Raw genomic sequence first — 144179 nt, forward strand, 5'->3', positions numbered from 1 at the left:
TGGACCTCTGGCCTGTCTACCATAGAGAAGTTCAAAAGGTGAAAACCCCAAAGAGTCACTGGGAACTTCCCTCATGGCAAACAAAGCACAGGGTAGGTAACGATGCCACTCATTAGGTTTAAGGGAGCAAAGTTTCCGTAAAATGGACTTGAGAACCGAATGCTGGCGCTCAATCCTCCCATTACAGCTGGGATGATAGGGTGTTGTGAAGAGAGGCTTCACTCCCAGAAGTTGGTAGAGATGTTGCATTAAGTCAGATGTGAATTGTGTCCCACGGTCAGACAAAATTTCTTTAGGAATGCCCACTCTGGAGAAGATGGACAAAAGGGCTTCAGCCACCTCTGTAGTAGTTATGGTCTTTAAGGGTACGGCTTCAGAGAAACTCGAAGCATAATCAAATAATGTTAATATATATCTATGTGGTGATAAAGGTCACAGAGGTGCTTGTGCTAACCTTCCTATGGTGTAGAAATATACCTAGTTGGATGAATCTTATTGTGGCTAGCTGGTCTAGTGGCTAACGCGACGGGCTGGAGTTTTGAGACTCTATGACCGCGGGTTCAATCCCGGCCGGGGGTATGGTTTGTTTGCAATCGTGTCATTACGATTTCTTGAGTCATGTTGACGGCAGTGAAGGGACTTGAGCTAGAGTTCGTCACGGCCACGCTAGCTGGAGATTCGTCTGTACAAACTTGCATTTGTGGTCACAGAGGTGCCTGTGCTAACCTTCCTATGGTGTAGAAATATACCTAGTTGGATAAATCTTATTGTGGCTAGCTGGTCTAGTGGCTAACGCGACGAGCTGGAGTTTTGAGACTCTATGACCGCGGGTTCAATCCCGGCCGGGGGTATGGTTTGTTTGCAATCGTGTCATTACGATTTCTTGAGTCATAGGTTTCCCTAATTTTATTTAAGGTTTTACGATGCGAGAAGTGTCCGGCCACTGGCAGGTCATGAGCCATTTTAAAAACAGTCTCTCTGCATTGACTTGGAACAACTAAGATGGAATAGTTTATCTCATCTGAATTTAATTTGAATACTGATTTATACAAGATACCTTTTATATATTCAGATTTATATGAAAAGTTTTTCCTTTGGATGACTTGATTTTGTCTAGCGGCATTATGGCAATTCTGAAGAGAAGGGCAATTACGTTGTAAATTGACAAAGGAGTCCTTCGATATATCTAAAGGCCTAAAGTCAGGGGAAAATCAAAGGATGGACAGTAGGAGAAGCCTGGGCTTTGGTCTGAGCCCTAGTCAAGACATTTATAGTATCGGAGGTGATATCCTCACTTTCATCTAACAAGTGAACCGGTGATTCTACTATCTCGCTTTCGAGAGTATTATCACTGGTTTCTAACCCCACATGAATATCCCGAGACATTGCCTCATCTGAACTTTCGAGGGGCTTCTCTGACTCTACAGGAAGAGGAGCTGAAAAACTGATGTCCATCTTTGGTGATGAAAGGTCAACCTCAGAAGGAAGAATGGCACCTTTTACATTGTTAGGTAAGACACATATGCAACAGTTAGGTATCTTTATCGAAATAAACATACCTAACTGTTGCATATGTGTCTTACCTAACAACCTGTCGGTATTTTATACCATTTTAATGTTCAACCTTTTACATTACATATTAGTACGGAACAAGAAGTGATGGGAGCTAGTACGGCTTCAGACCAACCTGTGAACCATTTAGATCTAATGTAACAACGGATGGTAGGAAAAGTGTCCGTACGGCCCAAGTAGTCTGAAAGTATAGCAGAGGAATGAGTTTCTTTAAGGTTAGGGAACAGCTTATCAGAAATGACTATACATGTGCATCCAGTGTCTCGTAAAATGGTAGATACATTAAGTCCATTAACTGTTCCTGAACAGAAGGGTCCTTGGTCATTACAGTCTTTAAAACATCTTCCAACTTTTTGGACCTTCTTAGAAGGACAATCGGGACGTTTATGTCCCTTAACACCACACAAATGACAAACAGGAATAAAAGAAGTTAGTTTGCTTTCTATTAGAGGCTTTGTTTTCTTTTGATCTGGTAAACTCTTGCCCTTAGGGTTCGATCCCTTTTGGTCTTTATAGGAATTGTGAGCCTCAGCATACAAGTCAGCGGCCTCAGCAACTTCATCAGCATTAATCAGGTTACGTTCTCTAATGAATGTTCTTATCTGGTGAGGAAGAGCTGTCAGGAACTGGTCAGCAACCATGAAGTCTCTAAGAGATGCATAACTGTGATCAATTCCTGAACTCTCTATCCAAAAGTCGATCAAACGAGTGTTACCTGTAACTGCTGAAAGTTTTGGCCATGCTGTAAGGTGGCATACCTGAAATATTTCCTATAAGAATTTGTGTTTTTTTGATATGCTTTAAGGATTGCCTTCTTCAGTAGGTTATAAATACATATGATATCCTGCGACAAAGTTGCATAGATATTCAAAGCTGTACCAGAAAATAACATTCCTAACCTGGTAGCCCAGGTGTCAGCAGGCCATTCACAGAGGGTAGCTGTATTTTCAAACCCGATAATGTATGAAGCAATGTCTTCACCCTCTGTGAAGGGAGGTAAATTAGGTGTTGGAATATGTGCACTGACTGCACGTTGTTCCATTACTCCTTCCTCTAATTGTTGTTGTGTAAAAGTTAACTTTTTATTCTCTAATTCAAGGCGAGAGTTATCGAGCTCGCGATCTTTTTGTCTCTCTCGCAGTTCATTCTCTCTAGCTTTTTCCTCAACTTCTTTATCTTTTGCTCTGTCCTCAAGTTCTCTTAACCTAACTTGTTCCTCATGTATTTTAGCTCTCTCCTCACAATCAAGTCTATCACGCTCCTTTTTCTCTTCTCTTTCTCTTTCTTGATTTTCTCTTTCAATTCGATCTCTCTCCTTTTTCTCCTCTCTTTCGATTCTCTCTCTCTCCCTTTTCTCCTCTCTTTCAATTCTCTCTCTATCCTTTTTCTCCTCTCTTTCTCTTTCTAACTGTCTTTCTTCTCTCTCAATTCTTTCCATCTCCATTCTTTCCTGGATCTTAGCACTAATGAAAGCTTATAAATTTTTCCCCGTTATTCCCAGCTTACTCCCAGCGCTCATGCAAAACTGGTATTCCTCCATACTTGCAAGAATAACTTAAACTACCAGGGGAAAATGAAACAGATATATCAAAGACAACGGAGGGTTCAATTCCTGCTCCGCTCTAACTGTAAAAAATCTGAGGGTTCGATCCCTGCTTCGATTAAACAGTATGTGTGAATGAAAACGGAGGGTTCTATGCTGGCTCCGAGCAAACAGTAAGTAGAATGGGGTCCCTTGACCACCCAATCTTCTCACCAATAAATCAAGAGTCCTACGACAGTTCCCTTGATATAATAAATAGAGCTCATTGAAATAACGTGTCATTGGAAAATCTCGGGTCCCTAGAGTCTATTCCTCCAAATCGTTTCAAGATCAAAAATAAAGGTGACAGATTTAACTAGTATATCCTGCCTGACTTGACTTACAATAAATTGAGACTATAACAATCACCAAATCTTTTAAATGCCTCTACTGTAGTCCTACCATAGAGAATGATTACTCATGGCTGGTTGTAACCATCTGTGGTATGCGTCGTTGAAGTTTTAATGATAGATTCGAGATGGAGTTGAATCTTGATTTAGTCGAGTTGATCCTGGCAAGGTCGCCACTTGGGAAGGCTTACTCAGCCCTGTAACAACTTCAGACAGTATTACCAAGGCTGGCTCCTCCTCAGGAAAATTAATGAATCGAAAAAGAAATAATTCACAAAGATAAACACTTTATTATTTAGTAATGCAAACAGAAAACATGGAAACATGAAGTTGTATCCTACTATAAAGAAAAATGAAAAATGAAATGGAAAAATGACATTTGAATTCAATGCTAATATATACAGTTATACTGGGGTGTCAGGTTGAGGTTGACACCGTCTTGTAGAAATTGTAGCCATTGCTGATGATGTGGGGGAGGGGGTCACAGGTGTTTAGTGACAACCCAACGACTAGTTCATCACAGAGTCTAGAGCCTCGAATAGTCAGTCCAGATGACAGGAACGCAGATTCTTTACCACTGCAAAGATGAGGGGTAGTGTCCTGTACAATTAATCAGGTAGGTAGATCATAAAGTGACGTCCCAAGACCAGTTTCAGTCTGTCTCCTTCAACACTTCTCGTTGGTTGGCAGGTGAACCGAGATGTCATTCCAAGCTGGAAAGAGAGAGGTTACCCACTGCTTAAGAAATCACTCTCCATGATAAGTGTAAGATACTTAAAAAAGGTAGTGATTATCTAAACGTCTCATGTGGAGCTTAAAACTGAAAGGACTAAGTTTATCATTGATCAAAAGTGAAGCTTTCAAACAATATCCACTAGAATAGGAGCAGAGGCTTTTACAGTTGTGCTGGGAGCTGTAAGTCGAGTGATTACTGTTTGGCCCGAGCCCCACACGTCACCTTGTGGGGCTCGGGCCCCACAAGGGTCGTGAGAGCTAGACAAACCCTACCTTAACAAGCAGCCGGCAGTCAAACTATCGTTACCATATACTCGCTCGCTACTCCTATCTGTTGAACTTTTCCCTCACAGTCCTCCAGTTTTTGCACTAATCTATTGTGTGGAACTGTGTCAAACGCCTTCTTGTAGTCCAAGAAAATGTAATCCACATACCCCTCTTTCTCTTTTCTTACTGCTGTCACCATGTCATAGAACTCCAGTAGGTTTGTGACACAGGATTTCACATCCCTGAAACCATGACGGCTGCTGTTGGTGAGATCATTCCTTTCTAGGTGTTCCACCACTCTTCTCCTGATAAACTTCTCCATGACTTTGCATACTATACATGTCAGTGACACTGGTCTGTAGTTTAATGCTTCATGTCTGTCTCCTTTTTTAAAGATTGGGACTACATTGGCTGTCTTCCATGCCTCAGGCAATCTCCCTGTTTCGATAGATGTATTGAATATTGTTGTTAGGGGTACACATAGCACCTCTGCTCCCTCTCTCAATACCCATGGGGAGATGTTATCTGGCCCCATTGCCTTTGAGGTATCTAGCTCACTCAGAAGCCTCTTCACTTCCTCCTCGGTTGTGTGCACTGTGTCCAGCACATGGTGGTGTGCCCCACCTCTCCATCTTTCTGGAGCCCCTTCTGTCTCCTCTGTGAACACTTCTTTGAATCTCTTGTTGAGTTCCTCACATACTTCATGATCATTTCTTGTTGTCTCTCCTTCTTCCTTCCTTAGCCTGATTACCTGGTCCTTGACTGTTGTTTTCCTCCTGATGTGGCTGTACAACAGTTTCGGGTCAGATTTGGCTTTCGCTGCTATGTCATTTTCATATTGTCTTTGGGCCTCCCTTCTTATCTGTGCATATTCGTTTCTGGCTCTATGACTGCTCTCCTTATTCCCCTGGGTCCTTTGCCTTCTATATTTTTGCCATTCCCTAGCACACCTGGTTTTTGCCTCCCTGCACCTTTGGGTAAACCATGGGCTCATTCTGGCTTTTTCATTATTCCTGTTACCCTTGGGTACAAACCTCTCCTCAGCCTCCTTGCATTTTGTTGCTACATATTCCATCATCTCATTAACTGGCTTCCCTGCCAGTTCTCTGTCCCACTGAACCCCGTTCAGGAAGTTCCTCATTCCTGTGTAGTCCCCTTTCTTGTAGTTTGGATTCATTCGTCCTGGCCTTCCTGCTTCTCCCTCCACTTGTAGCTCTACTGTGTATTCAAAGCTTAAAACCACATGGTCACTGGCCCCAAGGGGTCTTTCATATGTGATGTCCTCAATATCTGCACTACTCAAGATGAATACTAAGTCCAGCCTTGCTGGTTCATCCTCTCCTCTCTCTCTCTCTTGTAGTGTCCCTTACGTGTTGGTACATGAAGTTTTCCAGTACCACCTCCATCATCTTAGCCCTCCATGTATCTTGGCCCCCATGCGGGTCCAAGTTCTCCCAATCGATCTCCTTGTGGTTAAAGTCACCCATGATCAGGAGCTTTGCCCTGCATGCATGAGCTCTTCTGGCCACTCTAGCCAGTGTTTCAACCATCGCTCTATTGCTCTCGTCGTACTCTTGCCTTGGCCTCCTGCTGTTCTGTGGTGGGTTATACATCACTGCTATTACCACCTTGGGACCTCCAGAGTGAAGCGTTCCCGCTATGTAATCACTTTCTTCTCCGCTGTCTCCTCTCTCCAGCTCATCAAAATTCCAGCGATTTTTGATCAGCAATGGCACTCCTCCACCCCCCTGTTACCTCTGTCTTTCCTCAGGATTTGGTATCCCGTTGGAAAGATGGCATCTGTTATCATACCTGTAAGCTTGGTTTCTGTGAGAGCTATGATGTCCGGTGATGCTTCTTTGACTCTTTCATGCCACTCCTCCCACTTATTTGTTATTCCATCAGCGTTTGTGTACCATACCTTCAGTTTCCTTTCCAACACTGTGGTTTGGGGGGCCTGTGAGGGTGGGAGACCTGGTAGCATACTGTGGGATTCTATAGCTCGGTGTTGGGTGGTGGCTGTGGGTATGGATTGTAGTGTGTGTGTTGGGATGGTGTGATAGGTTGTATGGTTCTGAGAATAGTTGTGTGTGTGCTAGCCCTTGCTGTTCTGTTCTGCTCTGACTGACCTCTGCTGGTTCCACCCTTGTCTCTTTTCCTAGCTCCTTTCGCTTTTTTGTCCTCTCCCTCAGCTGCTGTCGTTCTGTTTTGTTCTCTCTCTGTCTAGGAACACCCTCTTGTACTCTTCCGAGTATTTCAATAGTGGTTTCTCTTGGAGGATCCTGTTCTGCACTGTTTCCGTCCTGAGAATCAGCTTGATTGGTCGGTTTCTCCCCTTCGAGTACCCCCCTATTCTCTGAAAATTTGCAATCTCGTCCATCTCTTCACCTATTTCTGTGATGATTTTTTCAATCTCCTTTTTTTCTTCCTGCTGCCTTTCAGTGTGTGTCCTTTCCTCTCTCTCCTGAAGCCCATGGATAAACACTGATTTTGCCCTTACCTCCTCCCATTGCCTCACCCTCTGTGACTCTGGATCCTGCCTGTATGTGGTCAGTTTCTCCCTTGATTTTTTCCAGTGGCTCTTGATAGCATGGTTGTGCCTCAGCATTCGACCTATCAACCTCTCCATCTGCAACCAGCTGTTCTTCACTTTCACTCCTTGGTCCTCCTTGGCAGGCTTGATATGACCTTAGCATAATTCATAATTCCTTCCTTCCTGTTCGGCCTCGCAGCTTCATATGCTGTGTCTTCTCTGGTCACTGCCCCTGTAACTCGCTTCAGCCTATTTATCTCAACTTCTAGGACCCTTATCTTGGCTACTGCAGTTTCGACTTGTGCCTCCCAATTCTTTGTCTCCTTCTCCAACCTCTTTTCCAATTTCACAGAGAGCTCTTTCTCCATTTTTTCAGAAAGCTCTCCTAATTTTCTATCCCACTCTTGTTCCATCATTTTCCACTGCTCCTCCATCCACCTCCCTCCCTACCAGAACCATTCTCATCTGATCCTTGGTTCCTGTGAGTCCCCACCATGTGAGAGAAGAGAGAAGGGAAAGGCAGAAGGAATGAGAGAGGGGAAGAGAGAAGAAGAAGGGGAGGGGGAGAGAGTGAGAGGGGAAAAGGGGAAAAGAGAGGGGAAGGGAAGGAGAGGGGGAAAGTGAGAAGGGAAAATGGAGAAGAGATGGAGAGAGAGAGAGAGAGAGAGAGAGAGAGAAGGAAAGGTGGAGAGAGAGGGGGGATAGTGAGTAGGAAAAAGGGGAAGAGAGAGAGTGAGAGAGAGAGAGGGGAGAGGAAGGGAAGGGTATGAGAGGGGGAGAGTTAGAAGGAAAATAAGAGAGAGAGAGGAGCAAGGGAGAGAGGGAGAGGGAGAGGAGAGAGAGAGAGAGAGAGGGGGAGATATTGTGAAGGGAATGGGAGGGAGGGGAGGGGAAGAGTTAGAAGGGAAAATGGGGAAGAGAGAGAGAGAGAGAGTGAGAGAGAGAGAGAGGGAGAGAGGGATGGAGAGAGAGAGAGAGAGGAGAGGGAGAGAGAGGGAGAGAGAGGAGAGAGAGAGGGAGAGGGAGAGAGAGAGGGAGAGAGAGGGAGGAGAGAGGGAGGGAGGGAGAGGGAGAGAGGGAGGAGGGAGGGAGGGAGGGAGGAGGGAGGGAGGGAGGAGGGAGGGAGGGAGGGAGGAGGGAGGGAGGGAGGAGGGAGGGAGAGGGAGGAGAGGGAGAGAGAGGGAGAGGGGAGAGGGAGAGAGAGGGAGAGAGAGGGAGAGGAGAGGGAGAGGGAGAGGAGAGGAGAGGGAGAGGGAGGGGAGGGAGGGGAGGAGGGAGGAGGGGAGGGAGGGGAGGAGGGAGAGGAGGGAGAGGAGAGAGGGAGAGAGAGGAGAGAGAGGGAGAGAGAGAGAGAGAGAGGGAGAGAGAGGAGAGAGAGAGAGAGAGGGAGGGAGAGGGGAGGGAGAGAGAGGGAGGAAAGAGGGAGGAGGAGGAGGAGGGAGGAGGGAGGGAGGAGAGGGGAGGGAGGAGAGGGAGGGAGAGGAGGGAGGAGAGGGAGGGAGGAGGAGGAGGTGGGGAGAGGAGGGAGGGAGAGAGGAGGGAGGGGAGGGAGAGGGAGGGGAGAGAGGGAGAGAGGGAGGGAGAGAGGGAGGGAGAGAGAGAGAGAAGGCAAAGAGAGGGGGAGAGAGAGGGGGAGAGAGGGGGAGAAGGGGGAAAGAGGGGGGAGATGGAAGAGCGAGAGGGGAGAGAGAGGCTAGGGGAGAGGGAGGGGAGGAGGAGAGAGATGGGGAAAGGAGAGGGGAGAGAGGGAGGGAGAGAGAAGGAGAGAGAGAGGGGGAGGGGAGAAATGTTAGAGGTGAGAGATGGGAGAGGGAAGAGAGAGAGAAGAGAGAGAGAGATAGGTAGAGAGTGATAGGTAGAGAGAGATATAGGTAAAGAGTGAGATAGGTAGAGAGTGATAGGTAGAGAGAGATATAGGTAAAGAGTGAGATAGGTAGAGAGAGATAGGTCTCTACCTAGGATAGGAAGAAAGGGAGAGAGAGAGAAGGAGGGAGTTTCAGATTGTCAGTTCACAGGACGGTGTGAAATCCTGTGTATGTTTGTGTTTGCGCGTGTACTACAGCTTACAAGTACTTGTTCCTGAGTGTGTGTGTGTGTGTGTGTGTGTGTGTGTGTGTGTGTGTGTGTGTGTGTGTGTGTGTGCGTGCGTGCGCACGCCCCCACTTCTAAGTATTCATACTGCTAATAAATACCGGTAGATACCAGTAATTCTAAGCTTACCAATACTTGTAACACTTACCGATTCTACTTCTAAAATTCAGAAAGTAGCTAGGTTGTAAAATTTTGCTTGTCTCAGCTTAATAAGTGTCTGACATTATCCCTCACTACCGCTTTACTCCTTGCACTCTCGTCTATGCTCTTTCTACTCTAATTCTGGTAATGGCTTGCAGGAGTGAGTGACCAGTATCTAACAGTGATGCAGGACCAGACTCAACCTTGCAAAATGCAACCTCAACAGGTGAGCAATACTTGTGCTGGCAGCGGTGTGATGACAAGTTGCCAGAAGCTGATGACGTAGTCGTCGTACATAGGCCTTCTATCACTATTTTGTAACTCCTTCACCCGTGATGTTTATAACCATATATGCTCATGCATCCCGCATTCCTCAAGTGATTTCACTTTTCACTTATTACAGAATACACTTCACATTCTGTGTTACACTTTAGATGTATAATGGCATACAAACTGTTGTGACGTCACTGCTTCAGCAGGCCTACTGCCACCTTCCCTTGTTGTATATTTTACTTTTTCTTTCTCCTTTTGCTTATTAACTTTTTCACTCTCACATTACGGTGCCCCACATTTCACTTGTTAACCAAACGCTGGTAATTCTTGATCACCCGTTTCCACACTCACTTTGATCTTTTTATGTTTGTATCAGTGTGGCAACAGTGCCTAGTAGACCCACAACGGTTTGGCACTTTAAAAGAAAATACTGAATTTAGGTTTCCCCTCGAATTTTTTCAACTAATAACTATAGTTATCACTCGCAGGTTTGTTCACTGACTTTGTCACTACCACTGATTACTGCTAGCGGTTATTGCACACCTCAAAAACACGAAGGTTCTCGGAGCCTTGTGCACCCACGTCTGCGTGTGTGTGCGTGCGTATGTGTGTGTGTGTGTGTGTGTGTGTGTGTGTGTGTGTGTGTGTGTGTGTGTGTGTGTGTGTGTGTGCGTGTGCGCGCGTGTGCGTGCGTGCTTGATGAAGTGTAATGAACACTTGTCGATGATAACGGATTTCCCACATCTAGACCAGAGAACAGTACCTGCATATTTCGAGTCTCAGCTGGAGCCCTCATCAGCAGTATGGGAACTAGACAGGCTAGGTAAAAAGCTAATAACTTCACTTCAGCTTGGGCGAATGGTCACTTCAGTGGAAAGTCTCTGAAGCTGAAACGTGTAGGTAATAAAGAATTAGAACAGCAGATTACAGAAATAATTGGAGGTGGCAGCACACCAGACGCTGGGCGCAGAATGAGAATAAAGATGCATGTATTACTGAAGGAAAGAAACACAAAGGTAAATATAACACTAAAATTAATACATACTTGTAAAACGGTAGTGCTGTATGCAAGACTATCAAATGTTATAGCAGCGATTAGAAACATACCCAAAGAATTGTCCATCAGTTTATTAAGGTCTGTTATAACGGTCTGTCACTGAGTACACAACATCTACAGTTATCCTCAGCCTGACCAAGCACAAACAAAAACGTGAAAATGTCAAAGCTGCGAGGAATTCAGTATGAAATGGGATTAAGAAACTAACACTAGCGTCTCCGGCGGAAATGTTTAAGGGAGACAGTATTACAGTGTACAAAAACTTAACGTGAATTTATAGGGAAGATAGATTACATAGTAAATTAAGAGGACCGCTCAAGGAAATAAATAGAAAGCTTAAGAAACAGCTGGGCTATTGGAATGTTAAATAGTATTTATATAATCTCAGGACAATTAAAATGTGGAATGATTCAATGAGAAAATGGGAGAAGCAAATTCAGTACACAGCTTCAAACGCTGATAATTAAATGCCAAAGACAATGCCAAGAATGGACTCTCTCTACCCCACAAACACGTCGACGAGTACACCCCGGTGAGTATTCATATGTGAACATTTGCTCCCTTACGAACTTAGTAATATCGGAAAATGTGAGAAAAGCGAGAATTTTCTTAAAATGGAGCTAAGTTACACTGAGGGTAATATTAAAACGAAAACAACATTTCCCCTTGAACACTGGTGTGCTGCAACTTTACATGCGCATCACCAACTACTAAAAAACTGATACCGGTTCATTTACTGCAAAATATTATAAAAGAATTTGTGTTTGTGCAAAGTTTATTTTTTTTTCTTTTTAATTCTGCATCGGACATGAAAACTGTCCGAAAACTCCTCCATGAAGAAAAATTAAAATACGTATTTTGAATTCACGAGTAGCTGCATATCCCAAATTTCTGCATAAATTTGAATTCGATATTAAAAGAGTAATATTTACTGAAGCTTCACTCCACCCCCACACACAAGCACACTCACCTGTGAAATCCAAATGATTTGGCGATTAGGCGATTTGGTAGGGAGTCAAGAGTACTGCAGATTCGTCCACATCTAGGGATATAAACAGAGTGACGGAAACGGGTCTTTCAACTAGGTACATGTATTATAGTAATATCAAAATAAATAGAGGAAATAGTCATCATCATAAGGAATTTCAGGGATATCAGGTATTTCGAGGACCATATAGCAGGAATAATAAGATACAAAGGATCCTAGGTGATAATAATAGTCCTATACAGATTCTCACGAAGAGAAGTTGATGCTGAGGAACGAATATGAGAAATCTTAGAGATGTCAACACAGAAAGCAAACTGCACGAAAGCTAAACTTCATATTATAGAAAAGACGATTAAGTAACTGGTAAAACTAATTCTTTCAACGATGGATTGAAACGTGACGCTCAGAGCTGAAGGAAAGAACATTGAAAAAACCTTTGAAAGAAATGAGGGAAAATGCAAGAGTAAAATGTAAGGATAAGCTAAAAGTCTTGATATTCAGTGTACATAAATCAAACACTGATGAAATCACTGAGGAAAACCTCTAATTGTAATTACTATTCTCGGGTTACTTGTTAATAGCTGCGCTAGTTACACACACACACACACACACACACACACACACACACACACACACACACACACACACACACACACACACACACACACACACAAAATTATGAACGAATTATAGCAAACAAATCTAGAGAGAGACTATGAAAGTGTAATTATTATTATTATAATCAAAAAGAAGCGCTAACCCACAAGGGCTATACAGCTATGAAAGTGTAAGAAATTTCCGGAAATAACCAATGGCATATAGGATGAGAGGAGTAACTAGACAAAGTGCCACGAGGTCAAAGAAAGATTTATTCCAGATTAGGAGAGAATACAAAATTTATTTCAGGGAGACCAGGGACAAGAAAACCATTCTTTATTATTTACAGAAAGCTTAGTGCGGTTATTGTGTGTTTTAAAGAGTGTTATAAAATTAAATCTCTCATTGTTACCAGCTTACAGCTATTTTAAACATTTACTATTATCATTGTATATCTGATGCCTTTCTGATTACCTGTAATATTTGTTGTAATCAGAAGATGATGATGTAGCCTTGTGTTTATTAGTTGCACTATTCATTACAGTTCAGAGGGTATGTCACAGTAAATTTCGAAAAAAAAACAGTTCTGTCAGCCATTAGTGCGTCTCAATCCCCAACATCAGTGAATTAAAGAAAATACAAACGAATGGGGAAGCAATATAGAACAAAAGGGGGTAAAGAATATACTGTAAACAGGAAGAAGAAGAACAGGCAGAAATTTCAGATGCATAAAAAGAAGTCGAGAGGTGAGTATTATGTACCTGAAAAGGGTAAAGTAGAACCAACACTACTCACTAGTCACCAGAAAAGAGTCTTGATGACTGACCAGTTACATGTCTCCTCTTCAGTACTGTTACTCATCATGTTATTCTCAAAATATGGTGAAAAATAATATATTCAAATTAAGCGCTAAACCTGAAAGGAAATAGGGTGATAATTTTATGTGCGTGAGTAAAATTCCATGTGTCATGTAACTAAAGATCTGGTCACTACCATTTGTTAAAAGTTATTTCCAATAGAGACTTTGTGTGTGTGTGTGTACTCGCCTAATTGTACTCACCTAATTGTGGTTGCAGGGGTCGAGACTCATCACCTGGCACCGCCTCTTCACTGAACGCTACTAGGTCCTCTCTCTCCCTGCTTCATGAGCTTTATCATACCTCGTCTTAAAGCTATGTATGGTTCCTGCCTCCACTACATCGCTCACCAGGCTGTTCCACTTCCTGACCACTCTGTAACTGAATAATTGCTTCCTAACATCACTGTGACTCATCTGAGTCTTCAGCTTCCAAGAGTGACCCCTTGTTTCTGTGTCCCCTCTCTGGAACATCTTGTCTCTGTCCACCTTGTCTATTCCACGCAGTATTTTGTATGTCGTTATCATGTCTCCCATATCCCTCCTGTCCTCCAGTGTCGTCAGGCCGATTTCCCTCAACCTTTCTTCGTAGGACATTTCCCTTAGCTCTGGAACTAACCTTGTTGCAAACCTTTGCACTTTCTCTAATTTATTAACGTGTTTGACCCGGTACGGGTTCCAAACTGGTGCTGCATACTCCAGTATGGGCCTGACGTACACGGTGTACAGTGTCTTGAAAGATTCCTTACTTAGGTATCGGAATGCTTATCTCAGGTTTGCCAGGCTCCCTTATGCTGCAGCAGTTATCTGGTTGATGTGTGCTTCCAGAGACGTGTTCAGTGTTATAATCATGCCAAGATCTTTCTCCTTGAGCTAGGTTTGCAGTCGTTAGCCACCTAGCCTATACTCCGTCTGCGGTCTTCTTTGCCCTTCTCCAATCTTCATGACTTTGCATTTGGCAGGGTTGAATTCGAGAAGCCAGTTGCTGGACCACGTGTCCAGCCTGTCCAGGTCTCTTTGAAGGTCTGCCTGATCCTCATCTGATTTAATTCTCATTACTTCACATCATCTGCGAGCAGGGACACCTCTGAGTCTATCCTGTGTGTGTGTGTGTGTGTGTGTGTGTGTGTGTGTAAAGTTTTCTAGTTCCTTTAGTATAGAGACATGTTTCTTAGTATAGGAATATTGTCAGGGAAACTGTGTGGGGATGGTTGACCGCTTCCCCTGCTTAGGGAAATAAAAAATATATAAATGATACTGTAAGTCTGTGTAAGACGAACAGGAAATATACATCGAAAACATTCACAAATTCGAGAAGTAAAGTATGAATAATAGGCTCAAGTATAATTAAATACACATAATTTAGTCAGGCAACACGGGAATAACAGGAAACCCTGGATTGTCAGGTGTATTTCTAAAAGCAGATATGTAAATGGTTTTGAAAACCGACAAGTTGATGAATGAGACAATTGTGCAACATTTAGGTATCTTTAGCGTGAAAAGATTTCACTAGCCAGTGGCATCCACAGTCCAATACAGAGAAAGTTGTTGGAAGATGAGATGATAAGTAGTTTGAGGTAATCAGTCCCTCAGTCTGAAGTCAATGTGTTCAGTCCATCAATTTTAATAAAACTGCTTCTAACGTTTGTCCATTCTTAAATCTTAGATGTTGATGGGGTGGATGGGGAGATTGGACTGGAGGGGAAAGTGGAGTATGAGGGAATGGAGTAAGAGAGAATTATGAGGGAGGTTCTTGCACTGGAAGGTGAGGACTGTGGGTATAGAAATGGGATGAAATATAGCGTGTTTTGGGTTATTACGACTGAGTGGGAGTGAGGGCTTGGGCTTCATAGAGTGGGGACTTTGTGTGTGGGTTTGCATGGTGTTCCTCGGTGTTCCTCGGTAGGCTGAGCTTTCTCTTATGTCGTTACATGCCTTGAATCTCCTTCCTGCCTCTGGCATATTTGTGTTCTCAACTGTTCCTTCTTCTTTCTCATTCTGGCTCAGTGAAGGTAAACTTGTTGATAGTTTAATTTCACAATGATCCTGTCGTGGTATTTCTGTTATGAAGGTCAACTTTACTGGGCGTATTTTCCCCTTCGATTATTTTTCAAGTTTTCGAAAAATTGTCACTTCGGACTCCCCACCTGTAAGTTTGAATCTCATTTTGATTTACCATTCATAATTCACCATGAGTCTTCCTTCCTGAAAACAATGCATAATCCCACTTCTTTTCTTTCCAAACTTGTTTGTCTGTTTTGAGTATTTTCTTTGCTGTTCCTATTATCTCTTGCACTTTTCGAATCCCTGAGAATATTATGGATATGTCTTTTATGCTCCATTTTCTCTTCCTTTTGTTCCACTCACTGGAATTACTCTTACGGCTTACATTATCTGTTACACTAAACTTACTCTTGCAGTTTCCTCTCCAGCTTCCTCAGACAATTCTCTAGATTTTACACATTTGCCTCAAAAGCTGTAGCCCTTATCTCTCATTCGCAGATCTCTGCAGATTCATTTTGAACCTTTCCTCCATTTTTTTCCTCCATTTTTTTTTTTTGCAGAAGTCATCTTGCACTGTACCTAACTATACCTTGTTACCATCAGTGCCCTCTCAGACCACTCCTGCCCTGATTCTTCCTCCTTGGCTCAATTTCTTTTTCTGGATTGCTTTTGGGTTCCTATTTCTGCGTTCCTGAGGCTTTCTTAGATTGCGCCTTACTCTTGGTCACACCTCCGGTACTGGTCTTTCGCTGTCTGTAAACAGTTCTGTACATCTCAGATGAGGGATGTGTAAATTTGTATGTGTGTCTTGGTACGTATTTACCTATTTGTACTTAACTATTGTGGTTGCAGAGGTCGAGTCTCTGTTCCTGGCCCTGCCTCTCTGCCAGCCTCCGTCTCCTCTTTCCTGGTTACTTGAGCTCTCTCATACCCAGTCTTAAAGTCATGCATGGATACTGACTCAACCACTTTGCTGTGGAGGTTGTTACAGTTCATGAACACTCGAAAACTGAAGAAATGTTTCACGACATCTTGTAACCATTATGTGTTTTAGTTTTCAGCTGTGCCTAGGTGTACCTGAGACGCGCCTTTCGTACGGACTCACTTTGTACACCCTTTTACTTCCTCTCAGTGTTTTTAAAGATGAAATCATATCTCTCTTAGTCCGTCTACCCTCTAATCTAATTAGATATAGTTTTTCTGCTGTCGTATGAGCTCATTCTAATAAGCTCTTGGACTAGTCTTGCGGCAAACGTTTGCAGTTTTTCCAGCAACTGTACACGCTTTATTATATGCGGGTTCCATACTGGTGCTGTACACTGCAGGATAGGCCTGATATATGTCATGTATGGAGTGGTGAGTGCCTCTCCTTATTAAGGTTCCGCAATTAAGGCTACTCTTAAAATCACCAGTCTCTCTGTTGCGGAGGCCATTACTTTGTTGTGTGTGTCTCAGGTTAAAGGCTGGGAATTATGCTCAATCTGTGGTCCCTTCGCTTTCAAGGACATTTGCAACCTTTGTGTTTTGAGCATGTACTCTATTTCCGGTCAACTTTATCCTTCCCAATTTTCATAACTTTGCAAATGCTGCGGTCAGATTTCAATGGCTACCTGTCAGACCAATTCTGCAGCTTTTCCAGATATATTTGCTTTTTTCTGATCTTGTGTTTGTATGTTCTTCATTAGTGTTAAGCCACCTGCTAACAGGGACACCCATGACCCGATTCTTATATCATGTCGAATACTTAACAAACGCTAACCCTCTTGGAACCCTCTGTGTCACACTTCACTTCCTTGCACCTCCTCTCTGACCAGAACACGTTGTTTCAATCCAGATAAAAACTTCTTGGCCTAGTATAGTTCTTCCAAAGGTTATTCATGCGTGATCCTCTAGCTTTTATCCAAATCTCGCTTGAGGTACTCTGCCGAACGCCTTATTACAATCCAAAAATATACAGTCCCCCCCCCCCATTCCTCATATTCTTGCCTTAGTCTTTGTCATAGAAATCTAGATTTGTGAGACAGGGTTTGCTTTTCCTACAACGGTGCGGGCTGTTGCTCACCTCGTCTCCAGATGTCCTTCACCATAGCAATGAATACTCTGCGTGTGACATTGGCCTGTAGTTTAATACTAGCTGTGTCTCCCCACTGTTATATTCCGGGACTTCATTCGCTCTTTTCCGTGGGTGGTGGGTTACAGCAATAGCCGCGACCTCAATAGTTTCTTCACCTCACTTCACGTTGTGTGTATAATGTTCAGCAATCAATTGTGCACTCTGTCTTTTGCTCTTTGGCAACATTTCTCATTCCACGGAGAATAATTCCCTCAATCTTTTGTTCCGTGCCTCGCAGACGTCTTGTTATTTATTAGTGAGCTTTCCTCCTGCCTTCTTCAGCGTTATTATCTTGTCCTTCACCGTTATCTTTATTCTAGTGCGGCTATATGGCAACTTTGGCTGTGATTTAACATTCTATGCTGTGTGTACTTTAGCCACTTGAGACGCATTTTTGTGTGAGTGTGAACGGGTAGGCGAGACCGGGGCTAGTTGGCAACAGGGTAAGATGACACACATGTAATAATTCAAATATTTACCGCTAGACGGCGTTGTTATTTACATCACAGGATCACCATGTGCTTCCTCACTCACCAACAAGCTACCATACCAAGAGAATGCAGTACTTAATTGGAGTGGGGAAAATTTTGATTTTGATGCCGGTAAGTAAATTATCATTCGCTTATATTGTTTGCTGTAACATGTATGGGGTTATATATGAGAAATATCCAATTTAGCCATAATTTAACTTAGGGTTTAAGGATTGTTTACCAATGAAGCAGTTTATATTAGGTTTATTAATATATACTAAAACCATTTATTCATGAACATTGGTATGGTTGGGGCAAATTGGCTCAACAAAAATGGGACACATTGATAGTGTCAACTTGCCCCACATTACTATTTATTTACTTTACATTAGTGTCCACCGTTTTCCCACTTCCTGTGACTCCAGCTAATATTTTGGCTGGGTTTAGGGCTACTGGGATTTCACCCTTCAACAGAGACGTATTCCAGGGTTCTGATTTTTTGGTTGCTTACGTGACTGACAGACCACAGGAAGATAAACAAGAAACGCAAGTGTTTCAGCTTGCGACAAATTTAAGAGATAACTCAGAGGGCAATGACACGCCACAAAGTCTGATCGCAACAGTCCAGTCAAAATCTTGTTCAGTTCAGAATGTTTCTCACCTACAAGACTTCTGGACTCTGTGGGAAGAAAACCCCAACTCCCGAAGAACTGAGGCCATTGCATAAAGCTGGCCCCAGGAAGAGAAGTGGAATGAACAGGAGGAAACGCTCCTCTGCCATTTTGACTGACACACCAGTGAAAAAGACACTGGGAAAGATTTAAAAAAAACAAAGAAGAAACAATCAAAGAAATCAAAACGTGTTCATGGTGACGAGGAAAGTTCAGATGAAGAGGACAGTCTCTGTTTGGTATGTATGTGTCCTTTTTCCTAAAGTAAACCACGAGAAGTATAGATACAGTGTAGAATGTGCAAGTTGTGGGCCCACGAAGCCTGCACTGGTAAAGATTTGTTTTATACATGACCCAACTGTGACTCAGATGATGATTTAGGTTAAGTTCACCTCAGGTGTTAAGTATTCTGTGCAATTATTATCTGGAAGTGCAATTATTTTCAATTGAATGTATAACACCGAGTCAGTTTTTAATTTTATTTTTTTAATAAAGGTTTCTTTACTAAGAAAAGATTTTTAAGATTCTATGGAACTGATTATTCTTGAAATAAAACATTATGAATAATCAGTATCTAAATTTACTGTTACATATTCCTAATTTACTATTACTATTTAACAAAAAAAGGCACAATACCGTGACTGGAACGATACACAAAAAAACCGCACATAAAAGAGAGAAGCTTACGACGACGTTTCGGTCCGACTTGGACCATTGACAAAGTCACACTAACCAGAAGTGGAGCAGGACGGCTATATATAGGCAGGAAGAGGTGGTGGTAGTAGTAGTAGAAGTAGTGCAAGAATGGTATATAATACCGACAAGATGAAATTAAGACACATGCGCAACACCCGGGCATCCCTATCGTAGACGCTTCGCCATCCAGCCAGCCACTGGATGGCGAAATGTCCCCAACAAAGACAACCAGACGCCGCACATGTCTTAATTTCATCAGTAGCTGTAGTAGTAGTAGAAGAGGTAGTAGTAGTGGTAGAAGTGGGAAATAAGGAGGACGATCCAGTCAAACACAAAGGAAGGGGAGCACTGCAAGAGAGCTAGGTGCCCACTGAGGGAGAGCAAGCGCACAGAGGTGCGTGAAAGGGGAAGTGGGAAATAAATGAAGGAACAGAAACACGAGACAGAAGATAGAAATACAACCCAGAGGAGAAAAGGAAAGAGGAAGAGGGAGAAGAAGAAAAAGAAAAAGAAAAAAATGAGGAGTCAGGTTAAGTCACGGGTGTTCTGAAGTTTGGAGCATTTTACAATGTAGTGGGAGAGGAAGGCATCTACAGAGACGAAGCCAGGGCTAAGGTTCATACAAGGAAAGTTGTGTATTAGAGAGGATTCAACTAGACGGCGACTGTTCGAGTTGGAAGTAGGGAAGACAGTTTTAGCAGAAGACCAGTCAATAGGATGGCTATGATCTCTGACGTGACAGAAAAGAGCATTGTTAGTGTCGGCAAGCCTAACACTATTTTTGTGCTCCTTAAGTCTGTCAGAAAGAGACCGACCGAAGTATTGAAGAGGACAGGAGGAGCAAGAAATAGAGTAGACACCAGGAACATCTGTAGAGGGAGGAGAGGTATGAACGAGATTAGTGCGAAGAGTGTTAGTCTGGCGGAAGGTAAGCTTGATGTCTAAGGGACGGAGAGAATTGTTGAGATTAGAAAGACCGGAAATGTAGGGAAGGCAGAGGATAGAAGAGTTCCCAGGAGTAGAGAGTTTGGGAGAGAAGAAATTGCGTTTAGCACGTGAGAGGGCAGAGTCTATGAAATGGGAAGGGTAGCCAAGACGGGAAAACGAATTATGGAGAGTGGAAATTTCTGCTGGAAGGAACTGAGGATCACAGATGCGGAGGGCAAGGAGAAAGAGGGAGATAAGAACACTTTTCTTGTCAAAGGAAGCATGATAGGAAAAGTAGTGAATGTACATGCCACTGTGCATAGGTTTTCGGTAAACGGAAAAGGAAAAACCTGTAACTGAGCGGTGGACATGGACATCAAGGGTTTTTTGTGTACCATTACTATTTGCTGTGCTAACTTACCCCGTACATGGGGCATGTTCGCACACGTCAATTTTTTTTCTAAAGAATGCTGTGCTTTTGTTTCGAAGAAAATTATTTTTTTTATTTCATGAAAAGTAAGAGGAACATTTATATTTCTCGCTAGTCAGGTCCAACTCACACCCACCCACACCCACTCATGTATTTATCTAACCTATTTTTAAAACTACACAACGTTTCAGCCTGAATAACTGTACTCGTGAGTTTATTCCACTCATCCACAACTCTATTACCAAACCAGTACTTTCCTATATCCTTCCTGAAACTGAATTTTTCCAGCTTGAAACCATTGTTGCGAGTCCTGTCTTGGCTGGAAATTTTCAGCACGCTATTTACATCCCCTTTATTTATTCCTGTTTTCCATTTATACACCTCGATCATATCCTACGTAATTCTACGCCTTCGAGAGAGGGCATATTCAGGGCCCTCAGTCTATCCTCAAAGGGAAGATCATCTTTGTCATCCTCTGTACTTTTTCCAGAGCATTTATATCCATTCTGTAATACGGTGACCAGAACTGAGCAGCATAGTCTAAATGAGGCCTAACCAAGGATATATAGAGTTGAAGATATGAAGCCAAGAATTCTGTTAGCTTTATAGCGAACACTAATGCACTGTTGTCTTGGTTTTAAATTACTGCTAACCAGAACTCCTAAATCCTTTTTGCAAGCAGTAGTATTAAGATCTACATTATTTAGTTTATATGTGGCGTGGTTATTTACTTCTCCAACATTTAGAACTTTGCATTTGTCAATATTAAACTGTATCTGCCACTTCTCCGACCATTGCATCAGTCTATTCAAATCATCCTGGAGTGCTCTAGTGTCCTCATTAGAATGAATTGGACGGCCTATTTTGGTGTCATCAGCAAATTTGATTATGTCGCTATTTATTCCCTCATCTGACCCCTGAGGAACACCGCCTGTGACGTGCCCCCATTCTGATTTCTCCCCATTTATGCAAACTCTCTGCTGCCTATTTGTCAGCCATGCCTCTACCCAGGAAGAAATTTCACCTCCTATTCCGTGTGCCTTAAGTTTCCTCAATAGCCTCTGGTGTGGAACTCTATCGAAAGCCTTACTGAAGTCCATATACACAATATCATATTCATTACCATGATCTACCTCCTCAAACACCTTAGTGAAAAAAGTTAGTAAATTTGTAAGACAGGAACGCCCCTTTGTTAAACCGTGTTGAGATTCATTGATCAATCTGTACCTGTCAAGATGGCTACGAATTGCTTCGGCAATTATTGATTCCATAAATTTTCCCACTATGGTTAAGTTTCCTCAATAGCCTCTGGTGTGGAACTCTATCGAAAGCCTTACTGAAGTTCATATACACAATATCATATTCATTACCATGATCTACCTCCTCAAACACCTTAGTGAAAAAAGTTAGTAAATTTGTAAGACAGGAACGCCCCTTTGTTAAACCGTGTTGAGATTCATTGATCAATCTGTACCTGTCAAGATGGCTACGAATTGCTTCGGCAATTATTGATTCCATAAATTTTCCCACTATGGAGGTAAGGCTTATTGGTCTGTAGTTCGAAGCCAAGGACCTGTCACCTGCCTTGTAAATAGGTATTACATTTGCCATTTTCCACTTATCAGGCACTATGCCAGTTTGTAGTGATATGTTAAAAAGATGAGCCAAAGGTATGCTAAGTTCCTCTTTACATTCCTTTAACACCCTTGCAAACAGTTCATCAGGGCCTTGAGATTTGTTAAGTTTTAGTTTCTCTATTTGTCTGAGGACCATGTCACTAGTTACCGCAATCGTGCATAGTTTATTATCATCCTGTTCTACATAATCTATTATTTCAGGAAAATAGCTAGTTTTTCCTTGGTGAAAACTGAGAGGAAGTAGGTATTGAGAATTTCACACATATCCTTATCAGTGTCAGTGATCTGGCCAGAGTTACTCTGAAGTGGGCCAATCTTGTCCCTAATCTTACTTCTGTTTACCTGAAAGAACCCTTTTGGGTTAGTCTTTGAATCCCTTGCGACCTTATCCTCATAATCCCTTTTTGCTTTCCTTATCCCTTCCTTTATTTCTATCTTTAACTTAATATTTTGATTTCTTAACTGCCCATCCCCTCTTTTGATACGCCTATATAAGCCTCTCTTTTGACCAATGAGATGTTTTAATCTATTCATCCATTTGGGATCATTTTTGTTAGATCTAATTTCCCTACTCGGAACAAAGTTCTCTGGGCAGCTAGAACTATGTTCTGAAAAACGTTATATTGGCAACCAAGATCACCTACCTGACCTATAGTCAGGACATCCCAATTTAGCCCACCCAGGTAATTTTTCGGTCCCATGAAGTCGGCCAAGAGAAAATCTGGGACAGAGATTTGATTGCAATTATCTGGATAATTCCATGATTTATTGAAACTAAGTGATTTGTGATCACTTTCCCCAAGCTCATCATTAACCTCAAGATTATTAATTAGTGAATCTTTGTTGGCAAGAACCAAGTCAAGCAGATTGTTTCCTCTAGTTGGTTCTGTCACAACCTGTTCCAAAAAGCAATCCTGAACCGTATAAAGGAAGTCACTAGACTCAAGATTTCTTGTCATACTGTTCCAATCAATTTGTCTAAAGTTAAAATCTCCCATTATCACAACATTTTCATGTGTAGATGCCTTATGAATTTCGTCCCATAACAGCTTACTGCCCTCCCTATCAAGGTTTGGGAGCCTACAAATCACACCCAAAATTAATTTGTCACGTCCCTCGAGAAACTGTAGCCAAACTGATTCTGTGTTCGATGTTTCTAATCTTATATCATGTCTAAGACAATTTAAATTTTCTCTGACTTACATCGCCTCTCCACCACCCTGTTGACCCTATCAGTGTTTGAATAGTTTATAACCCTGTATGTTGCATTCAGAAGGCATTTCTCTATCTTTCAGGTTGAACCAGGTCTCTGTTATACCAATAATAACTATATTACCTACACTTGCAAGTAATCTTAGCTGATCTATCTTATTTCTTAGACTCCTACTATTTGTATAGTATACCTTAAGGGAGGTAGTCACTCGTTGCCCTCTACTATCTCTCTTTGTTGATCACTTAATTTGCCATTACTAGCAACTTTATTTTGAATATTGCCTTTTAAACATATCCCTGAGGTATCCCAGTAGTAACTGCTGTTTTTAACCCTAATTCTGCAGCCTGACTGTTTCCCACGAACACCCATACCTCTACAATCTATCAGTTTAAATTCCTAGACAAGTCATCAATTACCCTCTCAATCGAATTGACTAATGCAACCACTCCATCCCCAGAGAGATGAACCCCATCCCTTGCATACATATCACGTTTGCCAAAGAATAGGTCCCAGTTATCAATGAATGGGATTGCAAGTTCCTTGCAGTACCTGTCTAGCCAGCAATTTATACCAGTTGCCCTAGACATCCATTCATTGCCCACTCCCTTTCTAAGCAAGATGCTACATATGACCGGGATCCCTCCCTTAGACCTAACTACTTCTGTGGCTGACCTGTATTTATCCAGCAGCTCCTCTTTCCTGCCCTTCCCAATGTCATTACCCCCAGCACTAAGACAATGGGCTTGTTCGCATTACCTGCCATAACATTATCCAACCTGCTGACTATGCCACCAACACCAGCTCCAGGAAGACACACTCTCTGTCTGACTTTTTTGTCTGTTACAAAATGCACGGTCCATATATCTTACCTGAGAATCGCCATTCCACTTCATGACCACTCCGTTAATGAATAAATACTTTTTATCCCTGTGACTTTTCTGACTCTTCAACTTCCCCATGCGCCCTCGCGTACCTGTTCCTCGCCTCTCGAACAGTATATCCTTATCCACTCAGTGTGCTTCAGTTCGGTTATTTTATGTCTGTGTTTTTATTCTTTATCCTGTACTTAAAGTTAATGAATTTTTAGTTACAGCTTTAATTTTATTTACTTATTAAAATTTTTTATATATTATTGTTCTCATTTCATATAGGGATTATCTTAGATATTGCAATGAATTTTCCTCACATGATCTAATTTTGACATCTCTTCTATAATCACTCTTAGTTTCTTTCCAATAAAAGCATAAGAAGGAGCACTTTAGCAGGCCTACTGGCCTATGCAAAGCATGGCCAAGTCACACCCACCCACACCACACATGTATTTGTCTAACCTCTTTTTTAAACTACACAACGTTTTAGCTTCAATGACGTAGGTGCTCTACGATCTCTCCAGCTTATTCTTGACTGCTCCTCAAGTAAGGTACAGTCTCAATTACTCTCGTGCAATTCAAAAAATATAATCCACCATTCTCTCTATCTCCTGCCTTCTTTTCGTTGCTTTGTCATAGAACTCCAGCAGGTGTGTCTGCAAGAGATATGCCATCTCTTGGTGCTTCACCATTCACTGTCCACCGTGTACACTGTACACGGTGTACAGTGTCTTGAACGATTCCTTACTAAGGTGTCGAAACGCTATTCTTAGATTTACCAGACGCTCAAATGCTGCAGCAGTTATTTGGTTAATGTGAGCCTCAGGAAATGTGCTCGATATTTTACTCACCCCAAGTTCCTTTTCCTTGAGTGAGGTTTGCAGTCTTTGGCCCCCTTCCCTGTGCTCTGTCTGACTTCTTTGATCTTCCCTAATCTTCATAATTTTGCACTTGGTAGGGCAAAGCTCCAGAAGCCAGTTGGTGGACCAGAATTGCAGCCTGTTCAGATCCTTTTGTAGTTCTACCTGACTCTCATCCTTTTGAATTCTTTGCATTAACTTCATATCGTGTGCAAACAGGGACACCTTCGAATCTATCCCTTCCGTCATGTCATTCATATACCAGAAACAGCACCGGCCCTAGAACTGACCCATGTGGAACCCCACTCGTCACAGGCGCCCACTCTGACACCTCGTCACGTACCATCACTTGTTTCCTTTCTGTCACGTATTTTTTGATCCATTCGAGTGCCTTTCATGTTATTCCTGCCTGCTGCTCAAGCGTTTGCCCTAATTTCTTGTGTGGAATTGATGACCAAAGCCTTCTTACTGTCTAAGAAGATGTTGTCTACCCATTCTGCTCTCTCTCTCTCTCTCTCTCTCTCTCTCTCTCTCTCTCTCTCTCTCTCTCTCTCTCTCTCTCTCTCTCTCTCGCGTCTTACACAATTGTCACCTTGTCTTAAAGCTCCAGTAGGTTTGTGAGACAGGATTTCCCTTCTCTGAAACCGTGTTGGTCAGCATTTAAAATTTAATTCTTTTCTAGGCGCTCCACCCCTCTTCTGATAATCTTCCCCATGACTTTGCATACTATATATGTCAGTGATATTAGTCTGTGGTTTAATGCTGCCTGTCTGTCTCCTTTCTTAAAAATTGGGACATTTCGACAGATGTGCTAAAGATTGTGGCATACACAGCACCTCTGCTCCCTCTCTCTCAGGACCCATGGAGAGATGTCCTGTCCCACCGCCTTTGAGGTATCTAGTTCACTTAGCAGCCTCTTCACCTCCTCCTTGGTTGTGTGTGTTGTATCCAGGACTTGTTGGTAAATCCACCATTCCGTCTTTCTGAAGTCCTTTCTGTCTCCACTGAAAATACCTCCTTAAATATCGTGTTGAGCTCTTCACATACTTCTCGATCGTTTCTTGTGATCTCCCTTCGTTACTCAGCCTGGTCACCTGGACCTTCACTGTTGCTTTCCTCCTGATGTGGCTTTACAACAGCTTCAGGTCAGATCTGGCTTTTGATACAATGTAATTCCCGTATTGCCGCTTGGCCTCCCTCCCTCATTTGTGCATATTCGTTTCTGGCTCATTGACTAATTTCTTTATTTTCCTGGGTCTTTTGTTTTCTGTGCCTTTTCCTTTCTCTAGCGCACTTCCTATTGGCCTCTTTCCACCCCTGGGTGAACGAAGACCTTGTTTTTGTCTTCCCATTTTTCTGTTGCTCTTGGGTATGAATTTCTCTTTGCCACCTTGCATTTTGTCACGTATTCCAGCATTTCATTTACTGATTTTCCCACCAGTTCTCTTTCCCACTGAAGCTCATGCTGGAAATTTCTAGTGTCTCTGGAGTTCCTTCTTTTGTAGTTTTGGTTTCTCCCGTCTTTCTCGACCTGCTTCCCTCTCCACTTGTAACTATGTATCCGAACCTCAAGACCACGTGATCACTAGCTCTCAGGTGCTTTTCTTATGTGATGTCCTCAGTTTTTGAACTATTTAATGTGAATATGAGGTCCAGCCTTGTTGGTTCATCCTCTCTCTCTCTCTCTCTCTCTCTCTCTCTCTCTCTCTCTCTCTCTCTCTCTCTCTGGCAGTGTTCCTATCATCTTGATTCGTGAGGTTTTACAGTACCATGTCCCTCATCCTATCCCTCCATGTTTCTAGTCTCCCATGTGGCTCTAAGTTTTCCCAGTCACTCTCCTTGTGATTGAAATCACCCACAACTAGTAATTTTGCCCTGTCCATGTGGGCTCCACTGACCATCTCAGCTACTGTATCAACTGTTGCTTTGATGTTCTCATCGTATTCTTGTCTTAGCCTCTTGCCATTCTGTGGTGGGCTATACATTACTGCAGTCACCACCTTAGAACCCCAGCCTGAAGTATTCCTACTATGAAGTTCCTTCCTCCTCTGTTCCCTCCTTCCAACTCCTCAAAACTCCGCTGGTTTTTGATGAGCAGTGAAACTCCACCCCTTCTGTTCCCTCTATCTTTCTTCAGGATCTGATATCCAGTTGGAAAGATTGTGTTTATCATTATTCCCGTAAACTGCATTTCTGTGAGTACTATGATGACTGGGGAGGTCTCCATGATTCTTTTGTGTCACTACTCACATTTATTTGTTTATCTCTGCTGGTGTACTATACCTTCAACTTCTTTTCCAAAACTGCATTCTAGGGGGCTGGTTTGTATGGGCTAGGAAAGTGCGAGACCTGGCAAGACTCTCTGGAAGGCTGCTATGTAGGTGGGGTTTGTGCCGGGGGTGATGGGGGGCTGTCAGTGTGGTGTATGGTTTCTTTTGCTTTAATTTGTTTGGTTGTAGGGCTCTGTGAACGGTTCTGTGGGTGTTTGTGCTTGCTGGTTCTCCCGACGATGGATATGTGTGCCTGACTCCAGCCTTGTCTCTCTTTCTTGCCCCCTTACATCTATGTATTTTCTCCCCTGGCTTCTGTCGCTCTATTCTCATTCTCTCTAGGTACACCCACTTGTATTTTGTCTCCTTTAGCCATGGTTTCTGCTGAAGGACCTTGTTTTGGACTATTTCTGTCTTGAAAATAAATTTGATTGGCCGATTTCTTCCACTCTAGTATCCTCCTATTCTCTGAAAATTTATCAGCTCGGTTATGTCATCGTCTCCTGTTTGATGATACTTTCAATCTTTATTTTTTCTCCCTGTCGTCTTTCATTATGTATCCTCCCTTCTGTCCTCTGAAACCCATGATTAAAATCCGACCTCTCCTTCCCCTATTCCCATTGCTTTCCCTCAGCATCTCTAGGTGCCATTTAAACATAGCCATTGCTGCTTCCTTTATCATTTCTTGGATCTCCCAGTGGCCTATAACCTTCTCTACCTACAGCCCCACTCATTGCTGTCCCTGTGCCCAACAGCATGCCACTTTCATTTCTCGACATTTCCTGGTGGCTCATAGGGTCTCGATGTAAGACTTAACTTCTCCCATTCCTTTGGTTCCTTTGTTAGATATTGGTGTACCTGCTTCTGATGCAATGGCCTTCTGTTCTTTGGCTCTATATCCTGTTTCATCATTTCCAGTTTATCTTCTAGGCTCTGTATTCTGGCCGACTCAGCTTCAGCTCACAGTTCCCAGTTCTTGCTCTATGCCTCTCTGCTCTCCTGCATTTTAGTGCTAAGCTCACCTAGCTTCCTTTCCCACTTTGTTATATCCTTCTGAGCTCTTCCATCCATTTTTTCTTCCCAGAATGATCTTCCTCGGTTCCCCTCGCTCTTTACCCTTCCCTCTGTGGCCCTATTTTTTCATTTTAATGCTAGTTATGGCAAAATGTGCTTGTGTATTGTAAATGTGTGTGTGCGAGTGTGTGTGTGTACTCACTAGTTGTACTCACCTAGTTGAGGTTGCAGGGGTCGAGTCCAAGCTCCTGGCCCCCGCCTCTTCACTGGTCGCTACTAGGTCACTCTCCCTGAACCTTGAGCTTTATTATACCTCTGCTTAAAGCTATGCATGGATCCTGCCTCCACTACATCGCTTCCCAAACTATTCCACTTCCTGACTACTCTCTGTGGCTGAAGAAATACTTCCTAACATCCCTGTAATTCATCTGTGTCTTCAACTTCCAACTGTGTCCCGTCTCTGGAACATCCTGTCTTTGTCCACCTTGTCAATTCCTCTCAGTATTTTGTATTTCGTTATCATGTCCCCCCTATCTCTCCTGTCCTACAGTGTCTTCAGGTTGATTTCCCTTAACCTCTCCTCATAGGACATACCTCTTAGCTCTGGGACTAGTCTTGTTGCAAATCTTCGCACTTTCTCTAGTTTCTTTACGTGCATGGCTAGGTGTGGGTTCCAAACTGTTGCCACATACTCCAATATGGGCCTAACGTACACGGTGTACAGGGTCCTCAACGATTCCTTATTGAGATGTCGGAATGTTGTTCTGAGGTTTGCTAGGCGCCCACATGCTGCAGCAATTACTTGGTTGATGTGCGCTTCAGGAGATGTGCCTGGTGTTATATTCACCCCACGATCTCTTTTCTTGATTGAGGTTTGTAGTCTCTGGCTCCCTAGACTGTACTCCGTCTGCGGTCTTCTTTGCCCTTCCCCAATCTTTATGACTTTGTACTTGGTGGGGTTGAACTCCAGGAGCCAATTGCTGGACCAGGTCTGCAGCCTGTCCAGATCCCTTTGTAGATCTGCCTGGTCTTCGATCGAATGAATTCTCATCAACTTCACGTCATCTGCAAACAGGGACACTTCGGAGTCTATTCCTTCCGTCATGTAGTTCACAAATACCAGAAACAGCACTGGTCCTAAGACTGACCCCTGTGGGACCCTGATGGTCACAGGTGCCCACTTTGACACCTCGCCATGTACCATAACTCGCTGCTGTCTTCCTGACGAGTATTCCCTGATCCATTTTAGTGCCTTCCCTGTTATCCCTGCTTGGTCCTCCAGTTTTTGCACTAATCTCATGTGTGGAACTGTGTCAAACGCCTTCTTGCAGTTCAAGAAAATGCAGTCCACCCATTCCTCTCTTTTGTCTTACTGCTGTCACCATGTCATAGAACTCCAGTAGTTTGTGACACAGGATTTCCCATCCTTGACACCATGTTGGCTGCTGTTGATGAGATCATTCCTTTCTAGGTGTTCCACCACTCTTCTCCTGATAATCTTCTCCATGACTTTGCATACCATACATGTCAGTGACACTGGTCTGTAGTTTAGTGCTTCATGTCTGTCTCCTTTTTTAAAGATTGGGACTACATTTGCTGTCTTCCATGCCTCAGGCAATCTCCCTGTTTAGATGGATATATTGAATATTTTTGTTAGCGGTACACATAGTGCCTCTGCTCCCTCTCTCAGGACCTATGGAGAGATGTTATCCGGCCCCATTGCCTTTGAGGTATCTAGCTCACTCAGAAACCTCTTCACTTCTTCCTCGGCTGTGTGTACTGTGTCCAGCACTTTGTGGTGTGCCCCACCTCTCCGTCTTTCTGGAGCCACTTCAGTCTCCTCTGTGAACACTTCTTTGAATCTCTTGTTGAGTTCCTCACATACTTCACGGTCATTTCTTGTTGTCTCTCCTCCTTCCTTCTGTAGCCTGATTACATTGTCTTTGACTGTTGTTTTCCTCCTGATGTGGCTGTATAACAGTTTCGGGTCAGATTTGGCTTTCGCTTCTATGTCGTTTTCATATTGTCGTTGGGCCTTCCTTCTTATCTGTGCATATTTATTTTTGGCTCTACGACTGCTCTCCTTATTCTCCTGGGTCCTTTGCCTTCTATATTTCTTCCATTCCCTAGCACGCTTGGTTTTTGCCTCCCTGCACCTTTCGGTGAACCATGGGCTCGTCCTGGCTTTTTCATTATTCCTGTTACCCTTGGGTACAAACCTCTCCTCAGCCTCCTTGCACATTGTTGCTACATATTCCATCATCTCATTAACTGGCTTCCCTGCCAGTTCTCTGTCCCACTGAGCCCCATGCAGGAAGTTCCTCATTCCCATGTAGTCCCCTTTCTCGTAGTTTGGCTTCATTCGTCCTGGCCTTCCTGTTTCCTCCTCCACTTGTAGCTCTACTGTGTATTTGAAGCTTAAAACCATATGATTGCTGGCTTCAATGGGTCTTTCATATGTGATGTCCTCAATATCTGCACTACTCAAGGTGAATACTAAGTCCAGTCTTGCTGGTTCATCCTCTCCTCTCTCTCTTGTGGTGTCCCTTACGTGTTGGTACATGAAGTTTTCCAGTACCACCTCCATCTCAGCCCTCCATGTATCTTGGCCCCCATGTGGCTCCAAGTTCTCCCAATCGATCTCCTTGTGGTTAAAATCACCCATGATCAGGAGCTTTGCCCTGCATGCATGAGCTCTTCTGGCAACTGCAGTCAATGTGTCAACCATTGTTCTATTGCTCTCATCATACTAATGCCTTGGCCTCCTGCTGTTCTGTGGTGGGTTATACATCACTGCAATTACCACCTTGGGACCTCCAGAGTGAAGCATTCCCACTATGTAATCACTTGCTTCTCCACTGTCTCCTCTCTCCAGCTTATCAAAATTCCATCGGTTTTTGATCAGCAGTGCCACTCCTCCACCCCCCCCCTGTTCCCTCTGTCTTTCCTCAGGATCTGGTATCCCACTGGAAAGATGGCATCTGTTATCATACTTGTACGCTTGGTTTCTGCGAGAGCCATGATGGCCGGTGATGCCTCTTTTACTCTTCCGTGCCACTCCTTCCACTTATTTGTTATTCCATCAGCGTTTTTGTATCATGCCTTCAGTTTCCTTTCCAACACTTTGGTTTGGGGGGCCTGTGAGGGTGGGAGACTTGGTAGCATACTGTGGGATTCTATAGCTGGGTGTTGGGTGGAAGCTGTGGGTATGGATTGTAGTGCGTGTTGGGATTGTGTGATAGGTTGTGGGGTTCTGAGGATAGTTGTGTGTGTGTTTGCCCTTGCTCTGCTCTGCTCTGCTTTGATTGACCTCCGCTGGTTCCGTCCTTGTCTGGTTTCCTAGCTCCTTTCGCTTTTTTGTCCTCTCCCTCAGCTGCTGATGTTCTGTTTGTGTTCTGTTTCTGTCTAGGAACACCCTCTTGTACTCTTCCGAGTATTTCAACAGTGTTTTTCTTGGAGGATCCTGTTCTGCACTGTTTCTGTCCTGAGAATCAGCTTGATCGGACGTTTTCTCCCTTTCAAGTACCCCCCTTTTCTCTGAAAATTTTCAATCTCGTCCATGTCTTCTCCACCTGTTTCCGTGATGATTTTCTCAATCTCCTTTCTTTCTACCTGCCGTCTTTCAGTGTGTGTCCTTTCCTCTCTCTCCTGAAGCCCATGGATAAACACTGATTTTGCCCTTTTCTCCTCCCATTGCCTCTCCCTCTGTGACTCTGGTTCCTGTCTGTACATGGTCATTTTCTCCCTTGACTTTTTCCAGTGGCTCTTGGTAGCATGGTTGTGCCTCTGCATTCGACCTATCACCCTCTCCATTTGCACCCAGCTGCTCTTCCCTTTCACTCCTTGGCCCTTCTTGGCAGGCTGTTATGATCTTAGTATAATTCATATCTCCTTCCTTCCTGTTCGGCCTCTCAGCTTCATATGCTGTCTTCTGGTCACTGCCTCTGTAACTTGCCTCAGCCTGTTTACCTCATCTTCTAGAACCCTTATCCTGGCTACTGCAGTTTCAACATGTGCCTCCCAATTCTTCTTCTCCTTCTCCAACCTCTTTTCCAATTTCACAGAAAGCTTTTTCTGCATTTTTTTCAGAAAGCTTTCCTAATTTTCTCTCCCACTCTTGTTCCATCCTTTTCCACTGCTCCTCCATCCACTCCTCCCTGCCAAAACCATTCTCATCTGATCCTTGGTTCCTTCCACTCTCCACCATTGTTTTTTTCCTTCTTCTTTCCTTTTTCTTCCCTAGAGAGAAGGGAAAGGTAGAAGGCGAGAGAGGGAGAGTGAGAAGGGAAAAGGGGCGAGAGCGAGAGAGAGAGAGAGAGAGAGAGAGAGAGAGAGAGGGAGAGAGAGAGAGAGAGAGAGAGAGAGAGGGAGAGAGAGAGAGAGAGGAGGGGACGGAGAGATGGGGCAAAGAGAGGGGAGAGAGAGAAGGGGAGAGACAGGGGGAAGGGGGAGAGAGGGGGGAGATGGAAGAGAGAGAGGGGAGAGAGAGGATAGTTGGAGAGGGAGAGGAGGAGGAGGAGAGAGAGAGAGAGAGAAGAGAGAGGTGGGAAAAGGGAGAGGGGAGAGATGTTAGAGGGGGAGAGATGTTAGAGGCAGGAAGGTGTTAGAGGGAAGAGATGTTAGTGGAGAGATGGGAGAGGAGAGAGAGATAGGTAGAGAGAGAAATAGGTAATGAGAGAGAGAGATAGGTAGAAAGAGAGAGATAGGTAGAGAGAGGTAGAGAGAGATAGGTAGAGAGAGGTAGAGAGAGATAGGGGGATGTTGACAACCAAGTGAAAGCCTTCACTGGACACATCCTTAATCTGCAACAAGAACACATTCCTTACCGGCAATATGTGACAAAGCCTACAGATCAGCCTTGGTTTGGCTTTCGTTGTAGAGAGGCTGCTACTGCTAAGTACAAAGCATGGCGAAGGTATAAGAGACATCCTACCACCTATAACAGGAACTTGCACATGCAAGCCTGTAGGCATATGGGTGATGTTCAAAAGTGGGCCATTGCTAAATGGGAGGTGGACACTAAAAGAAAGTTAGCATCAGGTAGGGTAGGCTCCAAAACCTGGTGGTCCCTGGTCAAGGACAGACAAGGCTATCTGCCTGATGAACTTATTCCACCTCTAGATCGACAGGATGGGACCACCTCTACTAGTAGTCAAGAGAAGGCGGACCTCTTTGCTGAACACTTTGCTACCAAAATGCAAGTTCCTGATCCAGCAAGGGACCCTCCTTGGCTAGCTGCAAGAACTGTGTCAAAACTGTCAGTGGTGACAATAAGGCAGGAGGAGGTGCATTTCCTTCTTAAATCACTTGACCAAGAAAAGGCTGTGGACCCAGACAAGTTGAGCCCAAGATTGTTGAGAAGATGTGCAGACCAGCTAGCAGCACCTCTAACTCGCATCTTTCAGCACTGCCTAGTACAGTGTAAATGGCCCTCTCCATGGAAAGAGGCAAATGTAGTCCCTGTTCACAAAAAGAAGAGCAGAGCAGAAATCAGCAACTACAGACCAGTGTCACTCCTGTCAATCACTGGTAAGATCCTTGAGACAATAATCTCAAGACAAATGACAGAGTTTTTTGACTACCACTCACTACTTTGTGATAGTCAATATGGCTTCAGGAAAGGTTACTCTGCTGCTGATCTGTTGTTAAACCTCTCCACTAAGTGGCACCAGTCACTGGATGAATCCAAAGTCAGCTGTGTGGTAGCACTGGACATTGCTGGCGCTTTCGACCGGGTGTGGCACCAGGGCCTCTTAGCAAAACTTCAAGCACTGGGAATTGCAGGCTCTACGCTATGTCTCCTCAGTGATTACCTTCATGGTAGATCTCTAAGTGTAGTCCTCAATGGAACGGAATCAGCAAGGCATCCTATTGGGGCAAGCGTTCCACAAGGAAGCGTGCTGGGTCCACTGTTATGGAATGTCTACTTCAACGACCTTCTTCATCTCATCCCAGAATCACATGCATATGCAGACGACTGTACACTGACATTCACTTATCCAAGAGAAGAAATGCCAGCTGCTCTAAGCTACATCAATCACCAGCTGAGAGCTATATCAGCTTGGGGAAATAGATGGCAAGTAACATTTGCACCTGAGAAAACGCAAATGATGATCGTCTCTAGGCACCATGATGGTAATGCTGGTGCAGTAGTAAGGATGAATGGGACGATGTTGGCACCTGGAGAAGAAGTTGATATCCTTGGGGTGAAATTTGACTCCAAACTAACCATGAAGAACCATGTTGTAAATCTTGCAAACAAGGCAGCCAGGAAGCTTACAGCACTTCGCCGTATCTCGCATCTGCTTGACAGTAGGGGTTGCAAGATCCTGTACGAGGCACAAGTACGCTCACACCTTGAGTATGCTCCACTTTCTTGGTTTGCCTGCCCCCCCCCCTCTCATCTGCGACTGCTTGACAGAGTAGAGAACAGAGCAAGACGTCTCATCTCTCGCCTGGACCCATCCTGGATAGATCTGTCATTTCAGCAGAGCCTTCAACATAGGAGGGATGTGGGTGGCCTTACTGTTATGTACAAGGCCAATATTGTCAAAATACAGCACTTGGATCCACTTCGAGGACAGCGTGAAACAAGCTTTTATGCCACAAGACGGGCAGAAAGCAGCAACTTCACTCTGGCTGTACCCTTCTCCAGAACATCACTCCATCTGAGATCATACATACCCAGGATGACTCGAGTATGGAACACATTCGTACAGCATAATGATGTCAACGAGATAAAGTCAGTTGATCAAATGAAAATGCTGGCCCACAGATGGCTCCAACTTCATCCTGTTCCCTACTTGTATGTCTCATAACAATAAAAATGCTTTCAAATGAGCTGATGTAGGTAACAGCTCTTAGCTTGCCAATAAAGTTAGGAATCCTTAACCTGTAAATAGCTTGTCAATAAAGTTATGGATCCTTAACCCTGTCAAACCCTGTGTAAAAAAAAAAAAAAAAAAAAAAAAAAAAAGAGATAAAGACGGAGAGAGAGGAGGGAGGGTTAGAGGGTCGGTTCACAGGAAGGTGTGAAATCCTGTGTGTGTGTGTGTGTGTGTGTGTGTGTGTGTGTGTGTGCGTGCGTGCGTGCGTGCGTGTGTACTACAGCTTTTACAAGTGCTTGTTCCTGTGTGTGTGTGTGTGTGTGTGTGTGTGTGTGTGTGTGTGTGCGCGCGCGCGCCCCCACTTTTAAGTATTCATACTGCTAATAAATACCGGTACTAATACTAGTTATTCTAAAGCTTACCAATAGTACTTCTAACATTTATCAATTCTACTTATAAAATACAGAAAGTAGCTAGGTTGTAAAATTTAGCTTGTCTCAGTAATTCTAAAGCTTACCAATAGTACTTCTAACACTTATCAATTCTACTTCTATCTATCAATTCTACTGTGTGTGTGCCTATGTGGGAAACCGCGTGTCCACACTAGCTACCTCTCATTACTGCTTTACTCTCCTACACCTCAGAAAATTCTATTAAATGCTAGTATGTGCTGCTTATTCTAATTCTGGTAGCTCCAGGAGAGTGACCCCCAGTTTCCAGCTAGAGACTGGTACTGTTGACCCCGTGCAACTCAACTAGGTGAATATTACGTGCGGCTGGCAGTGGTGCTGAAGTATCATGTTGCCGGTCAGTCCAGTACCTGTGTGTGTGTGCGCGCGCGCGCATGTGTGCGTGCATGTACTCATCTATATGTCGTTGTCGTTGCAGGGGTCGCGTCACATCTTGCGGCACCTCTTCACCAGTCACTACTAGGTCCACTATCTGCCTACTCCAAGAGGCTTATTGTAGCTCTTCTTAAAGCTGTGTGGATCCTTCCTCCACTACGTCACTCTTCAGATTGTTCAACTTTCTGATAATTTTGTGACTAAACAAATACTTTCTAACATCATTGTAACTCAACTTCGAGTTGTAACCCCCTGTTACTGTGTTCCATAACTGAAACATTCTATCCCTATCCACCTTGTCAAATTCTCATTGTGTTTGTATGTCGTTATCATGTTCTCCCTGTCCTCCAGTGTTGTCAAGTTGAGTTCTCTTAACTTCATCTAACAGGACATACCCTTTAGTTCTGGAACTAATCTTGTTGCAGACTTTTGCACTTTTCTCTTAATTTCTTGACCAGGTGTAAGTTCCTTACTTGTGCTGCATACCCCAATATGGGCCTGACACATAAGGTGTACAGTGTCGTGAATAACTCCTTACTTAAATCTCGAAACGTTATTCCTAAGTTTGCCAGGTGTTCATATGCTGGAGCAGTTATTTGGGAGGATGTGCGCCTCAGTGGATGTGAATGGTATAATGCACATCCCAAGATCCATTTCCTAGACTGAGGTTTACAGCAACTGACCCCCGAGCCTACTCCGTCTGCAGTCTTCTTTGTCATTCCCCAAGCTTCATGACTTTCCTCATGGTGGGGCTAAACTCCAGGAGCCGTTTGTTGGGCCAGGTTTTCAGCCTTTACAGATCCCTCTGTAGTTTTATCTGATCCTCGTCCGCTTGAATTCTCCGCATTAGTTTCACGTCGTCTTCAGACAGGGACACACACAAATCTATTCCTTCTGTGAAGCTATTCCCATATTCAAGAAACAGCATTGGTCCTAGAACTGACCCTTGTGGAACCCGGCTGGACACGTGCACCCACTTTGACGTCTATTCACGTATCATACAGTCAGTTGTTCCCTGATCCATTGCAATGTTTTTCTTATCTGCTTATCTTACAGTCCAAGAAAATGCAGTTTACCCATCTCTCTTCTGTTACTTTGTCGTAGAACTCCAGTAGGTTTTGACACTGGATTTCCCTTCCCTGAAGCCATGCTGGTTGCCATGCATGAGTCGGTTCCTTTCTAGGTGCTCCACCACTCGTCTGATAATATTTTCCATAACTTTACCTAATGTACATGTCAGTAACACTGGTCTTTAGTTCAATTCGACCTGTCTATCTCCTTTCTTAAAAATTGGGACTACATTTGGTATCTTCCACACCTCAGGTTGTTGCCCTTTTTCGCTAGATTTATTGAAGACTGTTGTTGGCGGCACCTTCGGTACTTCTGCTCCCTCTCTCAGGATTCATAGTGTTTTGTTATCTGGGCCCACTGCCTTCGAGGTATCTAAATCACCTATCAGTTTCTTCGCCGCCTCCTGGATTGTGTGTAGTGTCCAGAGCTTGTTGGTGTATCTCATCGGCTCGGTTTGCTGAAATCTATTTTGACTCGTGTATGAATACTTCTCTAAATCTCATACTGAGCTCCTCGCATAATTCTTGGTCATTTCTTTCGAGCTTCCTTCCTCAGCCTGATTACCGAGTAGTTGACTCTTGTTTCCTCTTGATATGTCTCTATAACAAATGTGGGTCAGATTTGGCTTTTGATATTATGTCATTCGCAAATTTCCTGGGCCTCCTTTATTATCCATATATATTCATTTCCGGCTCTTTTGCTCAGGTCCTTATTAACCTGAGTCCTTTTCTTTCTATCCTGTTTCCATATCACTAGGCTTTGGCCCCTGTACACCATGGGGATAATCGTGGGCTCACGCTGGTCTTCCTATTGTTTCTGTTGCCTTTGGGTATGAATTTGTGTGTGTGTGTGTGTGTGTGTGTGTGTGTGTGTGTGTGTGTGTGTGTGTGTGTGTGTGTGTGTATGTATGTGTGTGTGTGTGTATGTGTGTGTTTTATTGCTCCTTGGTAATATAAAACAACATTCATGTATAATATGAATCCATATACATTCGTCCTGTGGCTTAGACGTTACAGCGTTAATATATTCCTTTGGAGGACTCCAGAGTTTGAGAGCAGGTATTGCTCGCTCTAGCGGGTCTTGTGGTACCAACAAGCTCGCTGAGTTAGCGTTTAACTTCCTGCTTCCCGGAAGCTGAAGCTCTCAGCCGTGACCACCGGGAATCACAGCGGGAAACTCCTGGCTCTCGGGAGAAAAATCTTGGTTGTAAACTCTGCAATCATTTTTAAACAGATAGCTCTTTTTCCTCTGGAGTCTCATGTTACGAGATCATCATTGTTTAAACTTTGGGTAAAATAATTATAATAATAATAATTTGATGTTAAGCTCTATATTATAATGTATATCATAGTAACATTATCAAAAGCTAGATGTGTTGCGCAACCCCAGGCCCATGTACTTTATTGTACACTGAATGATTAGTGCAGTCTAGCATTAGTTTATGATGCAGTTAAGTATTACCGTTGAAGACTTGAAACGAATTAGATTTAATGTTCATAAATCATCACATAAAAATTGCAAATTAGGTTATTTACAGAACTAAACGACTTCAAACCTTCTTAGAAACACCAACCTTGAAGCTAACCTAAGAGATATTTTCTTGTTATCTCAGAAGGACCAATAAGATAAAATACTTCAGTATATTAAGTCAGAAGCCAGTCGGAATTTGTATTGTCAAGCTGTCAGCGTTGATAGCTGAAGGCGGCTAGGTTAAGCATTCAGAATTTATCGCAAGAAAATCAGTATTTATATTTGGCAGTTTATTCAACGAAGGAATGGCAAATAGGGACCAACACTGGCCAAAATAATTCACACCTTTTATCTAAGATAGATTCACCATCATTTTAGGTTTAATAAATATGAATGTCAGTAACTGTTCAATTTATTAAATGAATATTATTTAAATTTAACCTAAGATATCCAGATAGAGTCAAATATTGATGTATTTCGAATCAGAAGAGACGCGCTCCAGTTTTTTCACCAAAAAATAATTTGATTAATAAAACTGGCTTACTAAACTTGCTTATATGCTTTATTTTAGTTAGGGGAAGCCCGAAACCAGTAGGGGTCATATAGAGCCTGTGGAATGTGATGCATTAGGAGTCGATTGAAGAAGAATAAGGGACAAATTATTGCAATAAGGTAAAATAATTATACACCATTTCAAAATTAAAAGTGACATAATGTAATTTGTACTGATAGTCCGCTACCAAATATCTGAACATTTTCACTTCTCCAGTACTTCCTCAAATTTATGAAAAAATGTTATTAAAGAATCTTTTAGATTTAACAAAGTAAAGAACATTACGTAAACGAAGCTTATTAAGTTTGTTGTGACCTTCATGCTATTTTGCCGATTTAGTGTAACAAACATTATGCACATGTTCTCCCACTTTGTTTCTAATTCAGAATATTACTAATTGAACAATGATTTAAACAATACTAAAGTTTGCAGTAAATTAACGAAATACAAAATTTCAAGGAATTATATTGGCAATGTGTTATTTTTTCTGATCAAATAATTGTAATTAAAAATTTTAATGGATAAGTAACTAAACTTGTAAATGACTTTAAAATCATTTAATTATTCCAAGGCCTAATCCGTCCAGCAACTATCATATTTTCTGTCTCATGAGAGCAAATGAATCTAAGTTATTTGTCATCTTAGAGAAAGTGGAGTTTTCAAAGAAGAGGAACCATATAGTGAGTGATAATGGAACCTATGGGACATTAAGAACTCCCCTGATCAGGTCGTTTGTCATTCTAACAAATGCCTAAAAACTTTTCTGTAAGGAAATGATTAATAAATGATACATTTGCCAGCAGGGTAGCAACTCTTCCATAGCTGTATGGATTGATGGAGACACAGAAACCAGGAAAGCTGGCTCGTCTAGTTATAACTTCACTGGGTTCTGCTGCATATAACCTCTCTAAATGGTTAGCTAAATTTCTAATTCTTTTGGTAGGAAGGCTTTCGGGTGCACATATTAAAAAGAACACGAATGTGATTATTGAACTAAATGTGTGGGTTAGGTACTGTAAGTTTGTATACAAAAGATAAATATGCCCAAAAACAAGGGATTTCCATTCGGAAATCATCTCTCCAATCTGCTAATCAATTTAAACATGAAACAAGACTTCATAAAGATATTCTTCCAAGTAAAGCCTAGCGGTTTAGAAATGCAGATGTTTTCTTTTCATGGCCGATAGATCAAAATGATGAGTTCTTACTCAGTGGCTTAACTCCCTCAATTAAGTTTAAAACCGAGCAGGAAATAGGTGCCGAACTTCCATTCTTGCATGTTCTAACCAATCGTGTTGACAGATTTAAATTTACAACAAAATTCAGATATTACAGGCATTTTATTGAGGTGTTATTGGCAGCTAGGAAGACTTTCAACAGGACCAAACCTAGGGATGTGTCTCCCTGGAAAAATGTGTTGATTTTGCCTGGCAACGAAAATCTATCCAGGCTGGGTGATACAATGAAATAGTTCACTATATATATATTGTATTAAATAATAATGAGTCAAAAACTAGTTGATCAAGAATGCCCCATGCAACAAAGTAGGAAGTACATACAAGGTCCCTTGCACCCTCTCTCCCCGCTCTTATATGTTGAGAAGATAAGCTCCTGAACATTAGATTACCCCGACATTAGTGCTCAAGTAATATGGCACAGTAGTCGAATGTAATCTTTAATCATGTTAGTACTTGCAATTTCCCTCCAAGCTGGGCAGAAGCTTAGGTCTTTGTTCCCAGCAATTCCGTCATTGAAACATAATTGAAACCTCTTTCTTAAAACATGATGGTCATGCAGTTCTCAGCTGTTATTTAGGACAGGCAATCATCGTGCGCAGCTATAAGCAACGGCGCAACACAAAATCGTCGAATAGCTCGTTAAGAACATAAGAACATAAGAACGAAGGAACACTGCAGAAGGCCTACTGGCCCATGCGAGGCAGGTCCAAGTCTCCTACCGGCTTAAGCCAATGCACCCAACCTAGTCAGGTCAGGTCACATTGACTTAAGGGAGGAACACGGCAACCGACCTGGTAGCACAAGCTATTAGGTCCAACTCTCACCCACCCACATCCACTCATGTATTTATCCAACCTATTTTTAAAGCTACACAACGTTCTGGCCTCTATAACTGTACTCGGGAGTTTGTTCCACTCATCCACAACTCTATTACAACTCGTTACGCAACATGGCTTCTTGAGTATTTAGTAGGTAGGACATGAGGGCATTTGACGAGTTTTTCGCAACCCGTCCTACATATTTTGCCCATTGGAGAGCACATATAGTCTTCTGTGTAACTGTTTACTGAGAATTCCTAACAGTGGAGTGCATATACTCTCCTTGGTATTTAGACTGTAATGTGAAGAGTATTCCCTCAAAGCTTCACATTTTCTTTTACGAGGGTAGATTAGGAGACTTTAAAACACATTAATATAACAGGAACTCAAGGAATAGAGAGGAGGAATCAGTGAATAATGTCAGTTTAGTAGGCAGGTTTCAGGTGAATGTTTAACTCATTCAGACAGTGTTGAGTAATGAGGACGTGTCGACAGATGGAAATTACTGAGGAATATTTCTAATATTCAGAAATTTTATTTATTTATTTATTTATTTATTTATTTGATCATGATACAGTGAAGTACAAAAGAATACAGTTAAATGCAGCATGCCAAAGCCACTTGAATGCATAGCATTACTGTCAGGCTTAATATTAACTTAAGATTAACTAAACAATGAAGTATTCAGTGGTAAAACATTATTGTAAACAGATAAGCACAAATGAGTATTACAAAAACAATAATGATACAATAATACAATAATGAGATATATATATGAGATACAATTTATGAGATACAATTATTCAGTATTTATTTAGTTGTGGGTAAGTGATTTTTGAGAAGAGACTTGAATTTATAAACAGACGGTGTTTCTTTTATATTCACAGGTAATGAATTCCAGATTTTAGGGCCTTTTATGTGCATTGAGTTTTTGCATAGCGTGCGATGGACACGAGGAACATCAAAGAGTGATCTGTCTCTTGTGTTATGGTCATGTGTTCTGTTGAGGTTGGTAAGGAGATGTTTGAGGGGAGGGTTTATGTCAGAGTTAAGTGTTCTATGTATGTAGTAGGTGCAGTAGTAAGTATGGATGTTTTGTACTGTGAGTAGGTTTAGAGTTTTGAATATTAGTGGAGTGTGCTGTCTGTAGTGGGAATTTATCATTCTGACTGCAGCCTTTTGTTGGGTGATTAGTGGTCTGAGATGGTTTATTGTTGTTTAGCCCCATGCACAAATTCCATAGATGAGATAGGGGTAAATAAGTGAGTGATATAGGGCCAGGAGGGCTGACTGTGGAACATAGTACCGTATCTTCGATAGTATGCCTACGGTCTTGGAAATTTTTTTGGAAATTTGTTGTATATGTGTTTGAAATTTGAGTCTATTATCAAGGTGGATTCCTAGGAATTTTCCCTCTGTGAGTTTTGTGATAGGTGATACATTTATCATTATTTTAAGAGACACATCTGCAGTTCTGTTACCAAACTTGAATGTAGTAGGTTTTGTCAATGTTTAGAGTAAGTTTGTTGGTCCTCATCCAGGTTGATATTTTCTGTAGTTCGGTATTTACAGTATTGGCTAGCATGACTGGGCTCGGGTGAGAGTAGACGTATGTAATGTCATCTGCAAATAGTGTGGGTTTGAGTAGTTGCGATGCATTTGGTAGGTCATTTATGTATATGAGAAAGAGAAGAGGGCCAAGGACACTTCCCTGTGGGACACCAACTGTAATTGGCTGTGCGGAGAAGTTTACCCCATTTGTGTACACATACTGGCTTCTGTTGCTGAGGTATGACTTTCGGTAGTTGAGGGAGTGCCCTCATATACCACAGTGCGACAATTTTATGTGGAACAAGTCGTGGTCAACTGTATCGATAGCTTTACGTAAGTCAATGAAGATCCCCAGTGGGACTTCTTTTTTCTATATTGCTGTATAAATATGTTCTAGCATGTGGATAATAGCATCATTAGTATTTTTATTAGGCCTGAACCCAAATTGACAGGGGTTGAGTATGTTGTGGGAGATGAGGTAGGAATAGATACGCTTATACATTAATTTTTTAAAGATTTGAGAGAGAGGGTGTAAGTTGGATATTGGCCTATAGTTATTCAAGTCTGTGTGGTCTCCTCCTTTAAGGATCGGGGTGACCCTTGCTATTTTGAGAACTGTAGGATAGGTAGAGGATTCAATGGATTTGTTAAAGAGTGTTGCAATGATTGGTGATAGCACCTGTGACACTTTTTTGTATATAATGGGTGGTAAGGTATTTAAATCTCCTGTCTTTTTTTTAGTTTGTTGATAATAAGGGAGACTTTAGTTGGGTTAGTCGGAGCTAGGAACAGTGTGTTCGGGTAGTTGCCAGTGAGGTAGTCATTGGGTGGGGTATCTGAGCTTGAGATTTCATCGGCAAGGTTTTTTCCTATAGTGGAGAAGAAATCATTGAGTCTGTTTGCTGTTTCAGTAGGTGGGAATTGGGGTTCATCTGGTTTTGTTAATTCAATTTCGCTGTTTCGTGTTATCTTTTTTGTTCCTAGTATTTCTGATAGGGTTTTCCAGGTCTTTTTTATGTCACCTCGTAAGTTGGATAATCTGTTCTCATAATACAATTTTTTAGCCCTTCTTATTAGGCTGGTTAGGATTGACGAGTAACGTTTTGTTTGGTCTCTGGTTATGTGGCCCATTCTGTACTGTTTTTCGTATAGGTGCTTTGTATTTATGGATTTGAGGATACTGAGTGTTAGCCAGGGACTGTTCAGTCTCTTTGCAGTCATCTGTTTTTTTTTTTAGGGCAGTGCTTGTTATAGAGGTATTGGGTCTTTTTTAGAAAATAATTAATACATTCGTCAATATCTGTATAGATTTCTAGCTCAGTGTGCCAGTCAATGTTTGTCACTGCTGCTGTGAAGTTATTGATAGCTGCCTCATTGTGAAGTCTGAAAGTGAAAGTGCTTCTGAATTTCGTGAAACACTCGAATACTCAAATGATGAGGAATTTGTAAGCTCAAATTGATAATTTTCTACACTGAAGCTGTGAAGGCAAGTATGAGATAAGGGATATTCAGGACTAATCAAAACATTTCAGGAATATCTAGAAATGCAAGTGAATGACTAGAAATACCGAGGTATTCTCAAGTTCGTAGGAATGAAAGGTATCATAAGAAATACTCAGGATATTTCGTATAGTATACTAACCCAACTAAAGTCTCCCTTATTATCAACAAACTAAAAAACAAGACAGGAGATTTAAATACCTTACCACCCATTATATACAAAAAAGTGTCACAGGTGCTATCACCAATCATTGCAACACTCTTTAACTAATCCATTGAATCCTCTACCTTTCCTACAGTTCTCAAAATAGCAAGGGTCACCCCGATCCTTAAAGGAGGAGACCACACAGACTTGAATAACTATAGGCCAATATCCAACTTACACCCTCTCTCTAAAATCTTTGAAAAATTAATCTATAAACGTATCTATTCCTACCTCATCTCCCACAACATACTCAACCCCTGTCAATTTGGGTTCAGGCCTAATAAAAATACTAATGATGCTATTATCCATTGCTAGAACATATTTATACAGCAATAGAGAAAAAAGAAGTCCCACTGGGGATCTTCATTGACTTACGTAAAGCTTTCGATACGGTTGACCACGACTTGCTCCACATAAAATTGTCGCACTATGGTATAAGAGGGCACTCCCTCAACTACCTAAAGTCATACCTCAGCAACAGAAGCCAATATGTGTACACAAATGGGGTACAATCCTCCGCACACCCAATTACATTTGGTGTCCCACAGGGAAGTGTCCTAGGCCCTCTTCTCTTTCTCATATACATAAATGACCTACCAAATGCATCGCAACTACTCAAACCCACACTATTTGCAGATGACATTACATACGTCTACTCTCACCCGAGCCCAGTCATGCTAGCCAATACTGTAAATACCGAACTACAGAAAATATCAACCTGGATGAGGACCAACAAACTTACTCTAAACATTGACAAAACCTACTACATTCAAGTTTGGTAACAGAACTGCAGATGTGTCTCTTAAAATAATGATAAATGTATCACCTATCACAAAACTCACAGAGGGAAAATTCCTAGGAATCCACCTTGATAATAGACTCAAATTTCAAACACGTATACAACAAATTTCCAAAAAATTTCCAAGACCGTAGGCATACTATCGAAGATACGGTACTATGTTCCACAGTCAGCCCTCCTGGCCCTATATCACTCACTTATTTACCCCTATCTCACCTATGGAATTTGTGCATGGGGCTAAACAACAATAAACCATCTCAGACCACTAATCACCCAACAAAAGGCTGCAGTCAGAATGATAAATTCCCACTACAGACAGCACACTCCACCAATATTCAAGACTCTAAACCTACTCACAATACAAAACATCCATACTTATTACTGCACCTACTACATACATAGAACACTTAAGTGGTAAAACATTATTGTAAACAGATAAGCACAAATGAGTATTACAAAAACAATAATGATACAATAATACAATAAGGAGATACATATATGAGATACAATTTATGAGATACAATTATTCAGTATTTATTTAGTTGTGGGTGAATAAGTGATTTTTGTGAAGAGACTTGAATTTATAAACAGACGGTGTTTCTTTTATATTCACAGGTAATGAATTCCAGATTTTAGGGCCTTTTATGTGCATTGAGTTTTTGCATAGCGTGCGATGGACACGAGGAACATCAAAGAGTGATCTGTCTCTTGTGTTATGGTCATGTGTTCTGTTGAGGTTGGTATGGAGATGTTTGAGGGGAGGGTTTATGTCAGAGTTAAGGGGGCAGTAGGGCAAAATCTGTAACTCTGTTGTTTACCGTCCGATTTTCTCCAGTTTTGGTACACAAGACAAAGTAGTTTCACTCATTCTTGAAAATATTTATCAAAAATATACCTCAAACAACAACTGAGAAATGACTGATTTATTGAAAATGCCCTTGTGGCCAAACTTTCTCTTATATGGGACTACATAAGGTTCTTTGGACACTTGGTGCCGAGAGAACAATGCTTATACTAATTATCGTTGAGTCCTTTTCTCTAAATAAACTTATCTTTATTTCACAAAAAATAAAGTTTGTTAGTTCCTGGAATATTGCAAAAAAAATCTGCCCTTTACTCCCACATAACTCCCAAAGTATTTGGAATATTTCCAAAATTTGGTCACCGAAAAATGGAGAAATCATTATTCTACAACTTTTGTGAGTATTATATTTTTTAACACTTCATTGCTTAGTTAATCTTAAGTTAATATTAAGCCTGCCCGTAATGCTATGCATTCAAGAGGCTTTGGCATACTGCATTTAACTGTATTCTTTTGTACTTCACTGTATCATGTTCAAATTAATAAATAAATAAATAAATAAATAAAATTTCTGAATATTAGAAATATTCCTCGGTAATTTCCATCTGTCGACACGTCCTCATTACTCAACACTGTCTGAATGAGTTAAACATTCACCTGAAACCTGCCTACTAAACTGACATTATTCACTGATTCCTCCTCTCTATTCCTTGAGTTCCTGTTATATTAATGTGTTTTAAAGTCTCCTAATCTACCCTCGTAAAAGAAAATGTGAAGCTTTGAGGGAATACTCTTCACATTACAGTCTAAATACCAAGGAGAGTATATGCACTCCACTGTTAGGAATTCTCAGTAAACAGTTACACAGAAGGCTATATGTGCTCTCCAATGGGCAAAATATGTAGGACGGGTTGTGAAAAACTCGTCAAATGCCCTCATGTCCTACCTACTAAATACTCAAGAAGCCATGTTGCGTAACGAGCTATTCGACGATTTTGTGTTGCGCCGTTGCTTATAGCTGCGCACGATGATTGCCTGTCCTAAATAACAGCTGAGAACTGCATGACCATCATGTTTTAAGAAAGAGGTTTCAATTTTGTTTCAATGACGGAATTGCTGGGAACAAAGACCTAAGCTTCTGCCCAGCTTGGAGGGAAATTGCAAGTACTAACATGATTAAAGATTACATTCGACTACTGTGCCATGTTACTTGAGTACTAATGTCGGGGTAATCTAATGTTCAGGAGCTTATCTTCTCAACATATAAGAGCGGGGAGAGAGGGTGCAAGGGACCTTGTATATACTTCCTACTTTGTCGCATGGGGCATTCTTGATCAACTAGTTTTTGACTCATTATTATTTAATACAATATATATGTAGTGAACTATTTCATTGTATCACCCAGCCTGGATAGATTTTCGTTGCCAGGCAAAATCAACACATTTTTCCAGGGAGACACATCCCTAGGTTTGGTCCTGTTGAAAGTCTTCCTAGCTGCCAATAACACCTCAATAAAATGCCTGTAATATCTGAATTTTGTTGTAAATTTAAATCTGTCAACACGATTGGTTAGAACATGCAAGAATGGAAGTTCGGCACCTATTTCCTGCTCAGTTTTAAACTTAATTGAGGGAGTTAAGCCACTGAGTAAGAACTCATCATTTTGATCTATCGGCTATGAAAAGAAAACATCTGCATTTCTAAACCGCTAGGCTTTACTTGGAAGAATATCTTTATGAAGTCTTGTTTCATGTTTAAATTGATTAGCAGATTGGAGAGATGATTTCCGAATGGAAATCCCTTGTTTTTGGGCATATTTATCTTTTGTATACAAACTTACAGTACCTAACCCACACATTTAGTTCAATAATCACATTCGTGTTCTTTTTAATATGTGCACCCGAAAACCTTCCTACCAAAAGAATTAGAAATTTAGCTAACCATTTTAGAGAGGTTATATGCAGCAGAACCCACTGAAGTTATAACTAGACGAGCCAGTTTCCCTGGTTTCTGTGTCTCCATCAATCCATACAGCTATGGAAGAGTTGCTACCCTGCTGGCAAATGTATTATTCATTAATCATTTCCTTACAGAAACGTTTTTAGGCATTTGTTAGAATGACAAACGACCTGGTCAGGGGAGTTCTTAATGTCCCATAGGTTCCATTATCACTCACTATATTGTTCCTCTTCTTTGAAAACTCCACTTTTTCTAAGATGACAAATAACTTAGATTGATTTGCTCTCATGAGACAGAAAATATGATAGTTACTGGACGGATTAGGCCTTGGAATAATTAAATGATTTTAAAGTCTTTTGCAAGTTTAGTTACTTTTCCATTAAAATTTTTAATTACAATTATTTGATCAGAAAAAAATAACAAATTATCAATATAATTCTTGCATCCCCAGGTCCGTGGTTCCAGGAGTCCATCTCTGTGACGTCAGGTGCTCCCACTTCCCTCTTCCCCCCCACACTCGCTCTTGCATCCCCAGGTCCGTGGCTCCAGGAGTCCATCTGTGTGACGTCAGGTGCTCCCCCTTCCCCACTTCCCCCACACACTCGCTCTTGTATCCCCAGGTCCGTGGTTCCAGGAGTCCATCTGTGTGACGTAAGGTGCTCCCCCATCCCCACTTCCCCTACACTCAACCTTGCATCAACAGGTCCGTGGTTCCAGGAGTCCATCTGTTTGACGTCAGGTGCTCCCCCTTCCCCACGTCCCCCCCCACACTCGCTCTTGCATCCCCAGGTCCGTGGTTCCAGGAGTCCATCTGTGTGACGTCAGGTGCTCCCCCTTCCCCACTTTCCCCCTCCCCATACTCGCTCGTGCATCCCCAGCTCCGTGGTTCCAGGAGTCCATCTGTGTGACGTCAGGTGCTCCCCCTTCCCGACTTCCCCCCCCACACTCGCTCTTGCATCCCCAGGTCCGTGGTTCCAGGAGTCCATCTGTGTGACGTCAGGTGCTCCCCCTTCCCCACTTCCCCCCCACACTCGCTCTTGCATCCCCAGGTCCGTGGTTCCAGGAGTCCATCTGTGTGACGTCAGGTGCTCCCCCTTCCCCACTTTCCCCCACACTCGCTCTTGCATCCCCAGGTCCGTGGTTCCAGGAGTCCATCTGTGTGACGTCAGGTGCTCCCCCTTCCCCACTTTCCCCCACACTCGCTCTTGCATCCCCAGGTCCGTGGTTCCAGGAGTCCATCTTTGTGACGTCAGGTGCTCACCCTTCCCCACTTCCCCCCCACCCCCAACCTTGCATCCCCAGGTCCGTGGTTCCAGGAGTCCATCTGTGTGACGTCAGATGCTCCCCCTTCCCCACTCTCGCTCTTGCATCCCCAGGTCCGTGGTTCCAGGAGTCCATCTGTGTGACGTCAGGTGCTCACCCTTCCCCACTTTCCCCCACTCTCAATCTTGCATCCCCATGTCCGTGGTTCCAGGAGCCAATCTGTGTGACGTCAGGTGCTCCCCCATTTCCCCCACACTCAACCTTGCATACCCAGGTCCGTGGTTCCAGGAGTCCATCTGTGTGACGTCAGGTGCTAACCCTTCCCCACTTCCCCCACACTCTCAGCCTTGCATCCCCAGGTCCGTGGTTTCAGGAGTCCATCTGTGTGACGTCAGGTGCTCCCCCTTCCCCACTTCCCCCACACTCTCAGCCTTGCATCCCCAGGTCCGTGGTTCCAGGAGTCCATCTGTGTGACGTCAGGTTCTCCCCCTTCCCCACTTCCCCCACACTCAGACCTTGCATCCCCACGTCCGTGGTTCCAGGAGTCCATCTGTGTGACGTCAATTGCTCCCCCTTCCCCACTTCCCATCCCCCACACTCGCTCTTGCATCCCCAGGTCCGTGGTTCAGGAGTCCATCTGTGTGACGTCTGGTGCTCCCCGTTCCCCGCTTCCCCCCCACACTCGCTCTTGCATTCCCAGGTCCGTGGTTCCAGGAGTCCATCTGTGTGAGGTCAGGTGCTCCACCTTCCCCACTTCCCCCACATTCAACCATGCATCCCCAAGTCCGTGGTTCCAGGAGTCCATCTGTGTGACGTCAGATACTCTCCCTTCCCCACTTCCCCCCCACGCATCCTTACATCCCCAGGTCCGTGGTTCCAGGAGTCCGTCTGTGTGACGTCAGATGCTCCCCCTTCCCCACTTCCTCCCCTCACTCGCATCCCCAGGTCCGTAGTTCCATGAGTCCATCTGTGTGACGTCAGATGCTCCCCCTTCATCACTTCCCCCCCTCACACTCGCATCCCCAGGTCCGTGGTTCCAGGAGTCCATCTGTGTGACGTCAGGTGCTCCCCCTTCCCCACTTTCCCCCCCACACACTCGCTCTTGCATCCCCAGGTCCGTGGTTCCAGGAGTCCATCTGTGTGACGTCAGGTGCTCCCCCTTCCCCCCAACACTCGCTCTTGCATCCCCAGGTCCGTGGTTCCAGGAGTCCATCTGTGTGACGTCAGGTACTCCCCCTTCCCCACTTCCCCCCCCACACTCAACCTTGCATCCCCAGGTCCGTGGTTCCAGGAGTCCATCTGTGTGACGTCAAATAATCTCCCTTCCCCACTTCCCCCACACTCAACCTTGTATCCCCAGGTCCATGGTTCCAGGAGTCCATCTGTGTGACGTCAGATACTCTCCCTTCCACACTTCCCCTACACTCAACCTTGCATCCCCAGTTCCGTGGTTCCAGGAGTCCATCTGTGTGACGTCAGATACTCTCCCTTCCCCACTTCCCTCACAGTCAACCTTGCATCTCCAGGTCCGTGGATCCAGGAGTCCAACTGTGTGACGTCAGATACTCCCCCTTCCTCACTTCCCCCACACTCAACCTTGCATCCCCAGGTCCGTGGTTCCAGGAGTCCATCTGTGTGACGTCAGATAATCTCCCTTCCCCACTTCCCCCACACTCAACCTTGCATCCCCAGGTCCGTGGTTCCAGGAGTCCATCTGTGTGACGTCAGATACTCTCCCTTCCCCACTTCCCCCACACTCAACCTTGCATCCCCAGGTCCGTGGTTCCAGGAGTCCATCTGTGTGACGTCAGATACTCTCCCTTCCCCACTTCCCCCACACTCATCCTTGCATCCCCAGGTCCGTGGTTCCTGGAGTCCATCTGTGTGACGTCAGATACTCTCCCTTCCCCACTTCCCCCCACACTCAACCTTGCATCCCCAGGTCCGTGGTTCCAGGAGTCCATCTGTGTGACGTCAGATACTCTCCCTTCCCCACTTCCCCCACACTCAACCTTGCATCCCCAGGTCCGTGGTTCCAGGAGTCCATCTGTGTGACATCAGATACTTCCCCTTCCCCACTTCCTCCACAATCAACCTTGCATCCCCAGGTCCGTGGTTCCAGGAGTCCATCTGCGTGACGTCAGATACTCCCCCCTTCCCCACTTCCTCCACAATCAACCTTGCATCCCCAGGTCAGTGGTTCCAGGAGTTCATCTGTGTGACGTCAGATACACCCCCTTCCCCACTTCCCCCACACTCAACCTTGCATCCCCAGGTCCGTGGTTCCAGGAGTCCATCTGTGTGACGTCAGATAATCTCCCTTCCCCACTTCCCCCACACTCAACCTTGCATCCCCAGGTCCGTGGTTCTAGGAGTCCATCTGTGTGACGTCAGATACACCCCATTCCCCACTTCCCCCACACTCAACCTTGAATCCCCAGGTCCGTGGTTCCAGGAGTCCATCTGTGTGACGTCAGATACTCTCCCTTCCCCACTTCCCCCACACTCAACCTTGCATCCCCAGGTCCGTGGTTCCAGGAGTCCATCTGTGTGACGTCAGATGTACCCCCTTCCCCACTTCCCCCACACTCAACCTTGCATCCCCAGGTCCGTGGTTCCAGGAGTCCATCTGTGTGACGTCAGATACTCTCCCTTCTCCACTTCCCCCACACTCAACCTTGCATCCCCAGGTCCGTGGTTCCAGGAGTCCTTCTGTGTGACGTCAGATACTAACCCTTCACAACTTCCCTCACACTCAACCTACCCTACCAAGGTCCGTGGTTACAGGAGTCCATCTGCGTGACGTCAGATACTCTCCCTTCCCCACTTCCCCCACACTCAACCTTGCATCCCCAGGTCCGTGGTTCCAGGAGTCCATCTGTGTGACGTCAGATACTCTCCCTTCCCCACTTCCCCCACACTCAACCTTGCATCCCCAGGTCCGTGGTTCCAGGAGTCCATCTGTGTGACGTCAGATACTCTCCCTTCCCCACTTCCCCCACACTCAACCTTGCATCCCCAGGTCCGTGGTTCCAGGAGTCCATCTGTGTGACGTCAGATACTCTCCCTTCCCCACTTCCCCCACACTCAACCTTGCATCCCCAGGTCCGTGGTTCCAGGAGTCCATCTGTGTGACGTCAGATACTCCCCCTTCCTCACTTCCCCCACACTCAACCTTGCATCCCCAGGTCCGTGGTTCCAGGAGTCCATCTGTGTGACGTCAGATACTCTCCCTTCCCGACTTCCCCCACACTCAACCTTGCATCCCCAGGTCCGTGGTTCCAGGAGTCCATCTGTGTGACGTCAGATACTCTCCCTTCCCCACTTCCCCCACACTCAACCTTGCATCCCCAGGTCCGTGGTTCCAGGAGTCCATCTGTGTGACGTCAGATACTCTCCCTTCCCCACTTCCCCCACACTCAACCTTGCATCCCCAGGTCCGTGGTTCCAGGAGTCAATTTGTGTGACGTCAGATACTCTCCCTTCCCCATTTCCCCCACACTCAACCTTGCATCCCCAGGTCCGTGGTTCCAGGAGTCCATCTGTGTGACGTCAGATACTCTCCCTTCCCCACTTCCCCCACACTCAACCTTGCATCCCCAGGTCCGTGGTTCCAGGAGTCCATCTGTGTGACGTCAGATACTCTCCCTTCCCCACTTCCCCCACACTCAACCTTGCATCCCCAGGTCCGTGGTTCCAGGAGTCCATCTGTGTGACGTCAGATACTCTCCCTTCCCAACTTCGCCCACACTCAACCTTGCATCCCTAGGTCCGTGGTTCCAGGAGTCCATCTGTGTGACGTCAGATCCTCTCCCTTCCCCACTTCCCCCATACTCAACCTTGCATCCCCAGGTCCGTGGTTCCAGGAGTCAATCTGTGTGACGTCAGATACTCTCCCTTCCCCATTTCCCCCACACTCAACCTTGCATCCCCAGGTCCGTGGTTCCAGGAGTCCATCTGTGTGACGTCAGATACTCCCCCTTCCCCACTTCCCCCACACTCAACCTTGCATCCCCAGGTCCGTGGTTCCAGGAGTCCATCTGTGTGACGTCAGATACTCTCCCTTCCCCACTTCCCCCACACTCAACCTTGCATCCCCAGGTCCGTGGTTCATGGAGTCCATCTGTGTGACGTCAGATACTCTCCCTTCCCCACTTCCCCCACACTCAACCTTGCATCCCCAGGTCCGTGGTTCCAGGAGTCCATCTGTGTGACGTCAGATACTCCCCCATACCCCACTTCCCCCACACTCAACCTTGCATCCCCAGGTCCGTGGTTCCAGGAGTCCATCTGTGTGACGTCAGATACTCCCCCTTCCCCACTTCCCCAACACTCAACGTTGCATCCCCAGGTCCGTGGTTTCAGGAGTCCATCTGTGTGACGTCAGATACTCTCCCTTCCCCACTTCCCCCACACTCAACCTTGCATCCCCAGGTCCGTGGTTCCAGGAGTCCATCTGTGTGACGTCAGATACTCTCCCTTCCCCACTTCCCCCACACTCAACCTTGCATCCCCAGGTCCGTGGTTCCAGGAGTCCATCTGTGTGACGTCAGATACTCTCCCTTCCCCACTTCCCCCACACTCAACCTTGCATCCCCAGGTCCGTGGTTCCAGGAGTCCATCTGTGTGACGTCAGATACTCTCCCTTCCCTACTTCCCCCACACTCAACCTTGCATCCCCAGGTCCGTGGTTCCAGGAGTCCATCTGTGTGACGTCAGATACATCCCCTTCCCCACTTCCCCCACACTCAACCTTGCATCCCCAGGTCCGTGGTTCCAGGAGTCCATCTGTGTGACGTCAGATACTCTCCCTTCCCCACTTCCCCCACACTCAACCTTGCATCCCCAGGTCCGTGGTTCCAGGAGTCCATCTGTGTGACGTCAGATACATCCCCTTCCCCACTTCCCCCACACTCAACCTTGCATCCCCAGGTCCGTGGTTCCAGGAGTCCATCTGTGTGACGTCAGATACTCTCCCTTCCCCACTTCCCCCACACTCAACCTTGCATCCCCAGGTCCGTGGTTCCAGGAGTCCATCTGTGTGACGTCAGATACTCTCCCTTCCCCACTTCCCCCACACTCAACCTTGCATCCCCAGGTCCGTGGTTCCAGGAGTCCATCTGTGTGACGTCAGATACTCTCCCTTCCCCACTTCCCCCACACTCAACCTTGCATCCCCAGGTCCGTGGTTCCAGGAGTCCATCTGTGTGACGTCAGATACTCTCCCTTCCCCACTTCCCCCACACTCAACCTTGCATCCCCAGGTCCGTGGTTCCAGGAGTCCATCTGTGTGACGTCAGATACTCTCCCTTCCCCACTTCCCCCACACTCAACCTTGCATCCCCAGGTCCGTGGTTCCAGGAGTCCATCTGTGTGACGTCAGATACTCTCCCTTCCCCACTTCCCCCACACTCAACCTTGCATCCCCAGGTCCGTGGTTCCAGGAGTCCATCTGTGTGACGTCAGATACTCTCCCTTCCCCACTTCCCCCACACTCAACCTTGCATCCCCAGGTCCGTGGTTCCAGGAGTCCATCTGTGTGACGTCAGATACTCTCCCTTCCCCACTTCCCCCACACTCAACCTTGCATCCCCAGGTCCGTGGTTCCAGGAGTCCATCTGTGTGACGTCAGATACTCTCCCTTCCCCACTTCCCCCACACTCAACCTTGCATCCCCAGGTCCGTGGTTCCAGGAGTCCATCTGTGTGACGTCAGATACTCTCCCTTCCCCACTTCCCCCACACTCAACCTTGCATCCCCAGGTCCGTGGTTCCAGGAGTCCATCTGTGTGACGTCAGATACTCTCCTTCCCAACTTCCCCCACACTCAACCTTGCATCCCTAGGTCCGTGGTTCCAGGAGTCCATCTGTGTGACGTCAGAAACTCTCCCTTCCCCACTTCCACCACACTCAACCTTGCATCCCCAGGTCCGTGGTTCCAGGAGCCCATCTGTGTGACGTCAGATACTCTCCCTTCCCCACTTCCCCCACACTCAACCTTGCATCCCCAGGTCCGTGGTTCCAGGAGTCCATCTGTGTGACGTCAGATACTCTCCCTTCCCCACTTCCCCCACACTCAACCTTGCATCCCCAGGTCCGTGGTTCCAGGAGTCCATCTGTGTGACGTCAGATACTCTCCCTTCCCCACTTCCCCCACACTCAACCTTGCATCCCCAGGTCCGTGGTTCCAGGAGTCCATCTGTGTGACGTCAGATACTCTCCCTTCCCCACTTCCCCCACACTCAACCTTGCATCCCCAGGTCCGTGGTTCCAGGAGTCCATCTGTGTGACGTCAGATACACCCCCGTCCCCACTTCCCCCACACTCAACTGTGCATCCCCAGGTCCGTGGTTCCAGGAGTCCATCTGTGTGACGTCAGATACTCTCCCTTCCCCACTTCCCCCACACTCAACCTTGCATCCCCAGGTCCGTGGTTCCAGGAGTCCATCTGTGTGACGTCAGATACTCTCCCTTCCCCACTTCCCCCACACTCAACCTTGCATCCCCAGGTCCGTGGTTCCAGGAGTCCATCTGTGTGACGTCAGATACTCTCCCTTCCCCACTTCCCCCACACTCAACCTTGCATCCCCAGGTCCGTGGTTCCAGGAGTCCATCTGTGTGACGTCAGATACACCCCCTTCCCCACTTCCCCAACACTCAACCTTGCATCCCCAGGTCCGTGGTTCCAGGAGTCCATCTGTGTGACGTCAGATACTCTCCCTTCCCCACTTCCCCCACACTCAACCTTGCATCCCCAGGTCCGTGGTTCCAGGAGTCCATCTGTGTGACGTCAGATACACTCCTTCCCCACTTCCCCCACACTCAACCTTGCATCCCCAGGTCCGTGGTTCCAGGAGTCCATCTGTGTGACGTCAGATACTCTCCCTTCCCCACTTCCCCCACACTCAACCTTGCATCCCCAGGTCCGTGGTTCCAGGAGTCCATCTGTGTGACGTCAGATACTCTCCCTTCCCCACTTCCCCCACACTCAACCTTGCATCCCCAGGTCCGTGGTTCCAGGAGTCCATCTGTGTGACGTCAGATACTCTCCCTTCCCCACTTCCCCCACACTCAACCTTGCATCCCCAGGTCCGTGGTTCCAGGAGTCCATCTGTGTGACGTCAGATACTCTCCCTTCCCCACTTCCCCCACACTCAACCTTGCATCCCCAGGTCCGTGGTTCCAGGAGTCCATCTGTGTGACGTCAGATACTCTCCCTTCCCCACTTCCCCCACACTCAACCTTGCATCCCCAGGTCCGTGGTTCCAGGAGTCCATCTGTGTGACGTCAGATACTCTCCCTTCCCCACTTCCCCCACACTCAACCTTGCATCCCCAGGTCCGTGGTTCCAGGAGTCCATCTGTGTGACGTCAGATACTCTCCCTTCCCCACTTCCCCCACACTCAACCTTGCATCCCCAGGTCCGTGGTTCCAGGAGTCCATCTGTGTGACGTCAGATACTCTCCCTTCCCCACTTCCCCCACACTCAACCTTGCATCCCCAGGTCCGTGGTTCCAGGAGTCCATCTGTGTGACGTCAGATACTCTCCCTTCCCCACTTCCCCCACACTCAACCTTGCATCCCCAGGTCCGTGGTTCCAGGAGTCCATCTGTGTGACGTCAGATACTCTCCCTTCCCCACTTCCCCCACACTCAACCTTGCATCCCCAGGTCCGTGGTTCCAGGAGTCCATCTGTGTGACGTCAGATACTCTCCCTTCCCCACTTCCCCCACACTCAACCTTGCATCCCCAGGTCCGTGGTTCCAGGAGTCCATCTGTGTGACGTCAGATACTCTCCCTTCCCCACTTCCCCCACATTCAACCTTGCATCCCCAGGTCCGTGGTTCCAGGAGTCCATCTGTGTGACGTCACATACTCTCCCTTCCCCACTTTCCCCACACTCAACCTTGCATCCCCAGGTCCGTGGATCCAGGAGTCCATCTGTGTGACGTCAGATACTCTCCCTTCCTCACTTCCCCCACACTCAACCTTGCATCCCCAGGTCCGTGGTTCCAGGAGTCCATCTGTGTGACGTCAGATACTCTCCCTTCCCCACTTCCCCCACACTCAACCTTGCATCCCCAGGTCCGTGGTTCCAGGAGTCCATCTGTGTGACGTCAGATACTCTCCCTTCCCCACTTCCCCCACACTCAACCTTGCATCCCCAGGTCCGTGGTTCCAGGAGTCCATCTGTGTGACGTCAGATACTCTCCCTTCCCCACTTCCCCCACACTCAACCTTGCATCCCCAGGTCCGTGGTTCCAGGAGTCCATCTGTGTGACGTCAGATACTCTCCCTTCCCTACTTCCCCCACACTCAACCTTGCATCCCCAGGTCCGTGGTTCCAGGAGTCCATCTGTGTGACGTCAGATACACCCCCTTCCCACCTTCCCCCACACTCAACCTTGCATCCCCAGGTCCGTGGTTCGAAGAGTCCATCTGTGTGACGTCAGATACTCTTTCTTCCCCACTTCCCCCACACTCAACCTTGCATCCCCAGGTCCGTGGTTCCAGGAGTCCATCTGTGTGACGTCAGATACTCTCCCTTCCCCACTTCCCCCACACTCAACCTTGCATCCCCAGGTCCGTGGTTCCAGGAGTCCATCTGTGTGACGTCAGATACTCTCCCTTCCCCACTTCCCCCACACTCAACCTTGCATCCCCAGGTCCGTGGTTCCAGGAGTCCATCTGTGTGACGTCAGATACTCTCCCTTCCCCACTTCCCCCACACTCAACCTTGCATCCCCAGGTCCGTGGTTCCAGGAGTCCATCTGTGTGACGTCAGATACTCCCCCTTCCCCACTTCCCCCACACTCAACCTTGCATCCCCAGGTCCGTGGTTCCAGGAGTCCATCTGTGTGACGTCAGATACTCTCCCTTCCCCACTTCCCCCACACTCAACCTTGCATCCCCAGGTCCGTGGTTCCAGGAGTCCATCTGTGTGACGTCAGATACTCTCCCTTCCCCACTTCCCCCACACTCAACCTTGCATCCACAGGTCCGTGGTTCCAGGAGTCCATCTGTGTAACGTCAGATACTCTCCCTTCCCCACTTCCCCCACACTCAACCTTGCATCCCCAGGTCCGTGGTTCCAGGAGTCCATCTGTGTGACGTCAGATACTCTCCCTTCCCCACTTCCCCCACACTCAACCTTGCATCCCCAGGTCCGTGGTTCCAGGAGTCCATCTGTGTGACGTCAGATACATCCCCTTCCCCACTTCCCCCACACTCAACCTTGCATCCCCAGGTCCGTGGTTCCAGGAGTCCATCTGTGTGACGTCAGATACTCTCCCTTCCCCACTTCCACCACACTCAACCTTGCATCCCCAGGTCCGTGGTTCCAGGAGTGCATCTGTGTGACGTCAGATACACCCCCTTCCCCACTTCTCCCACACTCAATCTTGCATCCCCAGGTCCGTGGTTCCAGGAGTCCATCTGTGTGACGTCAGATACTCTCCCTTCCCCACTTCCCCCACACTCAACCTTGCATCCCCAGGTCCGTGGTTCCAGGAGTCCATCTGTGTGACGTCAGATACTCTCCCTTCCCCACTTCCCCCACACTCAACCTTGCATCCCCAGGTCCGTGGTTCCAGGAGTCCATCTGTGTGACGTCAGATACTCTCCCTTCCCCACTTCCCCCACACTCAACCTTGCATCTCCAGGTCCGTGGTTCCAGCAGTCCATTTGTGTGACGTCAGATACTCTCCTTTCCTCACTTCCCCCACACTCAACCTTACATCCCCAGGTCCGTGGTTCCAGGAGTCCATCTGTGTGACGTCAGATACTCTCCCTTCCCCACTTCCCCCACACTCAACCTTGCATCCCCAGGTCCGTGGTTCCAGGAGTCCATCTGTGTGACGTCAGATACTCTCCCTTCCCCACTTCCCCCACACTCAACCTTGCATCCCCAGGTCCGTGGTTCCAGGAGTCCATCTGTGTGACGTCAGATACTCTCCCTTCCCAACTTCCCCCACACTCAACCTTGCATCCCCAGGTCCGTGGTTCCAGGAGTCCATCTGTGTGACGTCAGATACTCTCCCTTCCCCACTTCCCCCACACTCAACCTTGCATCCCCAGGTCCGTGGTTCCAGGAGCTCATCTGTGTGACGTCAGATACACCCCCTTCCCCACTTCCCCCACACTCAACCTTGCATCCCCAGGTCCGTGGTTCCAGGAGTCCATCTGTGTGACGTCAGATACACCCCCTTCCCCACTTCCCCCACACTCAACCTTGCATCCCCAGGTCCGTGGTTCCAGGAGTCCATCTGTGTGACGTCAGATACTCTCCCTTCCCCACTTCCCCCACACTCAACCTTGCATCCCCAGGTCCGTGGTTCCAGGAGTCCATCTGTGTGACGTCAGATACTCTCCCTTCCCCACTTCCCCCACACTCAACCTTGCATCCCCAGGTCCGTGGTTCCAGGAGTCCATCTGTGTGACGTCAGATACTCCCCCTTCCCCACTTCCCCCACACTCAACCTTGCATCCCCAGGTCCGTGGTTCCAGGAGTCCATCTGTGTGACGTCAGATACTCTCCCTTCCCCACTTCCCCCACACTCAACCTTGCATCCCCAGGTCCGTGGTTCCAGGAGTCCATCTGTGTGACGTCAGATACTCTCCCTTCCCCACTTCCCCCACACTCAACCTTGCATCCCCAGGTCCGTGGTTCCAGGAGTCCATCTGTGTGACGTCAGATACTCTCCCTTCCCCACTTCCCCCACACTCAACCTTGCATCCCCAGGTCCGTGGTTCCAGGAGTCCATCTGTGTGACTTCAGATACTGTCCCTTCCCCACTTCCCCCACACTCAACCTTGCATCCCCAGGTCCGTGGTTCCAGGAGTCCATCTGTGTGACGTCAGATACTCCCCCTTCCCCACTTCCCCCACACTCAACCTTGCATCCCCAGGTCCGTGGTTCCAGGAGTCCATCTGTGTGACGTCAGATACTCTCCCTTCCCCACTTCCCCCACACTCAACCTTGCATCCCCAGGTCCGTGGTTCCAGGAGTCCATCTGTGTGACGTCAGATACTCTCCCTTCCCCACTTCCCCCACACTCAACCTTGCATCCCCAGGTCCGTGGTTCCAGGAGTCCATCTGTGTGACGTCAGATACTCTCCCTTCCCCACTTCCCCCACACTCAACCTTGCATCCCCAGGTCCGTGGTTCCAGGAGTCCATCTGTGTGACGTCAGATACTCTCCCTTCCCCACTTCCCCCACACTCAACCTTGCATCCCCAGGTCCGTGGTTCCAGGAGTCCATCTGTGTGACGTCAGATACTCTCCCTTCCCCACTTCCCCCACACTCAACCTTGCATCCCCAGGTCCGTGGTTCCAGGAGTCCATCTGTGTGACGTCAGATACTCTCCCTTCCCCACTTCCCCCACACTCAACCTTGCATCCCCAGGTCCGTGGTTCCAGGAGTCCATCTGTGTGACGTCAGATACTCTCCCTTCCCCACTTCCCCCACACTCAACCTTGCATCCCCAGGTCCGTGGTTCCAGCAGTCCATTTGTGTGACGTCAGATACTCTCCCTTCCCCACTTCCCCCACACTCAACCTTGCATCCCCAGGTCCGTGGTTCCAGGAGTCCATCTGTGTGACGTCAGATACTCTCCCTTCCCCACTTCCCCCACACTCAACCTTGCATCCCCAGGTCCGTGGTTCCAGGAGTCCATCTGTGTGACGTCAGATACTCTCCCTTCCCCACTTCCCCCACACTCAACCTTGCATCCCCAGGTCCGTGGTTCCAGGAGTCCATCTGTGTGACGTCAGATAATCTCCCTTCCCCACTTCCCCCACACTCAACCTTGCATCCCCAGGTCCGTGGTTCCAGGAGTCCTTCTGTGTGACATCAGATACTTCCCCTTCCCCACTTCCCTCACACTGAACCTTGCATCCCCAGGTCCGTGGTTACAGGAGTCCATCTGCGTGACGTCAGATACTCCCCCCTTCCCCACTTCCTCCACAATCAACCTTGCATCCCCAGGTCCGTGGTTCCAGGAGTCCATCTGCGTGACGTCAGATACTCCCCCCTTCCCCACTTCCCCCACACTCAACCTTGCATCCCTAGGTCCGTGGTTCCAGGAGTCCATCTGTGTGACGTCAGAAACTCTCCCTTCCCCACTTCCCCCACACTCAACCTTGCATCCCCAGGTCCGTGGTTCCAGGAGTCCATCTGTGTGACGTCAGATACTCTCCCTTCCCCACTTCCCCCACACTCAACCTTGCATCCCCAGGTCCGTGGTTCCAGGAGTCCATCTGTGTGACGTCAGATACTCTCCCTTCCCCACTTCCCCCACACTCAACCTTGCATCCCCAGGTCCGTGGTTCCAGGAGTCCATCTGTGTGACGTCAGATACTCTCCCTTCCCCACTTCCCCCACACTCAACCTTGCATCCCCAGGTCCGTGGTTCCAGGAGTCCATCTGTGTGACGTCAGATACTCCCCCTTCCCCACTTCCCCCACACTCAACCTTGCATCCCCAGGTCCGTGGTTCCAGGAGTCCATCTGTGTGACGTCAGATACTCTCCCTTCCCCACTTCCCCCACACTCAACCTTGCATCCCCAGGTCCGTGGTTCCAGGAGTCCATCTGTGTGACGTCAGATACTCTCCCTTCCCCACTTCCCCCACACTCAACCTTGCATCCCCAGGTCCGTGGTTCCAGGAGTCCATCTGTGTGACATCAGATACTCCCCCTTCCCCACTTCCCCCACACTCAACCTTGCATCCCCAGGTCCGTGGTTCCAGGAGTCCATCTGTGTGACATCAGATACTCCCCCTTCCCCACTTCTCCCACACTCAACCTTGCATCCCCAGGTCCGTGGTTCAAGGAGTGCATCTGTGTGACGTCACATGCTCTCCCTTCCCCACTTCCTCCACACTCAACCTTGCATCCCCAAGTCCGTTGTTCCAGGAGTCCATCTGTGTGACGTCAGATACTCTCCCTTCCCCACTTCCCCCACACTCAACCTTGCATCCCCAGGTCCGTGGTTCCAGGAGTCCATCTGTGTGACGTCAGATACTCTCCCTTCCCCATTTCCCCCACACTCAACCTTGCATCCCCAGGTCCGTGGTTCCAGGAGTCCATCTGTGTGACGTCAGATACAACCTGTTCCCCACTTTTCCCAAACTCAACCTTGCATCCCCAGGTCCGTGGTTCCAGGAGTCCATCTGTGTGACGTCAGATACTCTCCCTTCCCCACTTCCCCCACACTCAACCTTGCATCCCCAGGTCCGTGGTTCCAGGAGTCCATCTGTGTGACGTCAGATACTCTCCCTTCCCCACTTCCCCCACACTCAACCTTGCATCCCCAGGTCCGTGGTTCCAGGAGTCCATCTGTGTGACGTCAGATACTCCCCCTTCCCCACTTCCCCCACACTCAACCTTGCATCCCCAGGTCCGTGGTTCCAGGAGTCCATCTGTGTGACGTCAGATACTCTCCCTTCCCCACTTCCCCCACACTCAACCTTGCATCCCCAGGTCCGTGGTTCCAGGAGTCCATCTGTGTGACGTCAGATACTCTCCCTTCCCCACTTCCCCCACACTCAACCTTGCATCCCCAGGTCCGTGGTTCCAGGAGTCCATCTGTGTGACGTCAGATACTCTCCCTTCCCCACTTCCCCCACACTCAACCTTGCATCCCCAGGTCCGTGGTTCCAGGAGTCCATCTGTGTGACGTCAGATACTCTCCCTTCCCCACTTCCCCCACACTCAACCTTGCATCCCCAGGTCCGTGGTTCCAGGAGTCCATCTGTGTGACGTCAGATACCACCCCTTCCCCACTTCCCCCACACTCAACCTTGCATCCCCAGGTCCGTGGTTCCAGGAGTCCATCTGTGTGACGTCAGATACTCTCCCTTCCCCACTTCCCCCACACTCAACCTTGCATCCCCAGGTCCGTGGTTCCAGGAGTCCATCTGTGTGACGTCAGATACACACCCTTCCCCACTTCCCCCATACTCAACCTTGCATCCCCAGGTCCGTGGTTCCAGGAGTCCATCTGTGTGACGTCAGATACTCTCCCTTCCCCACTTCCCCCACACTCAACCTTGCATCCCCAGGTCCGTGGTTCCAGGAGTCCATCTGTGTGACGTCAGATACTCTCCCTTCCCCACTTCCCCCACACTCAACCTTGCATCCCCAGGTCCGTGGTTCCAGGAGTCCATCTGTGTGACGTCAGATACTCTCCCTTCCCCACTTCCCCCACACTCAACCTTGCATCCCCAGGTCCGTGGTTCCAGGAGTCCATCTGTGTGACGTCAGACACCCCCCCTTCCCCACTTCCCCCACACTCAACCTTGCATCCCCAGGTCCGTGGTTCCAGGAGTCCATCTGTGTGACGTCAGATACTCTCCCTTCCCCACTTCCCCCACACTCAACCTTGCATCCCCAGGTCCGTGGTTCCAGGAGTCCATCTGTGTGACGTCAGATACACCCCCTTCCCCACTTCCCCCACACTCAACCTTGCATCCCCAGGTCCGTGGTTCCAGGAGTCCATCTGTGTGACGTCAGATACTCTCCCTTCCCCACTTCCCCCACACTCAACCTTGCATCCCCAGGTCCGTGGTTCCAGGAGTCCATCTCTTTGACGTCAGATACTCTCCCTTCCCCACTTCCCCCCTTCCCCCACACTCAACCTTGCATCCCCAGGTCCGTGGTTCCAGGAGTCCATCTGTATGACGTCAGATACTCTCCCTTCCCCTCTTCCCCCACACTCAACCTTGCATCCCCAGGTCCGTGGTTCCAGGAGTCCATCTGTGTGACGTCAGATACTCTCCCTTCCCCACTTCCCCCACACTCAACCTTGCATCCCCAGGTCCGTGGTTCCAGGAGTCCATCTGTGTGACGTCAGATACTCTCCCTTCCCCACTTCCCCCACACTCAACCTTGCATCCCCAGGTCCGTGGTTCCAGGAGTCCATCTGTGTGACGTCAGATACTCCCCCTTCCTCACTTCCCCCACACTCAACCTTGCATCCCCAGGTCCGTGGTTCCAGGAGTCCATCTGTGTGACGTCAGATACTCTCCCTTCCCCACTTCCCCCACACTCAACCTTGCATCCCCAGGTCCGTGGTTCCAGGAGTCCATCTGTGTGACGTCAGATACTCCCCCTTCCCCACTTCCCCCACACTCAACCTTGCATCCCCAGGTCCGTGGTTCCAGGAGTCCATCTGTGTGACGTCAGATACTCTCCCTTCCCCACTTCCCCCACACTCAACCTTGCATCCCCAGTTCCGTGGTTCCAGGAGTCCATCTGTGTGACGTCAGATACTCTCCCTTCCCCACTTCCCCCACACTCAACCTTGCATCCCCAGGTCCGTGGTTCCAGGAGTCCATCTGTGTGACGTCAGATACACCCTCTTCCCACTTCCCCCACACTCAACCTTGCATCCCCAGGTCCGTGGTTCCAGGAGTCCATCTGTGTGACGTCAGATACTCTCCCTTCCCCACTTCCCCCACACTCAACCTTGCATCCCCAGGTCCGTGGTTCCAGGAGTCCATCTGTGTGACGTCAGATACTCTCCCTTCCCCACTTCCCCCACACTCAACCTTGCATCCCCAGGTCCGTGGTTCCAGGAGTCCATCTGTGTGACGTCAGATACTCTCCCTTCCCCACTTCCCTCACACTCAACCTTGCATCCCCAGGTCCGTGGTTACAGGAGTCCATCTGCGTGACGTCAGATACTCCCCCCTTCCCCACTTGTTCCACAATCAACCTTGCATCCCCAGGTCAGTGTTTCCAGGAGTCCATCTGTGTGACGTCAGATACTCTCCCTTCCCCACTTCCCCCACACTCAACCTTGCATCTCCAGGTCCGTGGTTACAGGAGTCCATCTGCGTGACGTCAGATACTCCCCCCTTCCCCACTTCCTCCACAATCAACCTTGCATCCCCAGGTCCATGGTTCCAGGAGTCCATCTGTGTGACGTCAGATACTCTCCCTTCCGCACTTCCCCCACACTCAACCTTGCATTACCAGGTCCGTGGTTCCAGGAGTCCATTTGTGTGACGTCAGATACTCTCCCTTCCCCACTTCCCCCACACTCAAACTTGCATCCCCAGGTTTGTGATTCCAGGAGTCCTTCTGTGTGACATCAGATACTTCCCCTTCCCCACTTCCCTCAAGCTCAACCTTGCATCCCCAGGTCCGTGGTTACAGGAGTCCATCTGTGTGACGTCAGATACACCCCCTTCCCCACTTCCCACACACTCAACCTTGCATCCCCAGGTCCGTGGTTCCAGGAGTCCATCTGTGTGACGTCAGATACTCCCCCTTCCCCACTTCCCCCACACTCAACCTTGCATCCCCAGGTCCGTGGTTCCAGGAGTCCATCTGTGTGACGTCAGATACTCTCCCTTCCCCACTTCCCCCACACTCAACCTTGCATCCCCAGGTCCGTGGTTCCAGGAGTCCATCTGTGTGACGTCAGATACTCCCCCTTCCCCACTTCCCCCACACTCAACCTTGCATCCCCAGGTCCGTGGTTCCAGGAGTCCATCTGTGTGACGTCAGATACTCTCCCTTCCCCACTTCCCCCACACTCAACCTTGCATCCCCAGGTCCGTGGTTCCAGGAGTCCATCTGTGTGACGTCAGATACTCTCCCTTCCCCACTTCCCCCACACTCAACCTTGCATCCCCAGGTCCGTGGTTCCAGGAGTCCATCTGTGTGACGTCAGATACTCTCCCTTCCCCACTTCCCCCACACTCAACCTTGCATCCCCAGGTCCGTGGTTCCAGGAGTCCATCTGTGTGACGTCAGATACTCCCCCTTCCCCACTTCCCCCACACTCAACCTTGCATCCCCAGGTCCGTGGTTCCAGGAGTCCATCTGTGTGACGTCAGATACTCTCCCTTCCCCACTTCCCCCACACTCACCCTGGCCTCCCCAGGGCCGTGGTTCCAGGCGTCCATCTGGGTGACGTCAGATACTCTCCCTTCCCCACGTCCCCCACACTCAACCTTGTATCCCAAGGTCCGTGGTTCCAGGAGTCTATCTGTGTGACGTCAGATACTCCCCCTTCCCCACTTCCCCCACACTCAACCTTGCATCCCCAGGTCCGTGGTTCCAGGAGTCCATCTGTGTGACGTCAGATACTCTCCCTTCCCCACTTCCCCCACACTCAACCTTGCATCCCCAGGTCCGTGGTTCCAGGAGTCCATCTGTGTGACGTCAGATACTCCCCCTTCCCCACTTCCCCCACACTCAACCTTGCATCCCCAGGTCCGTGGTTCCAGGAGTCCATCTGTGTGACGTCAGATACTCTCCCTTCCCCACTTCCCCCACACTCAACCTTGCATCCCCAGGTCCGTGGTTCCAGGAGTCCATCTGTGTGACGTCAGATACTCTCCCTTCCCCACTTCCCCCACACTCAACCTTGCATCCCCAGGTCCGTGGTTCCAGGAGTCCATCTCTGTGACGTCATATACAACCCCTTCCCCACTTCCCCCACACTCAACCTTGCATCCCCAGGTCCGTGGTTCCAGGAGTCCATCTGTGTGACGTCAGATACACCCCCTTCCCCACTTCCCCCACACTCAACCTTGCATCCCCAGGTCCGTGGTTCCAGGAGTCCATCTGTGTGACGTCAGATACTCTCCCTTCCCCACTTCCCCCACACTCAACCTTGCATCCCCAGGTCCGTGGTTCCAGGAGTCCATCTGTGTGACGTCAGATACTCTCCCTTCCCCACTTCCCCCACACTCAACCTTGCATCCCCAGGTCCGTGGTTCCAGGAGTCCATCTGTGTGACGTCAGATACTCTCCCTTCCCCACTTCCCCCACACTCAACCTTGCATCCCCAGGTCCGTGGTTCCAGGAGTCCATCTGTGTGACGTCAGATACTCTCCCTTCCCCACTTCCCCCACACTCAACCTTGCATCCCCAGGTCCGTGGTTCCAGGAGTCCATCTGTGTGACGTCAGATACTCTCCCTTCCCCACTTCCCCCACACTCAACCTTGCATCCCCAGGTCCGTGGTTCCAGGAGTCCATCTGTGTGACGTCAGATACTCTCCCTTCCCCACTTCCCCCACACTCAACCTTGCATCCCCAGGTCCGTGGTTCCAGGAGTCCATCTGTGTGACGTCAGATACTCTCCCTTCCCCACTTCCCCCACACTCAACCTTGCATCCCCAGGTCCGTGGTTCCAGGAGTCCATCTGTGTGACGTCAGATACTCTCCCTTCCCCACTTCCCCCACACTCAACCTTGCATCCCCAGGTCCGTGGTTCCAGGAGTCCATCTGTGTGACGTCAGATACTCTCCCTTCCCCACTTCCCCCACACTCAACCTTGCATCCCCAGGTCCGTGGTTCCAGGAGTCCATCTGTGTGACGTCAGATACTCTCCCTTCCCCACTTCCCCCACACTCAACCTTGCATCCCCAGGTCCGTGGTTCCAGGAGTCCATCTGTGTGACGTCAGATACTCTCCCTTCCCCACTTCCCCCACACTCAACCTTGCATCCCCAGGTCCGTGGTTCCAGGAGTCCATCTGTGTGACGTCAGATACTCTCCCTTCCCCACTTCCCCCACACTCAACCTTGCATCCCCAGGTCCGTGGTTCCAGGAGTCCATCTGTGTGACGTCAGATACTCTCCCTTCGCCACTTCCCCCACACTCAACCTTGCATCCCCAGGTCCGTGGTTCCAGGTATTCACCCTTCACCACTTCCCTGAGGTCAGCAGTTTTAGCCAGCCTTGAAGCACTGTCCATATATGATATTACTACACAAGTGTATTAATACCAGTATACAGAGGAAGATGTTATTACAGAGGAGGACACGCAGAACATCTGCGCTCTGTAGTAACATCCTCCCGGACAGACTCGAACGTCGACTACCTGAGACTCGAGAGATCTCTATCCCAGTTAGCCCACCAAGACCTGGCCACTCAATGGAAATCTGGAACGTATATTTAAATTTAATATTTTTACCTATGTCAGTTATTAGCATGTTCAATTATTTAGTTGAGTAAGTGTATTTGCGAACTTTTTTATATGCGTAGATTAGTGTCGGTGTGTGAACCTTTGTATTCCCTTCATGATAACTGTAATTAATTATCAATTATCGTTTTTTCTTCATATTGATCCTCTTCATTTGCATGGTACGCAAAAGTTAACAAAAGCACGCACTCTTCTATGCACTCAGTTATATATTTCCACATACACATCATACACACACATCACACACATACACAAAGACACATGAATAAAGCAAGACGCGCACACACACACAACCTCTGCATCAAACATACACATACATTTATTCAACAATGCATTTAATCCTCTCCTTTCACTATTACTGGTATGTAAGCTCAAATACACACGCACCCACAGCTCTCACTTCTACCTCTACGCTACACACACACACACACACACACACACACACACACACACACACACACACACACACACACACACACACACACACACACACACACACACACAAAGACACACATGTACACCTAAATATGTAAGTCACGTGTGTAAACACCGAAATTCCTTCAAGAGCCAGTGACGAGTCGTCACACACCTTCAGGAGCCAGTGACGGGTCATCACAGTGACAGATCACACACCTTCAGGAGCCAGTAACTAGTCGTCACACACCTTCAATAGCCAGTGACGAGTCGTCACACACCTTCAGGAGCCAGTGACAGGGTCACCATCTGGCAAACACTCGTCAGGACGTAGATCCTGGTCATAATATTATCATCGTTATTACCAACATTTTGCGTTTGCCAGCGACTAGTTAATGGTCCAAATCTCACTGAAAAGTCCTCATAAGTCACAGTCTTTTATGTTCGGTTTATTTATATATATGGTTACGTATACATGTGTAATTTTTAAATGTATACATGTATTTATGGATATTTGAACATCTCTGTCCATAAGAAAATGCATATATATATATATTTATATATATTTATATATATATATATATATATATATATATATATATATATATATATATATATATAAATGGATGTCATCACAAAGAATAACATTAATGTTCACTATTATGAATGAACACATACAAGGACAACATTAATGTTCACTGTGATGAATAAACTCATCCAAGAATAACACTAGTGTTCACCTTTACATTAATAGTCAGTGTTGTTCATGACCAACACTGACATGACCAACACTGACACGAACAACACTGACACGAACAACACTGACACGAACAACACTGACACGAACAACACTGACACGAACAACACTGACACGAACAACACTGACACGAACAACACTGACACGAACAACACTGACACGAACAACACTGACACGAACAACACTGACACGAACAACACTGACACGAACAACACTGACACGAACAACACTGACACGAACAACACTGGCACGAACAACACTGGCACGAACAACACTGGCACGAACAGCAATGACACGAACAACACTGACACGAACAACACTGACACGAACAACACTGACACGAACAACACTGACACGAACAACACTGGCACGAACAACACTGGCACGAACAACACTGGCACGAACAACACTGGCACGAACAACACTGGCACGAACAACACTGGCACGAACAACAATGACACGAACAACACTGACACGAACAACACTGACACGAACAACACTAGTATATAAAAAGTTAACTGGTGAGTGATGACAAACAAGAACTCAGACAAGACGGCTGCCATCTAATCACTTAATAAAAAAAATTTCTACAGTGGTTGATTCATAGCTCCTGAACCCACTTCATAACTTTTTTCTTACCGGTTCTGTTGATTTCTGGTCTACAGGGACTGATCATATCTATTCTTGAAGCTGTGTATACTGTTTGCCTCCAGCACCACCACTCAACCTAGTGCAGTCCACTTACCACACTAAGGCTGGAAAAGTGATAATCTGCTATACAATAAATCACGGTACACAGGTGATATCACAATATGCGGAATATCCACTGTGATAAATCAAGTGAGAAATCACGAATGCGCTTGGAAGTTCATTTTTTTTCACAGTGGTTGAGTTGCATATTCTGTTATGTTATTAGCATAGTAACATAACAGAACATAATACAACTTAATATAACAAAAAATAGTATAACAAACCTTAATATAACATTATATAACAAAAATGTAACAACAAAATACAATTTAAGATATTAAAAAAATAGAAAAAAAAAAGAGAAGAAAACTTAGTGGGAAGGTTGGATGATCAGGAGATAAAGTATGTTAGTGGGAAGGTTGGATGATCAGGAGATAAAGTATGTTAGTGGGAAGGTTGGATGATCAGGAGATAAAGTATGTTAGTGGGAAGGTTGGATGATCAGGAGATAAAGTATGTTAGTGGGAAGGTTGGATGATCAGGAGATAAAGTATGTTAGTGGGAAGGTTGGATGATCAGGAGATAAAGTATGTTAGTGGGAAGGTTGGATGATCAGGAGATAAAGTATGTTAGTGGGAAGGTTGGATGATCAGGAGATAAAGTATGTTAGTGGGAAGGTTGGATGATCAGGAGATAAAGTATGTTAGTGGGAAGGTTGGATGATCAGGAGATAAAGTATGTTAGTGGGAAGGTTGGATGATCAGGAGATTATGTTAGTGGGAAGGTTGGATGATCATAAAGTATGTTAGTGGGAAGGTTGGATGATCAGGAGATAAAGTATGTTAGTGGGAAGGTTGGATGATCAGGAGATAAAGTATGTTAGTGGGAAGGTTGGATGATCAGGAGATAAAGTATGTTAGTGGGAAGGTTGGATGATCAGGAGATAAAGTAAGTTTGGTCAGCAGGTCAAGTCTCTCTCGAATTGATTTACATATAATTTATTGTTTTTTGTGTTTATATTTTGTTTGGGTTTATATTTTCATTCAGGTTTATGTCATGTGCGTGTTTACTTATTCATACATAATTAACTCAAAACAGCTGTGATTCATGGCACTACTTCCTCTTTCATACACACTACTTCCTCTTTCATACACACTACTTCCTCTTTCATACACACTACTTCCTCTTTCATACACACTACTTCCTCTTTCATACACACTACTTCCTCTTTCATACACACTACTTCCTCTTTCATACACACTACTTCCTCTTTCATACACACTACTTCCTCTTTCATACACACTACTTCCTCTTTCATACACACTACTTCCTCTTTCATACACACTACTTCCTCTTTCATACACACTACTTCCTCTTTCATACACACTACTTCCTCTTTCATACACACTACTTCCTCTTTCATACACACTACTTCCTCTTTCATACACACTACTTCCTCTTTCATACACACTACTTCCTCTTTCATACACACTACTTCCTCTTTCATACACACTACTTCCTCTTTCATACACACTACTTCCTCTTTCATACACACTACTTCCTCTTTCATACACACTACTTCCTCTTTCATACTCACTACTTCCTCTTTCATACACACTACTTCCTCTTTCATACACACTACTTCCTCTTTCATACACACTACTTCCTCTTTCATACGCACTACTTCCTCTTTCATACTTCCTCTTTCATACACACTGCTTCCTCTTTCATTCACACTGCTTCCTCTTTCATACACCCTACTTCCTCTTTCAGACTCACTACTTCCTCTTTTATACTCACTACTTCTTCTCTTTCATACACACTGCTTCCTCTTTCATACACACTTCCTCTTTCATACTTCTTCTCTTTCATACACACTACTTCCTCTTTCATACACACTACTTCCTCTTTCATACACACTACTTCCTCTTTCATACACACTACTTCCTCTTTCATACACACTACTTCCTCTTTCATACACACTACTTCCTCTTTCATACACACTACTTCCTCTTTCATACACACTACTTCCTCTTTCATACACACTACTTCCTCTTTCATACACACTACTTCCTCTTTCATACACACTACTTCCTCTTTCATACACACTACTTCCTCTTTCATACACACTACTTCCTCTTTCATACACACTACTTCCTCTTTCATACACACTACTTCCTCTTTCATACACACTGCTTCCTCTTTCATACACACTACTTCCTCTTTCATACACACTACTTCCTCTTTCATACACACTACTTCCTCTTTCATACACACTACTTCCTCTTTCATACACACTACTTCCTCTTTCATACACACTACTTCCTCTTTCATACACACTGCTTCCTCTTTCATACACACTGCTTCCTCTTTCATACACACTACTTCCTCTTTCATACACACTGCTTCCTCTTTCATACACACTACTTCCTCTTTCATACACACTGCTTCCTCTTTCATACACACTACTTCCTCTTTCATACACACTGCTTCCTCTTTCATACACACTGCTTCCTCTTTCATACACACTATTTCCTCTTTCATACACACTGCTTCCTCTTTCATACACACTGCTTCCTCTTTCATACACACTACTTCCTCTTTCATACACACTGCTTCCTCTTTCATACACACTGCTTCCTCTTTCATACACACTGCTTCCTCTTTCATACACACTGCTTCCTCTTTCATACACACTACTTCCTCTTTCATACACACTGCTTCCTCTTTCATACACACTACTTCCTCTTTCATGTACACTGCTTCCTCTTTCATGTACACTACTTCCTCTTTCATGTACACTACTTCCTCTTTCATACACACTGCTTCCTCTTTCATGTACACTGCTTCCTCTTTCATGTACACTACTTCCTCTTTCATACACACTACTTCCTCTTTCATACACACTACTTCCTCTTTCATGTACACTGCTTCCTCTTTCACACTACTTCCTCTTTCATGCACACTGCTTCCTCTTTCATGCACACTGCTTCCTCTTTCATACACACTACTTCCTCTTTCATGCACACTGCTTCCTCTTTCATACACACTGCTTCCTCTTTCATGCACACTGCTTCCTCTTTCATGCACACTGCTTCCTCTTTCATACACACTGCTTCCTCTTTCATACACACTGCTTCCTCTTTCATACACACTACTTCCTCTTTCATGTACACTGCTTCCTCTTTCATGTACACTACTTCCTCTTTCATGTACACTACTTCCTCTTTCATACACACTGCTTCCTCTTTCATGTACACTGCTTCCTCTTTCATGTACACTACTTCCTCTTTCATACACACTACTTCCTCTTTCATACACACTACTTCCTCTTTCATGTACACTGCTTCCTCTTTCACACTACTTCCTCTTTCATGCACACTGCTTCCTCTTTCATGCACACTGCTTCCTCTTTCATACACACTACTTCCTCTTTCATGCACACTGCTTCCTCTTTCATACACACTGCTTCCTCTTTCATGCACACTGCTTCCTCTTTCATGCACACTGCTTCCTCTTTCATACACACTGCTTCCTCTTTCATACACACTGCTTCCTCTTTCATGCACACTGCTTCCTCTTTCATGTACACTGCTTCCTCTTTCATACACACTGCTTCCTCTTTCATACACACTACTTCCTCTTTCATACACACTACTTCCTCTTTCATGTACACTGCTTCCTCTTTCATACATACTGCTTCCTCTTTCATACACACTACTTCCTCTTTCATACACACTACTTCCTCTTTCATACACACTGCTTCCTCTTTCATGTACACTGCTTCCTCTTTCATACACACTGCTTCCTCTTTCATACACGCTACTTCCTCTTTCATGCACACTACTTCCTCTTTCATGCACACTGCTTCCTCTTTCATACACACTGCTTCCTCTTTCATACACACTGCTTCCTCTTTCATACACACTACTTCCTCTTTCATACACACTACTTCCTCTTTCATACACACTGCTTCCTCTTTCATACACGCTACTTCCTCTTTCATGCACACTGCTTCCTCTTTCATGTACACTGCTTCCTCTTTCATACACACTGCTTCCTCTTTCATGTACACTGCTTCCTCTTTCATGTACACTGCTTCCTCTTTCATACACACTGCTTCCTCTTTCATACACACTGCTTCCTCTTTCATACACACTGCTTCCTCTTTCATACACACTACTTCCTCTTTCATACACACTGCTTCCTCTTTCATACACACTGCTTCCTCTTTCATACACACTGCTTCCTTTTTCATGCACACTACTTCCTCTTTCATGTACACTGCTTCCTCTTTCATACACACTGCTTCCTCTTTCATACACACTGCTTGTGAAGAAATTTTCTCCAGGAGGGGGGTATCAGCCCCCTTCAGCCCTTTCAGCCCTGAGGGGCCACTCAGAAGGGGCGAGCGTCTTGTTTACTGCTAGAGTGAGTAATTGATCACAGATGTCGTATGCATGGTCAAATGACCTCTGCTCCTTGCAGCGGTGTTGCAAAGTGTATTTTTATAAGAGACAGTACATCTCTTACTTAGCAGGACAATTAAGGAAAATCCTGCTCCCACTTTATTACCATAGTAAAAATAGTGTACATTGTTGTCTACGCTTAAGACAGCAAGAAACAAACATTCTGCTTTGCTTCATCGAGGAGGTGACAAGGATGCAAGGTACTAGGTCAGCGTTTTTTTTTTTGTGCTGGGGGCAGTGACTGCATGGAGCGCTGTAGCGTCTGGCAGACTAACTTTGACTCTACTACGAGACACTTACGCCAGGATAACCAGCAAAGGACACTGATCTGTGCGTTAGTGTGAATAAAGTGTCTCACAAAACACAATAAACTCTTAAGAGAAGTGTGATCAGCTTCTCTTGTGATACATTGTGAACAATAAAGACAAATCTTGTGGAACATAGTGTACCAGTGTGCGTTTCCTAGACAATGGAAGACGTGGACATCCAAGGACACTGCAGCTTCTATCAAGTCACCGATATCTGTCGAAGGTGTTGAGAACACCATAGCTCACGTTACAAAGAGCAAGGTATGTTACGAATTTCTTGTAGATCGGGGGATTGCGCAATTCTTGAGTCACAAGGAGTTTGTAATCAACCTATAATCGGCAGTAAGGTGTGGACTTTTGAGTCCAAACAAGTAAGTATTTCGTCAGCCATCATCGAATGAAATATGCTGGCATAACACCCCCTAGGGGTAATTTATACTTACAAATTGTATCTCTTGACAGCCCACTGTTGTGATGGTTTCGACAGCTTCTAGACCTCGTCTGCAGGGGCGGCTGTGTAGACGATTTGCTGTCATTTATCAGCTAAGTGTTCATTATATATAATTATATCTTAGCTGGTAAGGCCAAAAATCTCAACACTGCTTCCTCTTTCATGTACACTGCTTCCTCTTTCATACACACTGCTTCCTGTTTCATACACACTACTTCCTCTTTCATACACACTACTTCCTCTTTCATGTACACTGCTTCCTCTTTCATACACACTACTTCCTCTTTCATACACACTGCTTCCTCTTTCATGCACACTGCTTCCTCTTTCATACACACTGCTTCCTCTTTCATACACGCTACTTCCTCTTTCATGCACACTGTTTCCTCTTTCATACACACTGCTTCCTCTTTCATACACACTACTTCCTCTTTCATGTACACTACTTCCTCTTTCATGTACACTGCTTCCTCTTTCATACACACTACTTCCTCTTTCATACACACTACTTCCTCTTTCATGTACACTGCTTCCTCTTTCATACACACTACTTCCTCTTTCATGTACACTACTTCCTCTTTCATACACACTACTTCCTCTTTCATACACACTGCTTCCTCTTTCATGTACACTGCTTCCTCTTTCATGTACACTGCATCCTCTTTCATACACACTACTTCCTCTTTCATCCACACTGCTTCCTCTTTCATGTACACTGCTTCCTCTTTCATGTACACTGCTTCCTCTTTCATACACACTACTTCCTCTTTCATACACACTGCTTCCTCTTTCATACACACTGCTTCCTCTTTCATACACACTGCTTCCTCTTTCATACACACTACTTCCTCTTTCATGCACACTGCTTCCTCTTTCATGCACACTGCTTCCTCTTTCAAGCACACTGCTTCCTCTTTCATGTACACTGCTTCCTCTTTCATACACACTGCTTCCTCTTTCATACACACTGCTTCCTCTTTCATACACACTGCTTCCTCTTTCATACACACTACTTCCTCTTTCATACACACTGCTTCCTCTACACACTGCTTCCTCTTTCATACACACTACTTCCTCTTTCATGTACACTGCTTCCTCTTTCATGTACACTACTTCCTCTTTCATACACACTGCTTCCTCTTTCATACACACTACTTCCTCTTTCATGTACACTGCTTCCTCTTTCATGTACACTACTTCCTCTTTCATACACACTACTTCCTATTTCATACACACTACTTCCTCTTTCATGTACACTGCTTCCTCTTTCATACACACTACTTCCTCTTTCATGCACACTGCTTCCTCTTTCATGTACACTGCTTCCTCTTTCATACACACTACTTCCTCTTTCATGCACACTGCTTCCTCTTTCATACACACTGCTTCCTCTTTCATGCACACTGCTTCCTCTTTCATGCACACTGCTTCCTCTTTCATACACACTGCTTCCTCTTTCATGCACACTTCTTCCTCTTTCATGCACACTTCTTCCTCTTTCATACACACTGCTTCCTCTTTCATACACACTACTTCCTCTTTCATGTACACTGCTTCCTCTTTCATACACACTGCTTCCTCTTTCATACACACTGCTTCCTCTTTCATACACACTGCTTCCTCTTTCATACACACTACTTCCTCTTTCATACACACTGTTTCCTCTTTCATGTACACTGCTTCCTCTTTCATACACACTACTTCCTCTTCTATGCACACTGCTTCCTCTTTCATGCACACTGCTTCCTCTTTCATGCACACTGCTTCCTCTTTCATACACACTGCTTCCTCTTTCATACACACTACTTCCTCTTTCATGCACACTGCTTCCTCTTTCATGCACACTACTTCCTCTTTCATGTACACTGCTTCCTCTTTCATGCACACTGCTTCCTCTTTCATACACACTGCTTCCTCTTTCATACACACTACTTCCTCTTTCATGCACACTACTTCCTCTTTCATGCACACTACTTCCTCTTTCATGTACACTGCTTCCTCTTTCATGCACACTGCTTCCTCTTTCATACACACTATTTCCTCTTTCATACACACTGCTTCCTCTTTCATACACACTACTTCCTCTTTCATGTACACTGCTTCCTCTTTCATACACACTGCTTCCTCTTTCATACACACTGCTTCCTCTTTCATACACACTATTTCCTCTTTCATACACACTGCTTCCTCTTTCATACACACTACTTCCTCTTTCATGTACACTGCTTCCTCTTTCATACACACTGCTTCCTCTTTCATACACACTGCTTCCTCTTTCATACACACTGCTTCCTCTTTCATACACACTACTTCCTCTTTCATGTACACTGCTTCCTCTTTCATACACACTACTTCCTCTTTCATGCACACTGCTTCCTCTTTCATACACACTGCTTCCTCTTTCATACACACTACTTCCTCTTTCATGCACACTGCTTCCTCTTTCATACACACTGCTTCCTCTTTCATGCACACTGCTTCCTCTTTCATACACACTACTTCCTCTTTCATGTACACTGCTTCCTCTTTCATACACACTGCTTCCTCTTTCACACACACTGCTTCCTCTTTCATACACACTACTTCCTCTTTCATGTACACTGCTTCCTCTTTCATACACACTGCTTCCTCTTTCATACACACTGCTTCCTCTTTCATACACACTGCTTCCTCTTTCATACACACTACTTCCTCTTTCATGTACACTGCTTCCTCTTTCATACACACTACTTCCTCTTTCATACACACTACTTCCTCTTTCATGTACACTGCTTCCTCTTTCATACACACTGCTTCCTCTTTCATACACACTGCTTCCTCTTTCATATACACTGCTTCCTCTTTCATGTACACTGCTTCCTCTTTCATACATACTGCTTCCTCTTTCATACACACTACTTCCTCTTTCATACACACTACTTCCTCTTTCATGTACACTGCTTCCTCTTTCATACACACTACTTCCTCTTTCATACACACTGCTTCCTCTTTCATGTACACTGCTTCCTCTTTCATACACACTGCTTCCTCTTTCATACACACTGCTTCCTCTTTCATACACGCTACTTCCTCTTTCATGCATACTACTTCCTCTTTCATGCACACTGCTTCCTCTTTCATACACACTACTTCCTCTTTCATACACACTGCTTCCTCTTTCATACACGCTACTTCCTCTTTCATGCACACTGCTTCCTCTTTCATGTACACTGCTTCCTCTTTCATACACACTGCTTCCTCTTTCATGTACACTGCTTCCTCTTTCATGTACACTGCTTCCTCTTTCATGTACACTGCTTCCTCTTTCATGTACACTGCTTCCTCTTTCATACACACTGCTTCCTCTTTCATACACACTGCTTCCTCTTTCATGTACACTGCTTCCTCTTTCATACACACTGCTTCCTCTTTCATACACACTGCTTCCTCTTCCATACACACTACTTCCTCTTTCATGTACACTGCTTCCTCTTTCATACACACTGCTTCCTCTTTCATACACACTGCTTCCTCTTTCATGCACACTACTTCCTCTTTCATGTACACTGCTTCCTCTTTCATACACACTGCTTCCTGTTTCATACACACTACTTCCTCTTTCATACACACTACTTCCTCTTTCATGTACACTGCTTCCTCTTTCATACACACTACTTCCTCTTTCATACACACTGCTTCCTCTTTCATGCACACTGCTTCCTCTTTCATACACACTGCTTCCTCTTTCATACACGCTACTTCCTCTTTCATGCACACTGCTTCCTCTTTCATAAACACTGCTTCCTCTTTCATACACACTGCTTCCTCTTTCATACACACTGCTTCCTCTTTCATACACACTACTTCCTCTTTCATGTACACTGCTTCCTCTTTCATACACACTACTTCCTCTTTCATACACACTACTTCCTCTTTCATGTACACTGCTTCCTCTTTCATACACACTACTTCCTCTTTCATGTACACTACTTCCTCTTTCATACACACTACTTCCTCTTTCATACACACTGCTTCCTCTTTCATGCACACTGCTTCCTCTTTCATACACACTGCTTCCTCTTTCATACACGCTACTTCCTCTTTCATGCACACTGCTTCCTCTTTCATACACACTGCTTCCTCTTTCATACACACTGCTTCCTCTTTCATACACACTGCTTCCTCTTTCATACACACTACTTCCTCTTTCATGTACACTGCTTCCTCTTTCATACACACTACTTTATCTTTCATACACACTACTTCCTCTTTCATGTACACTGCTTCCTCTTTCATACACACTACTTCCTCTTTCATACACACTACTTCCTCTTTCATGTACACTGCTTCCTATTTCATACACACTACTTCCTCTTTCATACACACTACTTCCTCTTTCATGTACACTGCTTCCTCTTTCATACACACTACTTCCTCTTTCATGTACACTGCTTCCTCTTTCATACACACTACTTCCTCTTTCATACACACTACTTCCTCTTTCATGTACACTGCTTCCTCTTTCATGTACACTGCTTCCTCTTTCATGCTCACTGCTTCCTCTTTCATGCACACTGCTTCCTCTTTAATGTACACTGCTTCCTCTTTCATACACACTACTTCCTCTTTCATGTACACTGCTTCCTCTTTAATTCACACTGCTTCCTCTTTCATGCACACTGCTTCCTCTTTCATACACACTACTTCCTCTTTCATGTACACTGCTTCCTCTTTCATGCACACTGCTTCCTCTTTCATGCACACTGCTTCCTCTTTCATGTACACTGCTTCCTCTTTCATACACACTGCTTCCTCTTTCATACACACTGCTTCCTCTTTCATGCACACTACTTCCTCTTTCATGTACACTGCTTCCTCTTTCATACACACTGCTTCCTCTTTCATGTACACTGCTTCCTCTTTCATGTACACTGCTTCCTCTTTCATACACACTACTTCCTCTTTCATGCACACTGCTTCCTCTTTCATGTACACTGCTTCCTCTTTCATACACACTACTTCCTCTTTCATACACACTACTTCCTCTTTCATGCACACTGCTTCCTCTTTCATACACACTGCTTCCTCTTTCATACACACTACTTCCTCTTTCATGCACACTGCTTCCTCTTTCATGCACACTGCTTCCTCTTTCATGCACACTGCTTCCTCTTTCATACACACTACTTCCTCTTTCATGTACACTGCTTCCTCTTTCATGTACACTGCTTCCTCTTTCATACACACTGCTTCCTCTTTCATACACACTGCTTCCTCTTTCATACACACTACTTCCTCTTACATGTACACTGCTTCCTCTTTCATACACACTGCTTCCTCCTTCATACACACTGCTTCCTCTTTCATACACACTACTTCCTCTTTCATGAACACTGCTTCCTCTTTCATACACACTACTTCCTCTTTCATACACACTACTTCCTCTTTCATGTACACTGCTTCCTCTTTCATACACACTGCTTCCTCTTTCATACACACTGCTTCCTCTTTCATGTACACTGCTTCCTCTTTCATGTACACTGCTTCCTCTTTCATACACACTACTTCCTCTTTCATACACACTACTTCCTCTTTCATGTACACTGCTTCCTCTTTCATACACACTGCTTCCTCTTTCATACACACTGCTTCCTCTTTCATGTACACTGGTTCCTCTTTCATACATACTGCTTCCTCTTTCATACACACTACTTCCTCTTTCATACACACTACTTCCTCTTTCATGTACACTGCTTCCTCTTTCATACACACTACTTCCTCTTTCATACACACTGCTTCCTCTTTCATGTACACTGCTTGCTCTTTCATACACACTACTTTATCTTTCATACACACTACTTCCTCTTTCATGTACACTGCTTCCTCTTTCATACACACTACTTCCTCTTTCATACACACTACTTCCTCTTTCATGTACACTGCTTCCTCTTTCATACACACTACTTCCTCTTTCATACACACTACTTCCTCTTTCATGTACACTGCTTCCTCTTTCATACACACTACTTCCTCTTTCATACACACTACTTCCTCTTTCATGTACACTGCTTCCTCTTTCATACACACTACTTCCTCTTTCATGCACACTACTTCCTCTTTCATGTACACTGCTTCCTCTTTCATGCTCACTGCTTCCTCTTTCATGCACACTGCTTCCTCTTTCATGTACACTGCTTCCTCTTTCATACACACTACTTCCTCTTTCATGTACACTGCTTCCTCTTTCATGCACACTGCTTCCTCTTTCATGCACACTGCTTCCTCTTTCATACACACTACTTCCTCTTTCATGTACACTGCTTCCTCTTTCATGTACACTGCTTCCTCTTTCATGCACACTGCTTCCTCTTTCATGCACACTGCTTCCTCTTTCATGTACACTGCTTCCTCTTTCATACACACTGCTTCCTCTTTCATGCACACTACTTCCTCTTTCATGTACACTACGTCCTCTTTCATACACACACTGCTTCCTCTTTCATACACACTGCTTCCTCTTTCATGTACACTGCTTCCTCTTTCATACACACTACTTCCTCTTTCATGCACACTGCTTCCTCTTTCATGTACACTGCTTCCTCTTTCATGTACACTGCTTCCTCTTTCATACACACTACTTCCTCTTTCATACACACTGCTTCCTCTTTCATACACACTGCTTCCTCTTTCATACACACTGCTTCCTCTTTCATACACACTGCTTCCTCTTTCATGTACACTGCTTCCTCTTTCATACACACTGCTTCCTCTTTCATGCACACTGCTTCCTCTTTCATGTACACTGCTTCCTCTTTCATGTACACTGCTTCCTCTTTCATGCACACTACTTCCTCTTTCATGTACACTGCTTCCTCTTTCATACACACTGCTTCCTCTTTCATACACACTGCTTCCTCTTTCATGTACACTGCTTCCTCTTTCATGCACACTGCTTCCTCTTTCATGCACACTGCTTCCTCTTTCATACACACTGCTTCCTCTTTCATGCACACTGCTTCCTCTTTCATGTACACTGCTTCCTCTTTCATGTACACTGCTTCCTCTTTCATACACACTGCTTCCTGTTTCATGTACACTGCTTCCTCTTTCATACACACTGCTTCCTCTTTCATGCACACTGCTTCCTCTTTCATGTACACTGCTTCCTCTTTCATACACACTGCTTCCTCTTTCATACACACTGCTTCCTCTTTCATACACACTACTTCCTCTTTCATGCACACTGCTTCCTCTTTCATGCACACTGCTTCCTCTTTCATACACACTACTTCCTCTTTCATACACACTGCTTCCTCTTTCATGCACACTGCTTCCTCTTTCATACACACTACTTCCTCTTTCATGCACACTGCTTCCTCTTTCATACACACTACTTCCTCTTTCATGCACATTACTTCCTCTTTCATGTACACTGCTTCCTCTTTCATACACACTGCTTCCTCTTTCATACTCACTACTTCCTCTTTCATGCACACTACTTCCTCTTTCATGCACATTGCTTCCTCTTTCATACACACTACTTCCTCTTTCATGCACACTACTTCCTCTTTCATGTACACTGCTTCCTCTTTCATACACACTACTTCCTCTTTCATGCACACTACTTCCTCTTTCATGCACACTACTTCCCTTTTCACGCCCATTACTTCCTTTTTCATACCCATTACTTCCTTTTTCATACCCATTACTTCCCTTTTCACACCCATTACTTCCCTTTTCACACCCATTACTTCCTCTTTCATACACACTACTTCCTCTTTCATACCCATTACTTCCACTTTCATACACACTACTTCCTCTTTCATACCCATTACTTCCACTTTCATACACACTACTTCCACTTTCATACACACTACTTCCTCTTTCATACCCATTACTTCCACTTTCATACACACTACTTCCATTTTCATACACACTACTTCCTCTTTCATATCCATTACTTCCCTTTTCACACCCATTACTTCCCTTTTCATACCCATTACTTCCCTTTTCACACCCATTACTTCCCCTTTCACACCCATTACTTCCACTTTCATACACACTACTTCCTCTTTCATACCCATTACTTCCACTTTCATACACACTACTTCCTCTTTCATACCCATTACTTCGACTTTCATACACACTACTTCCTCTTTCAAACACACTACTTCCTCTTTCAAACACACTACTTCCTCTTTCAAACACACTACTTCCTCTTTCAAACACACTGTCATATGCGTTGCTACAACAATAAAAATATATTTTAGCCACTGAAAGAGAGACAAAAGTAAACATTTACTTCATATTCAATGGAAGACTTACTGTGTGTGTGTGTATGTGTGTGTGTGTGTGTGTATGTGTGTGTGTGTATGTGTGTGTGTGTATGTGTGTGTGTGTGTGTGTGTGTGTGTGCGTGCAACCTTGACAAGAAGAGAGACTTCGCCAGGTGACAACACTGCCCTGTTTCTTTGATTAATAATAAATTGTTTAACATAGGAAAATACATGTACACTCTTATATATTTTATTTATACTAAAATTTAAGGTGGTTAAAATATAAAACATACACGAAAATAAGAATGAGTTTGACTTGTTGACGTTGACTGGATGTGAGTACCATTATGACCGTGACACTTGCTGCCACAGTCTGGCCACAACACTTCTGATTACTTACAATAGACTAATTATAAAGAGGTGAGTTGTATGTCTCCTGATCTACAATGTTTATACTGCTTACCATTTATTATATTTTGTCTGAATATTGCAGATCCCTTGGCAATATGTGTTTTATTATAGGAAAATAAAAATCGCGATAACCTCCATGAAGCAACTCAAGTTCAAGAATTAGAAAGAACAGGTAGACGATGTTTCGCTCATCCCTCGACCCTCTTAATAGAAACATCAGTGTTGCTGATCAAATTCATGACTTGGGATATGTTGTTCTAGGGACGAGGTGTTGCTCACCTGTATAGTGAGATGATAATGAAGGTAGAGAAGAGGTGTTAATTATACAGTGAGATGATAATGAAGGTAGAGAAGAGGTGTTAATTATACAGTGAGATGATAATGAAGGTAGACAGGTGTTAATCACTTGGTAATTTTCCCTACTAAATACTGTACCGTAGTGTAGACTAAGCATGATATACACACATTAATATATTTTCTAGTAAACGTTATAAAACCAGACAATGTACCATCGTATTGAAAATAATTACTTTTTAAATTACAATTAAATTTTCAGTTACAATTTAGGAAGTCTGTTCCCAAACGAGCCACGGGGGGTGCGATAACCCCAGGAACCCTTAACTGATATAATTGGAAGATATATAGTAGTAAATATCTTGTTACCTGTACTTATATGAGACTGTTTTGTGTTACGTCTCCAGTAACCTTAAACCAAGACAACAATGCCTAAGCGTACGTAATAAGGCAAACAGATACTGGGATTTATATCAAGAAGTGTAAGCAACAGAAGTTTAGCGGATTACAGATTTATACATCATTAGTAAGGCCTCACCTGGATTATGCAGCTCAGTTCTGGTCTCCATATTACAGAATGGACGTAAATTCGTTAGAAAACATTCAGCGTAGGATGACTAAATTAATACATAGCATTAGAAATCTTCCTTATGAAGAAAATTGAAGACTCTTAAATTACATTCACTTGTTAGACGAAGAATGAGGGGAGACCTGATCGAAGTGTGTAAGTGGAAGATGGGTGTTAAAGGGGATATAAATAAGGTCTTGAGGATGTCTCTCCAAGAGAGAACCCGCAGTAATGGATTCAAATTAGACAAGTTTAGATTTAGAAAGGATATAGGAAAGTATTGGTTTGAAAATAGGGAAGTTGATGAGTGGAACAGTCTACCTAGTTGGGTTATTGAGGCTAATACTTTGGGTAGTTTCAAATTTAGGTTTGATAAATACATGAATGAGAGGGGTTGGATTTGAGTGAGACTTGCATAAAAGTGGAGTTATCAGAGCTTATTTCTTGAGTGGCATTGAAAATTGGGTTGGGCAAATGTTTTGTTAGTGGTATGGATTGTGAAGGACCTGCCTAGTATGGGCCAACAGGCCTGCTGCAGTGTTCCTCCTTTCTTATGTTCTTATATAAAGATTTTAAACTAGAAATTTTAAGCATTTTCTAGGTATCAATAACTCACAGTATCATTAACTGACGGTTACCCGAAATCCAGAACTATTTATATGTTTATAATTGGTTACAATCGTCATGAGTTATTTATGCAGACATTAAGTAGGTAAAAGGAATTACAAAAAATATTACCTTATACTTTAGCATGAAATGCTTGTAAAAAAAATGTAAGTGGTATTGCGTTATTTAGAATGGCAAAGTCATGGTAATTCTCCAGAATAGATGGTAATATGCAATTTTGGGTAAAATACTTTGACATTTCTTGAACAGTTCTGAGAACGTTGTGGGCATCCTCCGTTAAAGTGATTGCGTGCTCCCTAAATAGGATCATTGATTCCTTGCTGTATCCAGATGAAACAAAAGAGAAGAGATTAGTGAAATGTTCTTGTTCATCTGTTAATACCACATCTTTTTTCAAGAGACTAAATGCATTCTTGAAGTCTAATTTTACTAATGCATTATCTGCAGGAAAGTTATTGACATACGCCCTTGTTGTATGAACCGCTGCTTCACTGCCTTGAGGGACCATAAAGTCAAGCTGGTTTAGTTGAAGCATCATGGCCGCCCCTGAGCGAATACTTCGGGCAGCAGCTTTCAGAAATGAGACGGCGAAGAGTATTTATTGCATACTGTAATATACCTAATTCCTCCATCTTTCTTTTTATGGGCACAAAACAATGCATCAAACACGAAATGTTTAATTTTGTCAGGAATCAGACCAGGTAAGTCGTGTTCACAATGTGATCACCGATAGGCGTGTTTTTCCGTCTTCCCGAGAAAAATATTCAGGTTCTCTTATACCAGTCACCCCATGAATGCATTTGTCAGACGCCTTTGTAACAACTATGTACATTATATTTGCGTTTTTGTTTTCCTCCAACGCCTTCCAACGTAATTCTGTTATAGTGGTTCAGTAGCAGTGACAGGCATGATTACCCAATTCTTAAACCGTGCTGGTTTGAGGAATGTAGATTGTGCTGTTCCATGAAGTTTGTAATTTGGCATTTTATCACTTTCATTTTTATGGTGTGAACCTTAACTGTTACTTTGAAAACTAGAATCCGGCTAACTGGTTTCCCCCGAGTCCCTTTATAAATTTTACCTTGCTCACACTCCAATAGCACGTTTTATCATTTTTTTAATTAACACATCGGCCGTCTCCAACCAAGGCAGGGTGGCCCGAAAAAGAAAAGCTTTCACCATCATTCACTCCATCACTGTCTTGTCAGAGGCGTGCTTACACTGCAGTTATAAAGCTGGAACTTTAACACCCCTCCTTCAGAGTGCAAACACTGTACTTCCCATCTCCAGGATTCCAGTCCGGCCTGCCGGTTTTCCTGAATCCCTTCAAAAATATTACCCTGATCACACTCCAACAGCACGTTAAGTCCTAAAAACCATTTGCCTCCATTCGCTCCTATCTAACACGCTCACACATGGTTGCTGGAAGCTCAAGCCCCTCGCACACAAGACCTCCTTTACCCCTCTCTCCAACCTTTCATAGGCAGACCTCTACCCCGCCTCCCCTCCACTACAGATTTATAGTCTGGAAGTCATTCTAATTCGTTCCATTCCTTCTACATGCCCGACCCACCTCAACACCTCCTCAGCCCTCTGGATAATAGTTTTGGTAATCCTGCACCTGTTCCTAATTTCCAAACTACGAATTCTCTGCATTATATTCTCACCTCACATTCCCCTCAGACACGACGTCTCCACTGCTTCCAACTTCGCACCCATATAAGAGCGCGTATAGCATGGCACGTATAATCATAAAAATCACTTACCTCCACTCCTATCATGCTCACCCATGCTTGATGGATGTCCAAGCCCCTTGCGTGGAAAACATCCTTTACCCCTTCCCTCCAACCTTTCCTATGATGTACCGTACTCCCAATTTCCCTCCACTACAGATTTATTCACCAAGTCATCATATTTTGCTCCATCCTCTCTAATATTCTAACCAAACTACCCCTTCTACTCTCCAAACTGCTCTCACCAACCTCTTTGATGCAACGTTTAAAAGCTATGCTTTACCCCCATGCGAAAAGTTATCTGAATATTCCCAAACTGTTGCAAAACTACAGATAGGCTTACCTAATTTCCTAGCTGAAATTGTCTCAATTGAACTACTCTCCTTGGGAGGCTATACATTGATCCCAGTTCCTCTTCCACTTCTTGAACAATTCTGGAACACTCTTTTTCGGCATCTTCCGTGGCCTACGATTATCCTTGAATCTCCTCCACCTCGTTATATGCCATCACAGGAATGCAGATCTGGGAAATATGGAGGCTGGGGGAGGATGACATCCATGATGTCTTTGTAGTCTTGAATCAGCAAGCGGAGTATAAATTTATCATGCACTCGGCTCATGTTCAAATTTTTAGTCAAAATGCTTTAACAAGACCCAAAGAATTTCTCAGGAATTGCAATGTCCATGATACTATGACTTCGATTTTCATGTTTAACTTTCCTTGCTTTTTCAGTGCTGTCATCTGTGTTTGACGATGACCAGTCAAAGCGTTCATCACTTTTAAGTGACGTTTGTGTAGCTTTGAATCGAAATTTTTTTTCAAAATACTGTGTACGACCCATTACTTTTTTCCCAAATGCTTGCTTGAACATTTTGTGCGCTTTACTTGCTGTTTTAACGAGCCTGAAACAGATTCTTATACACGTTGTTTGTCGTTTAAAAGATTCTATTCTGTTTCGCAAGAAAGTCGGAAGAATGTATTGACATGACCAAAAAAGTGCCCATTTAACCTCAATGGAATGACCGAATGCACTTAAACTCGCCACGGTACTTGACTAATGAGTTACTGCACAGTTATTATCTACGATGTTACCTTGTTTCACTCAAAGTGCACAAAAGTTCGAATCCATGAACTTTTTCAAAGTACCTCGTACAAGTGTGTCAAACCACTATTCTCTCACACATTCCTTTCCTTATGTCTCCATGGATAAGGTTCTTTGTATTCGCAAATGCCTGACTGCACCATCCATCCGGTATTAAAACTTACGATTTTGGCATAAATACGACCGCTCTTCTTGCCAATAAGACAAGCAAAAAATTGCTTATGAAATAATTTTGCAAAATTCATTCCGAACCTAACGAGAAAAATTATGTAATTGTGTTTGTTCATTATTAAATTGTAAATGAAAAAAAAAATATCTTCAAACGTCTTAGAGAAAATTTAGTGTGTTTAATTTTAAATAAGTTTTTGCTAATTGACCAATTTTACCTATTCGGCACGACATATATATGTATATATATATATATATATATATATATATATATATATATATATATATATATATATATATATATATATATATATATATATATATATATATATATATATATATATATATATATATATATATATATATATATATATATATATATATATATATATATATATATATATATATATTATATATATATATATATTATATATATATATATATTATATATATATTTTTTTTTTTATTATCACACCGGCCGATTCCCACCAAGGCAGGGTGGCCCGAAAAAGAAAAACTTTCACCATCATTCACTCCATCACTGTCTTGCCAGAAGGGTGCTTTACACTACAGTTTTTAAACTGCAACATTAACACCCCTCCTTCAGAGTGCAGGCACTGTACTTCCCATCTCCAGGACTCAAGTCCGGCCTGCCGGTTTCCCTGAATCCCTTCATAAATGTTACTTTGCTCACACTCCAACAGCACGTCAAGTATTAAAAACCATTTGTCTCCATTCACTCCTATCAAACACGCTCAAGCATGCCTGCTGGAAGTCCAAGCCCCTCGCACACAAAACCTCCTTTACCCCCTCCCTCCAACCCTTCCTAGGCCGACCCCTACCCCGCCTTCCTTCCACTACAGACTGATACACTCTTGAAGTCATTCTGTTTCGCTCCATTCTCTCTACATGTCCGAACCACCTCAACAACCCTTCCTCAGCCCTCTGGACAACAGTTTTGGTAATCCCGCACCTCCTCCTAACTTCCAAACTACGAATTCTCTGCATTATATTCACACCACACATTGCCCTCAGACATGACATCTCCACTGCCTCCAGCCTTCTCCTCGCTGCAACATTCATCACCCACGCTTCACACCCATATAAGAGCGTTGGTAAAACTATACTCTCATACATTCCCCTCTTTGCCTCCAAGGACAAAGTTCTTTGTCTCCACAGACTCCTAAGTGCACCACTCACTCTTTTTCCCTCATCAATTCTATGATTCACCTCATCTTTCATAGACCCATCCGCTGACACGTCCACTCCCAAATATCTGAATACGTTCACCTCCTCCATACTCTCTCCCTCCAATCTGATATTCAATCTTTCATCACCTAATCTTTTTGTTATCCTCATAACCTTACTCTTTCCTGTATTCACCTTTAATTTTCTTCTTTTGCACACCCTACCAAATTCATCCACCAATCTCTGCAACTTCTCTTCAGAATCTCCCAAGAGCACAGTGTCATCAGCAAAGAGCAGCTGTGACAACTCCCACTTTGTGTGTGATTCTTTATCTTTTAACTCCACGCCTCTTGCCAAGACCCTCGCATTTACTTCTCTTACAACCCCATCTATAAATATATTAAACAACCACGGTGACATCACACATCCTTGTCTAAGGCCTACTTTTACTGGGAAAAAATTTCCCTCTTTCCTACATACTCTAACTTGAGCCTCACTATCCTCGTAAAAACTCTTCACTGCTTTCAGTAACCTACCTCCTACACCATACACTTGCAACATCTGCCACATTGCCCCCCTATCCACCCTGTCATACGCCTTTTCCAAATCCATAAATGCCACAAAGACCTCTTTAGCCTTATCTAAATACTGTTCACTTATATGTTTCACTGTAAACACCTGGTCCACACACCCCCTACCTTTCCTAAAGCCTCCTTGTTCATCTGCTATCCTATTCTCCGTCTTACTCTTAATTCTTTCAATTATAACTCTACCATACACTTTACCAGGTACACTCAACAGACTTATCCCCCTATAATTTTTGCACTCTCTTTTATCCCCTTTGCCTTTATACAAAGGAACTATGCATGCTCTCTGCCAATCCCTAGGTACCTTACCCTCTTCCATACATTTATTAAACAATTGCACCAACCACTCCAAAACTATATCCCCACCTGCTTTTAACATTTCTATCTTTATCCCATCAATCCCGGCTGCCTTACCCCCTTTCATTTTACCTACTGCCTCACGAACTTCCCCCACACTCACAACTGGCTCTTCCTCACTCCTACAAGATGTTATTCCTCCTTGCCCTATACACGAAATCACAGCTTCCCTATCTTCATCAACATTTAACAATTCCTCAAAATATTCCTTCCATCTTCCCAATACCTCTAACTCTCCATTTAATAACTCTCCTCTCCTATTTTTAACTGACAAATCCATTTGTTCTCTAGGCTTTCTTAACTTGTTAATCTCACTCCAAAACTTTTTCTTATTTTCAACAAAATTTGTTGATAACATCTCACCCACTCTCTCATTTGCTCTCTTTTTACATTGCTTCACCACTCTCTTAACCTCTCTCTTTTTCTCCATATACTCTTCCCTCCTTGCATCACTTCTACTTTGTAAAAACTTCTCATATGCTAACTTTTTCTCCCTTACTACTCTCTTTACATCATCATTCCACCAATCGCTCCTCTTCCCTCCTGCACCCACTTTCCTGTAACCACAAACTTCTGCTGAACACTCTAACACTACATTTTTAAACCTACCCCATACCTCTTCGACCCCATTGCCTATGCTCTCATTAGCCCATCTATCCTCCAATAGCTGTTTATATCTTACCCTAACTGCCTCCTCTTTTAGTTTATAAACCTTCACCTCTCTCTTCCCTGATGCTTCTATTCTCCTTGTATCCCATCTACCTTTTACTCTCAGTGTAGCTACAACTAGAAAGTGATCTGATATATCTGTGGCCCCTCTATAAACATGTACATCCTGAAGTCTACTCAACAGTCTTTTATCTACCAATACATAATCCAACAAACTACTGTCATTTCGCCCTACATCATATCGTGTATACTTATTTATCCTCTTTTTCTTAAAATATGTATTACCTATAACTAAACCCCTTTCTATACAAAGTTCAATCAAAGGGCTCCCATTATCATTTACACCTGGCACCCCAAACTTACCTACCACACCCTCTCTAAAAGTTTCTCCTACTTTAGCATTCAAGTCCCCTACCACAATTACTCTCTCACTTGGTTCAAAGGCTCCTATACATTCACTTAACATCTCCCAAAATCTCTCTCTCTCCTCTGCATTCCTCTCTTCTCCAGGTGCATACACGCTTATTATGACCCACTTCTCGCATCCAACCTTTACTTTAATCCACATAATTCTTGAATTTACACATTCATATTCTCTTTTCTCCTTCCATAACTGATCATTTAACATTACTGCTACCCCTTCCTTTGCTCTAACTCTCTCAGATACTCCAGATTTAATCCCATTTATTTCCCCCCACTGAAACTCTCCTACCCTACTCAGCTTTGTTTCGCTTAGGGCCAGGACATCCAACTTCTTTTCATTCATAACATCAGCAATCATCTGTTTCTTGTCATCCGCACTACATCCACGCACATTTAAGCAACCCAGTTTTATAAAGTTTTTCTTCTTCTCTTTTTTAGTAATTGTATACAGGAGAAGGGGTTACTAGCCCATTGCTCCCGGCATTTTAGTCGCCTCATACGACACGCATGGCTTACGGAGGAAAGATTCTTTTCCACTTCCCCATGGACAATAGAAGAAATAAAAAAGAACAAGAGCTATTTAGAAAAAGGAGAAAAACCTAGATGTATGTATATATATATATGCATGTGCGTGTCTGTGAAGTGTGACCAAAGTGTTAGTAGGAGTAGCAAGATATCCCTGTTATCTTAGCGTGTTTATGAGACAGAAAAAGAAACCAGCAATCCTACCATCATGCAAAACAATTACAGGTTTTTGTTTCACAGTCATCTGGCAGGACGGTAGTACTTCCCTGGGTGGTTGCTGTCTACCAACCTACTATATATATATATATATATATATGTAATATATATATATATATATATATATATAATATATATATATATATATAATATATATATATATATATATATATATATATATATATATATATATATATATATATATATATATATATATATATATATTATATATATATATATATATATATATATATATATATATATATATATATATATATATATATATATATATATATATATATATATATATATATATATATATATATATATATATATATATATATATATATATATATATATATATATATATATATATATATATATATATATATATATATATATATATATATATATATATTATATATATATATATATATATATATATATATATATATATATATATATATATATATATATATATATATATATATATATATATATATATATATATATATATATATATATATATATATATATATATATATATATATTATATATATATATATATATATATATATATATATATATATATATATATATATATATATATATATATATATATATATATATATATATATATATAGTACACAAGTCGTAAAAGATATATTGATAGCACAAAGGTCGTATATACAATACATAAGGCTGGAAGGATACATAAGCATATATTGCTATGTTCATAAAAAGTTACATTACAAAAATTCTCATCCAGCCACATGCCACTTTTGTGCACTGTCAGGAGTTACGCCTTGCTGCTACTGCAATAACAGGTACGCTAAGGGCATAGATTCTGTGATTGAGTGCAGCTCCGAGAGTCCCACACAGTTTTCCCACATTCCCTTCATGTGGGGAATGTGAACCCTCCAAGGTTTACAGAAAGTACAGTAGATTATTACATGAACATTTGATAGACTGCCCAAAGCCATGTCAGACAACATGGATGAATTTCACAAAAAAAAATATTACTGTGAGGAACTTTGTAGCAAAGTAACGAACCTGTGTTACTCATTATCACCTCCTCCAAAATGCTCTCGAAATATGTAATGGTATTTTGGAGGAGGTGATAATGAGTAACACAGGCTCGTTACGTTGCTACAAAGTTCCTCACAGGAACATTTTTTTGTGAAATTCATCCATGTTGCCTGACATGGCTTTGGGCAGTCTATCATATGTTCATGTTATAATCTACTGTACTTTCTGTAAACCTTGGAGGGTTCACATTCCCCACATGAAGGAAGGGAGTGTGGGAAAACTGTGTTGTTAAATTAACTTTTGCGTACCATGCAAATAAACAGGATCAGTATGAAGAAAAAACGATAATTGATAATTAATTACACTTATCATGAAGGGAATACAAAGGTTCACACACCGACACTAATCTACGCATATAAAAAAGTTCACAAATACATTTACTCAATTAAATAATTGAACATGCTAATAACTGACATAGGTAAAAATATTAAATAAAAATATATGTTCCAGATTTCCATTGAGTGGCCAGTTCTTGGTGGGCTAACTGGGACAGAGATCTCTCGTGTCTCAGGTAGTCGACGTTCGAGTCTGTCCGGGAGGATGTTACTACAGAGCGCAGATTTTCTGCGTGTCCTCCTCTGTAATAACATCTTCCTCTGTATACTGATATTAATACATTTGTGTAGTAATATCATATATGGACAGTGCTTCAAGGCTGCCTAAAACTGCTGACCTCAGGGAAGTGGTGATCCACGGACCTGGGGTGGGACTTGCTGACCTCAGGGAAGTGGTGAAAGGTGTATACCTGGATCCATGGACCTGGGGTGGGACTTGCTGACCTCAGGGAAGTGGTGAAGGGTGTATGGATGAACACTTGGAACCACGGACCTGGGGTGGGACTGCTGACCTCAGGGAAGTGGTGAAGGGTGTATGGATGAACACTTGGAACAACGGACCTGGGGTGGGACTTGCTGACCTCGGGGAATGCAAGGTTGGATGTGGGGATAGTGGGGAAGGGAGAGTATCTGACGTCACACAAATGGACTCCTGGAACCACGGACCTGGGGATGCAAGGTTGGGTGTGGGGATAGTGGGGAAGGGGGAGTATCTGACGTCACACAGATGGACTCCTGGAACCACGGACCTGGGGATGCAAGGTTGGGTGTGGGGATAGTGGGGAAGGGGGAGTATCTGACGTCACACAGATGGACTCCTGGAACCACGGACCTGAGGATGCAAGGTTGGGTGTGGGGATAGTGGGGAAGGGAGAGTATCTGACGTCACACGGATGGACTCCTGGAACCACGGACCTGGGGATGGAAGGTTGGATGTGGTGATAGTGGGGAAGGGAGAGTATCTGACGTCACACAGATGGACTCCTGGAACCACGGACCTGGGGATGCAAGGTTGGGTGTGGGGATAGTGGGGAAGGGAGAGTATCTGACGTCACACAAATGGACTCCTGGAACCACGGACCTGGGGATGCAAGGTTGGGTGTGGGGATAGTGGGGAAGGGGGAGTATCTGACGTCACACAGATGGACTCCTGGAACCACGGACCTGGGGATGCAAGGTTGGGTGTTGGGATAGTGGGGAAGGGGGAGTATCTGACGTCACACAGATGGACTCCTGGAATCACGGACCTGAGGATGCAAGGTTGGGTGTGGGGATAGTGGGGAAGGGGGAGTATCTGACGTCACACAGATGGACTCCTGGAACCACGGACCTGAGGATGCAAGGTTGGGTGTGGGGATAGTGGGGAAGGGGGAGTATCTGACGTCACACAGATGGACTCCTGGAACCACGGACCTGGGGATGCAAGGTTGGGTGTGGGGATAGTGGGGAAGGGGGGAGCATCTGACGTCACACAGATGGACTCCTGGAAAGACGGGCCTGGGAATGCAAGGTTGGGTGTGGGGATAGTGGGGAAGGGGGAGTATCTGACGTCACACAGATGGACTCCTGGAACCACGGACCTGGGGATGCAAGGTTGGGTGTTGGGATAGTGGGGAAGGGGGAGTATCTGACGTCACACAGATGGACTCCTGGAATCACGGACCTGAGGATGCAAGGTTGGGTGTGGGGATAGTGGGGAAGGGGGAGTATCTGACGTCACACAGATGGACTCCTGGAACCACGGACCTGAGGATGCAAGGTTGGGTGTGGGGATAGTGGGGAAGGGGGAGTATCTGACGTCACACAGATGGACTCCTGGAACCACGGACCTGGGGATGCAAGGTTGGGTGTGGGGATAGTGGGGAAGGGGGGAGCATCTGACGTCACACAGATGGACTCCTGGAAAGACGGGCCTGGGAATGCAAGGTTGGGTGTGGGGATAGTGGGGAAGGGGGGAGTATCTGACGTCACACAGATGGGCTCCTGGAACCACAGACCTGGGGATGCAAGGTTGGGTGTGGGGATAGTGGGGAAGGGAGAAGTATCTGACGTCACACAGATGGACTCCTGGAAACACGGGCCTGGGGATGCAAGGTTGTGTGTGGGGATAGTGGGGAAGGGGGGAGTATCTGACGTCACACAGATGGACTCCTGGAAAGACGGGCCTGTGGATGCAAGGTTGTGTGTGGGGATAGTGGGGAAGGGGGGAGTATCTGACGTCACACAGATGGACTCCTGGAACCACGTGGATGCAAGGTTGGGTGTGGGGATAGTGGGGAAGGGGGGAGTAGCTGACGTCTCACAGATGGACTCCTGGAACCACGGGGATGCAAGGTTGGGTGTGGGGATATTGGGGAAGGGGGAGTATCTGACGTCACACAGACGGACTCCTGGAACCACGGGGACGCAAGGTTGGACGTGGGGAGAGTGGGGAAGGGGGGAGCATCCGACGTCACACAGACGGACTCCTGGAACCACGGGGACGCAAGGTTGGACGTGGGGAGAGTGGGGAAGGGGGGAGCATCCGACGTCACACAGACGGACTCCTGGACACACGGACCTGGGGATGCAAGAGCGAGGGTTGGGAAGTGGGGAACATCTGACGTCACACAGACGGACCCCTGGACACACGGACCTGGGGATGCAAGAGCGAGGGTTGATAAGTGGGGAAGGGGAACATCTGACGTCACACAGACGGACCCATGGACACACGGACCTGGGGATGCAAGAGCGAGGGTGGGGAAGCGGGGAAGGGAGAACATATGAGGGGACACAGACGGACTCCTTTACACACGGACCTGGGGTTGCTAGAGCGAGGGTAGGGAAGCGGGGAAGGGAGAACATCTGAGGGGGTACAAACGGACTCTTTTACACACGGACCTTGGGGTGCAAGAGCGAGGGTAGGGAAGCGGGGAAGGGAGATCATCTGAGGGGACACAGACGGACTCCTGGACACACGGACCTGGGGATGCAAGAGCGAGGGTAGGGAAGCTGGGAAGGGAGAACATCTGAGGGGACACAGACGGACTCCTTTACACACGGACCTGGGGATGCAAGAGCGAGGGTAGGGAAGCGGGGAAGGGAGAACATCTGAGGGGACACAGACGGACTCCTGGACACACGGACCTGGGGATGCAAGAGCGAGGGTAGGGAAGCGGGGAAGGGAGAACATCTGTGGGGACACAGACGGACTCCTGGACACACGGACCTGGGGATGCAAGAGCAAGGGTAGGGAAGCGGGGAAGTGAGAACATCTGAGGGAACACAGACAGACTCCTTTACACACGGACCTGGGGATGCAAGAGCGAGTGTAGGGAAGCGGGGAAGGGAGAACATCTGAGGGGGGACAGACGGACTCCTTTACACACGGACCTGGGAATGCAAGGTCGAGGGTAGGGAAGCTGGGAAGGGAGAACATCTGAGGGGACACAGACGGACTCCTGGACACACGGACCTGGGGATGCAAGAGCGAGGGTAGGGAAGCGGGGAAGGGAGAACATCTGAGGGGACACAGACGGACTCCTGGACACACGGACCTGGTGATGCAAGAGCGAGGGTAGGGAAGCGGGGAAGGGAGAACATCTGAGGGGACACAGACGGACTCCTGGACACACGGACCTGGGGATGCAAGAGCGAGGGTAGGGAAGCGGGGAAGGGAGAACATCTGAGGGGACACAGACGGACTCCTGGACACAGGGACCTGGGGATGCAAGAGCGAGGGTAGGGAAGCGGGGAAGGGAGAACATCTGAGGGGACACAAACGGACTCCTGGACACACGGACCTGGTGATGCAAGAACGAGGGTAGGGAAGCGGGGAAGGGAGAACATCTGAGGGGACACAGACGGACTCCTGGACACACGGACCTGGGGATGCAAGAGCGAGGGTAGGGAAGCGGGGAAGGGAGAACATCTGAGGGGACACAGACGGACTCCTGGACACACGGACCTGGGGATGCAAGAGCGAGGGTAGGGAAGCGGGGAAGGGAGAACATCTGAGGGGGCACAGACGTACTCCTGGACACACGGACCTGGTGATGCAAGAGCGAGGGTAGGGAAGCGGGGAAGGGAGAACATCTGAGGGGACACAGACGGACTCCTGGACACACGGACCTGGGGATGCAAGAGCGAGGGTAGGGAAGCGGGGAAGGGAGAACATCTGAGGGGACACAGACGGACTCCTGGACACACGGACCTTGGGATGCAAGAGCGAGGGTAGGGAAGCGGGGAAGGGAGAATATCTGAGGGGACACAGACGGACTCCTGGACACACGGACCTTGGGATGCAAGAGCGAGGGAAGGGAAGCGGGGAAGGGAGAACATCTGAGGGGACACAGACGGACTCCTGGACACACGGACCTAGGGATGCAAGAGCGAGGGTAGGGAAGCGGGGAAGGGAGAACATCTGAGGGGACACAGACGGACTCCTGGACACACGGACCTGGGGATGCAAGAGCGAGGGTAGGGAAGCGGGGAAGGGAGAACATCTGAGGGGGCACAGACGTACTCCTGGACACACGGACCTGGTGATGCAAGAGCGAGGGTAGGGAAGCGGGGAAGGGAGAACATCTGAGGGGACACAGACGGACTCCTGGACACACGGACCTGGGGATGCAAGAGCGAGGGTAGGGAAGCGGGGAAGGGAGAACATCTGAGGGGACACAGACGGACTCCTGGACACACGGACCTTGGGATGCAAGAGCGAGGGTAGGGAAGCGGGGAAGGGAGAATATCTGAGGGGACACAGACGGACTCCTGGACACACGGACCTTGGGATGCAAGAGCGAGGGAAGGGAAGCGGGGAAGGGAGAACATCTGAGGGGACACAGACGGACTCCTGGACACACGGACCTGGGGATGCAAGAGCGAGGGAAGGGAAGCGGGGAAGGGAGAACATCTGAGGGGACACAGACGGACTCCTGGACACACGGACCTAGGGATGCAAGAGCGAGGGTAGGGAAGCGGGGAAGGGAGAACATATGAGGGGACACAGACGGACTCCTGGACACACGGACCTGGGGATGCAAGAGCGACGGTAGGAAAGCGGATATGGGAGAACATCTGAGGGGACACAGACGGACTCCTGGACACATGGACCTGGGGATGCAAGACGAGTATAATTAACTGCTCAGTACACAGTGTCGTATGTTCAAACATAACTGACATCACACATCCATGTCTAAGATCCGCAGTGACATCACACATTCCTTCCTGCCCTCCGAATCTGTAGTAGTAAATTCCTTGTGTGAAAATGATCCTTCACTGATACCACCGTTGCTAAACACGTCTCCAACATCTTTTCCAATACCATATTACAACAACACCATAAGTAAGCAACACCATAGTCCCAAGATAAATTGCAAAGGAACAAGACACTCAGAGACTTGTTAGCCTGTAACCGTCACTCATCTGTATAACCAAGAATTTATAGCGAGACAGGTCTTATTCAGATTCGACCTCTTCTCAGAAATCATCTTCATTCCCCACATGACCCTTCACGACACTCTGCTCCCTAATATTCTTACGACTCTCTGCTCAGGTAGATCTGTTTGTGACTTAATAAGGCTCACTGTGTGGGCGAAACGTAGTCAGTAAATGACTTCATTATACTTCAATCTCCATTTTTCCATAACCTAACATATCAGTATATATGAGTATTTTTTCAGTCTTAGAATATTAAATGGACTGCACTCGATCAAACGGTGGCGCAGACAAACACTATACACAGGTTTAAGAGAAGACATGATGAGTCCCTGCAGACCAAGAATCAACAAAGCAATTAATAAAGAGTTATGAGACTGATCCAGGAGATGTAAATTATCCACTGTAAACACAACTGGATGGCAACTTAACCATCTTCTCTGCGTTCTTGCTTCTTTTCACTCACCAGTTTTAACATTAATATAAATCAGAACACCGGTGCTCATGTCAGTATTCATGCACAACACTGACCATTAATGTGATAGGAAACACTGATGGTGTTCTTGGATTGTTCACTTAAAACAGTAAATAGGATTATTGTTCTTGTCTAATGTTAGTTCCTCAAAGTGAACATTAATTTAGTTGGTGAGATTCATTGTTAATTCATTGATCAAGTAACATCCGTCTCAGTTCTATTTATTAATTTATATGTAAATGTTTGACTTTAATAATGATTTACAGGTGAATGTTTAAGGTGAATTACAGGTGAACATGCAAGGTGAATTACAGGTGAACATGCAAGGTGAATTTTAGGTGAACTACACATGAAGGGGGTAAGAGGGAACTACAGGTGAAAGTGAATAGTGAACTGCAGGTGAATATGCACGACAAACTACAGGTGAAGGTGCACAGGTTGAAAATTTATTATGTAAAATAAATTTTATTTAGTGTTGCACTTAAGTCTATATATACAGTTAGAATAAAAGTCATATTTACCACTGTTTCCGAAGCAAGTTTTCAGGTTATAGGATCAGTTTTGTTTAAATTCTTATCGTAAAATGAAGCATATATCATCATCATTAATTCTTTTTTCGAATCTTGTTGAACTAACCATACCAAGGGCGGGGATAGAACCCGCGATCAGAGAGTCTCAAAACTCCAGACCGTAGCGTTAGCCACTGGACCAGCTAGCCACAATAAGATTCGTCCAACTAGGTATATTTCTACACCATAGGAAGGTTAGCATAGGCACCACTGTGGTGTAGAAATATACCTAGTTGGATGAATCTTATTGTGGCTAGCTGGTCCAGTGGCTAACGCGACGGTCTGGAGTTTTGAGACTCTCTGATCGCGGGTTCTATCCCCGCCCTTGGTATGGTTTGTTTGCAATCGTGTCATTACGATTTCGTGAGTCTTGTTGAACTGCAAGAAGCAAAATGTTTGCTTGCACTTGCAAAAATTTTTATTTTATTTTTATTTTTATTATCACACCGGCCGATTCCCACCAAGGCAGGGTGGCCCGAAAAAGAAAAACTTTCACCATCATTCACTCCATCACTGTCTTGCCAGAAGGGTGCTTTACACTACAGTTTTTAAACTGCAACATTAACACCCCTCCTTCAGAGTGCAGGCACTGTACTTCCCATCTCCAGGACTCAAGTCCGGCCTGCCGGTTTCCCTGAATCCCTTCATAAATGTTACTTTGCTCACACTCCAACAGCACGTCAAGTATTAAAAACCATTTGTCTCCATTCACTCCTATCAAACACGCTCACGCATGCCTGCTGGAAGTCCAAGCCCCTCGCACACAAAACCTCCTTTACCCCCTCCCTCCAACCCTTCCTAGGCCGACCCCTACCCCGCCTTCCTTCCACTACAGACTGATACACTCTTGAAGTCATTCTGTTTCGCTCCATTCTCTCTACATGTCCGAACCACCTCAACAACCCTTCCTCAGCCCTCTGGACAACAGTTTTGGTAATCCCACACCTCCTCCTAACTTCCAAACTACGAATTCTCTGCATTATATTCACACCACACATTGCCCTCAGACATGACATCTCCACTGCCTCCAGCCTTCTCCTCGCTGCAACATTCATCACCCACGCTTCACACCCATATAAGAGCGTTGGTAAAACTATACTCTCATACATTCCCCTCTTTGCCTCCAAGGACAAAGTTCTTTGTCTCCACAGACTCCTAAGTGCACCACTCACTCTTTTTCCCTCATCAATTCTATGATTCACCTCATCTTTCATAGACCCATCCGCTGACACGTCCACTCCCAAATATCTGAATACGTTCACCTCCTCCATACTCTCTCCCTCCAATCTGATATTCAATCTTTCATCACCTAATCTTTTTGTTATCCTCATAACCTTACTCTTTCCTGTATTCACCTTTAATTTTCTTCTTTTGCACACCCTACCAAATTCATCCACCAATCTCTGCAACTTCTCTTCAGAATCTCCCAAGAGCACAGTGTCATCAGCAAAGAGCAGCTGTGACAACTCCCACTTTGTGTGTGATTCTTTATCTTTTAACTCCACGCCTCTTGCCAAGACCCTCGCATTTACTTCTCTTACAACCCCATCTATAAATATATTAAACAACCACGGTGACATCACACATCCTTGTCTAAGGCCTACTTTTACTGGGAAAAAATTTCCCTCTTTCCTACATACTCTAACTTGAGCCTCACTATCCTCGTAAAAACTCTTCACTGCTTTCAGTAACCTACCTCCTACACCATACACTTGCAACATCTGCCACATTGCCCCCCTATCCACCCTGTCATACGCCTTTTCCAAATCCATAAATGCCACAAAGACCTCTTTAGCCTTATCTAAATACTGTTCACTTATATGTTTCACTGTAAACACCTGGTCCACACACCCCCTACCTTTCCTAAAGCCTCCTTGTTCATCTGCTATCCTATTCTCCGTCTTACTCTTAATTCTTTCAATTATAACTCTACCATACACTTTACCAGGTACACTCAACAGACTTATCCCCCTATAATTTTTGCACTCTCTTTTATCCCCTTTGCCTTTATACAAAGGAACTATGCATGCTCTCTGCCAATCCCTAGGTACCTTACCCTCTTCCATACATTTATTAAATAATTGCACCAACCACTCCAAAACTACATCCCCACCTGCTTTTAACATTTCTATCTTTATCCCATCAATCCCGGCTGCCTTACCCCCTTTCATTTTACCTACTGCCTCACGAACTTCCCCCACACTCACAACTGGCTCTTCCTCACTCCTACAAGATGTTATTCCTCCTTGCCCTATACACGAAATCACAGCTTCCCTATCTTCATCAACATTTAACAATTCCTCAAAATATTCCTTCCATCTTCCCAATACCTCTAACTCTCCATTTAATAACTCTCCTCTCCTATTTTTAACAGACAAATCCATTTGTTCTCTAGGCTTTCTTAACTTGTTAATCTCACTCCAAAACTTTTTCTTATTTTCAACAAAATTTGTTGATAACATCTCACCCACTCTCTCATTTGCTCTCTTTTTACATTGCTTCACCACTCTCTTAACTTCTCTCTTTTTCTCCATATACTCTTCCCTCCTTGCATCACTTCTACTTTGTAAAAATTTCTCATATGCTAACTTTTTCTCCCTTACTACTCTCTTTACATCATCATTCCACCAATCGCTCCTCTTCCCTCCTGCACCCACTTTCCTGTAACCACAAACTTCTGCTGAACACTCTAACACTACATTTTTAAACCTACCCCATACCTCTTCTACCCCATTGCCTATGCTCTCATTAGCCCATCTATCCTCCAATAGCTGTTTATATCTTACGCTAACTGCCTCCTCTTTTAGTTTATAAACCTTTACCTCTCTCTTCCCTGATGCTTCTATTCTCCTTGTATCCCATCTACCTTTTACTCTCAGTGTAGCTACAACTAGAAAGTGATCTGATATATCTGTGGCCCCTCTATAAACATGTACATCCTGAAGTCTACTCAACAGTCTTTTATCTACCAATACATAATCCAACAAACTACTGTCATTTCGCCCTACATCATATCGTGTATACTTATTTATCCTCTTTTTCTTAAAATATGTATTACCTATAACTAAACCCCTTTCTATACAAAGTTCAATCAAAGGGCTCCCATTATCATTTACACCTGGCACCCCAAACTTACCTACCACACCCTCTCTAAAAGTTTCTCCTACTTTAGCATTCAAGTCCCCTACCACAATTACTCTCTCACTTGGTTCAAAGGCTCCTATACATTCACTTAACATCTCCCAAAATCTCTCTCTCTCCTCTGCATTCCTCTCTTCTCCAGGTGCATACACGCTTATTATGACCCACTTCTCGCATCCAACCTTTACTTTAATCCACATAATTCTTGAATTTACACATTCATATTCTCTTTTCTCCTTCCATAACTGATCATTTAACATTACTGCTACCCCTTCCTTTGCTCTAACTCTCTCAGATACTCCAGATTTAATCCCATTTATTTCCCCCCACTGAAACTCTCCTACCCCCTTCAGCTTTGTTTCGCTTAGGGCCAGGACATCCAACTTCTTTTCATTCATAACATCAGCAATCATCTGTTTCTTGTCATCCGCACTACATCCACGCACATTTAAGCAACCCAGTTTTATAAAGTTTTTCTTCTTCTCTTTTTTAGTAATTGTATACAGGAGAAGGGGTTACTAGCCCATTGCTCCCGGCATTTTAGTCGCCTCATACGACACGCATGGCTTACGGAGGAAAGATTCTTTTCCACTTCCCCATGGACAATAGAAGAAATAAAAAAGAACAAGAGCTATTTAGAAAAAGGAGAAAAACCTAGATGTATGTATATATATATATGCATGTGCGTGTCTATGAAGTGTGACCAAAGTGTAAGTAGGAGTAGCAAGATATCCCTGTTATCTTAGCGTGTTTATGAGACAGAAAAAGAAACCAGCAATCCTACCATCATGCAAAACAGTTACAGGTTTTTGTTTCACAGTCATCTGGCAGGACGGTAGTACTTCCCTGGGTGGTTGCTGTCTACCAACCTACTACCTGAAATTATGAAAATTAATTATTTCTACCAAGGGTTTACATCTAATATCCACAGGCGATTTAGAGACATGATTATTGAATAGATGATTAATTTTAAACTGTAAATTAGCTACAGGACATAAGGTCCCAGTAATATTGTTCTCTCTCGTTATGAGTAGGAATATTATTGAAAAAAATATTCTCTGTATAAAGTACCCAGTATTAATAAATATAAACATAGGCTCTATAGTGCACAGTTTATAACAGTAAAGAAAAAAACGATTTGCAGAACAAACTTGTACTGGAACATCTTTTATATCTGCGTTGATCTTAATGAAATTATAACTTGATCAGTCTTAGCAGCCTTTAACAATGTGTAATAATGCGCTCTACACTCGCATGTATTCTCAACAATGTGCAATAATGCGCTCTACACTCGCATGTATTCTCAACAATGTGTAATAATGCGCTCTACACTCGCATGTATTCTCAACAATGTGTAATAATGCGCTCTACACTCGCATGTATTCTCAACAATGTGTAATAATGAGCTCTACACTCGCATACATTCTCAACAATGTGTAATAATGCGCTCTACACTCGTATATATTCTCAACAATGTGTAATAATGAGCTCTACACTCGCATATATTCTCAACAATGTGTAATAATGAGCTCTACACTCGCATATATTCTCAACAATGTGTAATAATGAGCTCTACACTCGCATATATTCTCAACAATGTGTAATAATGAGCTCTACACTCGCATATATTCTCAACAATGTGCAATAATGAGCTCTACACTCGCATATATTCTCAACAATGTGCAATAATGAGCTCTACACTCGCATATATTCTCAACAATGTGCAATAATGAGCTCTACACTCGCATATATTCTCAACAATGTGCAATAATGAGCTCTACACTCGCATATATTCTCAACAATGTGCAATAATGTGCTCTACACTCTCATATATTCTCAACAATGTGTAATAATGAGCTCTACACTCGCATATATTCTCAACAATGTGCAATAATGAGCTCTACACTCGCATATATTCTCAACAATGTGCAATAATGAGCTCTACACTCGCATATATTCTCAACAATGTGCAATAATGTGCTCTACACTCTCATATATTCTCAACAATGTGTAATAATGAGCTCTACACTCGCATACACTCTCAACAATGTGTAATAATGTGCTCTACACTCGTATACACTCTCAAAACTATCAAAGAAAAAAAATGAACTCTTACATATGAGGGGAACGTTGAGAGCTGTGAACTCCAAACACAGCATTTGCTCAGAGAGGAACTTAACTTTTCATAAGTGGCAGCTCCATGCAGCACTGCCCATATATGATATTATAAAACAAGTCTTATTATATGAAGGATAGATGCAATAGCAGTGGAGGACACAAACAAATTTGCGTCTTGTTATATACGTCCACCCGGGTAGCCTGGAAACCTGGTCCAGCCAGAAGATAAGAACTTCCTGACCACCATGGTGAGGCCACAATTTTTTTGTTTTTACTTTTTTTTTATGTATGTATCATGGTTATTTGTTTTATTTGAGTTTTCTGCATGTTACAATGTATAACTTATCTTTTTATCTCTGTTGTTACTGTGTATAACAGTGTGATCTTTATAAATCTGCTGCAGTTATGTATAAAAGCATGATCTTTGTATCTCTGTTGTTAGTGTATATTAGTGTGATCTTTGTATCTCTGTTGTTAGTGTATATTAGTGTGATCTTTGTATCTCTGTTGTTAGTGTATATTAGTGTGATCTTTGTATCTCTGTTGTTAGTGTATATTAGTGTGATCTTTGTATCTCTGTTGCTAGTGTATATTAGTGTGATCTTTGTATTTCTGTTGTTAGTGTATATTAGTGTGATCTTTGTGTATCATGTGTCAATGTGCATATCACCGTGATCTATTTACATCTGGCCTCTCTCTCTCTCTCTCTCTCTCTCTCTCTCTCTCTCTCTCTCTCTCTCTCTATATATATATATATATATATATATATATATATATATATATATATATATATATATATATATATATATATATATATACATACATACATACAGGCGAAATTATTTACAAACATTGTCTCTACGCCCACAGCAGGACTCGACCCTGCTAACTCGGGATCAGAGTCCAAAGCACTTTACCACGGAGCTAGACCCGCAAAATAGTATGGGTGTTTAGCCGTAGCTGATATATATATATATATATATATATATATATATATATATAGATATATATATATATATATATATATATATATATATATATATATATATATATATGTGTGTGTGTGTGTGTGTCAAGCCGAATATGCAAAACTTGTCAATTAGCAAAAACTCATTTAAAATTAAGTCCTTTCTAAAATTTTCTCTTTAACGTTTAAAGATATATTTTTTTTTCATTAATGTTAATGTAAAAATTTTTAATTTTGCACCAAAAGAATCTTAGAAAACTTACCTAACCTTATTATAACAAGAACAATTTATTTTAGGCTAACCCTACTATATATATTTTAGATTTATTTACAATAATTTAATGCTAAACAAACAGTGAAACATATTTTTTTCGTAAGGTTTAGAATGATTTTGGCGAAATTATTGCATACACAAATTTTCGCTTGTTCTATATGGCAAGATGAGCGTTGCTATTTAAGCCAAGATCGCAAGTTCTGCCTATTCGGCACGACATATATATATTTATAGGTAGGTTGGTAGACAGCAACCGCCCAGGGAGGTACTACCGTCCTGCCAAGTGAGTGGGAAACGAAAGCCTGTAATTGTTTTACATGATGGTAGGATTGCTGGTGTCTTTTGTCTCTCATAAATATGCAAGATTACAGGTACATCTTGCTACTTCTACATACACTTAGGTCACACTACACATACGTGTACATGTTTAATTATACACACTCTACTGAGTTTTCTTTGATATTATCTTAATAGTTCTTGGTCTTATTACTTTTCCTTTTATATCCATGGGAAAGTGAAATAATAATCGTTCCTCCGTTAGCCATGCGTGTTGCAAAAGTCAACTAAAATGCCGGGAACAATGGGCTAGTAACCCCTTTTTCCTGTAATTACTAAAACGAATAAGAAGAAAATTGTCAAAGTGGGAAGTCTGAATGTGCGTGGATGTTGTGAAAATGATAAGAAAGAGATGATTGTGGATGTTATGAATGAGAAGAAGCTGGATGTCCTGGCTTTAAGTGAAACAAAGCTGAAGGGGGTAGGAGAGTTTCAGTGGAGAAGAATAAATGGGATTAGGTCAGGGGTTTCTAATAGAGTTAGAGCTAAAGGAGTAGTAGCAATGATGTTGAAGGATAAGTTATGGGAGGAAAAGAGGGACTATAAATGTATTAACTCAAGAATTATGCGGAGTAAAATAAAGGCTGGATGTGAAAAGTGGTTATAATAAGCGTATATGCACCTGGAGAAGAGAGAAGTATAGAGAGAGAGAGAGAATTTTGGGAAATGTTGAGTGAATGCGTGGGGAGTTTCGAACCAAGTGTGAGAGTCATGGTGGTTGGGGATTTCAGTGTTAAAGTGGGCAAAAATGTTGTGGAGGGAGAAGTAGGTAAATACGGGTGCCAGGGGTAAATGAAAATGGGGAGCCTTTAATTGAGCTATGTGTAGAAAGAGGTTTAGTAATAAGTAATACATATTTTATGAAGAAATGGATAAATAAATATACAGGGTATGATATAGCACGTAATGAAAGTAGTTTGTTAGATTATGTATTGGTGGATAAAAGGTTGATGGGTAGGCTCTAGGATGTACACGTTTATGGAGGGGCAACTGATATATCGGATCATAATTTCGTTGTAGCTACAATTAGAGTAAGAGGTAGATGGGAAAAGAGAAAAATGGCAACAACAAGCAAGAGGGAGGTGAAAGTGTATAAACAGGGTTGGCTGGTGCAAGTATGAGTAGTGGGGGGTTGAAGAGGGTTGGATGAGTTTTAAAAATGCAGTATTAGAATGTGGGGCAGAGGTTTGTGGTTATAGGAGGGTGGGAGCAGGAGGAAAGAGGAGTGATTGGTGGAATGATGAAGTAAAGGGTGTGATAAAAGGGAAAAAGTTAGCTTATGAGAAATTTTTACAAAGCAGAAGTGTTATAAGAAGAGTAGAGTATATGGAGGGTAAAAGAAAGGTGAAGAGAGTGGCGAGAGAGTGCAAAAGGAGAGCAGATGATAGAGTGGGAGAGGCACTGTCAAGAAATTTTAATGAAAATAAGAACAAAATTTGGAGCGCGTTAAACAAGTTAAGAAAGCCCAGAGAACGAATGGATTTGTCAGTTAAAAACAGAGTAGGGGAGTTAGTAGATGGGGAGATGGAGGTTTTGGGTAAATGGCGAAAATATTTGAGGAACTTTTAAATGTCGACGAAGAAAGGGAAGCGGTAATTTCATGCACTGGCCAGGGAGGTATACCATCTTTTAGGAGTGAAGACGAACAGGATGCGAGTGTGGGGAAGGTGCGTGAGGCATTACGTAGAATGAAATGGGGTAAAGCAGCTGGATCTGACTGGATCATGACAGAAATGTTAAAAGCAGGGGAGATATAGTGTTGGAGTGGTTGGTATTTTTATTTAATAAATGTATGAAAGAGGGGAAGGTACCTAAGGATTGACAGAGAACATGTATAGTCCCTTTATATAAAGGGAAGGAGGACATAAGAGATTGTAAAAATTATAGAGGAATAAGTTTGAACATTAAAATGGTATAAAATACCGACAGGTTGTTAGGTAAGACACATATGCAACAGTTAGGTATCTTTATTATGAAACGTTTCGCCTACACAGTAGGCTTCTTCAGTCAAGTACAGAAAAGTTGATAGAAGCAGAAGATACTTGAAGACGATGTAATCAGTCCATCACCCTTAAAGTTTTGAGGTGGTCAGTCCCTCAGTCTGGAGAAGAGCATTGTTCCATAGTATGAAACAATGCTCTTCTCCAGACTGAGGGACTGACCACCTCAAAACTTTAAGGGTGATGGACTGATTACATCGTCTTCAAGTATATTCTGCTTCTATCAACTTTTCTGTACTTGACTGAAGAAGCCTACTGTGTAGGCGAAACGTTTCATAATAAAGATACCTAACTGTTGCATATGTGTCTTACCAGGAATAAGTTTACTGAGAATACCAGAAAAAGTATACGGTAGGGTTATAATTGAAAGAATTAGATGTAAGACAGAATGTAGGATTGCGGATGAGTAAGGAGGTTTCAGAGTGGGTATGGGATGTGTAGATCAAGTGTTTACATTGAAGCATATATATGAACAGTAGATAAAGGTAGGGAAGTTTTTGTTGCATTTATGGATTTAGAAAAGGCATATGATAGAGTGGATAGGGAAGCAATGTGGCAGATGTTGCAAGTATATGGAATAGGTGGTAAGTTACAAAATGCTGAAAAGAGTTTTTATGAGGATAGTGAGGCTCAGGTTAGGGTGTGTAGAAGAGAGGGAGACTACTTCCCGGTAAAAGTAGGTCTTAGTCAGGGATGTGTAATGTCACCATGGTTGTTTAATATATTTATAGATGGGGTTGTAAAAGAAGTAAATGCTAGGGTGTTCGGGAGAGGGGTGGGATTAAATTATGGGGAATCAAATACAAAATGGGAAGTGACAGTTGCTTTTTGCTGATGATACTGTTCTTATGGGAGATTCTAAAGGAAAATTGCAAAGGTTAGTGGGCGAGTTTGGGAATGTGTGTAAAGGTAGAAAGTTGAAAGTGAACATAGAAAAGAGTAAGGTGATGGGGATATCAAATGATTTAGATAAAGAAAAATTAGATATAAAATTGGGGAGAAGGAGTATGGAAGAAGTGAATGTTTTCAGATGCTTGGGAGTTGATGTGTCGGCGGATGGATTTATGAAGGATGAGGTTAATCATAGAATTGATGAGGAAAAAAAGGCGAGTGGTGCGTTGAGGTATATGTGGAGACAAAAAACGTTATCTATGGAGGCAAAGAAGGGAATATATGAAAGTATACTAGTACCAACACTCTTATATGGGTGTGAAGCATGGGTTGTGAATGCAGCAGCAAGGAGGCGGTTAGAGGCAGTGGAGATGTCCTGTCTAAGGGCAATGTGTGGTGTAAATATTATGCAGAAAATTCGGAGTGTGGAAATTAGGAGAAGGTGTGGAGTTAATAAAAGTATTAGTCAGAGGGCTGAAGGGGGGTTGTTGAGGTGGTTTGGTCGTTTAAAGAGAATGGATCAAAGTAGAATGACATGGAGAGCGTATAAATCTGTAGGGGAAGGAAAGCGGGATAAGGGTCGTCCTCGAAAAGGTTGGAAGGAAGGGGTAAGGGAGGTTTTGTGGGCGAGGGACTTTGACTTCCAGCAGGCGTGCATGAGTGTGTTCGAAAGGAGTTAATGGAGACGAATGGTATTTGGGACCTGACGATCTGTTGGAGTGTGAGCAGGGTAATATTTAGTGAATGGATTCAGAGAAACCGGTTACTTTTATGTAGCCGAACTTGAGTCCTGGAAATGGGAAGTACAATGCCTGCACTCTAAAGGAGGGGTTCTGGATATTAGCTGAACACCTCTGCAAAAACAGATTATGTGTGAGTGAGGTGAAGTGTTGAATGATGATGAAAGTATTTTCTTTTTGGGATTGTATTTCTTTTTTGGGTCACCCTGCCTCGGTGGGAGACGGCCGACTTGTTTATATATATATATATATATATATATATATATATATATATATATATATATATATATATATATATATATATATATATATATATATATATCTTATTATCACACTGGCCGATTCCCACCAAGGCAGGGTGGCCCGAAAAAGAAAAACTTTCACCATCATTCACTCCATCACTGTCTTGCCAGAAGGGTGCTTTACACTACAGTTTTTAAACTGCAACATTAACACCCCTCCTTCAGAGTGCAGGCACTGTACTTCCCATCTCCAGGACTCAAGTCCGGCCTGCCGGTTTCCCTGAACCCCTTCATAAATGTTACTTTGCTCACACTCCAGCAGCACGTCAAGTATTAAAAACCATTTGTCTCCATTCACTCCTATCAAACACGCTCATGCATACCTGCTGGAAGTCCAAGCCCCTCGCACACAAAACCTCCTTTACCCCCTCTCTCCAACCTTTCCTAGGCCGACCCCTACCCCGCCTTCCTTCCACTACAGACTGATACACTCTTGAAGTCATTCTGTTTCGCTCCATTCTCTCTAAATGTCCGAACCACCTCAAAAACCCTTCCTCAGCCCTCTGGACAACAGTTTTGGTAATCCCGCACCTCCTCCTAACTTCCAAACTACGAATTCTCTGCATTATATTCACACCACACATTGCCCTCAGACATGACATCTCCACTGCCTCTAGCCTTCTCCTCGCTGCAACATTCATCACCCACGCTTCACACCCATATAAGAGCGTTGGTAAAACTATACTCTCATACATTCCCCTCTTTGCCTCCAAGGACAAAGTTCTTTGTCTCCACAGACTCCTAAGTGCACCACTCACTCTTTTTCCCTCATCAATTCTATGATTCACCTCATCTTTCATAGACCCATCCGCTGACACGTCCACTCCCAAATATCTGAATACGTTCACCTCCTCCATACTCTCTCCCTCCAATCTGATATTCAATCTTTCATCACCTAATCTTTTTGTTATCCTCATAACCTTACTCTTTCCTGTATTCACCTTTAATTTTCTTCTTTTGCACACCCTACCAAATTCATCCACCAATCTCTGCAACTTCTCTCTCTCTCTCTCTCTTGCTCTCTATATATATATATATATATATATATATATATATATATATATATATATATATATATATATATATATATATATATATATATATATATATATATATATATATATGTCGTGCCGAATATGTAAAACTGGTCAATTAGCAAGAACTCATTTAAAATTAAGTCCTTTCAGAAATTTTCTCTTATACGTTTAGAGATATTTTTTTTCATTAATGTTAATGTAAAAATTTCTAATTTTGCACCAAAAGAATCTTAGAAAACTTACCTAACCTTATTATAAAAAGAACAATTTATTTTAGCCTAACCCAACTAAATATATTTTAGATTTGTTTACAATAATTTAATACTAAACAAACACAGTGAAATATATTTTTTTCGTTAGGTTCAGAATGGTTTTGGCGAAATTATTGCATACACAAATTTTCGCTTGTCTTATATGGCAAGATGAACGTTGCTATTTAAGCCAAGATCGCAAGTTCTGCTTATTCGGCACGACATATATATATATATATATATATATATATATATATATATATATATATATATATATATATATATATATATATATATATATATATATATATACATGTAGTGCAATTTCTACTGTTAACTAATAATAAGTAATAAAATAAAAAATTGATTACAGGTCTCATCTAATCCTTAAAACTAATAATATCTAGGAATTTTTCCCCTTATATTAGCTGTTTTGATCGCAAGAATATGCAAAATGTACGTATGACAAAGGCGTCAGCTTATTTACTTCTGAAGTGAATAGTTCACAAGGGATACATTACCTTCCAAAATGTAAAACTTACCTCCGGATTAAATCTGTTCACAGTGTTTTAACGCAAGTCTTCAAACACGTATTTTCCCCCCTCTCCCTCTCTCTCCCTCTTTTTTATTTTTTTTACACAGGATTTGACAAGGTTAGGTTAAGGATTCCTTGCCTTATTGACAAGCTATTTACAGGTTAAGGATTCCTAACTTTATAGACAAGCTTAGAACTGTTACCTACATCAGCTCAATTGAAAGCATTTTTATTGTTATGAAACTTACAAGTAGGGAACAGGATGAGGTTGGAGCCATCTGGGGGCCAGCATCTTCATCTGATCAACTGATTTTATCTCATTGACATCATAATGCTGCACGAGTCATCCTGGGAATAAATGATCTCAGATGAAGTGATGTTCTGGAGGTGGGTACAGCGAGAGTGAAGTTGCTGCTTTCTGCCCGTCTTGTGGTAAAGAAACTTGCTTCAGGCTGTCCTCGAAGTGGATCCAAGTGTGTAACTTTTACAGTATTGGCCTTGTACATAACAGTAAGGCCACCCACATCCCACCTGTGTTGAAGGCTCTGCTGAAATGACAGATCTATCCAGGATTGGTCCAGGCGAGAGATGACACGTCTTGGTCTGTTCTCTACTCTGTTACTCAGTCGCAGATGAGAAGGGGGGCAGGCGAACCAAGAAAGTGGAGCATACTCAAGGTGTGAGCGTACCTGTGCCTCGTAAAAAATCTTGCACCCCTTGTTGTCAAGCAGATGCGAGATATGGCGAAGTGCTGTAAGCTTCCTGGCTGCCTTATTTGCAAGATTTACAACGTGGTTTTTCATGGTCAGTTTGGTGTCAAATTTCACCCCAAGGATATCAACTTCTTCCCCAGGTGCCAACACCCTCTCATTCATCCTTACTACTGCACCAGCATTACCATCTTGGTGCCTAGAGATTATCATCATTACTGTTTTCTCAGGTGCAAATGTTACTTGCCATCTATTTCCGCAAGCTGATATAGCTCTGAGCTGATGATTGATGTAGCTTAGAGCAGCTGGCATTTCTTCTCTTGGATAAGTGAATGTCAGTGTACAATCATCTGAATATGCATGGGATTCTGGGATGAGATGAAAGTCATTGAAGTAGACATTCCATAACAATAGTCCCAGAACACTTCCTTGTGGAACAACTGCCCCAATAGGATGTCTTGCTTATTCTCTTCCATTGAGAACTACCCTTAGAGAACTACCATGAAGGTAATCACTGAGGAGACATAGCGTAGAACCTGCATTTCCCAGAGCTTGCAGTTTTGCTAAGAGGCCCTGGTGCCACACTCGGTCGAAAGCACCAGCAATGTCCAGTGCTACCACACAGCTGACTTTGGATTCATCCAGTGACTGGTGCCACTTAGTAGAGAGGTTTAACAACAGATCAGCAGCAGAGTAACCTTTCCTAAAGCCATATTGACGGTCACAAAGTAGTGAGTGGTAGTCAAAAAACTCTGTATTTTTTCTTGAGATTATTGTCTCAAGGAGGTTGCCAATGATTGACAGAAGTGACACTGGTCTGTAGTTGCTGATTTACGCTCTGCTCTTCTTTTTGTGAACAGAGAAAATTTGCCTCTTTCCACAGAGAGGGCCATTCACACTGTACTAGGCAGTGCTGAAAGATGCGAGTTGGAGGTGCTGCTAGCTGGTCTGCACATCTTCTCAGCTATCTTGGGCTCAACTTGTCTGGGCCCACAGCCTTTTCTTGGTCAAGTGATTTAAGAAGGAAATGCACCTCCTCCTGCCTTATTGTCACCACTGAAAGTTTTGACACAGTTCTTGGTAGCAAAGTGTTCGGCAAAGAGGTCCGCCTTCTCTTGACTACTAGTAGAGGTGGTCCCATCCTGTCGATTTAGAGGTGGAATGAATTCATCAGGCAGATAACCTTGCCTGTCCTTGACCAGGGACCACCAGGTTTCATAGCCTACCCTACCTGATGCTAGCTTTCTTGTGTCCACCTCCCATTTAGCGATGGCCCACTTTTGAACGACACCCATATGCTTACAGGCTTGCTTGTGCAAGTTCCTGTTATAGGTGGTAGGATGTCTCTTATACCTTTGCCATGCCTCATACTTAGCAGTAGCAGCCTCTCTACAACGAAAGCCAAACCAAGGCTGATCTGTAGGTTTTGTCACATATTGCCGGTGAGGAATGTGTTCCTGTTGTAGATTAAGGATGTGTCCAGTGAAGGCTCTCTCTCTCTCTCTCTCTCTCTCTCTCTCTCTCTCTCTCTCTCTCTCTCTCTCTTTCTCTCTCTTTTTTTTCTCTTTCTCTCTCTTTCCCCTTTCCCTTTCCCTTCCCTTTCCCATTTACGTGACAGCTTTATGATGTAACCTTCATAGTAAAATGATCAAATAAATATAACATATTTTACTTCTATTAAATAATTATAAAAATAAAATTACATATCTTCGTTTTTATGATAAGATGGAACTATTGAGGAGTAACATGATTTGTAGGGTCACTGGTCATGACCTTGTAAAGTCATGGCTCTCTGTTTTACAGGGTCATAGACTACGACCTGCTTACGTGATCCTTCCTGGGGTGCTGGTTATGGGGCAGTGACCTGGTGAAGTCATTCCATCGTGTTTATATGTGTGTGTGACATTCCCAGCTCTTTGTAGATGTAGAGTTCGTTACCTGTGGGAAGTCGGGCCTTGGTGCTTGAAGTGTGAGGGGTCATGTCCTGGTGAAGCTATGCCCCCCTGCTTGTAGTGTGAGGAGTTAGGTCCTGGTGAGGCTATACCTCGCTGCATGTAGTGTGAGGAGTCATGTCCTGGTGAAGCTATGCCCCCCTGCTTGTTGTGTGAGGAGTCATGTCCTGGTGGAACTATGCCTCCCTGCTTGTTGTGTGAGGAGTCATGTCCTGGTGAACCTATGCCTCCCTGCTTGTAGTGAGAGGAGTCATGTCCTGGTGAAGCTATGCCTTGCTGCTTGTAGTGTGAGGAGTCATGTCCTGGTGAAGCTATGCCTCCCTGCTTGTAAGATGGTAGAGAATGTGGTGTCTCCCAGGCACGTCTTCCCAAGAATTCTTAAATGACTGAAGTTTGAGAAGAAAGTTTGGGATGGGCCATCTGTGTTGTTTATTTGCTCGGTATTTGTGTTGAGCACGCAGCACAGCAGAGAACTAAAACAAATATATATAGGAACTGAAATAGAGCACTGAAGGAATAACGACAAGTAATACTGCGGCACCAGTGTTGTTAAAATATGGTGTTGATAAATAATGTGATGACAAAAATAAGACAACTGCTGCCTGAGACTGATATTAAGTTTATTGTATCGTAGTGAAGAACTAAAACCACAAAGGTCGTACAGCACTTGGCTAATGGTAGGTTGTCAGGTTTGATTCGAGAAACCGGAGGGTAGTCCAGTTTCTCGGATCAAAAGCTCTTCACTAATATCAGCAAATCACTCTTCTGTGACGAATGGTTTTGAAAACCGATTAGTTGGAGATTGAGACACTTATGCAACATGTGGGAATCTTTATTAAGGAAACGTTTTGCCACACAGTGGCTTCATCAGTTCAATACTCCTCATCTCCTTACCCATTTCTACTTTGTATTGAACTGATAAAGTCACTGTGTGGCGAAACGTTTCCTTAATAAAGGTTCCCACATGTTGCATAAGTGTCTCAATCTCCAAATCACACTTCTCATTCCTCTCAGGGGCTCCAAGATATACTTTTACTTAGTGGTAATCTTGAAAGTGGAGCACTCTAGCGGAACTAAACCTTTTCCTTCCTTCAGTATGACCTTGCATTTTGTTGTGATTTTCCGAACTTTTGCGACTGTAATATCTTGCATTGTTATTTTACGTTTTTTTGTAGTTTTGCGGTGTTCAGAGTGCTCTTAGAATCAGTCTTATTTTCCTATAGCAGTTACAGTCTTATCTTCAATTCACATGTGTGTTCATGAGATCTGGTTGTGCAAGAAAGGTATAAAATACCGACAATAAGTAAGTTAAGACACATGTGCAACATTTGGATATCTTTATCTGGATGGCGAAACGTCACCAATAATTTTTTTAATTATACAATGAAGATATCCTAATGTTGTACATGTGTCTTAACTTTCATGATCTATTATCGTTATTTATCAACTAGGAAAATACAAGTCACAACATGAACTCAAAAACAGAAGAAGCCAATTGAACGACAAAACGGTCAATCCACAACTATAGAAGCCCATGACCGACGGAACTGTTTAGTTTTCATTTCTTTTTGTGAGTTTGATGAAATTAAGACACATGTGCAACATCTGGGTATCTTTATTGTAGACGTTTCGCCATCCAGTGGCTTTATCAATACAAATTCCACGACATAACTTGAAGACAGTAGGACTATATACAGAAGGATTGGTAATCAGTCCCTCAACCTTGGAGTAGGTGCGAAGAGCACCGTAGTCGTGGAGATTCTGAAGCAGAAGTAAGGAGCCTGGCGCTTATGTACTAACGTCTGGTGTAGCAGACGATGAGTTTGATGAGATTTTGAGGAATATCCTTTGATCCTGCTTGAAGTTATAGACGATGGATGAAGGAATTCTAGTTACAGCTTCATGACTTGGCTATAATAATGGTTTTTAGGGTTATGCGACTTCTAATTGCACAAGTTTACATATGAGTGGCTTGTAAATTTATTAGTTTTAAAAACTTTAGTCAAGATGGAGTGCGATGTTGAAGACTGTAATGAATGCGATATTAATTAGCACAGACATCTAGAAGAGAATACTAGATGGTCTAGCGCCTAGTCTGTTTCTGGCTTTGTAACACATTGTAGTTAGCAATAATCCTGGCCCAATTATCCTATACCACAATAATATTTTAATAGCACTTTTGGGTGTTCATAGGACTGAATGAAACAAAAGAGGTAGCTAGGGATGTAACTAATGATGATGGAAATAAATGGTATAAAATACCGACACAATGGAAATATAAACACTTAAGCAGTATATCATTTACTGACAACGTTTCGCCCACACTGTGAACTTTATCAAGTCACAAACTGTTTGTGACTTGATGATGCCCATTGCGTGGGCGAAACGTTGTTAATAAAGGATCACATTATACTGCTTAAGTGTTTGTATTTCCAACTAATGATGATGAAATTAGGCTCATACACACCAGCAAATGCAGAGCTTCTAAAACTTAAGATTATTCAATTCTTCTCTGTACATAAAAATAGTGTTGACGGCACTTACGCTGTACAGCACTATTAATGATAAACTGCAGCATCTGGCATTTTACTTTTCGTTATTGTACTAGAAAGTACTAGATTAAGTAATATTAGAGCTGCAGACATAGATCTTTACTAACCAAACCAAGTAGTCCCTCATCTACCTTCTGGATAACAGAGGCAATAAACACAGCTTGTTAAACTGTAAAGCGACCAGTTCGCAAAACAGCAAAACGAACAAAGGAGCTTCAGATAGGGAAGGAGACACAAAAATGATCTAAACCGGAGACAGTCTACATGTCATCCATAAAAAGGAAAAAAATCTCGCAAATTATTGAATCCGAGTTCAGCAACTTCTAAACCCTGATTACCAGAGTGCTTAGATGATATAACAAGGTAAGTCTAGATAAAAACTCGGGACCTGAAGCACATGTAGTGTCTCACTACACACACACAACCGTAAAATTATAATCGCTAATTCTAGAGGCTCCGTGAACAGATTTTCATAAAGAGCAGGATTCATGGAGCAGCTTACCAACGAACATATTCTCAAGTCAAATTCGGAGGCAACATCCCTAGTAGCGAAGTAAAGGTAATGTAATCAGCCTATCAACAGCGGAGAAACAGTTTTTGAAGTAGTCTCTCAACTTAGAGAATGATTCATCTCTATTTTCTGAAACAAACTGAAGCCGAATTATAAGAATGAAGCATTAAATACTACCGAAGGTGAGGCGGGAAGGTCTCGATGACATAGGTGGAGAACACTAGTAGAGGAAAGAGTGCAAGAATTTGAGTACTACAGTTGGTCTACTGGTCCATGCTAAGTAGATCCCTCCGGATTCCAACCCTTTTTATTACTAGTTATGAGAGTGGCTGGAAACCAGAGGAACCTATATAGCATGGACCAGCAGGCCCACTGTAGTGTTCCTCAAATTCTTGCCCCATTTCTTCTAGTGGACCCCGCCTCCCTCTACAGTCTACATCATCGAGAGGTTCCCGCCTCACCTTTTGCAGTATTTAAGATTTCATTCTTATGCTTCAGCTTCATTTTGTTCCAGGCTATGGAGCTAAAAACTTGTCCAGGCTGAGGAACTGACTTCATCAATAACTTTCTCCAACGCTGGTCTAGAAAACAAGCTTGGAAATTTCAAACAGAAGAGGACGTAACATAAGTATGAATAGACAACTGACTGCTCTAATTCAAGCACCCAAATATTGAAAGTATTAAGAATGGGAGAAGAATGGAGACCAAACCAGTACCTCATTTGGAAATAAAATAACGAAAAAGAACTCCCATCACTCCCAACTTTTTGCAAGAATCCCGTAAACCAATAATGTCGCTGGCATGTGGGAAGTTAGCATACGTTAGAGAGGAATTTAAAACTCTGAATGTGGAAAAGTACAGAACAGTATATAGAACAAATATTCAACCAGTTCTCTAGTAAGATGTAATGTCTTAGAACCCACAACAATTTGCACACAATGATTTTAAAATATCTCAACGATAAGATTCTTATTTCAGCTAAAAACAAAAACCTTTATAAAAAAAATAAGTAAAATGAACTAATGGTTTTGCAAGAACGGATAGAGGAAAATAATTTAAAATATTTAAAGTATCAGGCGCATATAAATGCATCCAAAGAGAGAGAAGCCTGAATGAGGTGACAGATGAAAGCTGAACATGCAAACTACTTGCAAAAGAACAAGGAAACATATGTATTGTGTTACTTGACTATAGAATGACCTGGTGGAAATTAAAACAATCTACAGCTTCAGGAAATACGAAAAATGGGGATTCAATCAGTGAACGCACAGCAAGGGTGTCCCAAGAACAGCAGGGCAAATTCCATATACATTCCAACACCCATATGACAACACACAATAAAACAGAGGAGAAAATGAGAGATTTTTGGGGAGAGGAGATTCTTGCTGGAAACGGAAGTACAGTAATTAATGATTACAAATTGTGGAATATTAACAAAATGTGAGGGGGAAAAAGGAGCATACTGATTATCTTCAGTGACTGAGATGAGGACAGTATGAGACTGATTACAGTAGAAAGAAAAAATCATAGTGTCTGATTATATATTTTTAGAAGTAAAACGAGCCAGGATACAAGGAGTAAAATACATTTATGTATTCCTTGATTAGGAAAGAACGGAAACATATATGTAATATTTCAGCGGGTGAGTGAAACATTAACAAACCCAGGAATAAGAAACATGAGAGGCATTAAGAGAAAAAGAAACTGGATCTCCAGAAACGAGTCTTATGTACGGATCTAAGTTCAAGAATATCAAATATGTGTAATAAATTAAAGGAAGTTATAGCAAAGGCAATATCTTGTATCTGGAGGCTACCTGGAGGGCATTCCGGGGATCAACGCCCCCGCGGTCCTGTCCATGACCAGGCCTCCCGGTGGATCAGGGCCTGATCATCGACGTTGTTACTGCTGGCCGCACATAGTCCGACGTACAAACCACAACCCAGTTGATCTGGCACTAAGTATCTGTCCAGTTCCCTCTTGATGAAAACCAGGGGTCTATTGGTAATGACTCTTATGGCTGGTGGGAGGTTGTTGAACAGTCTTGGGCCCCGGACACTTACTCTTAGTGTTGCACCGCCTGCCACTGTTCTTACCAAAATGAAACATAGAAAGCACATGAAATATTTCAACAGGATATAAAGTACTAACAGAAAAACAGGAAACAGATGTGTACAACTGCTAAAAAGATATCCGCAGGATTTCATGTAAATGAAATGGGTTAACAGAAACGAGAAAATGAAGACCAATGGGACCGAAGATAGCATAGAATCACTTTGTTCTTGTCTTGCTGCCAGTTAGTTTCAAACCATAGATTGATACCTTATCAGAAGTGATAAAATAATTTTAAATAACCAAAACTAAGCTAATATTCATAGATAAATCGAACAGCAAAGAAATAGACTTGAAAAACTGGTATCCAGATATAAATACCGGAAATAAGGATGAAAATGAAACTATTGATGTAAAACGTCATGTGCCGGCATATCTGACACGGTGAGAGAGAGACGAGGTATGAAATATGATGACCGAACTTGTCTTTCATATAAAGCAAATCAAATAAAGGCGAAATAGAGCATGAGAGGTCACTGGACCATTATGATCAACATTTAGTTGAGAATATTGAGCATAAAATGCGTAGAGAAGTATAGAAATTATAGAAAAACTGAAATGAGATAAAAGAGATGAAAATGCCAGGATTAGACACGAGTTGAATGCATTACAATAAAAAAAGGAACTAGAAGGATGATTATTGAGCTGGAGAGAGTTTGTAGGCAGACGTGAAAATTAAACCCAGAAGAGAAGACAAAGGAAAGAAGATACAGTGCACGAGGTTCAAACAAAAATCCGGAAAAGAGAAAAACTTTGAAGTGAGAGAGCAGGAAAATTTATTTAGAGACGAAAATTGAGAATAAGCATAAAAATTACACCTCGTTAAAGAGAGAGGATGAATGATATTTTTAGATTGTCTTAGCAGCGAAATCCCCAATATAACTAAAAACTCTTCTAAACACTCGCACTACAAAGAAGATGCAGGAATAAACTAGTTCATCTTTAAAAATGGAAGACAGCTCTCTGGGGACGACAAGGAAACCTGTAAGAAAAACCTGACGTTTGGTTTAACGTGTTCAGAATGGAAAGAGGGAAATGCCGGAGTCAAAAAGAAAGCCAGTATACACACAATTCTGAAAACCATTAAAAATTCTACTGGATTCCTTATAGGCACTGTGATCTGACAGTGTCACGGTGGGTTTCAAGAACCGAAGCATAAGCGCCGTGCTGATCGATATAATCAATAACTCAATAGAAACAGAACAATTGCCAGAAGTGTGAAAGACAGCAAATGTAAATCAAATATTTAATAAAAAAGTCAGATAGGTACAACTAAACTGCAAACCAATTTCAGTGGCATGGATGCTATGTATGGTAATGGAGAACAAAACTAGGAGGGGGACAGAGCTCCTGAAGGAAAGATGTTTCAGTAACAACAACTATCATGGGCTCAGATATCGTCAGTCCTGTTGCTGAAATTTGTTGTTCTTTGATAAGGGTAACGAAAGTGAGGAAGGAAGGAGAGAGAGAGTCGTGCGTTGACTGTATATTACTTAGCTGCAAAAATGTATTTACTTTAGGAAAGTTATAGTGCATCAAAGAAGACGTATAGGAAGGAGATATAACAACAGCGGTTCCACACTAAGCGGATATTGGACAGGTCCTGTGTCTGATACATATTTATGACATGCTGATGTATTCCTGTTCTCGGATAATATCAGACTAATCAGCAGAATAAAAGATGAGGATAGAGACGTGACTTAAACTACAGGATTAGTGAGGTGGGGATAATGCCAGCCGACCTAAGTTCTGCTGTTTGTCGTACAGAAATGTGCTCACAAAAAAAAAGTTACACAGGGAGCTTGCTTTCAACCTGACCTCGTCTGGCTTTCTTCAACAGCAGTACCAACAGTTATTAATCATAGCTTATGAGACAACCGGCGTCTCAGTACTGAAAGACAGTATTGGTAGTAGTATAGTAATGGTAACAGTAGTGGTATCACAGTTGTATGTAATGAAGTAATAGTGATAATGGTGAGACAAATGGTAACTGTAACAATAGAAGAATAGTAGTAGTGAAAGAATTAATAGTGCATAAGCAAGTACTGTAAAAGAAAAAGAAAAAGCAGAACTTAGCAAGGCTACTGGCCCTCAGGCTTAGGGCAAAACCCAGACTGGACTAAACCCCTTGGGAAAAACCCAGGGACAGAACCCACCGAAACAAAAGTCAGAAGAGACAAAGAAAAATAATCAGATGACAAAATGGAAGAAGAGGAGACGGCAAAGACTAGCTGAAGTCGTGTGTTCTTAGGGTGAGCTCATCTGTCACTATAATGGGAAAGGCCGGTATCTGAAGAAACAAAACCAGAACTAAGATTCATGGTAGGAAAGTTGTGTATTAGAGCTGTTTCAGCAAGACCTCTCATGTGAAGACTTGAAGAGTAAATAGTTTTAGAAGAGGATCAGATAATAGGATGACTGTGACCTCTGACAAGACGAAAAAGAACATTATTGATATCACCAAACGGATCACTTTTTTTGTGATTTTTGTATGCCGAAAAGAGAGAGTCCAGTTTCAACAAAGTACGGAAGAGAACAGGAAGAGCAGGAAATGGAGTAGACATCGGAAGCATCAGTGCAAGAGCAGTGTGGACAATATAAGTGTGAAGGGTATTAATTGATAAAAAGCAAGTTGATAGCTAACAGAGGAATGGTGTTCAGGTTTGGATGATTGGAAATGTAAGGAAGGTAAAGAATTGATTTCACAGGAGAAGTGTGTCTGGGAAAGAAGAAAATACGTTTAGCATGAGTGTATGTACAGTTTATGAAACGAAAAGAATAGCAAAGGAGAGAGCTGCGAAAAGTGAAAATTTCAGAGTTGAGAAATACGGTCACAGGTGCGGAGGGCACTTTGCATGACAGAAAGAGGATAACAGGAAAAGTAGTAACTATACATCCCACTGATCAAAGGTGTGCAGTAGATGGAAAGAGAAAAGTCAGTTACAGTGCGGTGAATATGAACATCAAGGATATTACTGAACAAATTAAAAAAATCAGCAGCTTTATCTGTAGAACTGATGGGTTTTAGAAATCTCGTATGACATCGTATTCCACTGCTGCCACCTATCTGTCCAAGATCTGAGCATTTCGTGGGTTATCCATGATAAATGGAAAATCATAGCTGCCCTCATCTAGCCTTAGGGACAACGATGCTAAAGGGTATAAGTCACACCCGTCATCTTAATATTGCATTCACAATTCTGTTGGTTATTAATGGCAAGCACATAATACAGACATACTAACGCATGCAATGCTTTAAAAATATACATGAGAGAACTCTTGAAGTTAGAAGAGAGTGAACTCACTGAAAGCCTGTTAAGTACTATTACAGGAGCATAGACTCGATAATTGTCACCAAAGATTGAAAAATATTCACGCGCGCAAAGGTACATAACGCGCGCGCACACACACACACACACACACACACACACACACACACACACACACACACACACACACACACACACACACACACACCACGAGTATGACGAGAGCAATAGAGTGATGGTTGACACACTGGCTGCAGTGGCCAGAAGAGCTCATGCATGCAGGGCAAAGCTCCTGATCATGGGTGACTTTAACCACAAGGAGATCGACTGGGAGAACTTGGAGCCACATGGGGGCCAAGATACATGGAGGGCTAAGATGATGGAGGTGGTACTGGAAAACTTCATGTACCAACATGTAAGGGACACTACAAGAGAGAGAGGAGAGGATGAGCCAGCAAGACTGGACTTAGTATTCACCTTGAGCAGTGCAGATATTGAGGACATCACATATGAAAGACCCCTTGGGGCCAGCGATCATGTGGTTTTGAGCTTCGAATACACAGAGCTACAAGTGGAGGGGAAAGCAGGAAGGCCAGGACAAATGAAACCAAACTACAAGAAAGGGGACTACATGGGAATGAGGAACTTCCTGAACGAGGTTAAGTGGGACAGAGAACTGGCAGGGAAGCCAGTTAATGAGATGATGGAATATGTAGCAACAATGTGCAAGGAGGCTGAGGAGAGGTTTGTACACAAGGGAAACAGGAATAATGAAAAAGCCAGGATGAGCCCATGGTTCACCCAAAGGTGCAAGGAGGCAAAAAACAAGTGTGCTAGGGAATGGAAGAAATATAGAAGGCAAAGGACCCAGGAGAATAAGGAGAGCAGTCGTAGAGCCAGAAACGAATATGCACAGATAAGAAGGGAGGCCCAATGACAATATGAAAACGATATAGCAGCGAAAGCCAAATCTGACCCGAAAATGTTATACAGCCACATCAGGAGGAAAACAACAGTCAAGGACCAGGTAATCAGGCTAAGGAAGGAAGGAGGAGAGACAAAAAGAAATGGCCATGAAGTATGTGAGGAACTCAACAAGAGATTCAAAGAAGTGTTCACAGAGGAGACAGAAGGGGCTCTAGAGGGACGGAGAGGTGTGGCACATCACCAGGTGCTGGACACGGTACACACAACCGAAGAAGTGAAGAGGCTTCTGTGTGAGCTAAATACCTCAAAGGCAATGGGGCCAGATAACATCTCTCCATGGGTCCTGAGAGAGGGAGCAGAGGCGCTATGTGTACCCTTAACAACAATATTCAATACATCATTCGAAACAAGGAGATTGCCTGAGGCATGGAAGACAGCAAATATAGTCCCAGTCTTTAAAAAAGGAGACAGACATGAAGCACTAAACTACAGACCAGTGTCACTGACATGTAAAGTATGCAAAGTCATGGAGAAGATTGTCAGAAGAAGAGTGGTGGAACACCTAGAAAGGAATGATCTCATCAACAGCACCCGACATGGTTTCAGGGACGGGAAATCCTGTGTCACAAACCTACTGGAGTTCTATGACAAGATAACAGCAGTAAGACAAGAGAGAGAGGGGTGGGTGGATTGCATTTTCTTGGACTGCAAGAAGGCGTTTGACACAGTACCACACAAGAGATTAGTGCAAAAACTGGAGGACCAAGCAGGGATAACAGGGAAGGCACTACGATGCATCAGGGAATATTTGTCAGGAAGACAGCAACGAGTAATAGTACGTGGCGAGGTGTCAGAGTGGGCACCTGTGACCAGCGGGGTCCCACAGAGGTTGGTCCTAGGACCAGTGTTGTTTCTGGTAATTGTGAACGACATGACAGAAGGAATAAACTCTGAGGTGTCACTGTTTGCAGATGACGTGAAGTTGATGAGAAGAATTCATTCGATCGAAGACCAGGCAGAACTACAAAGGGATCTGGACAGGCTGCAGACCTGGTCCAGCAATTGGCTCCTGGAGTTCAATCCCACCAAGTGCAAAGTCATGAAGATTGGGGAAGGGCAAAGAAGACCGCAGACGGAGTACAGTCTAGGGGTCCAGAGACTACAAACCTCACTAAGGAAAAAGATCTTGGGGTTAGTATAACACCAGGCACATGTCCTGAAGCGCACATCAACCAAATAACTGCTGCAGCATATGGGCGCCTGGCAAACCTCAGAACAGCATTCCGACATCTTAATAAAGAGTCGTTCAGGACCCTGTATACCGTGTACGTTAGGCCCATGTTGGAGTATGCGGCAACAGTTTGGAACCCACACCTAGCCAAGCATGTAAAGAAACTGGAGAAAGTGCAAAGGTTTGCCACAAGACTAGTCCCAGAGCTAAGAGGTATGTCCTACGAGGAGAGGTTAAAGGAAATCAACCTGACGACACTGGAGGACAGGAGAGATAGAGAAGACATGATAACGACTTACAAAATACTGAGAAGAATTGACAAGGTGGACAAAGACAGGATGTTCCAGAGACTGGACGCAGCAACAAGGGGACACAGTTGGAAGTTGAAGACACAGATGAATCACAGGGATGTTAGGAAGTATTTCTTCAGCCACAGAGTAGTCAGGAAGTGGAATAGTTTGGGAAGCGATGTAGTGGAGGCAGGATCCATACATAGCTTTAAGCAGAGGTATGATAAAGCTCACGGTTCAGGGAGAGTGACCTAGTAGCGACCAGTGAAGAGGCGGGGCCAGGAGCTTGGAATCGACCCCTGCAACCTCAACTAGGTGAGTACACACACACACACACACACACACACACACACACACACACACACACACACACACACACACACACACACGAGTGAAGTTTTCCAGAGAGAAGAGGGATAACCAGATATGCAAATTATTTCATAGAACCCAATTAAAACTGGAGTTCCCAGAGTAGTTGCAGTGATATACAATCCTGCACACGTATAGGAGAGTGACAGAAATGAAGTTGACGTCATTGCAGAAGCAGCTAGGAGTGCAAATGAGTCCAAGGCCAAGCTACTCATCATACTTAATATAAATCAAGAAATATATTGGGTAAAGTGGGTAAACCAGGGCGTGACGGAGGTGTCATGGGATCCTAGTATTTACTTCTAGTACTTTAGACATATAGGAAATGGAATATGAGAGCGTCTTGGGCACTAACTCTTATATATTAATGAATATCGAGTATCTTGTGGAAATAAGCATAGAGGAAATAACAGCAAATGATGGGTATGACGGGCAAGAGTTTACAAGAGGGAACTTCTGGAGGAGAAAACTGTTGATTACAGTGAATTGGGAAATGAAATTGGATGGACACTCAGCTGATAAGATGATTGAAAATACAAGGAGTTAAAGGAAAAAATTCATGACCAAAGGAATTGGAAACAATAACAAACAAAGAAAGCCCTTTATTCAACCAAAGATGCAGAGAGGCAAAAGAGAAAATAAAAAAAAAGTCTGAAAAGAATACAGAAAGCGAGGTCAGATGTTAACAGAGAATGAGAAGATAAGCCAGAAGCGAATATGCAAAAGTGAGGAGCGAGGCTGAGAACAGCTTTGAAAATGACAATGCAGTGAATGCCAAGTTTGAATCAACAATACTTCAAGGTCGTATCAAAAGAAAGAAGAGAGAAAATGACTTAGTTAATCAGATCAAGAAATAACGAGGACTGAGGAACATAACAAGGAAGTCGCCGAAATTTTGAACATTTGATTTGAAGAAGTCTTGCAAGTGGAAAGGGTTGCAGTACGATAAAGGCTACACCTGAACAAGCACGTCAGGAAGTTACATAATATGCAAAGGTTTGTTACAAGACCAGTTCTGGAGCTAAGGGGCATGTCATGTGAAGAGAGGGTAAGGGAATTCAACTTGATACTGGAGGAATGAAAGGATAGGGGGGATATGATAACGACGTATAAAATACTTAGAGGAATTGACAAGGAGAACAGCGACAGAATGTTTCAGAGATGGGACACAGGAAAAACGGACAACAGCTGGAAGCTGAAATCTCAGATGAGTTACAGGAATGTTAAGAAGTATTTCTTCAGCACTAGAGTTTCCGGAAAATGGAACAATCTGGAGAATGATGTAGTGGAGGGAGGATCCATACATACATTGAAGGAGAGGTACAAAAAGGCTCTGAGAGCAGGGAGAGAGTGGACCTAGTTGCTACTAGCAAAGAGGCGGGGGCCAGGAGCTGCGAATTGACACTTCAGCCACAAATAGATGAGTACGAATAGGTGATCTCTCTCTCTCTCTCTCTCTCTCTCTCTCTCTCTCTCTCTCTCTCTCTCTCTCTCTCTCTCTCTCTCTCTCTCTCTCTCTCTCTCTTTCTCTCTCTCTCTCTCTCTCTCTCTCTCATTCTCTCTCTCACACACACACATACATTCATACATTTCATTTCTTTAGAAAGGTGTGTGTTACCCTTTTCATGTTATGTGATGTCAAGTTCGTTGCCAAAGAATTCCTCCATTTTTATTTCCTTGTGATACAAGCACTTGATAAAAAAAAATTAAACCTTTTCACTAACTGCGAATACATAACTGCAAATAGGCAATATTACACGCACATTCCACCGCCCACAGCGAAACTCCCATCATTTGCTCGAGATTAATTACGCACTCTAAAAATCTATCCCAAGGTTAATTTATAGCAGGCGAGCCAGCGAGTCTTTACCAGATCTGTGTTCGGTTTTCTTGTGTTTCATGATTCGCAATATACGCAGCATAAATCTTTTTTTTTTTTGTGATGTAATTTTGTTGTGCTAATTGAGTGTTTGCATAACGGAGACAGACTGATGAGGATGCAAAGACAGTGGAAGTATCTGTCAAATATTTTGAAACTGATGATACTTTTTGATGCAAAAGATTATAAAATCACTTGGGCCTTGTAATAGCAAGCACCAATTCAATAGAAGCAAAATGAAAATACAAAAAAAAAAATCTATATCTTTTGATTTAAAATTCTAAAATACAATAAAGACTTAGGACAAATAAATTCCTCCCCTAAATAATGCTAAAATATTTAAAGATTTGCCATCTTAGAAATGTATCCATGTGTTGCAAACGAGACACTGTGCCTCATCGCAAGAGCAATAGTGCAGGGTACAGCGTTAGTTTCTAACATCACTGAATATTAGCGTTGCGGGTTTGCAGCGAATATGATGATGCATTCACAAGTTAAAACATGAAAACTAACATCAATTTCTTCAATTAAAATGGCAGTTTAGGACATACACAGCTTAAAACTAAGGCTTTCCATTAAGAAGCACCAGTTGTGAGGGTTTTGAGACGTACTGGTGATCTGAGAGAGAAGGGTTGTAGCCAGTCGTATCTAGCACTGAGAAATAATTACAATTTTGTTAATTTCACCCATAAATAAGGCAAAATCGGACCTACTCATGGCTGACTTCGTTCTTTAATAAGATTGACCAGCTTTTAAGTTAGCCAAGTAAAGTAAGTAAATAAGAATGGAATCAATTTGTATTATGTCTGATACTAAACAACCATTTTTAACTATGGTGTTGAGAGCACGTAAGAGTTATGGACATGTAAAAATTACATTGTACAAATTAAACTAGGATAACTCAGCAAAGTCAAATGATTACTTCACGGAAATCCGTTGACTTAATAAAATCCAATTATATAATTAGTGCCGACATGGACAGGAGAATGAATCTGGGAATGGCTGGAACTCAACATTCAGCCATTTTCATGTGGTGAGATGCGAGTTCCTCTGATAAAAGACAGTCAGACTAGCTAAAAGGTGTACTCAGAAAAACGGTGAATGTATTATCTAAAACAATGAATTTCCAAGGTTGCTGGAGTACTCTAGGAAATCAATACTTCACTCTGATACTAAAACAGAAGTATAGGCATAGACGCACATATCGCACGTGCGTATATACGCAAAATAAAGCTAGAGTTAAGGGGATTTAACGCGTTGAAAATAATTTAATAACTGATAAACAATTTGGTTTTCGGTCTGCATATTCGTGTATTACAAATTTGTTAGTAAACATGACAGAGTTGCAGAAATTGTTGAAGAACGAAATAGATGGGCAGATTGCATTTACCTAGACTCTAAGAAAGATTTTGAAAGTTTCCCATGAAAGACTAATTTGTAAACCAAAAAAATGCAAAAACAATTAAAGAAAAATTATTACAATGGATGAGAGAGTTTTTGTTTAAGAATAAAATGTGAACAATTATAGGATAATTGTCTCCTTGGGGAATGAGATACGTGGGGTGCCACAAGGGGCTGTACTTACCCAAAAACACTAGACATCAAAATTCTACTTTATCTATTTCAAAAACTAAATTGGTTGTTTTAAGCTAACTTTGATATGCTGCTCAGGAATCTAACTTGTGTAGTGTAGCTTTCGTAATTTTTTTTATCTTTATTAATATTTTGGCTATTTATGGGAGTGCTGGGAGTGGTAATGGACCAAAATGTTAAGGTTACAACCAGCGAAAGAGAGGGGAGGATGAACTAGCAAGGCTCGACCGTGTATTTCATTGAGTGTTTCTGATATAGGGGATATCACATATGAAAGGCCCCTTTGTTCTGGTGACCACACGGTCCTGAGTTTTGAGTACCTTGCAGATGTAACTGTAAAGAGTGAGAAGCAACATAGAAAGGACGTGATAACCCAAATAAGGCAATAGAGGGATAAGCTGTTTCCATTTTCTTAGTCTGCAGGAAGGCTTTTGACACAATGCTGCACATGAGACTGGTACAAGAGCTAAAGCAGGCAGGGTTAACAGGAAAAGCGTTACAATGAATCAAGGCATACCTGACAGGTAGGAATGAAATGGGTAATTGCCCGTGAAGAAGTGTGGGAATGGGTGCAAGTGACGAGTGTTTTTTCACAGGGATCAGTACTAGGGTCGGTGCTATTTCTCGTATACGTGAATGACATCACTGACATGAAACTAATGAGGAAAATACAAACAGACGTGGACCATGAAAGATTACAAATTGATTTCGATAGGTCTGGTCTGACACGTGGCTCTTGCAGTTTAATCCCACCAAGTGTAAAGTTATGAACTTTGGGTAATTACAGAGAAAACTTCAGATAGGGAGGAAGAAGGCTGCGAACCTCAGTCAAGGAGCACCTTGGGTAAGGATTATACTGAACATATTACCTGGTACGCGCACCAACCAAATAACTGCTGCAGCAATACAAGTCTGAAAAATCTAAGACAAAACCACTCACCACACTGTACACCGTGAACATCAGGCCCATAGCGGAGTATGCGCACCAGATTGAAACCCACACATGGTCAAGTAAGTCAAAACATTGGAGAAAGTGCAGAGGTTTGCAACAAGACTAGTCCCGGAGTTAATAGGCATGGTATATGAGGAGAGTTAAGTAATTCAACTTGATAACACTGAAGGACAGGAGGATATGCTAACGTATAAGAGAGGTCAAGGGAAATCGACCTGATGACACTGAAGGACAGGAGAGAGTGGGGGAAAATGATAATGGCATTTAAAATACTGAGAGGAATTGACAAGGTGGACAGAGACAGGATGTTCCGGAGATGGGACACAGCACTATGGGGTAACAAATACTTCCTAACATCCACAGGGATGTTAGGAAGTATTTCTTCAGTCATAGAGTTGTCAGGAAGTGGAACAGTCTGGAGAGTGATGTAGTGGAGACAGGATCCATACATAGCTTTAAGAAGAGGTATGATAAAGCTCATGGAGCACGGACAGTGAAGAGGCGGGGCCAGGAGCTGTGAGTCGACCCCTGCAACCATAATTAGATAAATAACACACATTGGCACTGTATCAACACAGCATAGCATTGCTATATGTCACTGCATCAACACAGCATAGCAACGCTATATGTCACTGCATCAACACACCATAGCAACGCTATATGTCACTGCATCAACACACCATAGCAACGCTATATGGCACTGCATCAACACACCATAGCAACGCTATATGTCACTGCATCAACACACCATAGCAACGCTATATGTCACTGCATCAACACACCATAGCAACGCTATATGTCACTGCATCAACACACCATAGCAACGCTATATGTCACTGCATCAACACACCATAGCAACGCTATATGTCACTGCATCAACACACCATAGCAACGCTATATGTCACTGCATCAACACACCATAGCAACGCTATATGGCACTGCATCAACACACCATAGCAACGCTATATGTCACTGCATCAACACACCATAGCAACGCTATATGTCACTGCATCAACACACCATAGCAACGCTATATGTCACTGCATAAACACACCATAGCAACGCTATATGTCACTGCATCAACACACCATAGCAACGCTATATGTCACTGCATCAACACACCATAGCAACGCTATATGTCACTGCATCAACACACCATAGCAACGCTATATGTCACTGCATCAACACACCATAGCAACGCTATATGTCACTGCATCAACACACCATAGCAACGCTATATGTCACTGCATCAACACACCATAGCAACGCTATATGTCACTGCATCAACACACCATAGCAACGCTATATGTCACTGCATCAACACACCATAGCAACGCTATATGTCACTGCATCAACACACCATAGCAACGCTATATGTCACTGCATCAACACACCATAGCAACGCTATATGTCACTGCATCAACACACCATAACAACGCTATATGTCACTGCATCAACACACCATAGCAACGCTATATGTCACTGCATCAACACACCATAGCAACGCTATATGTCACTGCATCAACACACCATAGCAACGCTATATGTCACTGCATCAACACACCATAGCAACGCTATATGTCACTGCATCAACACACCATAGCAACGCTATATGTCACTGCATCAACACACCATAGCAACGCTATATGTCACTGCATCAACACACCATAGCAACGCTATATGACACTGCATCAACACACCATAGCAACGCTATATGTCACTGCATCAACACACCATAGCAACGCTATATGTCACTGCATCAACACACCATAGCAACGCTATATGTCACTGCATCAACACACCATAGCAACGCTATATGTCACTGCATCAACACATCATAGCAACGCTATATGTCACTGTATCAACACACCATAGCAACGCTATATGTCACTGCATCAACACACCATAGCAACGCTATATGTCACTGCATCAACACACCATAGCAACGCTATATGTCACTGCATCAACACACCATAGCAACGCTATATGTCACTGTATCAACACACCATAGCAACGCTATATGTCACTGCATCAACACACCATAGCAACGCTATATGTCACTGCATCAACACACCATAGCAACGCTATATGTCACTGCATCAACACACCATAGCAACGCTATATGTCACTGCATCAACACACCATAGCAACGCTATATGTCACTGCATCAACACACCATAGCAACGCTATATGTCACTGCATCAACACACCATAGCAACGCTATATGACACTGCATCAACACACCATAGCAACGCTATATGTCACTGCATCAACACACCATAGCAACGTCCTTACAATCTCACCCGAATCTCAGCTGCCAGAAAATTAATAACTTAGTATTAAAACACCATCCAAAATGTAAAATACGTAAGAAATATGAAGCCACCGTGCACAAGTATCAAAGATAAAATTTAAAAACCACCCATTATCACCACTGTACCACAAACACCGTCACATGCAGCCTTACCAGCTACCACCACCACCACCACCACCACCACCACCACCACCACTCACTGTCAGACCACAAATTCTACATCACATCTCGTTCCCTAACCCTTCATAACCACCGTTAATAACCACCATACTTAACATAAATTTCTAATCCCGTTTTGCTCATAATTGTTGTGCTATTATTGGAAAAGCCACGAGAAAGCACCAAACCTATAGGAGCGAGAGAAGCCCTGGGAAACGGTAGGCAATTAGTTTTGATCTAGTAAAGGATAGGGTAGCTTGACTTGATCCAGTAAATTACAGGGTAGCTATAACTCACTGGATTTGATCTAGTTATGGATAAGAAGGCTATAACTTACTGGATCTGATACAGTAAAGGATAAGGTGGCTATAATTCTAGATTTGATCCAGTAATGAACTACTACTCACTAGACTTAATCCAGTAAAAGTTAGCGTGGCTTTAACTCGCTGGATTTCATCCAGTAAAGGATACAGTGGCGATAACTCAATGGAGTCTATTGAACGGGGAACATTTAAGCAGATTAATAGATGTTTTGCACTAGTTCCTTTATTGAAAACGACATTTTAGGGGCAAGAACCTGCTAACTAGCAAAGAATTCGGGTTTGAGGAGTAAATAAATAAGGGAATCAAACCATGGAACCCGTCGAGTTTGAACCCGTGACACTGGATTATTACATTCGCTAGAATTGTGTGAGGATAACATCCGTATTTTACAGAAAGACCTCGACATAATTCTGCTTGCAAGACTGTTATACAAAGACACAAATTAAAACAAACTGAAAACATTTTCTGTTTGGTAGGCAAATGAAAACAGAAAAATTAATGTCAGGTAATGTAAACACGAGTAGAGCGTCAGTTTCTATTAGTGAACATGTCACCTTGAATGGGGCTTTAGTAAGGCTATGCCAGGAAAAAAATGTCCTCATGGAGAAAACGTTATCTGTGTAGTGCCTCAAGGCGCGTTACTTGCTGCGTTATTGGTTTAAATTTACAGGAATGACTTATCAGGGAGGAACAATGTTTTAATAAGTTAGCGGATGAAGCAATGATCCCCACAAGATCACATGGCTATATTAAGTGAATATTGCGGTGACTGTATTATCAAGATTTTGTAGATAAGTTGATAGATATAGAAATAGGACAAAGTTAAAAAAAAAAACTACCACGTAGATTATAGACTGTGTCAGACAAATGACTGAATATTATAAAACGATTTTAACATGATCCTTCCTCAGCTCATTGGAAAGCCTTCCACTATCTATGTAAGATTGCTTCTACTATCTACTCAACCCAGGATGCAATTTATCACAGTCGGCTACATCCGAGATAACTACTTACTACTATGTGAATATTAGCAAAAGGTATAAGGAAACGTGTTCATCTGTACCAGCACCAGGATTCATCCTTGGTTCCTTGGTTCCTTGTTTCCTTGGTTATGGACCAAAGGATATGCTATAACGCTACCTTTACAATAAATAAATAAATATTATATATATATATATATATATATATATATATATATATATATATATATATATATATATATATATATATATATATATATGGTATAAACCTTGGTAATAAATACCGACAAGTTGGTTTAGAAAGACACGTAAGCAAACACTATAACATATTTATTAGAAAACGTTTCGGTCCTGGGACCTTGATCACTTCTAACATACAGAGGTAGAAAGACATTATATATAGGCGGAGAGTGAGGTGTGACGCACGTGACCTGAGGAATGTCATAAGAATGGATGAACACTGTAGAAGGCCTACTGGCCCATGCGAGGCAGGTCCTTATCAAAAACAACCTCTGCCTATGATGAGGACGGGTGGACGATGAAATCACGTGACTCCTGTGTTGTTGGGTTGATGCTGCTTAAGTATCATGTATGCCAATGTTTTTGAAATTTTGTAGTTTCCAGTGTTGCGTTCTATAGTGTCGGTGACGGCGATTAGTGAGGCTTCTAGGCACCGTCGGCGTCTGAGGTCTGGTTCGGTGAGAACGAGTTGTGCCTCATTCCAGTTCATCAAATGCCCAGTGAAGTCTCTGTGGAGGACACATGCGTACCTTACATCGTCTCTGTTAGAGGCATTTCGATGCTCATTCAGGCGGACTGCAAGATCTCTGCCTGTCTCGCCTACATATTTCTTGGGACAGAACCCACAGGGGATAGCGTAGACGCCTGCTGTAGAAGTTAGAGGTGTGGGGCTGCGTTTCGTAGTGAGGTCTTCGATAAATGATGTGTTTATGGTGGAAACGTTGATGTTACTCATAGCAAGTGCCCTGCGAGTATTCGTGGCAACATCGCCACATGGGAGTACTATGAACTGTTTAGGGGGCTGTTCCATGGGCGGTTTGTTGAGGATAGCTTGTGCCTTGAGTCTGCAATCTCGGATGAAGAAAGATGGGAACTGAAGACGTGTAAAGGCTTGTGTTATGTAAGTGCATTCTTCTTCTAGAAAACAAGGGCTGGAGATGCGAAGAGCTCTCAAGAAGAAGCCAATGAGGACTCCTCTCTTAGTGCGGGTGTCTTGGTGTGAATAAAAGTGTATAAGACCGTCCTTGTTGGAAGGTTTTCTATACACTTTGAAGAGAAGTTTGTCACTGTCGGGAGATCTGCACAGTAGAACGTCGAGGAAAGGAAGTTTGCCATCATTTTCGAGTTCAAGTGTAAACTTTATTGATGGTTCAACTGCATTGATCTTGTTGAGAAGGGCCTGGATATTGAGACGTCTCGGATAGAAAACCAATATATCATCAACGTATCTTAGCCAGGTAACGGTGTTGGGAATGAGGGTGCTGAATTTCTCTGTCTCCAGGTTTTCCATGAAGAGGTTGGCAAGCACAGCACTGAGCGGGCTGCCCATTGCCATCCCAAAGCATGTTTGTAACAGTTGTCCTGATACTTGAAGAAGTATCAACGTTCCTACTGACGCTGCAATCAACATTCTGAGACAGAGGCTCACTGAAAACCACGACCTCCCTTTACCTCTTCTAGATTTCATCAATCTAGTGGAACTTTGTGTTAATTTCAACTTCTTCAAGTATCAGGACAACTGTTACAAACAATGCTTTGGGATGGCAATGGGCAGCCCGCTCAGTGCTGTGCTTGCCAACCTCTTCATGGAAAACCTGGAGACAGAGAAATTCAGCACCCTCATTCCCAACACCGTTACCTGGCTAAGATACGTTGATGATATATTGGTTTTCTATCCGAGACGTCTCAATATCCAGGCCCTTCTCAACAAGATCAATGCAGTTGAACCATCAATAAAGTTTACACTTGAACTCGAAAATGATGGCAAACTTCCTTTCCTCGACGTTCTACTGTGCAGATCTCCCGACAGTGACAAACTTCTCTTCAAAGTGTATAGAAAACCTTCCAACAAGGACGGTCTTATACACTTTTATTCACACCAAGACACCCGCACTAAGAGAGGAGTCCTCATTGGCTTCTTCTTGAGAGCTCTTCGCATCTCCAGCCCTTGTTTTCTAGAAGAATGCACTTACATAACACAAGCCTTTACACGTCTTCAGTTCCCATCTTTCTTCATCCGAGATTGCAGACTCAAGGCACAAGCTATCCTCAACAAACCGCCCATGGAACAGCCCCCTAAACAGTTCATAGTACTCCCATGTGGCGATGTTGCCACGAATACTCGCAGGGCACTTGCTATGAGTAACATCAACGTTTCCACCATAAACACATCATCTATCAAAGACCTCACTACGAAACGCAGCCCCACACCTCTAACTTCTACAGCAGGCGTCTACGCTATCCCCTGTGGGTTCTGTCCCAAGAAATATGTAGGCGAGACAGGCAGAGATCTTGCAGTCCGCCTGAATGAGCATCGAAATGCCTCTAACAGAGACGATGTAAGGTACGCCTGTGTCCTCCACAGAGACTCCACGGGGCATTTGATGAACTGGAATGAGGCACAACTCGTTCTCACCGAACCAGACCTCAGACGCCGACGGTGCCTAGAAGCCTCACTAATCGCCGTCACCGACACTATAGAACGCAACACTGGAAACTACAAAATATCAAAAACATTGGCATACATGATACTTAAGCAGCACCAACCCAACAACACAGGAGTCACGTGATTTCATCGTCCACCCGTCCTCATCATAGGCAGAGGTTGTTTTTGATAAGGACTTGCCTCGCATGGGCCAGTAGGCCTTCTACAGTGTTCCTCCATTCTTATGTTCTTATGACATTCCTCAGGTCACGTGCGTAACACCTCACTCTCCGCCTATATATAATGTGTTTCTACCTCTGTATGTTAGAAGGGCCCGGGCCGGGAAAATACCGGCGAATCTTTAACAACAATCTGTATGTTAGAAGTGATCAAGGTCCCAGGACCGAAACGTTTTCTAATAAATATGTTAGTGTTTGCTTACGTGTCTTTCTAAACCATATATATATATATATATATATATATATATATATATATATATATATATATATATATATATATATATATATATATATATATATATATATATATATATATAGTATGCTTTCAAATATATGGATAAAAAAATATTAAAAGAGCTGCTAAAAGAATAAGCTTAACTACGTAATATACACTAGTAATGTGGTGCCACGATTTAAAAAGTGAGTTAGTTACACATTGGTTGCTAAAACTATGCAGATGATGATTTAATGTTAGTTCAATGAAAAGAGGAGTCATGATAACGGGATAGAAAACATAAATGATATGAAAGAAAAAGATTTATTAGGACCTACAGATAGAGAAATGAAAAGCGTCAGTTGAAAAATAAGATTTTTTTTCCTTTTATGGCCCTGGAAACCAGGTTCGGAGGGACAGATCAGTCGTCTTGTTTCATAATATGATGTAAATTCGTTGTTAATTGTTCCATTTTTGTGACGCTTAGTTCTTATTACGAAGAACTTCGGACAGAAGCTACTCAATATAGGAAAGAACATGCATAACACAGGTGTTGATAATGAATGAATAGAGAAACACTGAAATGTGAGAAGAGGAAACAGATAACAGATAAAGATGCAACTGAGAGACAGGATAATGAAGTATTTTCTTCAATATAAAGATGGTTAAGAAACAAAATATTTGAAGATGAATTGGAGGTAAATAATCTACACTGTCTAAGAATGCATATCAATGACCCGTAATGACCAAGATTCTGTAAAGAGTATTGATAAGAATTAAGTATCGGGGCCAGTAGTTAGGATTCAGCTTCTGTCAGCCCAACTGGGTGAGAGCATAACTATGTTACTATAACTAGTTACTGTAACTAGTTATTACATGGTATAATGATTACGACATTATGGATGAAAGGACATTATTCTGCCAAATTAGGGGATCTTTATTGGATACGTTTGTACTCGTCTAGTTGTGGTTGCAGGGGTTGAGTCACAGCTCCTGGCCCCGTCTCTTCATAGGTAGATTGGGCACTCGTTTTGGGTTACAGGTTTCAGGGCCGAAACATATTCAGTAAAAATGTTGTAAATATATATTCACTAGCGTCCTGTCATCTACACGAAACTAAGCATAACTAGATGAGCATAATTTAGGATAATTAGATGGTTATAAGTAGACCAGATTTACTGGGCGAATGTGCAAACAAATACGCTGTCTCTCTCTCTCTCTCTCTCTCTCTCTCTCTCTCTCTCTCTCTCTCTCTCTCTCTCTCTCTCTCTCTCTCTCTCTCTCTCTCTCTCTCTCTCTCGCTCCCTCTGTCTCTCTCTTTCTTCTTTCACACACACACACAAAGTGAGGTAGTGAAGGCAGGAACCATACATAGATTTAAGAAGAGGTATGATGTTCATGGGCCAGTGAAGAGGCGGGGCCAGGAGCTGAGCTTCGACCCCTGCAACAACAAATAGGTGAGTACAAATAGGTGAGTACACACACACACACACACACACACACACACACACACACACACACACACACACACACACACACAAACACACACACAGTCCTAATCTTTAAAAAGGGAGACAGACATGAAACACTAAACTACAGACCAGTGTCACTGACATGTACAGTATGCAAAGTCATGGAGAAGATTATCAGAAGAGTGGTGGAACACCTAGAAAGGAATGATCTCATCAACAGCAGCCAACATGGTTTCAGGGAAGTAAAATCCTGTGTCACAAACCTACTGGAGTTCTATGACATGGTGACAGCAGAAAGACAAGAGAGAGAGGGATGGGTGGATTGCATTTTCTTGGACTGCAAGAAGGCGTTTGACACAGTTCCACACAAGAGATTAGTGCAAAAACTGGAGGACCAAGCAGGGATAACAGGCAAGGCACTACAATGGATCAGGGAATACTTGTCAGGAAGACAGCAGCGAGTCATGGTATATGGCGAGGTGTCAGAGTGGGCACCTGTGACCAGCGGGGTCCCACAGGGGTCAGTCCTAGGACCAGTGCTATTTCTGGTATTTGTGAACGACATGAGGGAAAGAATCGACTCCGAAGTGTCCCTGTTTGCAGATGACGTGAAGTTGATGAGAAGAATTCATTCGATCAAAGACCAGGCAGAACTACAAAGGGATCTGGACAGGCTGCAGACCTGGTCCAGCAATTGACTCCTGGTGTTCAACCCCACCAAGTGTAAAGTCATGAAGATTGGAGAAGGGCAAAGAAGACTGCAGACGGAGTACAGTCTAGGGGGCCAGAGACTACAAACCTCACTAAAGGAACAAGATCTTGAGGTGAATATAACACCAGGCACATCTCCTGATGCGCACATCAACCAAATAACTGCTGCAAACCTCAGAACACCATACCGACATCTCAATAAGGAATCGTTCAGGACCCTGTACACCGTGTACGTTAGACCTATATTGGAGTATGCGGCACCAGTTTCGAATCCACACCTAGCCAAGCACGTAAAGAAACTAGAGAAAGTGCAAAGGTTTGCAATAAGACTAGCCCCAGAGCTAAGAGGTATGTCCTACGAGGAGTGTTTAAGGGAAATCAACCTGACGACACTGGAGGACAGGAGAGATAGGGGGGACATGATGACGACATACAAAATACTGAGAGGAATTGACAAGGTGGACAAAGACAGGATGTTCCAGAGACGGGACACAGCAACAAGGGGACACAGTTGGAAGTTGAAGACACAGATGAATCACAGGGATGTTAGGAAGTATTTATTCAGCCACAGAGTAGTCAGAAAGTAGAATAGTTTGGGAAGCGATGTAGTGGAGGCAGGATCCATACATAGCTTTAAGCAGAGGTATGATAAAGCTCAAGGTTCAGGGAGAGTGACCTAGTAGCGACCAGTGAAGAGGCGGGGGCCAGGAGCTTGGACTCGACCCCTGCAACCTCAACTAGGTGAGTACACACACACACACACACACACACACACACACACACACATACACACATTCACTCTCTCCCTCTCTCTCGTACTCTGATTCCTCCTATAATGCATTTCACAGGTCAATCACTCTATGTAGACTTTTTTTTCTATCCTCTTCAATCTCTCCTTTTCTCAATTTGCAACGGTGGCCTCTTGTTATACCTGTCGCAGGTACTAAGAAATCATTTTATCCCCTCTTTCAAGTCCTTTCAAGACATTAAATGTTGTTATCGTGGCTTTCCTGCTATCCGCCTACATGGCCAGACAGTTTTATAAATATTCTGAAATATAGGAATTTTGGAATCATAAATAGTTTCGATAATTAGAGACTACCTCTTCTGATCAGCTTCTAATTGTTACCCATTTTGTGTTTTCCAGAAGGCGAGAATTGCTATGTTAAGTGAGTCCTATTTTTTCAATTTTATTAAAGAGTTTGTTCGATTTCCATTTCGTAATTGAGGAATGGATGCTCAAAATAGCTTCAAAATATTAACGCCGATGCATTCTACAAGGATGACAGCCTGTGTGTGTTTTGACTCTAGGGGAAAATTTGAAAATTTAAAGAAATTTACAGAAGTCACTGGAGGATGCATTTTCTGTTAGACTTCAAATTGCAGTGTTGTTTTATTAAGAGAAAACTTAGCCATCGTTATGTCCTATGCAGATTTTCATAGACAACTTTATTAAATAAATCGTGATTTTTTTTTATCGAATTTGGGGAATGTATATAACGGCTAATTTTATGGAAAATATTTCTTTAAATGTATAAATTTTATTAACTAGAAAATAGCTGAGAAGTACTGAAAGCTTCCATTTTCAAGTTATTTTTAATTTTCACGAGTTAGGTTAGGTAGGCCTGTCAAGAAACAGGACAAGTGTTTCCTGACCGCGGGTCTTAAGTCAAGTGATGACCCGCAGCTAGAACTTTTGGTCATCTGGCAGAGACCCTGGCGGACTTCTAAGATAATTTTGTAGACTGTTGCATTTGACTGTGTTCAGAAATCAGCTAGCACGTATTGTCATCTATTCATAAGAAACGAGTTTTCGAGTGTGCTCTTGTCTGCTTTTTGTAAAGTAGTAAAAGGTTCCAACTCCAGAAAGATTTCCTGTTTTATTTATTCTTTACTTCATGTTATGTCGAGAGAATGATTTTCAAAAAATGAAAATTATTTAAGTGAGTTCAGCAGAGATGACTGTGGCCATATTACTTGAGGATGATTAAATATTGAAATCGTAATGATTCATTGGTAAACAATTGACCGATCAAAGAGTTCATATTCATAAGCTAGGTTGTTGAGAAATTACCTGCATGAGGTTTGCAGGGTATTACCTGAATTATTTTGTGCAAGTAATTTGGGTGAGGTAAGTAGGACTTAGTCACAGTAGGTCACAGGACTGTCACTCCTTCCATGCCCAGTCCATCACCACTCCTTCCATGCCCACTCCATCACCACTCCTTCCATGCCCACTCCATCACCACTCCTTCCATGCCCACTCCATCACCACTCCTTCCATGCCCACTCCATCACCACTCCTTCCATGCCCACTCCATCACCACTCTCACTAAAAAAAAGGTTGACCCGACATCAAATTAATAATTACAATGTTAAGCAATAATTCCAATATTGGTAAATTATAAAATAATGTGGACAATATTATTTAGCTTGTTGGATGCACAGAATATAATTATTGTATAATACATATAATTCAATAGTGTTATTAGAAAATAAATTTGTATTATCACTTACCATTTATTTACTGTAGTTGCATCACACCACAACGCCTAACATACAGCAGCCTATACTGGCCAGCGAAAAATCTAAATGAAAGAACAATGGCGTACAAACTTGGATAAGTGATGGCGTCGTCCCATTAATTTCCACCATCGCCACTTATGTAAGGGATCTGGAGCATACTAAGCCAATTTATATATTTGTAAATATATGAATAAAACTGGCGCATATTTCAGCATTTCAGTTTAATGAATTAATGCTGAAAATATGGATATATACTTGTTTGGGCTCAAAAGCCCACCTCGCTATCTATAAAAAACCCATAACAACCTTGTGTCTACTCGAAACTGAAGTTTGAGTTAAACAAAAGATTGAGACCTACCTTGCTCTGTAACTTGAGCGGTGGTGCTGACAGCACCACATTCGACAGTATCTGTGACTTGAGTGGAACAGTAGTGTCTTTTGTACTGTTGCACTGTCCTTCTCTCAGTCGAGGGTCCACAACACACACTGTTACACTACATCTGATCCACCAGGAGGCCTGGTCACAGACCGGGCCGCGGGGGCGTTGACCCCCGGAACTCTCTCCAGGTAAACTCCAGGTAAACACCAGGATCAAGATTAGTCATTGTTTCGCGGTATTTCACAACAGGAAGACCTATCCCACTTAACTGTGTCATTAGTTCTACCACAAATTGCTGAGATTGTCACTGAACGAGAAACAAAACAAGCAATCACTAGTGTTCTTTGTCCTTTCTCCTCGTATAAAGCACGTTTCCCCTTCCGTTCCTGAAGTCAATCTGCCCTGTGTAGTGCCCTCAGCCCTCGCTTTGTCCTCCTTACAAAGGATTTGCTGAATCACTGCAACAGTATTCAATTCAAGATATCAGATTTCTCGTTATCAAGTAATAGACGACAATTTATGATAGCCTCAGCTTGTAAAAAAAAAGTGGGTGTAGGGTTTTCTTTAATTTTCCTGCTATGGTAAAGAGAGTAAATACTCTCGTTAACCCACACTATGGTAGCAACGCTGAACTCTTGCAAGGAGAGTGGCGTGACTATGATTGGTACACTCTGGTACTGCATCTGCTTCAAATTAAACTTTTGATCATGAAGCAAGACATCATTTGCCCCTTCTGGGAGGGTAAAGTCCCTTAAGTCCCTCGGGGGCTGAAGGGACTGAAAGGACTGAAGTCCCCTGTCTGGAAAAAATTTCTTCAACTTAATTCTGGAGGACCCGTAAATTTCCTGTCCTTATTCTTCAGCAGGGGACATTAATACGGGTTCCTATTACAAATTCGGGCCGAAACACCCCATTATGGCCTCGATGACGCCGGATTATTAGACGATTTCACTACAACCACCAGTGCTCATGCATTAATTCATGCCTGTATCACTCCATGGCTGCTGCTCACCTTTCTTTATACCAATTTTCTTGAAGGGTCAAATCAGCATCAAATTTTGATATGTAGTTATTATATTATTCATACTTACACATGCTGA

Source organism: Cherax quadricarinatus, chromosome 19, assembly GCF_038502225.1.
Source record: "Cherax quadricarinatus isolate ZL_2023a chromosome 19, ASM3850222v1, whole genome shotgun sequence".
Lineage (NCBI taxonomy): Eukaryota > Metazoa > Arthropoda > Malacostraca > Decapoda > Parastacidae > Cherax > Cherax quadricarinatus.